This window comes from Myotis yumanensis, unplaced genomic scaffold (assembly GCF_028538775.1).
Source record: "Myotis yumanensis isolate MYYU_CA2020_CCGP unplaced genomic scaffold, mMyoYum1.0.hap1 SCAF_5, whole genome shotgun sequence".
NCBI lineage: Eukaryota > Metazoa > Chordata > Mammalia > Chiroptera > Vespertilionidae > Myotis > Myotis yumanensis.
Window position 1 is genome coordinate 86,307,406 of NW_027223756.1, and position 138,510 is coordinate 86,445,915.

At 52.6% G+C, this 138,510-nt stretch overlaps 6 protein-coding genes and 1 non-coding gene across 17 annotated transcripts in view; 5 read left to right on the plus strand and 2 right to left on the minus strand.

Moving 5' to 3' along the window:
- The window catches only part of DNAJB1 (DnaJ heat shock protein family (Hsp40) member B1), a 3,157-nt gene extending 566 nt beyond the window's left edge, over positions 1-2,591 (plus strand). The window contains exons 2-3 of the mRNA XM_070416163.1: positions 1,307-1,884; positions 2,198-2,591. Of these exons, the coding sequence (XP_070272264.1) occupies positions 1,307-1,884; positions 2,198-2,428 (809 nt within the window). The 3' untranslated portion in view covers positions 2,429-2,591. The remainder of the gene's footprint in view (positions 1-1,306; positions 1,885-2,197) is intronic.
- A 13,982-nt stretch (positions 2,592-16,573) lies between these two features.
- Positions 16,574-29,122, plus strand: GIPC1 (GIPC PDZ domain containing family member 1). Of its 4 annotated transcripts, XM_070416164.1 has the most exons (9): positions 16,574-16,671; positions 18,899-18,950; positions 21,952-22,039; positions 25,551-25,871; positions 26,538-26,723; positions 26,813-26,993; positions 27,760-27,872; positions 28,141-28,222; positions 28,335-29,122. In XM_070416164.1, exons 4-9 carry the CDS (start codon positions 25,584-25,586, stop codon positions 28,484-28,486), a joined length of 1,002 nt encoding a protein of 333 aa, XP_070272265.1. In that variant the 5' UTR covers positions 16,574-16,671; positions 18,899-18,950; positions 21,952-22,039; positions 25,551-25,583; the 3' UTR covers positions 28,487-29,122. The 4 variants fall into 4 exon arrangements, with proteins under 4 accessions (XP_070272265.1, XP_070272267.1, XP_070272266.1 ...); XM_070416166.1 differs by lacking the exon at positions 18,899-18,950 and having other exon boundaries at positions 16,605-16,671; XM_070416165.1 differs by lacking the exon at positions 16,574-16,671 and having other exon boundaries at positions 18,950-19,035.
- A 2,370-nt stretch (positions 29,123-31,492) lies between these two features.
- Positions 31,493-34,343, plus strand: PTGER1 (prostaglandin E receptor 1). Of its 2 annotated transcripts, XM_070413982.1 has the most exons (3): positions 31,493-31,573; positions 32,418-33,379; positions 33,984-34,343. In XM_070413982.1, exons 2-3 carry the CDS (start codon positions 32,438-32,440, stop codon positions 34,245-34,247), a joined length of 1,206 nt encoding a protein of 401 aa, XP_070270083.1. In that variant the 5' UTR covers positions 31,493-31,573; positions 32,418-32,437; the 3' UTR covers positions 34,248-34,343. The 2 variants fall into 2 exon arrangements, with proteins under 2 accessions (XP_070270083.1, XP_070270082.1); XM_070413981.1 differs by having other exon boundaries at positions 32,418-34,076.
- Positions 34,344-34,857: 514 nt separating this feature from the next.
- On the minus strand, positions 34,858-60,310 carry PKN1 (protein kinase N1). 3 transcript variants are annotated; one of them, XM_070416170.1, is made up of 22 exons: positions 60,092-60,310; positions 55,457-55,760; positions 53,765-53,916; positions 52,058-52,193; positions 48,945-49,090; positions 48,483-48,696; positions 47,567-47,761; positions 45,253-45,362; positions 45,018-45,161; positions 43,162-43,237; positions 42,941-43,082; positions 42,759-42,852; positions 39,057-39,136; positions 38,905-38,980; positions 38,719-38,810; positions 36,774-36,950; positions 36,522-36,584; positions 36,325-36,401; positions 36,018-36,160; positions 35,637-35,744; positions 35,474-35,554; positions 34,858-35,138 (listed from the first exon to the last, which is right to left on the minus strand). In XM_070416170.1, exons 1-22 carry the CDS (start codon positions 60,110-60,112, stop codon positions 34,935-34,937), a joined length of 2,835 nt encoding a protein of 944 aa, XP_070272271.1. In that variant the 5' UTR covers positions 60,113-60,310; the 3' UTR covers positions 34,858-34,934. The 3 variants fall into 3 exon arrangements, 2 of the variants coding, with proteins under 2 accessions (XP_070272271.1, XP_070272270.1); XM_070416169.1 differs by lacking the exon at positions 60,092-60,310 and adding an exon at positions 56,588-56,641; XR_011471578.1 differs by lacking the exons at positions 34,858-35,138; positions 36,018-36,160; positions 60,092-60,310 and adding an exon at positions 56,588-56,641.
- On the plus strand, positions 52,744-52,850 carry LOC139011807 (U6 spliceosomal RNA). Its single transcript, XR_011471640.1, has one exon. It is a non-coding gene; the product is annotated as a U6 spliceosomal RNA (small nuclear RNA).
- Positions 60,311-73,524: 13,214 nt separating the features above from the next.
- Positions 73,525-81,431, plus strand: DDX39A (DExD-box helicase 39A). Its single transcript, XM_070416176.1, has 11 exons — positions 73,525-73,614; positions 77,490-77,701; positions 77,807-77,934; positions 78,558-78,650; positions 79,014-79,197; positions 79,878-79,996; positions 80,339-80,470; positions 80,564-80,673; positions 80,777-80,921; positions 81,048-81,195; positions 81,281-81,431. The coding sequence occupies exons 2-11, from the start codon at positions 77,494-77,496 to the stop codon at positions 81,295-81,297; spliced, it is 1,284 nt and encodes a 427-aa protein (XP_070272277.1). The 5' UTR covers positions 73,525-73,614; positions 77,490-77,493; the 3' UTR covers positions 81,298-81,431.
- ADGRE5 (adhesion G protein-coupled receptor E5) lies at positions 81,402-97,892 on the minus strand. 5 transcript variants are annotated; one of them, XM_070416171.1, is made up of 20 exons: positions 97,812-97,892; positions 94,162-94,212; positions 93,860-93,988; positions 93,261-93,419; positions 90,020-90,148; positions 89,327-89,473; positions 88,373-88,519; positions 87,540-87,583; positions 87,340-87,417; positions 85,777-85,951; positions 85,588-85,695; positions 85,164-85,387; positions 84,398-84,574; positions 83,474-83,665; positions 83,042-83,268; positions 82,858-82,924; positions 82,638-82,729; positions 82,396-82,564; positions 82,209-82,307; positions 81,402-82,122 (listed from the first exon to the last, which is right to left on the minus strand). In XM_070416171.1, exons 1-20 carry the CDS (start codon positions 97,849-97,851, stop codon positions 82,093-82,095), a joined length of 2,484 nt encoding a protein of 827 aa, XP_070272272.1. In that variant the 5' UTR covers positions 97,852-97,892; the 3' UTR covers positions 81,402-82,092. The 5 variants fall into 5 exon arrangements, with proteins under 5 accessions (XP_070272272.1, XP_070272273.1, XP_070272274.1 ...); XM_070416172.1 differs by lacking the exon at positions 90,020-90,148; XM_070416173.1 differs by lacking the exon at positions 89,327-89,473.
- Between the last annotated feature and the right edge of the window lie 40,618 nt (positions 97,893-138,510).

Below are 138,510 nucleotides of genomic sequence, written 5' to 3' on the forward strand. Positions count from 1 at the left end.
GCGGACGCAGAGGGGAACGGAGGTGTCTTCGGCCGGTGACGCTGCGGGCCCACAGGCCCCGGCTGACCTGGGACTGGTGGAGGCCGTGCTGTCCTGTCCAGGGGTGCGGGGCCGGGCCTCTGGGGGAGCGCCGCGCACCACCTGAGTGCAGGGTGAGCCCGCACTGGGAGCGCCAGTCCTCTCCACCTCACTCCCCGGCCCAGGGAGGGCGGAGTGAGCTGATCGCAGAGCCAGGCATAGCGATGGCAGCCTGCGCCACTGCGGCCGGTCAGGGGCAGAGGACAGGGGCCCGCCTCTGCCCCGCCTCCCCGGGTAGCCCTCCTCCGGGGGAGGAGAAAGCGGCTTTCTTGTTTGTCCAGTTGCTCATGGTTGACTCAGACTGGCTTCTGGATTTGGTGTTAAGAAATTAACTGGATTTTTATATGGTGGCAGTTAGTGCCAGGCTGTGAGAATTTGAAAACCTCCGAGTATTGTTTTACCAACGTTTGTTATTCTCCCCACACATGGCTCCAGCCCTAAAGAACTTGAGAGTAAGCACTTCCTGAAGCTGACCCTCGGTCAGGTTTTTTTCATCTGATCTTTCTCTTTTTTAATTGATTCTATAGAGGAAGGAAGAGGGAGAGAGAGATAGAAACATCAATGATGAGAATCATTGATTGGCTGCCTCCTACACACACCCCCACTGGGGCCAAGCCTGCAACCCGGGCATGTGCCCTGACTGGAAATTGAACCATGACCTCCTGGTTCATAGGTCCATGCTCAACCACTGAGCCAAGTCCCCTGGGCATTTATCTGATCTCTTAGTCAATTCTTTTAAGTCCTTATATCATTTGGGGAGGGTGGGTCAGTGAAGAAGCGACAGGAACTCGGTAGCCCCTAGAGAGGCCCATTTCAGAGCCTGAGCTGCCTTGCCCCTGTCATGCCACACTGAAGGACCTTGATGGAGGTAAAGGCTCTGGTTCTTGCCCTGGCTGGAGTACTCAGTGGTTAGAGTATGGGCCCCTGAACTGAAGGGTTGCAGGTTCAATCCCCCTCCCTGGTTGGTCGAGTCAACCAATCCATGTGTCTGTCACATTGATCTCTCTCTTCTCCCTTCGCCCCTCCCTCCCTTCCTCTCTAAGAAAGAAAAAAAAACATCAATGGGAAAATATCCTAGGGTGAGGATGAACAACAATAACAAAAATTCAGGTTCCCTTGTTCTTCTCTGGCAGGCTAAATAAAATTCCTCTCCTGGTGGCTCCCAAGGTTTTTTCCCTTAAGGAAAGCCCCTGGCCAGCCATCTGACTTCTTTTAATTCTCCTTTCAGGCCTAAAGGGCGGTGGCCCCAGTGGTGGAAGCGGCGGTGCTAACGGTACTTCCTTTAGCTACACATTCCATGGAGACCCTCATGCCATGTTTGCTGAGTTCTTCGGTGGTCGAAATCCTTTTGACACCTTTTTTGGACAGCGGAACGGGGAAGAAGGCATGGACATTGATGACCCGTTCTCTGGCTTCCCCATGGGCATGGGTGGCTTCACCAACATGAACTTTGTCCGCTCCCGCCCTGCCCAAGAGCCCACCCGAAAGAAGCAAGACCCCCCTGTCACCCATGACCTTCGGGTCTCCCTTGAAGAGATCTACAGCGGCTGTACCAAGAAGATGAAGATCTCCCATAAAAGGCTGAACCCCGATGGGAAGAGCATTCGCAACGAAGACAAAATCTTGACCATTGAAGTGAAACGGGGGTGGAAAGAAGGGACCAAAATCACCTTCCCCAAGGAGGGAGACCAGACCTCTAACAACATTCCAGCTGACATCGTCTTTGTTTTAAAGGACAAGCCACACAATATCTTTAAGAGAGATGGCTCTGATGTCATTTACCCAGCCAGGGTCACCCTTCGGGAGGTAAGGCACTAGGCAGAGTGGTGTCTGGAGAAAGGGCTGCTTTTTGACACATGCTTGTCTTTGTTTGACAGATAGTTCTGAGCTCTTGGTGTCCGTTAGATTTGGGGAAGTGGGGGGCGGGGGCACCAGGTACACAGCTTATCAAAACTCCATTTTTCTGGAGCTTCCATGATACTGACCTGGGTAGACCTGGGGGCAGAGTCTTAGTTGCAGAGGCCTGATGGCTCTTACCCTACCCCAAACAGCCTCTAGGCTGGAGTGGAACTTCCTAAGTTATACCCTTTACCTAATGCTGTCACTTTGCTTTTCAAAGGCTCTGTGTGGCTGTACTGTGAATGTCCCCACTCTGGACGGCAGGACCATACCCATCGTGTTCAAAGATGTCATCAGGCCTGGCATGCGGCGAAAAGTTCCTGGAGAAGGCCTCCCTCTCCCCAAAACACCCGAGAAACGCGGGGACCTCGTTATTGAGTTTGAAGTGATCTTCCCTGAAAGGATTCCCCAGACGTCAAGAACCATACTTGAGCAGGTTCTTCCAAAATAGCCACCTGTGTTCCCCAAGGACTGACCAGGGACCTTTCCAGAGCTCAAGGATTTCTGGACCGTTCCACCAGTTGTGGACCCGTGAGAGGGCGGGAGGGCCCAGGGAGGGCTTTCGTACTGCTGAATGTTTTCCAGAGAATATATTACAATCTTTCAAAGTCGTGCACTAGACTTCAGTGGTTTTTCGAGCCGATAGGGCGGTAGGTGGTGGTGACAGCAGGAGAAGGCGTACCAGTTTGCCCCACTGGGTTCTGCAGCCCTCCTGGGATGGGCCCACCCCTCCTCCTCCAGGCCCTGCCCAGGGCCGAGAGGCAGCCCTGCAGCTGGACTTGAGCCCTCTGTCATCCCTTTGCTTGCGGCCATTAGGTGATGGCAACCTGCCATCCTGGTCACCACACCTTCCCTGTATGCTCTTCAATTTGTTGTGTGACCAATTTGTGTTTCCTTCTGTATTTGTCTCCCATGTCTTGCTCTTCCTCTGAAGAATCCCATCTTTTGCCATCTCAAATTGAGAACCTAGACTATTTTTGCAGAAAGGCCTGGCCTGCACCCACAAGCAATACCTCTCATTCCAGCAGGACCAAGGGAGCCAGCCTCAGAGTGACTTGCACAGCCACCTCTCCTTTGAGAGTCAGGAGCCCTTTTCAACCTCAGGCTCCGAGGCCAAGTGTGCTCACTGAAGGGTCTTTTCCTTTAAGGCAATCTTTGGCACACTGGGCCTTCCCAATAGCCCGGGACATGCTTTGTTTAATGGACTCTGGACTCTTTCAAAAGGATCTGATCCTTTTGAATTTTGCACAGCCCTAGATATAATCCCTTTGATAAAAGGGTCTTTGCTCCTGATTATAGGAGCCCTGTGGGACATCTGTAAATATGTTTTTATAATTCCATGTAAAGTTGGTGTACTTTCAAATGAAACCAGTCCATGGCAGCTGCTGCTCTCTGTACAGGCCCATAATGGGAAGGAATGGGGGCGGGGGGTGGGGGGGGGATGAGTATCTGTTCCCTATAGGTCAGTCTGGTGCTCAGACCTTTAGACTCATTGTAAGTTGCCACTGCCAATACAAGACCAAAGTGTGTGACTTGTCAATGTGCAGCGTTAAAGACAGCATTAAAGTCTGATGCTAAACCTCAGGGGAGCAGTCCTGCGACTCTGTTTGAGGGCTCTGCTGACTGGGGCGGGGCTGGGTATCCCTCCAGCCAGAACAGGAGGGAGGAGTTGCAGGAGAGGCAGGAGTCCTCTGCCAAAGAGATAACTGTTCCCTCCTGGGCTCCATGTGGGTTGGGGAGTGTCAACCCACCCAGACTCTGCATCTAGATATCCAAGACCCCACTGGATTCAGAGCTTATTTTTTTGTGAAGGTTGGGGCCGAAGTTAAACATTTCTCCTTTCTGTCTTTTGGGGCCCGGGGGGCAGTGCATGTTCTGTCCTCTTAATCCTCTTCCACTCCTTTCTTGCTGGAACAGGCTGGGTTGTTGGGCAGGCCCTGGCCAAGCCTGACTAGGACTCCAGGCCGGTGCTGGCTGCCTGCCCTGGAGAAGACCGCTTCCTGCTCTCCCTTATTTTGCACACCACTGAGGCTGCTTTTACTCTGTAACTTTTTTCTTTTTTAAGGGACTGGTTTTACTATAAGGTAAGTAAGTATACAGGCTGGAAACAATGTATTGCTACATAGCTACAAAAAAGTCAGTAAAAACAACACCGTGTTAAAGTCAACCTAGGAGTGGCTTTCCCTTCCCACTACAGCAATTTAACCCCTGAGAACAGTCTGGGAGCAGAACTGTCCAAGAGAACTTTGTAATGAAGGGAATGTTCTGTGTTTAAGTGGAAATTCAATTCAATAACATTAAAAACTCAATTTCTCACTCTCTTCAGCCACATTTTAAGTCCTCAGCAGCTGCACATGGTTAGTGGCAACTATTGGAAAGCACAGAACTAGAATTGAGAGCTTTTCACCCAAATGTAGGACAGGTCTCTTCTTAGAAGAGCAGCCACATTGAGCCATTCTAGTTGGGAAGTGACCCCAGATAGCAGAGCCAAAAAGGACCTCATCACGAGATGTTTACTGAACTGCCTCAGGCACCAAGAAGACGTTGAATGCAGAACTGAACTTGGCTGTAGACAGGGTCACCATCCCCAGTGCTGCCAACCCCCTGCCCCCAGTCTCCATTATGTAGCAGGTCCCTGTGAACTTAATATCCAAAAGTGCACAAAGCCTGAATGTGCACACAGTCATGGGAACTCCCGGAAGCAACCTACTGAGGGTGTGGGTGCGGCAGTGATTCTTCAGAGCAGTGATCATGGTGAAAAAAAGACTCAAGTGGAAAGAAAACCTGATTTTTCAGGTGTGCACTGTTTTGCGCATGCTGGACCTGGATGTGTGTGGCCAGAGATGTTTGGTGGGTCCATTAGCAGACCACTTCCTGGGCTGCCCTTTAGGGATTCATTTTCCTGTTCCCACGCTGCCTCAGCACGTTTTGGAGTTCCTGGCCTGTCAGGACATGCAGAGCTTCCCCTCTGACCCACTTCATCTTAATCCATTGTACCAGTAGTGTCACATTTCTGGATGCTTTAAACAGTAAAAACTCAAAATGTTTATCAAGCCTGAGGTGAGAAGTCGAGTCCCCTCACCCTTCTGGGCCTGCAGCTCCCTTTCCCTCCGTGCCCGTATAGACAAGCCATGGCATCAGAGATTTTATTTAAAAACATTATTTTTGTGCATCCTCAGAGTGTGCTTGTATAACTATAATTTCTAAATTTGGGGTTCAGTTGTTGGCTGTGTAATTGAAATACCAAACTTGCAAGGGCACAGAGTGAGAATCCTCCCACCCTGCTATTTGAGTCCACCCCAGCGAATATTCCCAGTGAGTGTATGCCTTCCCAGAGATGCTGTGTAAGTGCATTTTTCTGTTTTACACAAATGGTGCATACTGTACACTCTGAATTTTTTCCCCTTAGGTAGTGTATGGTGGAAATAAAGGGTTTCCTCATTCCTTTATTCTGCCATGCCTACCTACATGGGAGTGAAGATACAGGTCAGTGTTTGGTGGCCCCTTACTCTCCCCTAGCCATTGTTCCTGCTTCCAAGTTTCAGTTCCAGCTCAGCCACTTTCTACTGTGTGACCTTGGGCAAGTGACAACCTCTCTGTGCCTCAGTTTCTTCAATCTGTGGTTTCACTTCCCACAGTTCAGTTAACACCAGTCAACCGCAGTCCAAAATATTAAATGGAAAATTCCAGAAATAATTCGTAAGTTTTAAATTGCATGTCATTCTGAGTAGTTCAAGGAAGTCTTGTGCCAGCCTGCTCCATCCAGCCCAGAGCTGAATCATCCCTTTGTCCAGCACATCCACTATGTATGCTCCTCCCCTCCCCAACCACTAGTCACTTAGTAGCCATCTTGATTATCAGATCAACTGTCATGGTATCTCAGTGCTTGTGTTCAAATAGCAATATTTTACTTAGTAATGGCCCCAAGTACAAGGGTAGCAATGCTGGCAATTTGGATATGCCAAAGAGAAGCCATGAAGTGCTTCCTTTAAGTGAAAAGGTGAAAGTTTTCAATAACAGAGACCACATTAACATAACTCTTTTTACAGTATAGTGTTATAATTGTTCATTTTATTATTAGTTGTTAATCTCTAACTGTGCCTAATTTATAAATTAAACTTTACCAGCCCTAACCAGTTTGGCTCAGTGGATAGAGCGTCAGCCTGTGGACTCAAGGGTCCCAGGTTCGATTCTGGTCCAGGGCATGTACCTTGGTTGCGGGCATATCTCCAGGAGGGAGTGTGCAGGAGGCAGCTGATTGATGTTTCTCTCTCATCGATGTTTCTAACTCTCTATCCCTCTCCCTTCCTCTATGTTAAAAAAAAAAAAAAAAAATTAATAAAATATATATTTTTTTAAATTAAACTTTATCATAGGTGGGTATGTAGAGAAAAAAAAGTACATACAGGGTTTAGTACTATCTGTGGTTTCAAGCATCCACAGGGGTCTTGGGCTATATTTCCTGTGGATGAGGGGTCCTGGGACTACTGTAGTACCTCTTCTAGGGCTGTAAAGTACTTCTAGATACAGATACACCCCAGGGCCTGGCATAGAACCAGCACTGTGCATCAGTTATTAGCATAACTACATGCTTATGTGAAGCTCTCTTAGCTCACAGCCTGGGGTGTGGCCCAGGTCTTTTAGGTCAAGTGTGCTTAGCTGAGCTTTTTTTAAAAAATGTTTTTAGCCGGTTTGGCTCAGTGGATAAAGCATTGGCCTGCGGACCTAAGGATCCCAGGTTCGATTCCGGCAAGGGCACATACCTCGGTTGCAGGCTCCTCCCTGGCCCAGGCCCTGGTCAGGGTGCATGCAGGAGGCCACCAACTGATGTGTTTCTGTCTTTCCCTCTCTTCCACCTCTAAAAATCAATGGAAAAAATATCCTCAGGTGAGGATTAAAAATAAATTAATAATAATAACAAATAGTTTTTTAAATATATTTTTATTTCAGAGAGGAAGGGAGAAGGAGAGAGATAGAAACATCAATGATAAGAGAACCATTGGCCGAAACCGGTTTGGCTCAGTGGATAGAGCGTCGGCCTTCGGACTGGAAGGTCCCGGGTTCGATTCCGGTCAAGGGCATGTACCTGGGTTGCGGGCACATCCCCAGTGGGAGATGTGCAGGAGGCGGCTGATCGATGTTTGTCTCTCATCGATGTTTCTAACTCTCTATCCCTCTCCCCTCCTCTCTGTAAAAAATCAATAAAATATATTTTTTTAAAGAAAGAGAGAGAGTGGAAGGGAGGGGGAGAGACACAGAGAAAGAAACATGGACGTGAGAGACACATTGATTGGTTGCCTCCCCGACCTACCCCGACCAGGGCTTGGGATCAAGCCTAAAACTGAGGTGCCCTTGACTGGAATCAAACCTGTGACCCATTAATCTGGGGGCCAAACCAGTTGGGGCTCCCCTGCTATCTTGTGACAACCATGCTCACTCTACTCCTAGGCTGAGCCATCCTGGCTCTGCCACTCTGCTGCTGTGTGTCCTTGGACAAGTAACTTTACTTCTCTGAGTCTCAGTGGCCTCCTTTGTCAACCAGGGGCAATGAAGGTACAGACTTAATAGGGGCGTTGTGAAAACTGGGCGAGGCAGTACATCAGGGGGCAAAAAACATGGCTAAGAACTTGGTTTCTAGCCCTAGCCGGTTTGGCTCAGTGGATAGAGCATCGGCCTGCGGACTCAAGGGTCCCAGGTTTGATTCCGGTCAAGGACACGTACCTTGGTTGCGGGCACGTTCCCAGTGGGGAGTGTGCAGGAGGCAGCTGATTGATGTTTCTCTCTCATCGATGTTTCTAACTCTCTATCCCTATCCCTTCCTCTCTGTAAAAAAATCAATAAAATACATTAAAAAAAAAAAAAAAAGAACTTGGTTTCTAGAGGTTGGCTGTGCTGAGTTCAAGTTCTGCTCACTGCATTCCCCAAGAAAAATGACAAAACCTCTCAGAGCCTTGGTTTTCTCCCGTGTGAAACAGGACTAACCATAGAAGTCACCCCTTCTCACTTCCCAGAGCAAGAACTCAGCCACAAGCCTGACCAAGAGCAAGTGTGTAATTAACATGGACAGCCTTTCTAAAGCACTCAGCAGAAAGCCTGCCCCAGGTCTCCTTGAATAGTTACTAATTATTAAAGCACACAGCATAGCGCCTGCCTGACACATTATAAGCATTCATTCAATATGCATTCATTGAGTACCTACTGTGTGCCCAGTCCTGTTCTTGATGCTAGGGACACAGCAGTGAACAAAACTGGACAAAATTCCTATATTTGCAAAGCTAACAGTCAAGGGGGGTGGGTAATTAGGAGTAAATAAAGCATTAAATATGCTAGATAGTGCTGAGAGTGATGAAGAAAATTAAACCAAGTGGGTAGAGTGTTGGGCACAATTTTAAGTAACAAAGTCAGCAAATGCCTCACTGAGAAGGTGACATTTGAGCAAACACTTGAAGAAGGAGGTAAGGAGGAAGCCAAGTGGAGAGCGAGGGAATAGCATTCCAGGCAGAGAGCCAGCCTGTGCAACGGTCCTGAGGTAGGAGCATGCCTGAGTTGTTTAAGGAACAGCCAGGAGTCCAGTGAGGCCACAGCAGTGAGTGAGGAGAGAGTGGGAGGAGGGGAGATGAGAGGAGGGAGGACAAAGGGGGTGATGGGGCAAATGGTGTAGAGCAGGAGTGGGGGGGGGGGTGCAGGGAGAAGTTTGGCTTTTCCTTTGAGTGTGAAGGTTTTGAGCTTGCAAAGTTTTTGGATTTTGTTTTCTCCTAATTTTCCTTTGCTGGGAGTGAGGAGGTGGAGTGTCATTTAATTTGTAAGAGAACTTCAAGTCCCTGAAATATGTCATCATCAGTCTCTTGAAATTTCAATGTACCAACCTTTCATCTTAAAATAGCACAACACAAACAATAAGCATCTATTAAAACCTAGTCCTTAGAGTACAGGTACTCCTGTTCCCTCCCACAGACTTGACGACACTTTCATCGTCTGCTGATTCCACGCTTGTCCAAGATGAGGTGGGGAAGGGAGACTGGAACTCTGTGACTGTTCGGGCAGACATCTTCCCTCTTTGTCATGAGGGGACGAGAGACAATCTGGGGAACACTCAAGAAGGTCCCGCCCAGAGCACCACGTTTCCTTGAGGTCACTACCGTCTTCGCATCCCTAGTGCCCAGAGAGACACCTGGCCCAGAAGTGACCCTCTGAGTGTTTGTTGAATGAGTCACTGAGTGACAAAGTGACTCAGACCAGAGGGCCTGCAATATCTGTTCACATCAGGGAGTGTGCAGAGGAAAGACAGCCCCGGCCAGGGGTCTGCTGTGGTTCCCAGGAAGGGCCCCCTCCTCTAGCTCCTTCAGCCCCTGCCCATCTGAGAGGAGTGGATGCTCGCTTTGGCTCCAGGAAAAGACCCTCTTTCCTGGGCCCTGCTCCTACTTCATGACTCATGTGTCCGTCCTTGGGCGCAGCTCCTTCCTGAGGGCCAGGGGTGCCAGGGAGCAACCAGCACAGCAGTCTTGTGAAGCTCACAGTCTTCTGGGAAATACAGAGGTTTTAGTGTCCTGGGCTGCCACACAACCCACCGCAAGCTGGGGGACTGACGCCAAGAGGGGTTTATTCTCACAGTTCTGGAGGCCAGAAGTCCAAGCCCATGGTGTGGCCAGGCAGAGTGCCTGCTGGAGGCTGGGAGGGAGACTCAGTGTCAGGCCTCTCCCAGCTCTTGGTGGCTGATAGCCATCATGGGCGCTCCTTGGCTCATAGCGGTGTGGAGCTAATCTGTGCCTTGGTCTTCACATGGCCCTCCCCTCTGCTTGTCTCTGTGTTTTCTGTGTCTTACAGGGACAGGTGTCCCTGTAATCAGAGTCCACGCTAATCCAGAATAAACTCATCTCAAGATCCTTAATTATGTCTGCAAAGACCCTTATTCTAGCCCTGCCAGTGTGGCTCAGTGGTTGAGTGTGGACCTATGAACCAGGAGGTCACCGTTCAATTCCAGGTCAGGGCACATGCCTGGGTTGTGGGCTCTATCCCCAGTGTGGGGAATGCAGGAGCAGCCGATCAATGATTCTCATCATTAATGATTCTCTCTCCCTCTCCCTTCCTCTCTGAAACCAATAAAAATATATTGAGCCACACTGGGCAGGCTCAATTACAAAAAAAAAAGACCCTTATTCTAAATAAGGTTTAGGGACAGGAACGTATCATTTGGGGAAGGAGCACCATTCAGTCCATTTACACTGAGCAAGGCACTTCCTATGCCCAGAGAGCTTGGAGGGCAGAGGTCTGACAGGCCCTGGGCACACAGGCCAGGGGACAGGAGCTTGTTGGGGCTCAGGGGTGGGCCATTGGGCTGAAGTCCCATGGAGGAGGCCCCGAGGCACACGGGGGATGTGGATCCGGCAAGCCTGGGAGTGGGAGGCCTTAGGGCGTGGTGTGGTCTGAAGTGAGAAAGCAGGAGAGAGCAGGGTGGGGCATGCCCAGGTTTAAGACAGACAGGCAAGATGTCTGGGCCCTGCTGAGACAGGCCTGGGTGCCCCAGGCAGAGAAGCCAGTTGAAAGAGTTTGAGTCAGGAGGCACACGGTGTGAGTTCCTTTTGCCAGGAAGTTGGCACTGGGACTTAGGTTGCTTGTCTCATTGGGGGCCCAACTTTCTTTGGGATGATTATGCGAGACATCAACATGGCCAGGCCTGACTCCAGATGAAATACTTCAGTGAAGAGTGTTTTGAGGGCACATGGCCTCATGGTGAGGGGTGGGGAGGGGAGGTGATTAGCAGAGAAGGGAGTGGGGGGAATCTGACTCACAGGTGCCCTCTGGCTGCCGTGGAGGAAACAGACTTGGGGAAACAGCTAGGAAAGAGCTAGGAAAGCAGAGAGACAGTCAACTGCTGGAGACAATGAGGCTGGACCAGGTGGGGACAAGGTGATAGGAAATGATTGGATATGTATTTTGAAAAGAGATCTGCCCATTCATAAAAAGGCACTGCTGGTAGGTTTTATCTTAATATTCTAAAATCCTGTAGCCAAAGGTAGGTACCCACGCTGGGGCTGAGACCTAAGGCCACAAGACCTAGCCTAGTCAGGACCACCTCTTCTTCTTCCCCTCCAGGCCTGTCCTGCTCAGTCCAGTCCTGCCAGGCTATAAGGGGAGTCCAACCTACCGGCCACTAATAGCCAGGCAATCAAACTCTGAGACCAGTCGGCTCTGTCCCCACATCTCAGAGCCAGGCTCAAATGAGGCAGATGAAACTCACACCCCCAGAGGGATGTCCCATGTGCTGGGGTTGGAGCTGAAGCGCCACACTATGAGTCTCTGTGCAACTTTGAGCCAGTGGCTCCCCCTCTCTGAGCCTCAGTCTTCTCCTCTGTGGAATGGGGACAGTATCCAGTGGGATTACTCCTAAAAAGCAGTCAGCATGGGGCCTGGCACACAGTAAGAGCTTAATAATGGTTTCTACTTCTATCATGTTTCTATTATGCCATACGGTTTATTCATTTCTGTACCTTCAATGTAGTTTAATAATTGCAGTGGGCTGAGCACTTACTACCTGCCAGGAGCCACTGTAGGCATTTGACACAGAGTAGTTCGTTTCATCCTAATATTAATTGTAACAACTTTAGAATTATTATACCCATGTACTATGATGATGACCCTCATTTTACAGATGAGGAGACTGAGGCACATGGGGGAAGAGGCTCACCCAGGGTCACATAGTTGGTAAGCAGTGCAGGTTATGGAGAAATATGACTGTATCCTACCCCACAACCCAAGGGGGGTTAGAAATGGAATAAAGACACAGGAAAAGTAAAACCAGAGAATGAATAGAAGAAAATGAAGTAGAATACCTTTGTGCCCGGCTGGCGTGCCTCAGTGGTTGAGCATCAACCCATGAACCAGGAGGTTGCAGTTCGATTTCCAGACAGGGTACATCCCTGGGTTGAGGGCTCTATCCCCAATGTGGGGTGTGCAGGAGGCAGCTGATCAATGATTCTTTCTCATCATTGATGTTTCTCTCTCTCTCTCTCTCTCTCTCTCTCTCTCTCTCTCCCTTCCTCTCTGAAATCAATAAAAATATATATTTTAAAAATACCTTTGTGATTTAAGAATAGAAAGGGCCTCCTTGATTAAATTTTACAGGCACAAACCACAAAATAGATAAGTTATATTACATTGAAATTAAGAATTTCCCTCTAATGAAGAATATCAAGAATATAAGCAAATCATCAAGTGACAGAATGGGAGGATATATTTGCAAAGCTGAGCAGTGTAGCTAGCTCACAAGGCCATTCAGAGTTAAATGGTTTAATAAATATAAAATTCTTAGAACAGTGCCTGCCTCTATCTAAACATTATCTGTAATTGTTGAAACTGACAAGGGCTCTCTATCCCACTTCTATTCTGTAGAACTATGCAAGCACATATGTAATTATAAATTTTTTATTTTAAAATTATTTTTTATTGACTTTAGAGAGGAAGGGAGAGGGAATCATTGATTGGCTGCTTCCTGCACGCTCCCTACTGGGGATCAAGCCCACAACCCAGGCATGTGCCCTTGACCGAAATGGAAACTTGGACCCTTCAGTCTGCAGGCCGATACTCTATCCACTGAGCCAAACCAGATAGGGCAATTATAAACTTTTTAATATCCACATTAAAATAGTAAAAAATAAATCAACAGTGAAATTAACTTGAGTAATACATTTAGTTTAGCCCAATACATCCATATTATTATGATATGTAGTCAGTATTAAAAAAGCAGTTAGTGAGATATGATATTTTACATCCTCTTTTCTTTCCACTAAGTCATAGAAATCCGGTGTGTATTTCACACTAACAGCACATCTCAGTTTATACCAGCCACATTTCAAGTCCTCATGTTAGACAGCTCAGACTGGACAATGCAGATTTAAACTGTGTGAGGAACTCATGCAAACGAACAAGAAAAGATAGCAAGGTCAAGAGCGAACAGGGCAAAAGCTATGAGCAGGTAATTATTATTGTCTAGTTACATCCGTATTTATACCAGTCGGTTTTAATCCTGACAATTTCTATTGCAAAGGTTAGGGCGTTTCTTATCTCCATTCCAGGGAGTAAAGATTATGTAGCTTAAGCGTGATTGTTTGTAGTTAAAGTGATTAACTACCCACCTGGCACTTAGTTAAGGGGTTGTATCCCCTCCCTAACCTCAGGGAAAAATCCCCACCTGGGGAAACAACCTTTCTCAGAGAGGTGACCTTGGTTAAAACACATGGCACTAAGGAGAGCAAACATATTAAGAACAATATGCTATATATGCCAGGTCCCTTGAAACATGCTGTGCAGATGTTTCTTTCCTGCAGCAACTGTGTCAAGCAGCAAGGATGGACCGGCTTCCGGCAAGTCAGAGTGGCAAAATCTAGTGGGCTGAATAATGCCAACAGCTGGTGGAAATGTGAGGACATGGGACCTTCCCATACTGCCAGTGGGTATGAGGGGGGCAGCTATTCTGAGGGGCCACAGCAATTGAGTGTGCCCAGTGACCCAGCATCTCTGCATCCAGGCCTCTCTCCTAGGCGGATTTTTACCAGGTCCCTAAAGGGGTATGTCCATGGCTATCCCTGTGGTGTGGGGAGCTGGAGGTTGCCTGGTGACCAACCGTGGGGGATAAATGAGTAAGATATGAAGGATGGGTGCCCAGCCAGTGTGGCTCAGTTGGTTGAGCACTATCTCATGCACCAAGAGGTCACCGATTAATTCCCAGTCAGCGCACATGCCCAGGTTTCGGGCTCGATCCCCAGTAAGGGGTGTACAGGAGGTAGCGGATCAATGATTCTCTCTCAACATTGATGTTTCTATCTCTCCCTCTCCCTTCCTCTCTATGAAATCAATAAAAAAATATTTAAAAATACTAATGTATACCATATTATACTGTATATAAAATACTATATACATATTTTTTCTGAACCATTTGACAAGTTGCAGCCATCACAAATTGGCCAGTAAATAATTCAGCATGTATCACCTAGAAAGAAGACCAGTCTCTTATGTAATCATAGTACAATGCTTAATCTCAGGAAATTCAACATGGATATGATATTACTTAATATCTACTCAACATTCAAATACCCCCAATTATCCCAAGAATATCCTTCATAGCTATTTTATCTTTTTTTGAAAATTTTTATGGAGGATCCATTCAAGGGTCTATGATTTTGGTAGTCACCTCTCTTTCGCCTCCTTCAATCTAGAAGTGTTCCCCAGACTTTTACTCATTCATCTGATTAGGGATTGATTATGCCTTTCATGACATAGATCTGTTTGAAGAGTCCAGGTCAAGTTTTTCACCTTTCCTTTCCTTTTCTTTCCCTTCCCTTTCCTTTCCTCCCCCCTTCCTTCCATCCATCCTTCCTCCCTTTCAGACACACCTCAACTGGGGTGTGTCTGATTGTCTCCTCAAGATTAGATTCAGGTTAAACACTTTAGGCAGGACAGAGTATTTTGTAGGTGATGTTGTGTCCTGCTCAGGACATCACAGCAGGGGGCATGTGAGCATGGCCAGTCCCATCACTGGTGATGTTAACTTTGATCACTTGGTTAAGGTGGTGCCTTCCAGGTTCCCCATTGGTACCTTTTCCCCATTACAATTAACAAGCAATCTGCATGCAGGCTGATCCTTTGAAGCAGAATGTCCACTTCCTCATTGATGAGCCTTGCATGAATCATTTATTCATCTATTGGCTGAAAAATGGTGATTTTCTAATTCAACCTTTCCTTCTGCATGTAATAGTTGGTCCAGATTTTTATTTTTCCCAAAAGGGATGAAGCAACCCTCAAATCTCAGCTCCTCACCAGCTGGGTCTCCCAGCCTCAGTTTTCATGCCTCTGGAACTCAAAAGGAGGGTAAGAGGTGCCAGGCACTGTTCTATGCCCTTTGGCAATGCCCTTACCCCTCCCTGGGCACTTCCTCATCAGTCAACAGATGGATTCAGGTGGATTCTGGCTAGTGACACTACTGTCCCTTTGGCCCTACATCCTGCCCTAGGGAGAATCTCGGATGCCAGGTGCAACCAGGACAGTGGGCACAGTCCCCCAGAAGGCACTGGGCCAGCTAAGGCAACTGATTGCTCAGCGGGAGTGGCAGAGGTCAGCAGAACAGGAAGAGGAGGACAATAGCTGAACCTGTTGCCATGGAGAGCTTGGTCTTTGCCAGCTGGGTGGGGCCGGACCAGCAGCCCTCAGCAGCTAAGCCCAGGGCCCACCCTCCCCTTTCACTTTGTCCCTCTGCTGGGTCCTGGTGTGGTTGTGATGCACAGTAGCTCACACTGGGGACCGAAAGACCCAGTCATTTAATCAGGCTTGAGCAGGGTCGTAGCGGTTAGAGGCCTCCAACAACTACAGTTTCCAGAACACACAGCGAGCTCCTGGTCTAGACCCAGCTGCCCAAGTGGCCCGCTTTGAAGTAGAACAAGGAAATCTCTTACCTGTCCTGAGAACTGAGTGTCCTGGCTTTTGCAAGATGCGTTTGTGTCTTTGTTTCTCGGATCTGCTCCCGCCTGAGCAATCCCGATTACAAGCCAAACCTGGAGATGGTGAGATTGATTACCTGGTCCTCTCACACACACATGCATGCTCTGTACGGGGTGGGGTGGCGGGTTGTTCACTGTCAGTTGGAGGAGACTGAGTCATTAAAAGGTCAGCTTGCTGAGGGCAGAGGCTTGGGTTGCCTGGGTGCCCTTGGTAATCTAGCACCTTGTATGTGCTCTCTAAATGTTTGCTGGTCTAACCAACAAGCGAACAGGACATCTTGCCCTTGTCTTCCATTCCATTGCATCCTTTCACACTGCTGTGCTAGCTCCTATCCTAAAGGACGTTATCTCTCTGTCCAGCCTCCAGGCCTTTGCACGCACTGTTTCCCTCTCCCTGGAGCACATTCAGCTTACTAGTCGGTGTGTCTGTAGAGATAGGACAGAGCCTGGCACCGACCAGGGGCACATTAAATATTTAATGAGTGAATGAATGAATGAATGAATGCCCTTGTCCTTTGTACACCCCAGGAAGCAGGGACACTCAGGACCCTCCCTATTCAGTTCAGTCCCCCGCCCGCCACCCTGGAATGAATGCATCTTTTTATCTGCTCCGAGGGCCAGGCTGGGGCAGGGGCAGGCCAGGCCAGGCCACGCGGAGAACTGGATTGGGGGCTGCCCTTGGCCCTTTCCCAGGCCTTCTAAAGGTACGCTTTTCGGGATGTTGAGAGTTTGCATTCTCTCCCCCAAACTCAGCCCCGGGCTCCCACGGCCAGTCCCCCGCTGGTTACACCCCGTCCCCCCCCGAGACACTCAACCCACAGCACGTGGCCCAGGGCCCCAGCTTCCCATTGGTAACTCGTCTCCTTCCTTCCCCTCGATTCGCCGGGGCCCAGCCTCAGCTCCCCCCTCCGCCGCCCTGCGGTGGTATAGCCCGCCGCGGCTTAGGCGGGGCGGGAAGGTCCACTGCGCTGCAGGGCAGGGGAGTCGGGAAGAGCCGGACGAGGCGGGATCCCTCTGGAATGTTTCGGTCGGCTCCACCCGACTCGTTGAAGCGCGGCGTGGATTGGCCAAGAGCTCCAGGAGGCCACTCTTGATTGGTCGGGCGCGGTCTCCGGCCCCGCCCCCCGTCCGAGGCTGCGGGAGAGGCCCCAGCCGGAGTTTGTGGAGGGCAGAGCCGGGCGCGCGCAGGGAGGCGGCGGCGCAGGTGAGTGGTCCCCGCAGGCGGGTCACGGCGCTGCCGCTGCGGGGACCTTGTCGTGAACTCGCGGGGATCCGGCCGATCGTACGGGGTGGGGCCGGCCCGATGGACGCGGCGGCCGGAGTCCGCTGGACTGGTAGGGGGATGCCTGAGGCCCCTTCCCAGCCGGGCGCCTCCCTCCCCATTCGGGGCAGGGGGCCTACGCTCCCCGCCGCTGGAATGGGTCTCCAGCCGCACCCTGCCCCTGCACCCCTCTGCACAGCCCCGTCCCGACGGGAACAGACGGGGGGTCGGTGTTTCCGAGCCCTACCCAGGCACCTCCCCGGAGCTGGCCGCGTCCCAATCCTCCAGGGCCCAGGCGGGGCTTGGGAAGGACCGGGTCCCGATCATAATAATGAAAAATATCACCCCGACCAGCATTAAGTGAACACTTAGTGTCAGGTATCTACCATGCAGACCACTAATTTAAACACCTCATGAGAGGTACTGTTACTTCTTTAAGGAGTGAAGTAGCAGACCCAGAGGTGGAGTGACTTGCCCAAGGTCGCACAGCTAGTAAGCGGCAGATCTGGGACTCGAACCCATACCTCAGAGGCCAGACTACATGGCTACATGTGCAGTGGCTTCATGGCTCAGATGTCCCTGAGCAGCTCCTCCACCTGCTGCTGCCTACCCCGCCCCCCACCCCCCCCCACACACACACCATACATACTATCTGGGCCACACCTGCTGGTCTTTGCTTTTCCCACACCCCCACACCTACCCCCCCAGAGTTCAGCAGACAGCAGCCTCTTAAGCAATAAGCTGTCCCCATGTTTCTTCTTCCCTCAGTGGGAAAGCAAGGCCGGACTATCTGGGTCCTGAGAATAGAGTGACATCTGCCGGGGAGAAAGGCAGGGGGCCAGGATGCTGGAGTCCCATGCCTGCTGGGTGCCCCTGGGAAGCCTGGGCCCATGCCAGGGCAGTAGGCGTTCTCCCCGGAAACACCCAGGAGCTGGTTTTTCAAGACTGAATCAGAGGCCTCCCGCCCTCCTCTCCAAAGCAATACCCTGCTGGACAGGGGAACCTGGGCGTGGTACCCCCTCTCCAGCTGAGCTTGTGTGAGTGAGCTCCCTTCCCTGCTTCCTGCCCCCCCCCCCCCCCCCCAGCCACAACCCCTTCCCCCCTCCGCCCCATTATAATTCTGTGTGGCTGTAGGGTTGCTAAGTTTCAGGCCTTTCACAGGGAAGAGAAGATGGGGATGCTGGAATTCCAGCTAACCCACTCAGTGCTGGGGCTGAAATTCTTCTTCTCTGGCCCTGTGTTCAGGTGTGAGGGGAGCCTGAGAACCAGGGGAGAGGGTGGCAGGTACCACCTCCACGGCATACGTGTTCTGAGGGTCGGGGCCTCAGATAGCACTCAGAATGAAGATACAAAATATATTCATTCATTCTACAAATATTTATTGAGCACCTACTCTGTGCCAGGCACTGTTCCTGGCACAGAGGATTCAATAGTAACAAGACAAAAATCTTGGGGAGCTGTCATTCTAGCAGGGGAATCAGACAGCAAACAAGCTAACAAGTAAAGAAGACACCTACAAAGGATGATAAGTGCTATGAATAAAATATGAGGGGGTGGCATGATAGAAACTCTGGACAAAGGGGGCTCTCAGAGGAGGTGACTTTAGAGCTGAGGCCTGAATGACAAAAAAGGAACCAGCCCTGCAAAGACCAGGCAGAGGGCACAGCCAGGGCAAAGGCTCTGAAGCTGGACCAAGCTTGGAATAGGGTGGCTGAGGCAGGAGATGCAGCCAAGGTGGCGATTCTGCGAGGCAAGGGTCACATTAAGAAAACTGTTGTAAAATTTGAGGCAGGGGGGTAACATGATCTGGTTTACATTTTAAAATAGAGACATGGAGTTAAATAACAGCCTGAGACTGGAAGACAAGAGTTCTGCCAGGGCAACATGTAATTAAGTTCATGGGCCTAAGCCGTCTGGACCCCAGGGGCAATTCTAAGATGGTGGGGCAAACTTGGGAGGCTGCCTGGAGGAGGTGGCCTAGAGTAGGCCTTGGCAGGCAGAGAGGACTGGAATGTTCCTGGGCAAGGCAAGGGAGGAGGCAATGTAATAACGACAATAATAATAGCAGCTTCCTTAAATTGAATGTCAGGGAAAGTGCTAAGCAGGTTACATGCATAATCTCTCTGAATCCCACAAGCACTCAGAGACAGGAATTCCGTTCATTTTTCAGATGAAACTGAGGCCCCTTCAAGTGAAGTGACTTGCCTACGGCTACACAGCTGGTAAGTGGCAAAGGTGGGATTTGAACCCAGGCCACCCTGCCTCTTCTGTCTTGGAAGGCAAAGTCATTAACCACCCACCTCACAGGTGAGGACACGCAGCCATCCCAAACCAGGGTAGTGAGTGTGGGCAAAAAGAATAAGGAGGTTGAGGATATTCACCAGCATTTATAGTGTGTGCCAGGAACTGTTCCTGGCACATGTAGGGTTTCCTTAGAACTCAGAGAGCTTGAGATACTTGCCCCAGGCCACACAGCTATGAAGTGGGGAGGCCAGATTTCAGACTCAAGCCCTTAGCATTCTGCCTTCCAGTGTATGGAGGGGAATCAGAGGAGGTGATGATGAGTATTTTTTTTTTAATATATTTTATTGATTTTTTACAGAGAGGAAGGGAGAGGGATAGAGAGTTAGAAACATCGATGAGAGAGAAACATCGATCAGCTGCCTCCTGCACACGCCCCACTGGGGATGTGCCCGCAACCAAGGTACATGCCCTTGACTGGAATCGAACCTGGGACCCTTGAGTCCGCAGGCCGACTGACGCTCTATCCACTGAGCCAAACCAGTTAGGGCATGATGATGAGTATTTTTATTTTTAATCATTGAGTGTAATAAAATAACTTGAGACAGTAATGGTTTATCCCAGTGGTCGGCAAACCGCGGCTCTCGAGCCACATGGGGCTCTTTGGCCCCTTGAGTGTGGCTCTTCCACAAAATACCACCACGGGCGCACACGTACAGTGCGATTGAAACTTCGTGGCCCATGCGCAGAAGTAGGTTTTCGGCCTGGGCGAGTCTATTTTGAAGAAGTGGCGTTAGAAGAAGTGGGGGGTGTCAGTTGGTCGGGCAACAGGAGACATGGCACAGGCAGGCTGCGGGATACACAGCTCGGGGGAGGCTCACGATTCATGCACGAGTTGAGGATGGGAGAGTTGGAAGAGGTTGACCTCAGTGAACGTACCTCAATCAGATTGAGGACGTTTTTAGCAAAGGCCAGTTTAGGAGTACCCTAATTAAGTTAATAACAATGTACCTACCTATATAGTTTAAGTTTAAAAAATTTGGCTCTCAAAAGAAATTTCAATTGTCGTACTGTTGATATTTGGCTCTGTTGACTAATGACTTTGCTGACCACTGGTTTATCCATTCAGAATTTATTTTTTGTCAAATATTCAGTTAGTGCCTACTGTGTGCTAGATCCAATGATGGGTACTATCAATGAAGTAACCAATAAAAGACTAGTATTAAGCCCTGGTCGGTTTGGCTCAGTGGATGGAGCGTTGGCCTGCGGACTGAAGGGTCCCAGGTTCAGTTCTGGTCAAGGGCATGTACCTTGGTTGCGGGCTCATCCCCAGGAGGGGGCGTGCAGGAGGCAGCTGGTCGATGTTTCTCTCCCATCCATGTTTCTAACTCTCTATCCCTCTCCCATCCTCTCTGTAAAGAATCAATAAAATATATTTTTTTTAAAAAGAATAGTATTAAGGATATATAGTATTAGTATCCAGAATATATAAAGAGTTCCCACAAATCAATAAGAAAAAAAGACAAGCTGTGTAATAATTTATGTATTTATTTTAATGCTTCATGAAGAAAGTTTTATTTATTTGTTTACTTTTTAAAATATGTTTTTATTTATTATTTTATTTATTTATTTATTCTAAAAATATATTGTTATTGATTTCAGAGAGGAAGGGAGAGGGAAAAAGAGATAGAAACATCAATGATGGCCCTGGCCGGCTTGGATCAGTGGATAGAGCATCGGCCTGCAGACTGAAGGGTCCCAGGTTCGATTCCAGCAAAGGACACATACCTGGGTTGTAGACTCAATCCCCAGTAGGGGGCGTGCAGGAGGCAGCTGACCAATGATTCTCTCTCATCATTGATGTTTCTATCTCTCCTCCCTTCCTCTCTGAAATCAATAAAGAAATATATATATATTTTTTAAAAAGAAACATCAATGATGAGAGAAAACCATTGATCAGCTGCCTCCTGCATGCCCCCCACTGGAGATCAAGCCCGCAACCCGTGCATGTGCCCTGACTGGGAATTGAACCAATGACCTGTTGGTGCATAGGAGGATGCTCAATCCACTAAGCCATACCAGCCGGGCTGTGTAATTATTTTTAAATGGGCAAAGACTGCCCTAACCGGTTTGGCTCAGTGGATAGAGCGTTGGTCTGCGGACTGAAGGGTCCCAGGTTCGATTCCAGTCAAGGGCATGTACCTTGGTTACGGGCACATTCACAGTAGGGGGTGTGCAGGAGGCAAGTAACAAAAAGGCAAATCTAAGTGGTTAATAAATGTATTAAAAGGTATTCAGCATCATTGATTATGAGGAGAGTGGGGGGAAAAAACACACACAAAAAGGTAGAGATACAATACCTGTCTCCATGGATGATGAAGCACCTGCCCTGTGCCCAGGCAGGTGCTGACAAGCAAGGGATAGGGGACCATAGAGGTGGGGCCTGTGTTTTTGCTGGGGGGACAGGACCCTCTTGAGGGCAGAGACTACGCCTGTGCCTCTTTGTCTCCCCAGAGCCAGGCATAGAATCTGATGGGCTGGTGAATATTAGGATAAATCATTCAACAAATATTTATTGAGCACCTGCTATGTGTCAGGCACTGGTCTCTGCACTGAGAATATAGGTATGAATAAGACAGAATTCCCTGCCCTTTTAGAACACAGATAATGAACAAGCTAAATGGATGAAATATATTTTCCACCTGAAAGATGTGAGAGTGATTTATGTGGATACCAGGGAGCACAGCCAGGGCAAAGGCCCTGAGGCAGGACTATGCCTAATGTGTTGGGTCGAGGCCTCTGTGACAGGAGGGAGTGAGCGAGGGGGAGAGTAGGAGGAGGTGAGGGCAAGGAGGTAACGGGAGGAGGGGCAGATATTTGGGGCTCATGGGCTGAGGGGAGAACATTGACTTTTATTCTGAGTTAGGTGCCCTGGGAGGGTTCAGAGCAGAGGACAGATATGATCTGGCTTATGTTTTACAGGATCACTCTGGCTACTGTGTTGACAAGAGACTGTGGGGGGCAAGGGTAGAAGCTGGAAAACCTGGAGGAGGCAACTGCACTCGTCTAGGTGAGTGATGATGGGGCTGGACCAGGTGATACTGGAGGAGGGGTTGGAGAATAGATGAATGAATGAACGAATGAATGAATGGATGCATGAGGATGGGTGCATCCCACTGGGCTCAACTGAATCTAGGACAGCTCCCTGAAGGGAGGGAAGGAAGTCTTTTACACAGAAAAATATAATTTGGTTTCATTTGATCCTCACCACAACCTGGCCAGGGATAAAATGTCCCCATCTGCAGGCCAAGCATCTGAGGCCCAGGAAAGTAGTGCCGCTTAGGGGACAGCTTTATGGTTATTAACTTGGGCTTGGGAGTCAGACCTGAGGATGCAGCCAGCCTCCGTGACTTTGGACATGTGACTGAAAAATGAAATCTGAATTCTTTCCCAGTCTATAAGGCCCTGCACAGTCAGCTAATGTCCCCTCTTTTACTTTCCCTCTTCATACCCTCCCATTGCTTACTCCGCTCCATCTCCACTGGTCTCTGGCTGATCTATGAGTCTCCTCAGAACCCGCCATGGCTGCTACCTCACTCAAAGCAAAAGCCCAAGTCCTTCTTGCAGCCCACAAGGCCCTCCTATGTATGCCTGTCACCTCCTTACCTCTCCTCCTCCTGTTCTCCCCCTTACTCACTCTGTTCCAACTACACAGGCCTCCTTATTGTTACTCAGACATGCCCAGCACTTCAGGGGCTCTGTATTGGCTGTTCCCTCTGTCTGGAATGTTCTTGCCTCACATCCTCGTGTGGATGCTTCTTCCCATCAGTCAAGTCTCAGATTCAGCTTCACCTGCTCAGAGAGGCCCTCCCTGACCTGGTTTATAGACCTTTTCTTGTTTTATTGTCTTCATGGGACTATTAGAAGTTATATTAGCTACACCTCTCCTCTGAATGAATGCTTCTGGGCAGCACAACAGGGCCCCATTTAGCCAGGATACGCCTAGGAGTGAACTGGGAAAAGGCAGCCCTTCCTCCTAGCACACACATCACCACACCAGGGAATAACTGTGTAACTGCACGTGGTGGCCCAAGCCAGGGACCTTGCTTATTGAAGGAAGTATCTGAAATGGTGTATGGATTATTGTAAATACCCCAAAAATATTGTTTGACGGGAGGGAGAGGGGAGTAAGGGAGACAGTGCGGGGAGAGAAGAAAGAAAAATATTCTATCAATCCTGACAGGTTGTGCCTCAGGAACAAACAACTTAGTGGCTGAACAAAAATCTTAGTGGTCAAACTCAACAAAGGTTTAATTTTCATTCCTGCTCCGTGTCCATTGCAGCTTGTTGGGAAGTTCCACTCACTGTAGTCACGTAGGGCCTGGCCTGATGGAGCCACCACCATTTCATTTGTGGCTGGTCACCCTGCCAGGGAGAAATAGACCTCTGGAGGCTCTCACTCTAGTAATTAAACACTTCAGTTCAGAAATGTCACGTGTTACTTCCTCCCACAACTCACTGTCCAGAACTAGTGACATGTCTGCCCAATCGTAAGGGTCTGTAAGTGCCCTCTGCCTATGTGCTCTGAAGGGAGGGCCAGAAATTTTTTGTATAGCACTAATGACTGCAACTGATCCTATATAATAAAAGCCCAGCAACTGAAACTGTGGAACGACCAGAGACTAAAACAACCATGGCCGCCCCTGCCCCCTGGCCAGCCACCCCCCCAGCGAGCGGTTAGGGGCAATCAAGCAGGCAGGTGAGCAGTTAGGAGCGATCAGGGAGGCAGAGGTGGTTAGGGGTGATCAGGGAGGCAGGCAGAGTGGTTAGGGGCCAGCAGTCCCAGATTGTGAGAGGGATGTCCAACTGCTGGTTTAGGCCCCATCTGCGGGATCCTAAACTGACAGTCGGACATCCCCTGAGGGGTCCCAGATTTTGAAAGGGTGCAGGCCAGGCTAAGGGATCCCTTCCCCTGCTTCCATCCACAAATTTCATGCACTGGGCCTCTAGTAGAAAAATAAAGAGGGCCCTAGCTGGTTTGGCTCGGTGGATAGAGCGTCTGCCTGCGGACCAAAGGGTCCCAGGTTCGATTCCAGTCGAGGGCACATGCCTGGGGTTGCAGGCTCGATCCCCAATAGGGGGCGTGCAGGAGGCAGCCAATCAATGATTCTCTCTCATCATTGATGTTTCTATCTCTCTCTCCCTCTCCCTTTCTCTCTGAAATTAATAAAAATATATTTTAAAAAATACATTAAAAAGAAAAATAAAGAGGAATTCGACCACTCTGGGCCTCCATTTCTCATCCGTTAAATGGGTGTAATCATCTATAACAGTGGTGCTCAACCTTGGCTGCACATTAGAATCACCTGGGAATCTTTTTAAAATCCTGATTTCTGGGCCTCATCCTCCGGAAATTCTGTTTCTTTGTTACTAATGTTGTGGCCCCACCCCATAACAAAGAAACAGAATTTCTGGAGGATGAGGCCCAGAAATCAGGATTTTAAAAAGATTCCCAGCCAAAACCAGTTTGGCTCAGTGGATGGAGCGTCGGCCTGCAGACTGAAAGGTCCCAGGTTCGATTCTGGTCAAGGGCATGTACCTGGGTTGCGGGCACATCCCCAGTGGGGAGTGTGCAGGAGGCAGCTGATCGATGTTTCTCTCTCATCGATGTTTCTGACTCTCTATCTCTCTCCCTTCCTCTGTAAAAAATCAATAAAATATATTTTAAAAAAATGATTTCCAGGTGATTCTAATGTGCAGCCAAGGTTGAGAACCACTAATCTATAATAATAAAAGCGTAATATGCTAATTAGACCAGACAGCCAAACGACCTTCTGGACGTCCTTCCAGACAAAGCCGCAGTGGCAGGGGCAGGGGCAGAGGCAGTTAGGAGCAATCAGGCAGGCAGGCAAGCAGTTAGGGGTGATCAGGTAGGCAGGTGAGCAGTTAGGGGTGATCAGGCAGGCAGGCAGAGTGGTTAGGGGTGATCAGGTAGGCAGGCAGAGTGGTTAGGAGTGACCAGGCAGGCAGAATGCTTAGGAGTGATCAGGCAGGTAGGCGAGCAGTTAGGGCCATCGGGCAGGCAGGCAGGCAGAGTGGTTAGGGGTGATCAGGTAGGCAGGCAGAGTAGTTAGGGGCGATCAGGTAGGCAGACAGAGTGGTTAGGGGTGATGAGTCAGGCAGACAGAGTTGTTAAGGGCGATCAGGCAGGTGAGCAGTTAGGAGCCAGTGGTCCCGGATTACGAGAGGGATGTCCGAGAGGTCCCAGATTGCAAGAGGGTGCAGGCCGGGCTGAGGGGACCCCTCCCCCTCGCACAAATTTCTTGCACCAGGCCTCTAGTAACATAACATGATCCCTACATCACAATGCAGTGTAACAGTTAAGTAAGGTCATGGAGCAGTTAGCATGGGGTTATATAGATATTAGCTGCTAATATTATGTATGAGTATGAAAGTGCTGGGGCCAGGGATTTGAACTGAAGCCACTCTGTTCTCTGTCATTGGGCCTGTAGGTGCTAATGGTGGCGAACAATGTCCTGGGGCCACTGCGCAGGTCCTAAACCCACTTTCTCACCCTGCAGATCTCCTGGGCGTGCTCCCTCTTCCCGCTGCTCATGCCACTGGGACTGGGGCGGCGGAAAAAGGCGCCACCTCTGGTGGAAAATGAAGAAGCTGAGCCAGGCCGTGGTGGGCTGGGTGTGGAGGAGCCGGGGCCCCTGGGTGGAGGTGGGGTAGGGGGGCCCCAAATGGGCTTGCCTCCCCCTCCCCCGGCCCTGCGGCCCCGCCTTGTGTTCCACACCCAGCTGGCCCACGGCAGTCCCACTGGTCGCATCGAGGGCTTTACCAATGTCAAGGAGCTGTATGGCAAGATCGCGGAGGCCTTCCGGCTGCCCCCTGCCGAGGTACACATCAGGGAGTCCCGGGGTTCTGACGGTGGGCTGGAGGCCTGGACGTGCATTCTGGTCCTGAACTGTGGCTCAGTGCCAAAGCCGCAGATGCGGAGGCCTATGCCAGACGGAATGATGGGGAACTGGAGACCCGGGCTGGATGCTGAGTTTTCATCAGGTATTGGGACACCTATGCCCGAGTGGATTATGGGAACTGATGTCCAGGACTGGATGCTGCATTCTCATCATGCATTGAGAGGCTTGCACCCCAGTGGATTGTGGGGGCTGGAGGTCCGGTGCAAGATTCACTTCTCCACGATGCATAGAGAGGCCTGACCCCAAGGACTTTGACACAAGGAAAGAGGACAGGAGGGACTGAGCAAGAAGTAGCCACAGGGGTCTCAGTAGGCTGGGTGGGTGTCTGTGCCCTTCATGCATTCCACAAGCATGTACTACGCACCCACCGTGGGCCGGGCTCTGTGCCCTGGAACCGGCAGGGAGATTTTTGCTAGGACAGAAATTTCAGCCCTAGCTGAGCTGACATCCCAGTGGGGCCCTGCCCTGGCTCCTGGAGTGGTCAGGCACTGGGGTGGGGACCCCCAGGCCTTTCCAGAATCTCTTTCCTTCTTCCTCAAAGGACGAGGGAGGGAGGTGAGAGCTAAGTGTCTCCTACCTCTGCAGGTGATGTTCTGCACCCTCAACACCCACAAAGTGGACATGGACAAGCTCCTGGGGGGCCAGATTGGGCTGGAAGACTTCATCTTTGCCCATGTCAAGGGGCAGCGTAAGGAGGTGGAGGTGTTCAAGTCGGAGGAGGCGCTGGGCCTCACTATCACGGACAACGGGGCTGGCTACGCCTTCATCAAGGTGCCTGAGGGTTGTGTGTGTGTGTGTGGGGGGGGTTGGCCATAGGTCTGGGGGCGGAGCCACAGGGCTGACAGCTCCTCTCTCCTCAGCGCATCAAGGAGGGCAGCGTCATTGACCACATCCAGCTCATTAGCGTGGGCGACATGATCGAGGCCATCAACGGGCAGAGCCTGCTGGGCTGTCGGCACTACGAGGTGGCCCGGCTGCTCAAGGAGCTGCCCCGAGGACGCACCTTCACACTGAAGCTCACGGAGCCCCGCAAAGCTTTTGGTGAGGAGCTGCTGCTTGGACCACCCAATGTACTTGGGTCCGGGCTGCAGTGCCACGAGCCACCAGAAGGTGGCGCCCCAAGCCCAGCAGGCCTAATTGGAAAGAGGGACAGCTCCGCCTTGCCTTGGGGAGGGGGGTGCTGGCCCTCCGCCCAGCCTGGGAGGAGGGTGGGGACGAGGAGGAAGTTGCCCCCGCATCCAGCTTCCAGGAGCCATTAGCCCAGCCAAGCGCCCCCAACCCTGGCCAGCTCCCCCAACCCCCCCAGCCCCTATAAGCCAGGCTTGGCTGCCCTGTGCCAGCCCCCCCACACTTTCCAGTTTGGCTTCACTAACTCTCAGGAATGGGCTCCAGGCCCCTAAGGTGGGGGTGGGGGACTCTGAAACACTTCCCCAAGCAGCTAGGGCTGGTCCGTGGCCCAGCAGCTATTATGCCCCTCCCTCCCTCCCCCCAATGACCCTGGGGAAAGCAGCTAGAGATCAAGGCCCCATCCCCTTCCTGTCCCTTGGGCCCTGGGAGAGATGTGGTCCCCTTTAATGTCCCTTTTAGCCGTTTCCATTCCCAGCCCCTGGCTGCCCCTCTCCCACCCATGCCAAGCCTGTCAGGAATCCTGCCCTCCTGGGGTCACCTCAGCCCCCAACTGCCCCTGGAGCCTGCAGGAGCTTGGAAAGGTAGAGGGGAGTGTCTAAGACCAGGATGTCTTGGTTCCTGTCCAGAACATGCTGGAATTGGGCTTCCCCCACTCTCACACCTCCCCTGCCTTCCGCAGACATGATCAGCATGCGTTCAGGAGGTGGCCGTCCTGGCTCCGGCCCCCAGCTGGGCACTGGCAGAGGGACTCTCCGGCTCCGATCCCGGGGCCCTGCCACTGTAGAGGATCTGGTGAGTGTTCCAGCTGGGCTCCAGGCACTGGATTCAAACCCACCTCTGCCTCCTCCCAGCTCTAGGACCCTTCTTGTTGGCCTTATTGGTTTCCTTGTCTGTAAAATGGGGGGGATAATAATACTGATAATGTCGGGGTTGTCCTGAGAATGAACTGAGGGTTAATATAGATAAAGTGGCAAAAAGAGACCTGGCACTTAGTAAATACAATTAGAGTTATGTTTACATTATTATGATGCCCCTGTCCCTCCTCCCACCCCACCTCCAGCCCTCGGCCTTTGAGGAGAAGGCAATTGAGAAAGTAGATGACCTGCTGGAGAGTTACATGGGCATCAGGGACACAGAGTTGGGTGAGTGCTTGGCGTTTGAATCTGGGAGGGGTGGGAGTCTGGGGGAGGAGGCTTCCAGGTCCTGTGGACTGGGTCTGCCCTGACCACCTCCATTCTGCTCCCCCACCCCCAGCGGCCACCATGGTAGAGCTTGGGAAGGACAAGAGGAATCCAGACGAGCTGGCCGAGGCCCTGGATGAGCGGCTTGGTGACTTTGCCTTTCCTGATGAGTTCGTCTTTGACGTCTGGGGTGCCATTGGGGACGCCAAGGTCGGCCGATACTAGGACTCCCACTGGACCTTGCGATGACCTGAGCCGGGCCTGGTGGGAGCCCCTGGGGTGGGGGCACCACCGCCCAGGCTCCGCCATCCGGCTCAGCCTGGCCCTGGCCCTGGCCCAGCAGTCCCAGGATGTGGCGTGGAGGTGGGGCTGAGCCTCTGCCCCACTCCAATCGGTACCACTCCTCCCTAATTCCCAGCCTGGCTGGGGTCCCAGCTACCCCCCTACTCCCACCCTGTTCCCCACCTACCTCAGCCAGATCAGGCTCTGGGAGAGACCAGCCAGATTGGGCAGCCAGACCCCGCCCGCAACACTTTCCACATCAGCGGCCAAACTGGTCCCTCTATCTCCCTGCGGCCTCGGGTTCTGTTTGGGGGTCCTGACCTCCCTGGTTTCCTGACATAAGGAATTCAAAAGGGGGAGCGTCCCCCTCAGCAAATGCAATAATCCCCCCTCCCGCCATTCCTCCAGAGGAGCTCCCTACCTCTGCATTTGAAACACAAGACTGCTGTGAACCCCCACCTCCCCACCCCACTCCTATGTCTCCCTCAGCCCAGCCCTGGACAGACAGGGCATGAGGAATGATGGCGGTGGGCTTTTGTATCTGAATTTGCTGTCGAACATAAAGACTCTGCTGTTGGACCTGTCTGGTGGCCTTGAAGTGAGAGTGTGGGATGGGCCCAGGCTGGGAAAAAATGTAGCAGCTGAAATCCATCCTCCCCTGGCTCCAAATTGAATTAGGAGCTGGCCCTGGCTGCCCGCCCCCTCCCACCCGTTCCGCCTGATGAGGCTTCTGGCTGTGCGCCACCAGGCTTCCAGGCAAGGCCTGAGCTTTTTGGCCTACTGAGGGTTCAAGTCTTGCTCCCTTTTGAACAGTGCCTCCTGCCACCCCAGCCTGATGTGAACAGTGGGCACAAGGCTGCTGGCTACAGCCCAGGGTGGTGGGAAGCACCAGGGCCAGGAGGTGTGGAAGCCTGGCTTGGAAAAAGAAAGCTGGCGGGGAGTGGGCTCAACCGGCCTCAGGCCCGCTGGGGGCTGGGGCAAGTGCTATGGGGAGGAGCCCATCCCTGAAGCTCGGGGAGCAGCCATGATGCCGCCACACACCACCTGACTGGACATGCAGGGTCTGCGGGTGTCCGCGGCAGGCCATGCTGTGCACTGGACAGAAACCCGGCCTGCTTGTTTTGACAACCCTCTTCACCCTCAAGGATTTAAGGGGGATCTGGGACGGGGGTGGGGCGGGACCCTGGCCAGACCAGGAGGGAAGAGCCAGGATTGAAGGGAGGGGAGCCAGCTAGGCTGGAGGTCTCTCCAGGAATGTTGGGGGGAGTGAGCCAAGAGGGGAAATGTGAGCCCAGTCCACTCCCCATTTCCACTGGGTGGGCACTTGGCCTCCAAGGTGGGGGAAGTGGGAGTGCTGCTGAGATGGGGGTGCATGGCTGTATTCTCTGGTGGGGCAGGGGTAGCCGTTGTCAGGGTTACTCCGTGCATTCCTGGGCACCTGGAGGTGTTTCATGTGTCCGTACCACTAGGAGCCTTCTACTGAAAGGGTGTGTCTCAGTGTTGAGAGGACTGTGTATCTGTGTTGATGATTTGTGACTGTATTGAGGTGTTTGTGCGTATAAATGGCAGTGTCTACATAGAGTGTGGGTATGTGACTAGAACTGTGAGCATGTGTGTGTCTAGATCAGGGGTGGGCAAACTTTTTGACTCGAGGGCCACAATGGGTTCTTAAACTGGACCGGAGGGCCGGAACAAAAGCATGGATGGAGTGTTTGTGTGAACTAATATAAATTCAAAGTAAACATCATTGCATAAAAGGGTACGGTCTTTTTTTTTTTTTTTAGTTTTATTCATTTCAAACGGGCCGAATCCGGCCCGCGGGCCATAGTTTGGCCACGGCTGGTCTAGATGTTCCTATTTCTAGGGTAGGGGGTGACCAGCAAGATCTCGGGGAGTCCAGGGCGTTGCAACTCCTTGTGTTTCGGGTGTGGAGTGTGACTTGGACTGTTAGGGGGTATCTGAGTGATATGGATATGGCTGGGGGGCGGTATCAGTGAAGGATATCAGGGGCTGTATTTCAGGGTGTTGAGAAAAATGGCCAGTGTTAGAGTCAGTTACTATGGGGATGTCTCTGGTGCTGGGGGTGCAAATGCCTTAGTGAGTTCAGGGGTGTGATGATGGCTGACTCCAAGGCTCTGAGGAATGTGGCTGGCTGGGGACAGGCCAAGATGGTGGCTGGTCTCAGGGTGTTAGGGGATATGATAGTGTGTCTTCAGGTGTGAGACTGTGTCCCTACTTCTCAGGGCAGGAGGTGAGGCTGCAGCTGTGTGTCCACAGGTGTGTCCCTCACCACATCCTGAAGCGGGATCTACTAGTAGGAGAGCCCCCTGGTCACTGGGCCTCGTCCTCCTCCCCTCCAGGGATCTGACTCCCTGCTGCCCTGGCCTGGGCTTTAAGCCCCTGTGTAAATAGTGGGCGGATCTCCTGGCCTGGCTGGGCCTGACCCAAGCTAGTCCACCCAAGGCACTGCCCACCACCCACCCAACATCCATGAAGGCTCTGGCAGGGCAAAGGAGTGCTGCTGCCCCCACAAGGGCTAGCCCCCCAACCTTGCAGCCCCCATGGGTGTAGCAGCACCCCCTGCAGCCGCCCCAGCCGGCCCCTGGCGACGCTCACATTTTCCAGTGTTTAGATTTTATCCGCTTTATTAATGAGGCAGGCGAGAGGCCCAAGCCTGGGGGAAAGGGGGGTGCTCCTGCCCTACCAAGAGGAGGGGGTCACGGGGCGGGGGCAGGACAGCTCCATGGGAGCCCCCCTTCCTCTAAGGGGAGCTGGGGCCCAAAGTGGCCCCTACCCATTGCCAGAGTGCAGAGAGGGGGGTCTCTGCCCCCCCCCAGGCCCCTCAATGGGCTGGTGCTGGGTGGAGCAGCCCCTGGAGGCCTGAGTGGGCAGCCAGAGGAGGCAGGGAGCCGCGAGGAGCCGCCCCTGTAGGAAGGGAGGGAGGGAGCGGCCTGCCGGAGAGCTGGAGCGCAGCGGACAGCGGGGACTGAGAAGCAGGCGATGGGGACCTGGTGTTCCAGGCACCACCAGGTAAGAAGACTGGGGTGCAAGGATCTCAGGTGGGGCTGGAGGGCACAGAAGGATGGGGCCATGGTTCCTCTACCTGTTCATCCTGTTCTCAGCCCTATCTGTCCTGGTTGCTCTTAACCATCTGTCCCTTCTCCTTTTCCTTCTGGCCCAGGGGGCAGTAATGCCCTCTCAGCCCTCACCACTGGATATCAAGGGAGGGGTGGTCCTGGGTCAGCCTGAGGCCTCTGGGGCAGGGACGTGGACTGGCGGGAGTGGAAGCCTGGGGCATCCTGGGTGAGGTAGCTGTGGTCGGGTAGGGCCTGAGTGAGAGGGAGACAGCAATGGAGCTCAGAGATGGGAATGTGGGGGACAGAGATGGGGCCATGGCGACAGAGACAGTGCAGTGGGGAGAGAGGGGCCCACAGTTGCAGAGGTGGAGCTGTGGGCATCAAGGATGGGACTGGAGTAGAGGTGACATGATGAGGGCTGTCCGAGATGGGGCAGTGGGGTCATGTGGAGCCCTAGGATCAGAAATGGGCCCATGAATATCAGATGGGGCAGGGGACCAGGAATTTGCTATGATGTAAATGGGAGATGGGTCTATGAGACCCAGAGGCTATGATAGACCAGGGGGCTGGGGCCAGGGAAGCCACAGTGAACCGGGAAGTAGGCAGTGAGGCAGAGTGGGGCTGGGAGCAAGAGCTGGGGGGGAAAGAGGAGAGGAGGAGTCAGGAACTGGGCACCAGGGTCTTTGGAGTTGCCATGGGGTCACTTGGGCCCTAATGACCCAAAAAGGGACCATCAGCTGGTCCCAGTGGGCGCTGTGCCCTGGGCCAGCCTCAACTTGCCCTCCTCTTCTCCCCAGCCCCACCCCCAGCACCTGACATGAACCCCTACGGGCCCCTCAACCTGAGCCTGGTGGGCGAGGCGACCACGTGTATTGCACCTGTGGCCCCCAACGCATCCACTGGGCCACCGCCGGGCATCGGGGGCGCATCACCAGCGCTGCCCATCTTCTCCATGACGCTGGGCGCGGTGTCCAATTTGCTGGCACTGGCGCTGCTTGCGCAGGCCCTGGGTCGCATGCGGCGCCGCCGCTCGGCGGCCACCTTCCTGCTGTTCGTCGCCAGCCTGCTGGCCACCGACCTGGCTGGCCATGTGATCCCGGGGGCACTGGTGCTGCGCCTGTACGCCGCGGGGCGCCCGCCGGCCGGAGGCGCCTGCCACTTTCTGGGTGGCTGCATGGTCTTCTTTGGCCTGTGCCCACTGCTGCTGGGCTGTGGCATGGCGGTGGAGCGCTGTGTGGGGGTTACGCGGCCCCTGCTGCACGCCGCGCACGTCTCGGTGGCCCGCGCTCGCCTTGTACTGGCCGCGCTGGCCGCCGTGGCCTTGGCCGTGGCTCTGCTGCCCCTGGTGCGCGTGGGCCGCTACGAGCTGCAGTACCCCGGCACGTGGTGCTTCATCGGCCTGGGCCCGGCGGGCGGCTGGGGCCAGGCACTGCTCGCCGGCCTTTTCGCCGGCCTCGGCCTGGCCGCGCTGCTCGCCGCGCTCGTGTGCAACACGCTCAGCGGCCTGGCCCTGCTGCGCGCCCGCTGGCGACGCCGCTCGCGACCGCCATCCCGGACCTCAGGCCCCGACAGCCGCCGGCGATGGGGTGGGCGCGGATTCCGCTCGGCCTCCGCCTCCTCCGTCGCTTCGGCCTCCGCTGCCCCCAGCGGCATCCTGGGCCGTGGCTCAACGCGTAGAGCCCGCGCCCACGACGTGGAGATGGTGGGCCAGCTCGTGGGCATCATGGTGGTGTCGTGCATCTGCTGGAGCCCGCTGCTGGTGAGGGGCGCACCGGCCCCTTCAGCCAAGTTCTTCCTGCTCCCGCCTGGGCCCCTACTACCTTTTCCATCCGAGGATATTCCTGTCCTCTCTCTCTTCCCCAGCCAGAGTCCCGCCCCCTTCAAGCCCCACCTGTCAAGAAAGCCCTCCCTTTGCCCTTTCCCTGACGTCCACGCCTCCTCCAAGCCCCCTGATCTTACTCCTTCTTGGGGTCTTCGTAGTTCACCCCAACCCCACAAGCTTCCTCCCCAGCCGCACACCTCTAGGCCCTGACACTCCATTCTCTGGCTCCGCCCCCCTCCCCCCGCCCTCCCCATACACCGTTTTTCTTCTTCCCTTCAGCCCTCTGCCCTTTGGGACACCTGGGATTTCTCTTCTTTCTAGTCCGAGCCCCACTCAATGAAGGCCTTTGCTTCTCCGCGTCCTTTGAGGTCCCGCTTCTTCACCGATCTTTCCATAGCTCCTTTTCACGAAGACACCCATTTTCCTCCGTGACGCTCACAACCCCCTTACCTTCCAGTCAAGCTCCCATCCATCCCAGCCCCACCCATCGCTGGGCCCCTTCTGACAACCACTCCACCGCTCACAGCGGCTTCTCCCACAGGTGTTGGTGGTATTGGCCGTTGGGGGCTGGGGCTCCAGCTCCCTGCAGCGGCCGCTGTTTATGGCCGTGCGCCTCGCCTCGTGGAACCAGATCCTGGACCCCTGGGTGTATATCCTGCTGCGCCAAGCCGTGCTGCGCCAACTGCTTCGCCTCCTGCCCCGGAGGCCCGGCGCCAAGGGCAGCCCCGCGCTGGGTCTAACCAGAAGCACCTGGGAGGCCAGCTCGCTGCGCAGCTCCCGGCACAGTGGCCTCAGCCACTTCTAGGCACACCCGGAGGCCCAGCAACTAAGCCGGAGCACTCCATGCCGGGCAAGGTCCGCAGCGCGGAGCCTTCGAGGAATAAAGCCATTTTGCGGACCAGCCCAGGGCGGTGTGTCCCGTTGGTGCTACAGCACGCGTGTGGCCGCTGGGGGGTGGCAGAGGCCCGGGGCGCTCCTCCGGCGGTGCAGCTCCGGAACTGGCCACGCGGGGGCCCAGGCCGCCTGACGCGGAGCCGGAGCCGCCGGAGCATGCGCAGAGTGCTTCGACCGCAGCCCCAGGATCCAGGCTCGAGTGGGAACAGTGAGGGTGGTGGAGCGCTTCTGGCCCTGCCGCTGCCAGGACGGACTCCCGCAGCCATTCGCCCACGGGGGCTCTGAGCTCCCCTAACACAGCCCCAAGGCTGTACCCCCAAGCCACGCCCCATCACAGCCTTGAACCCCTCCCTCCAAGGCCTGTCCATGCTCCCTACCATAGTGACAGCCCAAGTTCCCATCCTCCCCTGACTCCCTTCCAATTACCCCCCAGCATAACCCAAGGCATCTTCCCACCGCACTCCCCCCACCTCTCATCACGCCCCTCCAACCCCATTATTGTGAACAAAAAGAGCCAGGGATGCATGGAGGGGGCAAACCCCAAAGGCATTTTTAAAAACTAACAACAGCTGGGTGGGAGCAAGGGCAGGGGAGCAGGCTAACAGCCCCCGGCCACGAAGTCGAAGTCCCGGAAGGCCGCCTGCTCCGCGGCCGTGAGGGGCCTCGAGTCCCGGGCCGGGCTCAGCGTGGGGGCCTCCCCGGTGAACTCCTCATCAAAGTTGCTGACATCTGTGCGGCCTGACAGCGTGGGCACGAAGGGCGGCGGCAGGCGCCGGGCCAGCAGGGCGTCCCAGCCCAGGGTCTGCAGGGAGAGTGGGGGAGGTCAGTGTGGGGGGCTGGGGCACAGCGGGCACGAGGGGCCAGCCCCTTGCGCCCCCTCCACCTCTGGATCTGTGGAGGTCCATCTGAGTCACAAGATAGAGGGCAGAGTGGGCGGGGCTGGGAGGTCCGAAAGGATCAGGGGAGCCTGGTCTCACACTAAGGCAGTGGTTCCCTAAGGCCAGCCTGGAGGAGGTATGGGTGTAGCAGGGTCAGTGAGGGTGAGGGAGGGGGAAGGCAGGGGTGACGATGTTGAAGGTGAAGCAACAAGGTCTTAGGGGGAAATGGCCTGGTCCTTGGAAGGATGAGGGTCCTCACCCTGAAGAAGGGCTGTTTCTTCACATCCTCCGCATCCCTCTCGCTGGATCCCAGCCTCCGCTCCGGATTCCTCCGCAGAAGCTGCGCGTGGGGGCACTGTATCAGTCTCCCCTCCGGACCCCAGAGCCCCTCCCCAGTACACCCCAGCTAGGAGGGTCCTCACCCTGCGCATGATGCCGATGGCTTCAGCTGACAGGAATCGGGGGTAGCGAACCTCATCGTTGACGATGCTGTCAAATACTTCTTCCTCGTCGTCCCCTGGAAAAGGGGACTGGGAACAGGGAGAAAGCAGGGAGAACAGGGTGAATGAATTAGGCACCTCCTCTGGCCATGCCACACCCAGCCCGAAAGCCCTCTGCTCTGGCTGCACCTGCACACAGAGGGTATGTACCCCACTTTACAATTTGGAATCTAGGGAGGAGAAGCCACCTGCCCCTTGTCACGCAACACGTGTTGGAGGCAGATTCTGATTCCACCCCTGGGCACACGCAGGTTCCAGTGCCATCCCAGGGACAAGCAGGGTGGGGGCAGCCTGTGGCCTCACCTCACCAACCAGCATCTCATAGAGCAGCACGCCCAGCCCCCACCAGTCCACCGCCCGCGTGTACGACGTGTCTGTCAGCACCTCGGGGGCCAGGAACTCCGGGGTTCCACAGAATGTGCTGGTCCGGTCCCCATAGCCCATCCCTGGGGCAGCAGGGACATGTGAGATTATTGGGGGATGGAGGGGGTCCCACCAGCCCTGTCCCAGGATCAAGGGTGGGGTTGTGAGATAACCTGGGTAGGGTTGGGGACTCCATTCCTTCCCCCCATTCTGTCTAATACCCTCAGATCCCTGCCCCGCCCCTCACCCTCCTTGCAGAGGCCAAAGTCTGCGATCTTGACATAGCCCTCCGTGTCCAGGAGCAGATTGTCCAACTTCAGGTCCCTGTGAGGGGTTGGGGGATGTAAAGAGGAATGAGTGGGAATGGGGGCCCTGCCTGAAGCCTGAGGGCCCCCCAGTGGGCAGAGCATGCACGCATGAGCATGCACACGCACTGGCACACACCTGTAGACAATCTTGTGTTCGTGGAGAAACTGCAGCCCCAGCACCACGCAGGCTGAATAGAAGCTGCAGAGAGAGGCTGGTGTGAGGGAGCCAGGCCCCCCCACAAGGAAGATCGTACAAACCTGGATGCCACATCCTCAAAAGCCCCCCATTCGACCAGACTCCAAGGGCTGGGGGGTGGGGGGAAGGTGGGATCTTTAGGGGGAGGAGTGAGAAGGGGCTGAGGCATGGGGTGCAGGGGGCCGGGCTCACATAGCTCGGGGTTCGGAGAAGACGTCACTGTGGATGTGCAGCATCAGGTCCCCACCAGCCGAGTATTCCATCACAAAGCACACGTGCTCCGGTGTCTGGAAACAGCCAAACAGGTTCACCAGGAAGGGATGTCCTGCGCTGGTCACCGCTGCCAAGATCCGCTTCTCACACATCAGGCTGGACAGGGTGGGGACGGGGGTCAGAGAGCATAGTAGCTCCCTACCCCCAACTCTCACACTCCCTGGAGTCCTCAAACATTGGATATTTGTTGAAGGCCTCGTATGGCTGTGCAATCTTGGGCAAATTGCTTCATATCTCTGAACTTCAGCAGCCTTGTCAGCTAAACAGGCTCCCAGAATCCATCTGTCATCCTAGTAACAGTCCCCCAACTTCTCTTTGGGGAGCTGCAAGGGGTGGGCTATTGGAGCACCCCATCTCCCTGGCCAGGAATTTATTCAGGAATGAGGAAGCCAAGCCAATGGGGCTCAATCTCAGGATTTCTGTTGGAATTTTTTAAAAATGTTTTTATTGCCCAAGCTGGTTTTGCTCAATGGATAGAGTATCAGCCTGCGGATTGAAGGGTCTCAGGTTCAATTCTGGTCAAGGGCACATGCCTGGGTTATGGGCTCAATGCCCAGTAGGGTGCGTGCAGGAGGCAGCTGATCAATGATTCTCTCACATCATTAATGTTTCTGTTTCCCTCTCCCTTCCTCTCTGAAATAAAAATATATTTTTAAAAAATGTTTTAATTGATTGCAGAGAGAGGAAGAGAGAGAAACATCAATGGGCTGCCTCCAGCACGCCCCCTACTGGGGATGGAGCCTGCAACATAGGCACATGACTGGGATCCCCTGGAATTTTTAAGGAAGAAGGGCTATATCTAGTGGATGAGCCTTAAACTGCTGGGTGGAGGGCATCTCTGCCGCTATGAGGGGACTGCAAAGCCCATACACAGGAAAGCAGAACTGAGAGACATTATCTGAGCACCTGGATACAGCCATGCCTGAAGGCAGACACCCCTGGACATTTCTGATCCGGAGCAATAAATTCTTCTATTTGCTTAAGCCTGCCCGAATTGGGTTCCTGATTAACAAAAAGATATCAAGAAGATTGGGGACAGTCTCACTGTTTCTAACTGAGAATTTACAGGAGGCCAGGCACTATGCAGAATGCTCTAGATTCAGTCTCTCATTTAATGCACCTTGATTACCCTGCAAGAAATACACTATTACTCCCCTCTTATAGAGGGGTAGGCTGAGGTTCAGAAGGGTCTCCCCAGGATCTCTGAGTATGTCTGTGGCAGAGATGGGATTTGAACTCAGGGCCCTGACCCCAAAGCCCAACCCTGGCAGCTCAGAGGCAATGCTATGGCACCATTAAGAGCATAGGCTTCAGCCCGGCTGGTGTGGCTCAGTGGTTGAGCATTGACCTATGAACCAGGAGGTCCTGGTTCGATTCCAGGTCAGAGCACATGCCCGGGTTGTGGGCTCAATCCCCAGTAGGAGGTGTGCAGAAAGCAGCCGATCAATGATTCTCTCTCATCATTAATGTTCCTATCTTCCTCTTCCTTCCTCTCTGAAATCAATTAAAAGAAGAAAAAAAAAGCACAGGCTTCAGAGCCGAGTCCCTAGGTTTAAATCCTGGACCGGCTGCTTACTCGCTGTGTGACCTCAGGCAACTTGCTCAACTTCTCTGTGCCACCAGGAGAATGGGAACAATAACAGTACTGACCACACAGGGCTGTTGTGGGGACAAATGAGTCACTGAATATGAAGCGCAGAGTGGATGTTTCTAAGAGTTAGTATAAATAAGTAAATAGTAAATGTTAAGAAAAGAGTCCGTATTTTCTTAAGCACTAGCTCAGTGAGAGTGAGGAAGGACTGCTGGCTCCCATTTCCCAGGAGAGAAGACAGATGTTCTCAGACGCCCTGATCAGGGTCCCCACCTCTCCACCTCATCTCGGGCCACAATGTCCCCTTTCTTCAGGGCCTTGATGGCGAACAGCTCCCCACTGGGCCGGAACTCAGAAAGCAGCACCTGTAAACACAGTGGGCAGGGGTGGCCTTAGCAACCAGTCCAGAGATCCAAGGGTGTGGACTCCCAGCTCTTCAACTTCCTGCCACCATCTCACCTTCCCAAAGTGACCCCGGCCTAGCACTGCCAGGAACTTGAAGTCCTCCAGGGTCAGGGGTGACTTCCTGAGAGGGCTGTGGAGAGAGGACACTGGTGGGGACAGGGACAGTGGGCAGCGGTGGTGGGTGGTGGACAGGGGAGGGGTGTCACCTGCATAGGGCGGGGCCTGTGGTCTCCTGAGTCTCTGAAGGCAGCTCAGATGTGGTGGTTGTCTCCTGGACTGGCGAACTCTGTAGCAGAGAGAGGGGGTCAGAGTGAGGCACCCCACAACCACAATAGCCACCAAGGCTCCTGTCACCTCTCTGACCTCACCTCTGCTCCCACTTGCCCCTCGTTCACTTCCGCCTAACCACAAGTTCCTCTCACTGTGCCCTGCACAGACCAGGCGTGCTTCCACCCTCGTATCTCTGCACCGAGTGTCCCCTCGCCCAGAACTCTCTTTTCTGCAGTTCCTTCCTCTCCTCCTTCAGGCCTTTATTCAAATGTCACCTTCATAGGTGGTCAGCGGACCACTCTATGAAACAAGCAACACCAACCCTCTTCATTCCCCCCTTTTCTGCTTTATTTTTCTCCCCAGTACATTTCATGCTGTAAAATGTTTACCATTTATCTTACTCCCTTTATTGGTATTAGCCCTTTGGAGCCACTTAATTCTTTTTTTTTTTAAACAAGACCTTTTTAAAATATATGTTTTATTGATTTCGGCGAGGAAGGGAGAGGGAGAAAGAGATAGAAACATCAATGATGAGAGAGAATTATTGATTAGCTGCCTCCTGCACACCCCTACTGGGGATGGAGCCCACAACCTGGGCATGTGCCCTTGGCCGAATGGAACCCAGGACCCTTCCGTCTGTAGGCCAATCAATGCTCTATCCACTGAGCCAAACTGGCTAGAGGTGGCATTAATTCTTTATACCACATCTATATGTAACTTTGAAAAGAATCAAAATTAATATTTTTATGGGGAAAAAGTACACAATTCCAAAAACTCAATCAGTACAAACAGGCTCAAACACAGTCCTTCCTGCCTCAGCTGCCCTCCCTAGAGCCAGCTGCTGTCAGTGATTTCCTTGGTATCTTTCTAGATATAGTTTATACCCACATGAACATAAGTGCCGGGACAGGCTCCACTTTCCTTGCACAATATTCTATTGACAATATTCTAATCTTGCTCTCCCCCTGGACAATCTGTCTTGGAAATCAGTCTACACCGGCACACCAGACTTGTTTCATTTTCACAGCTGCATACTATTCCACTTTGTCATTTCTTTAGCGCTGGTTCCCATGGAGGGACCCTGAAGTTGTTTCCACTCTTTTGCCCTCACAAAGCTGCTGCAGTGAACATCCTGGTGATGCTGTGTGAAGATCCAGGGTAGGTCCAGAGCGGGATTTCTGGGTCAAGACAGTATCCACTTCTTTGTTTTTTGTTTGGTTAATCCTCACCCAAGGATATTTTTTCCATTGCTTTTCAGAAAGAATGGAAAGGAGGGAGGGGAGAGAAACATCGATGTGAGAGAGACACATTGATTGGATGCCTCCTGCACGTGCCTCCTGGGAATGGGGATCGAACCTGCAACCCAGGTATGTGCCTTTGACCGGAAATTGAACCCAAGACCCTTTGGTGCAGGAACTGATGCTTTAATTGCTGAGTCACTCTGGGCAGGGTAAGATAGTGTCCATTTTTAACTCAGCCAGCTAGGCCCCCCAAGTGGATGTAACAGTGGGCATGCCCGTGGGCCGTCTGTTTTCCTGCATCTTTCCCAGCCATCAGTGTTACTAATTTGGGGAGGTTTGGGTTTCTTTTTTTTGCCAAACTCACCTCATCTCATTTAATGAGATATCTCATTTAATTCAATGCCATGAAGCATGTATCATTTTCTTTCTCTTTAATCCTCACCCAAGGATGGATAGATAGATAGATAGATAGATAGATATTTTTTTATTGATTTTTAGAAAGCAAGGAAAGGAGAGAGAAAGAGAAACATCGATGTGAGAGAGAAACCTCGATTAGCTGCCTCCTATACCCACCCCAACCCAGGATTGAACCTACAACCTAGGTATGTGCCCTGACTCAGATATCGAACCCACAACCTTTTGGGGTTAAACAATGTTTCAACCAGCTGAGCCACCCAGCCAAGGCTATTTTTATTTTAAATGAAATAGCCCTACGGTTTGCTCAGTAGATAGAGTGCTGGCCCGAGGACTGATTCCAGACAAGGGCACGTACCTTGGTTGCAGGCTCAATCCCCAGCCCCAGTTGGGGCACATGCGGGATGCAACCAGTCGATGTGTCTCTCACATCGATGTTTCTCTCTCTGTGTCTCTCCCTCTCCCGTCCCTTCTCTCTAAAAAAAAATCAATGGAAAAAATATCCTCGGGTGAGGATCAACAAACAAAATAAAATATAAAATGCACTCAGGCTGTAGCTGGTTTGGCTCAGTGGATAGAGTGTTGGCCTGCAGACTGGAGGGTCCTGGGTTCAATTCTGGTCAAGGGCACATGCCTGGGTTGCAGGCTTGATCCCCAGTAAGGGGTGTGCAGCCAATCAATGATTCTCTCTCCTCATTGATGTTTTTATCTTTCTCCCTCTCCCTTCCTCTCTGAAATTAACATATATTTTAAAATAATAATAATTTAAAAAATGCACTCAGGGCCGTAACGGGTTTGGCTCAATGGATAGAGCGTCGGCCTGCGGACTGAAAGGTCCCAGGTTCGATTCCGGTCCAGGGCATGTACCTTGGTTGCGGGCACATCCCCAGTGGGAGGTGTGCAGGAGGCAGTTGATCGATGTCTCTCTCTCACCGTTTCTAGCTCTCTATCTCTCTCCCTTCCTCTCTGTAAAAAATCAATAAAATATATTTTTTTTAAAAAATGCACTCAGGGAGGTGATGAAGGGATCAGCTATCATATACATGTCCACCTGGGTCCCCATGCCTAGACGAGGGGTGGGTAAATGCTGTTTTTTCTATGGTTTGTAAACTAAGGATGGCCTTTATATTTTTAAGGGGATGGGAAAATCGAAAGAATACTTCCTGATCTAGGAGAATGATGTATCACTGAAACTTCAGTGTCCACCAGTCAGGTTTTCTCAGAACACCGCCACACCTGCTGGTGTATGTGAGTATTACGTGTGGCTGCTTTCTACAATGGCAGTGTTGATAGTTAGGACCAAGGCTATCTGGCCCACAAAGATGAAAATACTGATTATATCACCCTCTACCGAAAAAGTACACTGACCTCTGACCTAGAGCAAGATGTAGAAGACTCCTATCACTTGGCAGGCTCCCCTGTGTCCCCCTCCTATCAATAACCACCCCCACCCGACCCAGAGAAAACCACTATCTTGACTTCTATCTTTGACATGAGTTTTAAACATGCTCATTTTTACAGGGCAGTGCTTGGCATGGGTCACACAGCTAGGAGGTAGCAGAGCAGGAATGGGGACCAGGAGGCCTAGCTCTTGGGCTCATGTTTTTATCCAGGATAAAGAACTGAAGGGTCACGGGTTCAATTCCCTGTCAAGGAACTTGCACTGGGTTGCAGGTTCACTCCCTGCCCCAGTTGGGGCTCATGCAGGAGGCAAGCAATCGATGTGTCTCTCTCACATCGATGTTTCTCTCTCAATCTCTCTCTTTCTCCTCCTTCCTCCTTCCCTCTATTCTTTCTAAAAAAAACCAATAGAAAAAACATTCTCAGGTGAGGATTAACAACAACAAAAAGAACTGGACCTGGGTTCTGCCAGAGGAGTGCTGTGTGACCCAGGGAAGGTCCTGGTGGTCTCTGGGCCTTGAGCTGGGAAGAAGGCTCCCTGATGCTGCCTAGCCAGGCTTAGGGGAGGAGAGAGATGCTTACCAGACTTGATGGGCTGGAAGGAAAACCCAGAGGGCTCTTCAGGGGGGAGTTGTCCAGATCAGCCCCGAGGTTAAGCTTCTCCACGGATATGTCGCTGTAGTACAAAAAAGGAGGGTATATCGGACCCAGCACCCTGAGAAGCAACAGGGGCAGCAGGGACCCCCAGGGCCTGTCCTCCTTACCCTGTGGATCGGGTCTCAGGTGCGGGAGAAGACCCCGGGCTGAAGGTGCCCGTGGCCGTGGCACTGGGAATGAACCTTCGAAGCAGCCGCACCCACGTGGCGACGTCGATGTTCATCTGCCTCGCACGCTGGAACGCCTTCCCTGGGGGACGGGGCAGTGTCACCCTCCGAGACGCTCCTGGGACCCCGGGCCTCTCCCCTGCCCGGACCCACCCATTCACCTTGCTGCTTGGAGAAGATTTTCTTCTGCCGTCGAAGCCGGGGTATCCTCTCAATGACAGGGTTGCGGAAGGTGACCTGGGGAGAGGGGTCACCGGGTGAGGACCCCTGCCCACTTCCAGGCAGCTTAGTGGAGAAGCCCTTAGGAGCAGAGGTATGCACATGCATGTTCTGGGGATTCCGATCACTGTGGCACTGCACCATATTAAGGGGTTACAAAACCAATCCACCGCTTGGCAGAGCCACCTCCGCGGCCCCAGTTGGGGTGCGTGCGGGAGGCAAGGAAAGGAGAGAGCAAGGAAGGGAGAGAGAGTGTCATTTTGGAGACACGAGAAGCAGGCACCCAAGCCTTCCTCAAGGGGTGGGGAGGGAGTCTGACCCAACAAGATGCACATTCAACTCCAGCAAACAGGTCCTACATCACTTAGTGCCCTGACTCCCGAGAGCGGTCCCAGACCTGCAAATCAGCATTGCCGGGGAAGGTGCTAGAAATGCAGATCCACGAGCCCCCACCTGGACTCACTGATTCAGAAACACCAGGCGTGGGGCCCAGCGGTGTTTCAATAAGCCCTCCAGGTGATACTGGTGCCCACCCAGGTGGGGCCACCACTGGTCTAGGTGAATTCTCCAAACTCCAACACATCTTCTAGAAAGTGCTAAAGTCACAGAATGGTGTCACTTTATGTGTGTCCAATACAGTTGCCACTAGCCACATGTGGCTATTTAAGTGAAACAAAACTCAAGTAACTTTAACGTTTCAGTTCCCCAGTCACACTGGCCACACTTCAAGTGGCTACTAGGCTGGCGGCTACTATACTGGACGACACGGACAGAAAACATTTCCTCCCACAGTAGAATGCAACTATTGTTGGCTCATCCACAACACAACTATAGAAAGTTCTACCGGATGGCATTTTGGGGAAGCATAAAACAAAATCAAATGCCAGAGCGAAACCCTGAAGGCTTCAGAATCTGCCCCCGGGCCACACCCACCAGTTCATAGAAGAAACGGGCCTGCCACTAAAGTCAGCTCCTCCTTTCCTTCAGTTCCTGGATTATGAGATCACGTAAGAATTTTCACACGGGGATATGGGTATGGGAGGGATGTATGTATACATAAAACAGGGCACATGGATATGTTAGAGGCAAATTTAAAAAATTTTTTAGGATAATTTGGGCTAAAGGAAGGGCCAGGGGCTTTTCTTCTCTGGGCCTCAGTTTCCTCCACTGTCAGCTGTGCATTAGGTTGTTGTGAGGATGAACAAGTGAACGTCAGCAAGGCACTGGGGACATACGACAAGGGGTCAGCTAGGAATGTTATTCAGATCATGGCCTCTCGACCAGGGGACGATTGACAAGGTCTGGAGACACTGTGGCTGTCACAACCGGGGGGGTTGCAACTGGTATCCCAGGGGTGGAAACCAGGGATACTGGTCAATACCCTACAATGTACAGAATGGCCCCTGCAACTGAGAATGATCAGGGACCCTTCAGTCCACAGGACAACACCCCCATGTCTACGGTGCTGAGGGTGGGGTCCCCGGACTTGAACCCTAACCCCACTGCAGAAGGAATCTCTCTCTACTTGACTGTGGCTCTGCTAGCAAGTGTTGCCATGGGCCATGACATGTTGCCAAGTTTTGTTTTTCTTTTCTGGTTTGACAAAATTCTGTGATTAAAAAAAATTTTTTTTAATCTTGCCTCAAAACAAAACCAATCCAAGCTTAAGTCATGCCACTGATGTAACTAATTAGATGTACTTTTCTATCAAGGTTCTGAGCCCAATCCATACATATCTTCCAAATTTGGAGCTGGAGATGCAGGAAGTATTTTCTCAGGGTTAGGAGTACGGCTGTACCTCAGCCACCAGGCAGCCCTGGGGTTCCATGTCCAGCTGGACCTCATGCCTCTCGTTGTCCAAGAAATCCTCCAACTTCAGGAATTTGAGGGCACACAGGCCCCGCTGGTCCCGCCAGAACACAGCCAATTCCAGTTCCCGTGCCTCAAGGGAAAGGAAGAGAGCCATCATTTGGGGGTGCCCAAGGCCCAGAACCCTCCTCCTTCAGGCCCCATTGTCCCCCAACCTAGCTCACCCTCTCTAGCTCCAGGGTGAAGCTCTGGTCCCAGGCGTTGGGACCACATGGCTTCCAGGATGTCTGTCCCACCACTGTGTTATCCAGCTTGAGCACAGTACTAACTTCACCTGCAACCGGGGAAGAGGGGTGGGGGGATGAGAGGGTCAGGAAATGCTGGGGTGGGATATAGCTCTTATATCTTATTAAATATTTTTATCATATTTCCTATCATAATATTCTGCTATGCTATCTTTTTAAAAATATATATATTTTTTATTGATTTCAGAGAGGAAGGGAGAGGGAGAGAGAGAAACATCAATGATGAGAATCATTGATTGGCTGCCTCCTGCACGCCCCACAATGGGGATTGAACCTGCAACCAGGGCATGTGCCCTTGACCAGAATTGAACCAGGGACCCTTCAGTCCACAGGACAACACTCTATCCACTGAGCCAACCCAGTTAGGTCTACCTTTCATATTAAGGCCTTTAATCCACCTCCAGTTGATTTTTGTGTATGATTGAGGTAGCGATCCAAATTTACTTTTATTCTATATGCACATTACACATTCCAGCAATGTACTCCTAAATATTTGCCCTAGAAAAATGCATGCAGATATGCACCAGGAGATGCATAATATAATGCTTATATAATGGCCCCAAACTGGAAGCATCTCCCTGTCCATTAACAGAGGAATTAACACATAGGGTGTCCCAAAGAAATGTATACACACTTTAACAGCTGACAGCTCAGTTCTGAAAATGAAATGTACTTTAATAAACACTGCCTTTATAATTATTCAAAGTATGTGTATAAATTTTTGAGGAACACCCTCAAAATGACAATATAGTCTTATTAGCTAAATCATGAAATTGCTGATATTCAACTATTTTTTACAACACAAAAAACAACACAAAAGAGACATGCATGAGGCAGCAGATTGGTGTTTCTCTCTTTCTCTCTCTCCCTTCCTCTCTCTCTAAAAAAATTTTTAAAAAATCAACTTGGCGAGTGTGGCACAGTAGTTGAATTTTGACCCATGAGCCAAGAGGTCACCAGTTTGATTCCTGGTCAGGGCACATGCCTGGATTGTGGGCTCAATCCCCAGTGAGGGGAGTGCAGGAGGCAGCCAATTGATGTTTCTCCCTCTTCGATGTTTCTATCTCTCTAATCCTCTCCCTTTCTCTATCCCTCAAACCAATACAAAATATTTTTAAAAATCAATTAAAAATATATATATAAAAATTTGTGTAAAAAAAACTGAAAGACATCAATTGATTTGGCTCAGTTTAAGACAACAGACTATTAAACAGGAGTAAAAATGAATGAACTATAGTTCCACACAACAATATGGATCCATCTTCCAAACAATGTTGAATGAAAGAAGCCACTGATATGGAATACATTCTCTATGCTTCCACATATATGAAGTGCTAAAATCACAAAGGAAACCAAAAAAAGAAAAAGAAAAAAAAAAGACAACCACGAAGTCGGAAGAGTAGCTACCACTAGGACAGAAAAGGAAGGGGCTAGAATTGGGGAGGGAACCTGAGGAAGCTTCCAGAGAGTTCTATTTCTTAACCTGGGTGGTGGATATATGAATGTTTGCCCTATTGCTATTTTTCGTTACACATACTTTATATATATTAGTGTTTTTTATTGTGGTAAATTCATATAAAAGTTTCCATCATAAACATTTTTAGGTGTACAGCCACGTGACATTAAGTATATTCACGTTGTTATGTGACCAACACCACCATCTATCTCCAGAACTCTTTCATATGCCCAAACTGAAACTCTGTCCTCATTAAGCATTAACTCCCCATCCTCGCCCCCCCCCCCCGCCCCAGTCACTGGGAACCACCATTCCTCCCACCTCTATGAGTTGGACTACTCTAGAGACCGCACAGAAGTGGAATCACAGCATGTCTTTTCGTGGCTGGCTTACTTCCCTCAGCACGATGTGGTTCAGTGGACATTGGGGTTGCTTCTACCTTTTGGCTCTGGCTGAGTCATGCTGCTATGACCACTGGTGTGCAAACGTCTCTTCAAGAACCTGCTTTCAACTCTTTTGGGCATATACTCAGAGGCAGGACTGCTGGGTCAAATGGTAATTCCATGTTTGATTTTTGAGGATCTGTCATGCTGTTCAGTGGCTGCACCATTTTACATTCTCACCAACTGTGCCCAAGGGTTCCAATTTCTCCACATCCTCCCTGACACGTGTTGTTTAGCTTACAGTACCCATCTTAATGAGTGTGCCGTTAGAGTGTTATACATGTGGGGTATCCAAGGACCCCTCACCCCACCTCATCCCTCCAGACCCACTCACTGGTGTTCTCGGCTTCTGCTTTGAGGCTGCTCCGGCCACTAAGGCTTCCACTTCGGCTGTAAAGGCCCCGAGCTGGCCGGCTCAGGAAGGGGGTGCGGCTGTCCGGGGGCCCAGGCCCTCCCGTTGAGGGTGAAGGGTTCCAGGGGATGGTCTCTGGAAGGTCCCTGCAGCCCACCACACGCACCTCCAGGGTCCCTGAGGGAGGGTGAGGCTCAGGGGGGAACCACCACTGGGGCAGGTCGAAGGGAGGGGGCCCCAGGTGAAGTGGGTATATACAGAAACAGCCAGCACGCAAGTGGGAGCTGGTGAAGGACAATCAGAATGGGGCAGGGGATCTGACACAGGATGGCTGTGCCCAGAAATAAGGAATATGGGACCAGGGGGAGGGGGAGGCTGCAGCAGGCCAGGCTGGGGAGGGGCTCTGGGTGTTGGGGTTTAGGACAGAAGAGCGTGTAGGCTGGAAGTCCAGGCAAGGAGAAGCAGAGCAGAACGAGGCCATGATTCAGAGGGCCATCTGAGGTCCAGGGCAGGGGCTGAGGCCTACAGTAGGGTTGGCCTGGTGAGGTAGTGGTTGAGGAGTCTAAGGAGGGTGGGTTAGGGGCAGCGCCGAAGGTTCTGAGAGTGAGTGGCTGGACTGAGGGACTAAGGCTGCAGGAGAAAGGCAGAGCTGGATGGGGAGGTGGGGAAAGTGAGAGAGGAGTCCAAAATCAGAGGGCAAGGTGGGGCAGGAGTCCAGGGTGCATGGGGCCCAGGCTGGAGGGTTGGGTGAATGGAAAAATGAGACAACAGTGGGATGGGAGTCTGGATCTTTGCGGGGGGGGGGGGGGGGGGGATAAGGAGAGGGGGTTTGGGGACAGTGAGGGGTCAGGAGTCCAGAGCTGTGGGGTGGGTTCGGGTAGGGGAGGTCGGGACCCACCTGTGAGCGGTGAGGGCTTGCATAAGGTGCTGTAGTGCATGGCAGGGAAGGGCCCGGCCAGGCGGGCACTGAAGGCTGCGGACGAGGCTGCAACGAGCTCCTCGCGCAGCAGCTGCCCCTTGGGGTGGTCAGTGGGCAGCTCCCCAAGTCGCCGCTCCAGCGCCTCTCGAAGAAGCCCCAGCTTCTGGTTGGACTCCGTCAGCTTCTCCTGGGCCTGCAGTAGGAGGAGCAGGGCCGGCTGGGGACACAGCTGGGCTGGGGGTGTCCGACTAAGTCCTACCTAGGGCCCCCTTTTCCCTTGAGGCCCCAAGCCCAAGCCTTCTGGGTCCTACCCTTAAACTTCCTGAAAAGTAGGTCTGATCACACGGACTAAAGCCCCCACCCCCATTGCGGCACTCCCATGCCAAGGCCCCAACCCACACGGAGGCCCCACCCCTCTCACATGGAGGCCTAGCTGCTCACCTCACTGACTGCCTTGCGATCCGGGGCCTTGGCAGCGCTGAGCAGGCGCAGCACATTCTTGGCGCCCTCGGCCACCGCGTGCTCAACTCGGAAGTGGTGCCGCAGCTCCTCAATGCGCAGCTCCACAGCCCCCAGGTCCGGGCTCCCTGTGGGCACAGGACACAGGGCAGTGAGGCAGGCCTGGGATCCAGGTCTTACCAACCCAGGCCCAGACACACAGCCTTCCATAAGAGCTGGTACTGGCCACAGACATATCACCACCAACATGCATCGAGTTTCACCCACGGGGTGGTCAGGCTCTTTTATCCAAATACTGTCACTCCCAGGGAGGGTCTCGGACAGAGGCTGTCACACTGGGCAGTCATACACACAGGCACGCTGTCAACACAGGCTGAGGGACAGAAACATCGTCAGGATCCTACTGCATCCCCAGGGACTGTCATGGGGACACCATGGACAACTGGACAGTCACAAGAACATAGTCACACAAACACAGGACATTTTTTTAAAAAGTAACTTTTATTCCTTGCTGATGGGAATACAAGTTGCCTTTCAATGGAGGCATTTTGGCCATGTCTGTCAAAATCACAAATGTATTTACTCTTTTTAAAAAATATATATTTTATTGTTTTTTTACAGAGAGGAAGGGAGAAGGAGAGTGATAGAGAGTTAGAAACATCGATGATAGAGAAACATTGATTCAGCTGCCTCTTGCACATTCCCTACTGGGAATGTGCCCGCAACCAAGGTACATGCCCTTGACCGGAATCGAACCTGGGACCCTTCAGTCCACAGGCCGATGCTCTATCCACTGAGCCAAACTGGTCAGGGCTGTATTTACTCTGATCCACATCCCAATTCAGGGACTGCGTCCCATAGAAACACCTCTGCACTTGACAGAGGTACATTGTTATCCATGGCAGCCTTCTAAGAGCAAAAGACGGGAAACAACCCAATTTTGGCAAAGGGACACTGTCACAGAGGCAGATGGGCATGATCACAAGACCCTTAAGACACACGGTCACACCACGGCAGAACTCCCAGGACTCTAACTCCAGCCCAGGGAAAATCATAAGAACGTAATCACACGGCCACATAGATAAGGCACAGAGCTAGGCAAAGAAATGCCATCACACTGTCACCCAGGCAGGGCAGTGCCACCAATACCCATAGGCATGGGCACCCAATGTCGAAAAAGCTGGCTGTCACACCCAGTGTGAAGTCAGACACAGGACGCAGCCAGTCACCCAAAGGCACAGGAACAGGCACCGGGACACAATGTCACACAGGCGTATGAAACGTGTCACCCAGAGGCACAAGGCCATGGTCACACTTATCCATGGCTGTCTTGACATAGGTACACTATTCATGGCAGCCTTCTTTCTAAGAGCAAAAGACGGGAAACAGCCCAACAGTCTCGCTGTCCTGTACACCAGACTCAGACCCTGGCGCTGTCACAGAGGCATACCATTACCCACAGGTGTATGGCACTCACCTGCACACCGACAACAGAGTGCCACAGGAACCCTGATATTCATAGGCACGTCATCTTACAAACATAGTCACACTCTTGCTTCTAGGCCTGCTGTCTCATAGCACTCAGACAATCGCTGAGACTTACACTTACAGAACAAAGTCATACTATCCCCAAGTTCATGATATCACCGAGAAGCACATGGCCATCATCATACCATCACACACCATCACTGAGAAACCCACAAGGGTATTCACAATACAGAGAGACAATCACAGGGACAGTCATACTGACACCCCCCCCAAAGACACACACATTGTCATCTGAGTTATAAGCCTTACTGCTATGGTCTGAATGTATGTGTCTCCCCAAAATTCCTATGTTGAAACCCAGCCCCAACATGGCAGTATTAGGAGGTGGGACCTTTAGGAGGTGATTAGATCATGACGGTGGAGCCCTCATGAATGGGATTAGTGCCCTATAACAAAGACCCCAGGCCTGGCTGGCGTGCTCAGTGGTTGAGCGTTGACCTATTTAACCAGGAGACTGAGGTTCGATTCCCAGTGAGGGCACATGCCCAGGTTGTGGGCTCCATCCCCAGTGGGGAACATGTAGGAGGCAGCCTGATCGATGATTCTCTCTCATCATCGATGTTTCTATCTCTCTCTCTCTCCTTCTTCCTTCCTCTCTGAAATCAATTAAAAAAATTTTTTTAATAAATTAAATAAATAAATAAGAGAGACCCCAGAGAGCTCCCCGCCCCTTTCACCATATGAAGAGAGCTTGAAGACACCATCTATGAACCAAGGAGTGGGCCTCACCAGACACTGGAACTGCCAGTACCTTGATCTTGGCCTTCCAGCCTCCAGACTGGGAGCAATAAATTTCTGTTTATTAGCCACACAGTCTGTGGTTCTGTACTAGCAGCCCAAATACCCTAACACCCACCAACAGCTGACACTCCTCTATCTGTCATGGTGACACACAAACTAGTGTAGTTACCAGGGCATACACTCAACCGATGGTCCCACAGCCTATGGCACATTAATGCTGACACACATCAGTAGCAGACACAGTCACACAATACATCAAGACCCTGCCACAAGTTCAGGCTGACAATCAGGTTGAGACACCCCTCAGGCATTCATTGACAGAGACACACATGCGGTGGACACCCACAGATTTACACAACATGAACCAACATGACAAGGCAACCACTTAGTCCAGATGTCTGCAATTTTTTCTATAAAATTTGGGAGTAAATATTTTTGGCTTTGCAGACCACACAGGCTCTGTTGCCACTACGCAGCTCTGCTGTCCCTGTGCAAAACTGGCCTTAGATGATAGTAAATGAATGGGCATTGCTGTGTGCCAATAAAAATTTACTTACAAAAGAAAGAAAAAAAAAAGCAGTAGCAGATTTGGCCTGTGGGCTATCGTTTGTCAAAATCTGATCTAGGGTAAACTTCAAGTGGGACAAAACGGGAAACTGAGGCCCAGAGAGGGTTGGGAACAGGCTCCAGTCACAGAGTGAGTCACAGCACCCACCTCTCTGCCACAGAAAGGGCTCCCTCTCAGGGCTGAGAGCTGAGCTGCAAGTCTAAATGCAGGCTAGGTTGTCTCAAGGCGAGGGGCTCACCTTGGGCCTCATCTGGGGCTGCCTGGCTCTCCAGCTGGCAGGCCTGCAGCGCCCGGCGGAGCTGCATGCGGATGATGTCAATTTTGGTCTTACTGTCCTGTAGCATCTGCTGGGCCGTCAATAGCAGCTTCCGGTCCTGGGGGCAGAGGTAGGAAATGAGAGGATTGCTGAACAGCTGGGGTCCAACCACCGGCCCTACTGTTCACACAGTGCAGGCCTGGGTGACCATGTGACAGAGTGTCTGTATCTGTGTGCTCCTGGATGTAAAGGGGTGATGCAGCCCAGGGGGCCTGAATCCTGGCTCTGCCACAGCTGTGTGGCTTCAGGCAAGCCACTTAACCTCTCTGGGCTTGTGTCCTCAATCTGCAGGAATGGGATCAGTACTAAGAGCACTGATCCCCACTGGGCTGAAGATTAAAGAGGCTGATCTGTATGAAGAGCTCAGGGCTCTGCCTGGAACCAGCAGGCACTGTATTCGCATCAGCTGTTCACACGCATGCACGTCCCCATGGCAGGTGTAGCCCTGACTGTAGCCACGTGGGTGAGTCTCCAAGGGTGACTGGGTGGGTGTATGAGACAGTCTGCTATAATGGGGCTCCAGATGTTTCTGTGTGCAGTTCAAGGTATTGCAATGATTGGACATAGCCCAGGACCCTCTGTGCGCACAAGTAGTAGAAACAGTTGTCATGCTCGCTTCGGCAGCACATATACTAAAATTGGAACGATAGAGAGAAGATTAGCATGGCCCCTGCGCAAGGATGACACGTAAATTCGTGAAGCGTTCCATATTAAAAAAAAAAAAAAAAGAAACTGGTTGTGGACTTTTCCATCCACTTTGTGCTGTGTTTCAGAACCAGGCAAAGCCAACCTGTGGTGAGAGAAGCCTGGGTATTGACTGAAGGAGGGAACTTTCTGGGTGACTGGAAATGTTCTGGATTTTGATGGGGTGGTGTGTACACAGGTAAAATTTCATTGGGTTGTACACTTAAGTTTCCCATAGTCTGCATGTTATCGCTCAATAAAAGCTAGAAAAAATAATCTGTGTAGCTTATTCCCTCACATGTAATATTTGTGTGTGTGTGTGTGTGTGTGTGTGTGCGCGCGCGCGCGCACGAGCATGGGGGAACAAGTGTCTCTAGCAGCATGTCTGACTGCTTGTTTGTGTGAGTGTCTCTGGGTGTTGGGACAGACAGACCTGTGACAGTGTCCCCCATGTTGGTATGACTGGGGGGATATCTGTATGAAAACTCTGGTCTCTGGGTGTGAATTTAGTGGTGTATCTGTGGGTCTAGGTGATGTCTCTACATATTATACGGTGTGTGTGTGTCTAGGTGTTGCTATGACTCTGTGACTCTAGATGTTATGACATGGTTATGTCTCTGGATGTTAGGTTGATGACATGTGTGCATCCAGGTGTTGACATGTGTCAGAGAGATGTCACTAGCAGTGAGTAGCTCTGTGTGGGCCTGACCATGGACACCCTCAAGTCTCTAGGGGACAACTAAGTGTGGGAGGACAGTCTCTGCCATGTGTCTGTCTGACATCACACACAGTCACCCCCTTTCCCATAGGGCCTGCTTGCACCCCAGTCTGGCCTCCCGCCCCCCGTCAGTCCCTGTCCTCCCCTAGCCCCCGACCTCTCCCACCCGCTGCCCATGACTTGTTCAAGAGCATGCATGCACATGGGGGTGCCTGCTTGTGCCCTACCTTGGTGCTGCCGTTGCTGTATGTCTGGATCATGTTTTCTGCCCCCTGCTTCACCTTCAGCTCGATGGCCAGCTGCTTCTCCAGACCAGCCACGCGGCTCAGGTTGGTGGCTGAGCAGGCCGGGCCACCTTCACCAGGGGACAGGGGGGCATCTGGAGAGAGGTGGGTGTGACAGAGTCACCAGGGCCCTCACCTCCCTCTGCCCAGGAGGTCTGGCCCAGCTGAAAGGATCTGCCCTCTGTCCAACCTGGATTCCATCCCAGGTCAGGGCCCTGAGGATCCAACCACCCCAGACCTCGGAGGGAACCCCTCAGTGCCAGGGCAGGACCAGCATGAATGGGCAAGTGTCCAGGTGTGCATGAGTCCTCAGTGTTGGTGGAACTGTGAACAGAGGCCCCTAATTCTTTACACAGCTGTGTGGAGGCCATGGGTGTGAGTGTGGTTATCTGTAATCCATAGGGTACTGGCATGTGAAGCCAGTGTGCGTCTCCCTAGGCGCTTGTGTAACTATGGGAGACAGCAGGTTGGAAGGACTATGTCAGCACAGCTTGTGTGGCTCAGAGGTTAAGCGTCGACCCATGGACCAAGAGGCTGCTGGTTTGACTCCGGGTCAGGGCACATGCCCGGGTTGCAGGCTCTATCTCCAGTAGGGGCGTGCAGGAGGCACCTGATCAATGATGTTTCTCTCTCATCAATATTTCTATCTCTCTATGTTCTTTCCCTCCCCCTCTCTCTATAAATCAAGAAAACATTTAAAAAAGAAAAGAAAAAAGGACTGTGTGAGAACCTGGGTGCTGGGGCGACCCTAGCATGTTTGTGACTGTTGGCACAACTACATGTTCAGATCTCAGGTGATGGTATGACTGTGTCTGAGTGCCTGGGTGTGTACAGCCAGATACTCATGTCTCTGGAGCTGGCATGGCTCTGTGTGACTCTCTGGAGAGTAATGTGACTGTAGGAGTGACTCTAGGAGTAGATGTGACCATATGAGATTCTGGGTGTTGGCCTAACGCGCTATCTCATAGTACTGACATGACAGTGTGGGCCCCTAGCTATTGATATGCCTATCGTATGGAAAGGCTGGGTGCTGGTGAAAGTGGTGTTGGGTCTTCAGGCCCTGGCCCGTTATGCATACCAGTCTCTGGCTGTTGATAGGACAGTGTACGTCTGGAAGAGCTAGACAGCTGTGTTTATGTGAATCTGTGGGGGTTGGTGTGACCGTGTGTGAGTCTCTGGGTGTGTATTGTTTGTGTGTTGGTGTGACTGTGTGTGCATTTGTTTGGGTGCTGGGTGGCAGTATGGAAGTCTCTGCGTGCTGTGGTGACTTGAAGCCTTCCTGGGATTCACATGATAGTGTCTAAGTCCTTGGGTGTTGTCTGGGTGTTGGTGTGACTGTGAGTCTAGATACTGGTGTAACACTGGGTGCGTCCTTTGGTGTTGTCCAGGTGCTGGTGTGGCTGTGTGTGGTCTGGGGTTCTTGTGTGGCACTGTAAGTCTCTGGGTGTTGGTCCTTTCTCTGGGTGTTGGTTTTGATGTTTGCTCGAACTGTTTTTGAGGGTGGAGGCTACTGTAACCCAGTGTGTCTCCCTGGGGGTCAGTGAGATGGGGCCAGCCTCCCTCTGGGAACCTGTAGCTCAGTCCCGGGCAGTGGTGCCCCTGAAGTCCCACCTCCTCTGGGAAGGCCCTGCTCACCATGGGTGGCAGCCGCAGGGTCAGGCAGCACCACGTGGGCGTGCAGCTCCTGCAGCTGCTGGTGCAGCAGGTCGAGCCTGCGTGAGGAGCCTCGCAGCAGCAGCTCCACAGGCCCGAGGCTGCGACCCAGGTCGGTGGTGGCCCGCCGCAGGTTCTCGGCACCCTCCTTCAGCTTCAGCTCCTTGCGGATCTCTCGCCGCAGCCGCTCCCGCTCTAGTTCCAGCTGCTGTTGCACCCCGGGAGCTGCCAGGTCAGCACCTGCCAGACCCAGCTGCTCCAGCAGGGACCAGCTGCGGGGCTCACTCTGCGGGGACAGAGCAGGGTCAGTGGGGCCAGGAGGATGTGGGGTAAAGACCACTCAGCCAGCCAAGCCTGGCCTCCTCCCAGCCTGGGGCTCCCATGACAGGGCCTGCTCCACATCCTCTGACCCCCAAAACTGGAAGGTGAGACAATGCCCTGTCTCCCTTTACCTGTTTCTTACATGGTGGGATTCTGGAGGACAGGCCCCATTGTCCCCCCACTGTGCTCCCCAAACTAGGGGGTTCCCCTAGGACAGGCCCTACCTCCCTTACATTGTCCTCCCAAACTAGGGAGCCCCAAGGATAGGCCTTGTCTCCCTTCCATTGCCCCTCCAAATGGCCAGGTCCTGTGGGCAGACCCCCTTCTCCTCTTCTCTGTCCCTCCAGACTAGGAGGCCCCATCTTCCCTCTGCTGCTCCCCAATCAAGGAAGTATCAAGGGCAGGCCTCTGCTGCCCCCCAAAACTATGGGACGGGGACCTGAGGACAGGCTCTTTCTCCCCTTTGCTGTGCCTCAAACTAGCAAGTGCCAAGGCCGGCCCCATCTTCCCTCTGCTATACCCCCAAACTAGGAGGCCGCAATGACAGTCCCCGTCCCCCCTCCTCTTATCCCCTACAGCCAGGACCTAAGAAGCAGAGCCCTATCTCTTTCTTCCTCTATCTCCCTGACGTGGGAGTGCCCAAGGGCCTCAGATAGTTTCATCTTCCAAACAGAAACTCCAACCTAGCTCCTCTCTTCTGTCCCAAACTGAGGGGCACCAAGAGCAGGGCCTCTGGCCTGTGCTGCTTGGGGTCCTCTTCTGCCCTCCTCCCACAGGGACCCCAGTCCCCACCTCCAGCTCCTGGTCCAAAGGTGGATCAGCCTCCGCCATCCTGGGTCCCGGCTGAGGGCCCTGCCCTCTTCCTGAACCTCAGCCCTACCAGGGCCTCTCACTGGCCACTTCCTCTTTCCTGCTAGCTCCCAGCAACCCCTGCGCCGGGCCAGCTCCGGGGCTCTGTGCATCTAGGGGACCTTTCTCCTCAGCACCCGTCTGAATGAACTTGAAGGCAGGCTCCCCCAAGGGTATACAGGCCCCCGGGGCTGACTCCGAGGTATGCACACTCTCATATACCTACGGGCATGTGCACAGAACACGAGTGTACACCGATATGCAAACGTACATGGTTGTTTACATGAGCCAGCCCCCTGCCTGCAGATGCAGGCGGTCACAACTTCCTGCTTCCTCTGCGTGCCCACTGCTGCTGACTACAGCTTGGAGGCCTAGGGCGCCTGGCCTGGCCAAGGGCACCTCCCTGAGATCTAAGAAAACAGTGCTGGAGGGGTGGGGTGAGGGTACCCCAAACCAGGGGCCCTCTGAAGCTCAAGTCTGACTTGAGTAATAATGATAGTAATAATAACCCAGGGAAACTAATGAAGTCCATGAGGCAGGTGCTATTATCACCCCATTTTCTTTTATAAATTTATCTTTATTGCGGAAAGTATTACAGATGTTATCACCCCATTTTCAAGATGAAGAAACTGAACCCAGAATGGTGACATAGCTTGTCCCAAGGTCTCACAGCCAGCACGAGGCAGAACCAGGACTTACAGCAGGAGTGCCCAGAACCCTAGTGCAGGCTCCACTGTCAGGCGCTGACCCCCCCTACCCCCCTAGAGATCCCATTTCACTGATGGAGAAAGTCTTCCTTGCTCCTGACCAACCTCGAGGGCAGCTGCCCCCAGGGAGGGTTTGCAGCAGGCCAGGAGCCACAACCCCACCAATCACTCACATTAATCCTGAGCAGCTGCCATTATTCTCCCCCCACTTTCCAGGTGAGGAAACTGAGGCTCAGAGAGATGACAGAGCAGTTCTCAGTGAGGGTGGGGGACTTTGGGGACACCCCACCTCTGAGGGATCTGACATCACCCAGAAACATGTTTGATTGTCACAGCTGGGCCTGAGGAGGGGGTGCTACTGGCATCTAGTGGGTTGAGACTAGAAATGCTGCTCAATGACCTGGAGTGCACAGGGCGGTCCCCGCCTCAAAGAATGATTCAGCCCCGAATGTCAACAGTGCTGAGGCTGCCCTAGCCAGTTTGGCTCAGTGGATAGAGTGTTGGCCTGCCAGCTAAAGGGTACCGGGTTCGAATCCGGTCAAGGGCACATGCCTGGGTGTGGGCTTGATCCCCAGTAGGGGGCTTGGAGGAGGCAGCCAATCAATTATTCTCTCTCATCATTGATGTTTCTCCCTCTCTGAAATCGATAAAAATATATTTTTTAAAAAAATAGTGCTGAGGCCAAGAAACCTGGGTTAAAGGACACAGACTGACACCCTGCGCTACTGACCATGACTGCCAGTAAGGATTTCACAGCAGCCCCACCTGCAGAGTGCTGGTCTACATTTCCTCCCAACCATGAACACACCACACCCTCTTAGTCCCATTTTTCTAACAGCAGAACCGAGGCTCAGAGAGACAAAGGCACCCGGCCCAGGACACATGGCAGGGAAGTGACAGCGCTGGAATTTAAACTCAGGGTCATCTAATACTACCCACTCCCAACCAGGCCGTGCCCACTGCCCAGCCCCACCCAGCCCCCCAGCAGGCAGAGCAGGGGTGCAGCCAGGAACAGAACCATCTCAAATGGGGGTCCAGGCAGAGAGAAGCAGTTGACCGCCAGCAGCTGAGGCTTGAGAATATGCAGGGCAGGGAGGAAGGGAGGCCTGACCTCCTGGGTTCTCCCTAGAGTGACTCACTCCTACCCAGGAGGCAGGAGTCACCAGAGGGCCAGCAGGGTGAACCCATGAATCAGGGGCCTGGCCCAGGCTTAGAGAATCCCTGCTCCACCACCTCTCACTGTAAAGCAGGAGACCTCAGGCCTATCTCCCAGAATCCTCCCCTCTTCCAAGAGCAACCAGGGACCTAGACCCCCACGTCCGGAGATTTCAATGCTTTGGGCGTTTCCGGAATCTGGACAGGACATCCGTTTGCCGGACACAGAACAGACAGGCACAAGATGGGACAGACAGAGGGACAGGGTGGCAGGCCCAAGCAGCCACAAGAAAAGGATGAACAGGAGGGGGGGTGAAAGCGGGCAAGAGATGGGAAGGGGAACCACGGCACAGGTCCAGCCTCGTTCCAGGAATCACAGCCTCCATCCCGGTCACGTTTGGTACATACCAAGCACATGCATATAATGGGGGTTCCTAAACAGCCCTCTCAGGGCCCTGGGGAGAGACGGGGACCCTGGCCCTCCCCAGCCCCAAGGTCTGACCTTGTGTGATCTGCAACACCATATACGCCCAGCTCCTCGGCAAGGCTGGCAGGCCATCAGCAGGACTGGGGTGGGGGACAGGGGGACATGGGGGAGACACAGAGGGGATGGAGGGCAGGTGCAGAAGGAGACGAGAACCTGGTTACACAGCACCACAGACGACGCTGAGATGGTGAGGCACTAAGGGGGCACAGGACATGTCTCAGATTTGGGTCATTGAACCAAAGGTCAGAAGTCACCCGGCCCTGCTTGTCAAAGGTGGGGGAGGTGAGTTCAGGCCATGTCCACAAGGTGGCACAGGGAGTACATGGCTGGGCAGCAGATTGGCATCAGTCACCTGTGCCTGTGTGTGTGTATATGTGTGTGGGGGGGGAAGGGAGGGGAAGGGGGGGGTGACCCAGCCCTGCTCCCCATGCCCAGGTAGGATTCCAGGTATGAGAAAATCCCCAGCCTGTTGACCCGGGTATTCCCACCTGCGATGAGGTTCCACCTGGCAGCCCAGAGGGTGGCCCTGTGGACTCCCAGTCCCCCCACCTAATGAGGTGTCTCGGGCACTTCTGCCAACAGGTGCCAATCGGAGTAGCGTCGCGACCCTCGTAAAGCTCAGTCCGGAGGCGGGGCCACTGGAGCTTTGTTGTGCGGGGGAAGGGCACGGGCCAGGCCGCGTGGCCTCCTCCCCTCCCGAGGCACCGTGCCAAGCACCTGCCCCAGGTAAAGCGGCACCTGCCGAGAATCAGACCCTGAGGGGGAGGGGCGGCGAGTGACGGGGCGACAAGCACTGGGGACCCCTAAGCACAGCCAGCCTCAGTCAACCCAAGTCGCACCTCCGCGGCGCCCCTCAAATGATCGTGGAGGGGTGGAGCTTGGGGGTGCGGCGAGGGCTCCCGGACCTCCCCGCTCCCCCCGGTGCCTACCTCCACCTGCCGAGCAGGGGGCCGTGCTGGCTCCACCCGACGGGCCCAGGGGAGGGACGCCGGGCACTCGGGAGGCTCCCGCCCTGGCCTCGGGGATCCCGGCAGCGCGCGGGCGGGGGTGCCCGGCGCCCGGCGGCCGCGGAGCGGCTGCGGATGCAGGTGCGCCTACCTGCACGGCGTCGCTGGCCATGTCCTCGCGCCGCCCGCCAGGGGTCCCCACGCGGAGGGAGGGGTGGCGGGGAAAGCGCGCGTGCGCCCCGCGCGGGGTGTGAAGGGCGGAAAGGGGGCGGGCACAGCGGGACCCAGGCCCGGGGCGCGGCCCGCTCGGCCTGCTCCACTCCGGCCCCGCTTGACCAGGCCGCCGCGTCCGCGCGCCGCGCCCTCCGGCCCCAGCGGCCGCCGGGCCCGTCACGTGACCGCCGAGGTCGGCGCCCGGGGAGGGGGCGGGGCAGAGGGGCGGGGCTCCCGGCGGCCCTTGGGGCTGCGGGGCCCAGCCTGCCGGGCGCCCCCTCTCCGCGGCGCTCCGTCTGCTCCCCACGCCCTTCTGGATCCGCTCCGCTCAGAGGTCCTCCATTTGGTGCGCGGAAACCCAGAAAGAGTGAGCGCGGTCAAAGCGGGGAGTGGCGGGGCCTCTGGGTCTCCCGAGACCCCCAACACACAAACAATTCACCTCCCTGTGTGTGCAAGCTCAGGCCTCCTGGAACCGTTCGGCGTACGGGGAATTCAAGTTTAAGTGCACGGGAGCCCGGGAGTCCCCCCCCCCCCCCCCATTGCCTGCAGGCAAGCTCTCGGCAGGTCTGGGTTCAAATCCCAGTGCCCCATGCCTGAGGGAAGGGCGGGGGTGCGGGAATGGAGCTCCAAACTCCTGAGAGCGCCTCATCTGTGAAATGGGACTTACCCGCCCATCCCTCGGGTGTTGAGAAAATGAGATAGTGCGGGCCAAATGCTGAGAGCACGTGAGCGCTCCATAAATGTTACCTGCTGTCATTTTTATTATTGCCGTTTTTATGAAAAGGGGTTTGAATCCCAGCTCCATCACTGCCTCTCTGTGGGCCGTGTGGATCCTGTGGCTGTAAAATGGGGACCAGCCTCTTCTTCGAGGCTGCTGTATGCAGTTGGCGCTCCACAAATGCAGGCGGAGGGTGAAGGCTTCTGCAGAACTTCTCCAAGTCCTCCCAGAGACTCTGGAGAGTGCCGCTTGGCTCATGGCCCACCCGCATTCCCTTTACAACCTGGTGACCGGGCCAAACGGCGGGTCCCTGGGGCGCGAAGCGGGGAGCGCTCCCTGGCGGCGGTGCCTGCACAGTGGCGCCCTCCCGGGATCCTGCCAAGTTGTGGGCACCTTGGTAACTCGCGGCTGTCCGTGGTTTTCGTTGCCCCAGAGACCAGGGCGCGATGTTTTCTCTTTTTCCTGTTCGAAACTCTTTGGGAAAGAAAGAGGAGGAGGAGAAATGATACCAATCCAGAATCTGCCCATTTCTCTCCCCTCCCGAGGTCCCCACCGGGTCCAGTCTCTTTCCATCTTCCCTCCCCGCCCAGAGCCGGCTGCTCCTTGCAAGTCTCTCAGCTCTGCCTTCCACCTCATAGTCTGTTTTCCCCTTAACAGACCAAGGATGTCCTTGAACAACTGGCTGTTCCTCGAATATTTATGGATTCAATGAAAGAATCCTTTGAGCTAGTTCTTTTGCCCCGGATTTACAGATGAGGAAACTGAGCCTCAGACCGAAGCCCCTCACCCCAATTATGTACCCAGGATGTTTATGGTCCTTGCCCTCAGGGACAGGGTACCTTCCTGTGATTCTCCAGCCCCCCCATTTTACAGATGGGGAGGATGTGGCAGCCCAGGGACGGGCCACCCTTGACTAGGGATGGGCCTTATGGTGCCTGCCAGGTTCTAGGCTCTCTCCCCGGATGGAGCTGGGGAAACCTGCCAGGTTCTCACTACAACCTTCCGGCATTCCTTTACTCAGTGATTATTTATGGATGCCAACCCGGGACTTCGGTGGCACTAGAAACAGAGTCAGACTCCAGGCTTGAAACTCGAAGACGAAGGATTTCTTGTACAATTTCAACCAAATATGATAACTGCAGCTTCGCTGGCCTCTCTCCATTCTGCTCTGGGGCCTTGGAAACCACCCCCACCTCTGCCTCCTGGAAAACCTGTTCCAATCTCTCCGGAGCTCGTAGGGAAAACTTCCCACCCCTCACCTGGTCTGCAAGGTGGTTCTATCAGGCCTCTAACCACCTGTCCGGCCACATCCTCTTTCAGAGCCCTCATCCCCACCCAGCAACACTGACCTTCTCTCTGTTCCTCAAGTATTCTTACCTGGCTTCCAACCTCAGGGCCTTTGCAACGAATGTTCCCTGGCCTGAAGTGCCCTTCTATCACATGCCCTCAAGGCTGGCCTCTTCTGGTCATTTAGGTCTCTGTTTAAATGTCACCTCCTCTGAGAGACCTTCCCAGATTTCCTCCGTGCCCTGTCATACCTGGCCCATGGCCCTGTTTCATTTACTTGAAATGTCACTCCTTTCTGAAATTGCCCAGGATCTGGCCTGAGCTCACTCAATCTTTGTGGAGTGAGTGAGTGGATGCAGTGTGAAAAGTAAGGTATTCCAGGCCTGTGGAGGCCTTGAGGAAGCAGTCACTCCACGTGAGAAGGCAGGAAGGATGGCACTGAGGTTGAGTTGTGAACGACAAATTAGGAATTTGCAAAGTAGATAAAAAGGAGAAGGGTATCTGGTGGAAGGAACAGCAGGAGCAAAGGCCTAAAGGTGGGTGAGGAAGAAGCTGGCATGCCCTGATGGCTCGACCTTCCCCACCCCTCACTCATTCTACTGTGGCCTCATGGTCTCTTTACTGCTCCTCAAACATCAGGGCCTTTGCACTCCCTGTCCCCTCTGCTTGCAATGCTTCTCATCTTGGCATTCTCTCTTCCTCACTTCATTTCCATCTTTACTGACTACATCTCCACCTGAAACAAGCCCCATTCCCTCCCTACCAAAGTCTATCCCTCACATAGCTTGATTTTTCTTTCTTGCAAATTTAAATAAATTTGACTCTACTATTTTCTTTCTCGTCTTTCTTGACCAGGAAGATGTCAGTTCCCCAAGACAGGAATTGTTGTCTGCCTTGTTCATTGCTGAGTCCCTGGTTCCTAGAACAGGGGTTTAGCAAAGAGAAGCTCAATAAGTAGCTGCTGGATGTACAGATGGATGAACAAGCGTGGCATCATAGGGGCATGGCGAGGGTTTGTAGTGCTGATGAAACCTGAGGGGGGGGGGGGGCAGGCTCCAGATGTTGCAGATGGTGGGGTGGAGTTCAGACTTGACCCTGAGAACTGTGGCAGCCAGATAGATTCTTAGCAGGGGAGGAACTGAATGAAATTTGTTTCTCTAAAGATAAGGAAGGCTCTTTGCTAACCAAGTCTCCACCAGTAGGGGCCAAAGAAATGGGAATGGATTTATCTAACAGCAGAAGAACTAAATGTATCAACAAGGCTAAGTTCAAAAACAACTCCTTGAGGGGGATAAAAAATCAAATAGGAAAAGAAATCAGACCATTTGATACTGTTGATATCCATTACTAAGAAAACCAGAAAGTGAAGCTATATGTCAAGTTTGTGGGTAAGAATGGATTAGTATGCGTGTAAGGTGCCTTGCATCCTGACTGAGGAGGGCCAGGCTACCTGGGTTCAAATTCTGGAACCATCACACACCAACAGTGAGACCCAGAACAAGTTACTTCCCTGCTCTGTGCCTCAGTGTCTTCATCTGTAAAAGGGGATGATAATAGCAGAGCCGACCTCATAGGGTTGCTGGGAAGCTTAAATGAATTGATTCTTGTTAAGCACAGAAGAGGGGTGTGGTCATTGTTCAGTCTCATTATTTTTACTGAGGCTGTTTCTGCAATGGAGGGAGGGGAATAGGGTTGGGGAGGGGACCATAAGTGACTACCACTTTAACTATAATGTGTTATGTCTTTTATTTGTAATATTGTTTTGATTGATGTACAATTTATGTGTGGTAAAGTACTCAGATCTTTTGGTGCACAACTGTGAATTCTTATATATGTATACACCCCTGTGGCCATTCCCCTGATGCAGAAGTTCACATGTGTCCTTTCTCAGGGAAACTCTTCCTATAGAGTCTATCATCATACATCAGTGGTTCTCAACCTTCCTAATGCTGCAACCCTTTAATACAGTTCCTCATGTTGTGGTGACCCCCAACCATAAAATTATTTTCGTTCCTACTTCATAACTGTAATTTTGCTACTGTTATGAATCATAATGTAAATATCTGATATGCAGGATGTATTTTCATTGTTACAAATTGAACATAATGAAAGCATAGTGATTAATCACAAAAACAATACGTAATTATGTATGTGTTTTCCCATGGTCTTAGGCGACCCCTGTGAAAGGGTCGTTCAACCCCCAAAGGGGTTGTGACCCACAGGTTGAGAACCGCTGTCATAGATTAACTTCACCTCTTAAACTTCATACTGCATGGAATCATGTTATGATTTTTGTAATGTCTGGATTTTTTTTAGTCTGGATTCTTTCAACATGCTTTGTTTTATTTCTATTAAAATAAAATCCACATACCATATAATTCACTCTTTTTTAAGTGTGCAATCTAGTGATTTTTAGTTGTTTTGCAAAGTGCTGAGGTCCCAGAAAACCCTGATGTATTGTTCTTGGATTCCCCCAAAAAATAACACAGAGGACTGGCTGTGAAAGACATGGGATTATTAAGATTTACATGTGCACCAGTGGCGACTAACGGGTGAAGTTGAACCTCTAAGTCCCATCCAGCCTGCGGAAGGGCCACATGCGGGGGAGGGGCGCCGGTGGCCTCTGGTGCTTTCCCAGCACAAGGTTTTATAGAGTACAGAAAGCAGAAAAACAGGGCATATGGGGGGTGGGGGGGGGGGGGGCGGGCGGAGGGTGTTTTCCAGCAAGCTGTGTGAGGTCAGAACTGCTAGCTGTTTTTTTTTTTAATTTTATTATTATTTCTTTGCTACTAGGTGTTTTGACTGAGGAGTTGGCTAGGCTCCCAAGGTCTCAGTTCACTTACTGATGGCCTTCACTATATTTCCCACAGGGTATAGCATGGGGAGGGGCCCATGTTCCCATTTACCATACATTAGCATATTCACAACGAACATGTTTTTGGCATTATCCATAGTATCCTGTGTCTCAATAGCTCATTCCTTTTTATTTCTAGGGGTATTCCATGGTGTAGATCGGGGGGGGGGGGGTGGGGGTGGGGGTGGGGAACGTCTGTCCTGACAACCATATAAGGCCTGAGAAATCATTTGGTCTGGCCCTGACAAGGCATTAGGGATGAGTTAATTAAATGTTTGACCAAATATAGCAAGTTAACTTTTAAAAAGTATTTTTTTTATTGATTTCAAAAGGAAAGGAGAGGGAGAAGAAACATCAATGATGAGAATCATTGATTGGCTGCCTCCTGCACACCCCACACTGGGGATCAAGCCCATAACCTGGGCATGTGCTCTGACCAGGAATCAAACCATGACTTCCTGGTTCATAGGTCGATCCTCAACCACTGAGCACACTGGCCAGGCAGGCAGGCAGGCTAATTTTTAAGTTGAGAATTTCATATGGCCCAAGAATGAGGTTATAAATATCCAAATGGCCCTTGGTGGGAAAAATGGCCCCTGGTGTAGTTGGACCACAGTTTCTTCACTCACTTGTTGGTGGACCTTTGGGTTTTGTGCAGTTTGGGGCTATTATGCATAAACAGTATTCATTGCTTATTATCTTTCTGTGGGCAAAAAATATTTCATGTACGGTTAGATCTCTCCCTAAGAGGATTACTAAATCATGAGGTAGGTGCCTGTTTAACCCAATGGGTCTCATCTGGGGTGAACATTAGCAATGTCAGGAGATATGGAGGTGGAGCGGTTGCTACGCATCTACTGGTCATGACCAGGAATGCTGCTGAACACGCTACAACGGGACCCCCCCCACCACCACAAATGATCTGCCCAAATAGCAGGCGTGCTGAGGTTGAGAAGTCTGTCCACCTTCTTACAAACTACCAACTCATTTTCCAAAGTGACTCTTGTTTTACATGCCACCAGGGCCTCTCCAGCCCCTGGCACTGTCTGTCCTTTTAGCCGTTTGGGCGGGTGTGTCTTAAATCTTTTATATCTTAAAATAATTCTGAACTGATCAAGCCAATATGAAAAATGTTCATGTTTGTTAATCTTGGGTGGTTGGGTGGTGGGTGTACTTTAGGAGGCTCTGATCTTTTCCTTTTCTGGCTATATAGTTTTGGTTTTTTGGGGGGCGGGGGGTGTTTGTCTTTTTTTTAATAGTAGAAGCTCCTCGTGGTTGCATGGATGTGTTTTCCTGTTTTCCCAGACTTCTCAACAGGACTCAGCTGGCTTCAGCAGCCTCCTTCACAACTCATCTCAGATCTAATTACTCCCAAGCTCGCCTCCCACCTGCTTTCCTGGGCACCTCCTCTTTCTCCCGGGAATGGTTTTCTCCAGGGTTTGCTCTCTCTCGCTCTCTCTCTCTCTCTCTCTCTCTCTCTCTCTCTCTCTCTCTTCTCTACCTTCAGAGGATGCTGGCCAAGTCTAATGGAGGGAGATGGTCTAGGCTTGGATCCCTGGTAGCTGTGGGGTCTTGGGCCTGGGATTAACTCTCTCTGGACTTCAGGTCACCCACCTAACAATGAATATGCTAAATTGCACACCTCTTTGTGGGGTTCAGATTCAATCTGTGTATATATATAGGGGGTCCTCAAAAAATGTATACACACACTTTGAATATTTATAAAGTCAATGTTTATTAAAGTACTTTTCATTTTCAAAATTGAGCTATCAGCCAAAGTGTGTGTACATTTTGGGGGGACACCCTGTATTTAGATTTCTCTGGACAAGGCTGAGCACTGGGGCAGGGCCTAGGGCAGCCGTGGGCAACCTACAGCCCGCAGGCCGGATCCGGCCTGTTTGAAATGAATAAAACTAAAAAAAAAAAAGACCATACCCTTTTATGTAATGATGTTTACTTTAAATTTATATTAGTTCACACAAACACTCCATCCATGCTTTTGTTCCGGCCCTCCGGTCCAGTTTAAGAACCCATTGTGACCCTCGAGTCAAAAAGTTTGCCCACCCCTGGCCTAGGGTGAGGAGAGTAAGGCAATTACGTACAAAATTTAAGGGGATACTAGAAAACTCAAGATACATAATGTTTTAATGTAATAATTATTTAAAAAGTAATGCAAAGTGTTCAAATAAAGACAGCATCAGTAATCTTGATTTTTTTTTGCTGCCTCAGGCATTAACATGGCTTGGCTTCATGCAGCACTGTTATTGATGCCAGTCTACTTAAACTTTTAAATATATGTTTTTTAAACATTTAAAAATTTTATTTTTGAATATATTTTTATTGATTTCAGAGAGGAAGGGAGAGGGAGAGAGAAATAGAAATATCAGTGATGAGAGAGAATCATTGATTGGTTGTCTCCTGTATGCCCCACACTGGGGATCGAGGCCACAACCCGGACATGTGCCGTGACCAGGAATCAAACCATGACCTCCTGGTCCATGGTTCAATGCTCAACCACTGAGCAACACTGGCCAAGCATGTCTATTTCAATTTTTAAAAAACATATGTTTTTACTGATTTTGCTTATTTATCTTAAATCCTCACCTGAGGCTATTTCTCCACTGATTTTTAGAGAGAGTGGGAGAGAGAGGGAAAGACAGAGAAATATCGATGTGAGAGAAACACATCAATTGGTTGCCTCCTACATGCGCCCTTCTGTCCTCAGGCCGATGTTCTATCCACTGAGCCAAACCGGCTAGGGCTGTTTTTATTGATTTTAGAGAGGAAGAGAGAGGGAGAGAGAAACATCCCCAGGGCAAAATAAAAATGGTTTTAAATCTATGATAAACAAAATATCAAAATTTTAAGCCCTGGCTGGTGTGACTCTATTAGTTGGAGGGTTGTCCCTTGCACCTAAAGCATTATCCTGCCACATATTACAGCGTCAAAATATTTATATGCAGACCAAAAAAAAAAAAAAGGAGATTCTGTGGAAAGTAGCCTCATAGGGTGATCTGATCATAAAATCCTAACTGGGCAGGTCATGGTGCATAGACATGCCCCAGGCCCATAACTTCTTTAGTAAAAGCTTTTTCTTTGCCTGACACAAGCCTGTCCACTGTTTCTGTGCATCTAGGTTAACACAGCTTTGAAAATACCCTCTTTCAGATTCCTCCTTCTAATGCCTAACCACCCTTTCAGACCCAACCTTCTAAAGCAGGGGTCCTCACACTTTTTAAACAGGGGGCCAGTTCACTGTCCCTCAGTCCGTTGGAGGGCCGGACTATAGTTTTAAAAAAACTATGAACAAATTCCTATGCACTCTGCACATATCTTATTTTGGAGTAAAAAAACAAAACAGGAACAAATACAATATTTGTATTTGCATGTGGCCCGCGGGCCATAGTTTGAGGACCCCTGTTCTAAAGCATGAGAGCAGCCCTAGCTGGTTTTGCTCAGTGGATAGAGCATTGGCCTGTGGACTAGGTCCTTGGGTTCAATTCCAGTCAAGGGCACATGCCGGCTTGCAGTCTTGATCCCCAGTAGGGGGCGTGCAGGAGGCAGCCAATCCATGATTCTCATTGTTGATGTTTCTAGCTCTCTCCCTCTCCCTTTCTTTCTGAAATCAATAAAAAAATAATAGCAGCCAAAACCGGTTTGGCTCAGTGGATAGAGCGTCGGCCTGTGGACTGAAGGGTCCCGGGTTCGATTCCGGTCAAGGGCATGTACCTGGGTTGCGGGCACATCCCCCGTGGGAGATGTGCAGGAGGCAGCTGGTCGATGTTTCTCTCCCATCGATGTTTCTAACTCTCTATCTCTCTCCCTTCCTCTCTGTAAAAAATCAATAAAATATATTTAAAAAAAAAATAATAATAGCAAAGTGAAATTGTTGTGTTTTTTTTTTTGAAGCGTGAGAGCACATAATCTAAATTATCCTGTAATCCAATCCCCTCCTTGATTTCTCCCACCTCCAGGTAATCTTCCTTAGTTTCTTCTTAATTCCAAATGCATAAAATAAGCTGCAAAACTGTTATCTCTGGAACATTTGAGTTCTTGCTTGTTGGGGTCTAGCCCCAGCAGGTCCAGGGGTTTCCAAAGGTGTGGGCAGAGTCAGCAAAGAAGGAATGACACAGAGGTAGCGTTCAGGTGATCATAGCTCCAAGAAGGGGAGCAAACATATTAAGAACAGTATGCCATATATGCCAGGTCCCTTGAAACATATGCTGTGCAGATGTTTCTTCCCTGCAGCGACTGTGTCAAGCAGCAAGGATGGACTGGCTTCCGACACTTGCTCTATGCATATGTCGTCAGTTTGACTCAAACTCTTATAAAAATTCTCTACAGGTGCCCGGCTGGCATGGCTCAGTGATTGAGCATCGATTTATGAACCAGGAGGTCACGGTTGGATTCCTGGTCAGGGCACATGCCCAGATTGCCTGCTCTATCCCCAGTGGAGGGCGTATAGGAGGCAGCCAATAGATGATTCTCTCTCACCATTGATGTTTCTATCTCTCTTTCCCTCTCCCTTCCTCTCTGAAATCAATTATATATATATAATATATTTATTATTATTATTATTAATATATAAAATATATTATATTTTAATTGTCTTCAGGTTTGGAAATTTCTTACATTGACACACAACACAGAATGAGGTCCTGTCTGACTTTTTTCATTATTATAAAAGCTTGTACAGCTTAAAATTAATTCCCCCACTTCTGTTCTTGCCTCCTTCAACCCATTTGCCACTCTCCTGCCAGAGTGTCTTATACAAACACAAATCTGATCATGTCACTCCCCTGCTTACAGCCCCACAACGGACACAGAAGAGCAGACAGATGATTCCCCACTGTCTTGGGATAAAGGCTCCGTGGACAATGGATTGCCACACACTGACCATTCCCCACTGCTTCCTTGCCAAAATAGTACTTATCTTGGTGACTGAAGTGTTTTTTGTTTTGTTTTGGGTGGCCCCTTAAATTTTGCATGCCTCACCCTCATTTTGGCCCTGCTGGGCACATCGCAGGTGCCCATAGCTCTGTAAGTGCTATGGTGTGATTATTACACACAATACCTACTATAGTATGAAACGCCTCCCTCTGGATTGACTGATTTCCCTTCGTTGGGCTTTTTGGCTGAAATTGTACCTCTAGGGACTTCAGCTTTATATTCCTTGTCTAGAACATAGACTCCAAGATAGCTGAGGCTAAATGAAATGGAAATGGTAGGATCTCCTTGGAAACAGTGGTGGAAGGGGTAACTGTGTCAGGGGCTTAGGGAGACGGGAATGCTAGAGCAGGCGTATCTTTTTTACCCGACTCCCCCCTCAAATCCCCAAATCAAGTGGGCAAGGACTGAGTCACTGGAACTCTCACAGGTGCTAGTGAAGTGTGAAGGGGAACTACTGCTCAGGGAAACTCAGGATTCACCTGAAACAGATACAAAATAACATTCAATGTAAACTGTAAAACAAATAAACGCGCAAAACACCTCGGCATCTACTATAGCTGCACACATGACCTAGGGCCCACCAATCCATTTCCAGGTACTTGCCATGGATAAGTGAACTCATGTTCATAAAAATACCTGTCTACACTTTATTCACAATGACCAAAGACTGGAAACAACCAAATGTCCATCATGTTCCATTGCTATGAAATTCAAGAACAGAGAAAGCGCTAGTGATAGAAATCCTCATAGTGGGTGCCTGGGGGGCGAGGCTGGTAGGGTGGTAAGGCGGCGTGTGGCTGACGAGAGACACAAGGGAACTTGTTGGAAATAGTCCACATCTTCACTGGGCAATAGTTACTTGGGTGACAACCTGTTCCCTTTACCGTAAACATTACCTTTCAGCAAAGTACTAGGAGAAAACATCTTAATTTTGGTTTTGTGACCTGAAATTGCACTAGCACAGTGTCTGACTCAGGACATGCCTCTCAGCAAACAGGTTTTTTTTTTGCCATGTCCATTTCTCTCACTCCAGCGCCATGAAGGACCCCTTTCCCCGGCAGGTGCAAACCATCCTCTCCACACTGGTCACCCCAAGCTCCGGTGAATGCCATCACAAAATCCCTAAATTCCGTGCCCAGCGTAGAGGCAACATTTCTTTAAAAAAAAAAAAAAATATATATATATATATATCTACACTAATAAAAGAGAAACATGGTAATTGGCGTACGACCGCTACCCTTTTCATTGGCTAATCAGTGAGTATATGCAAATTAACTGTCAGCCAAGATGGCGCGGGCAGCCAGGCAGCTGAGAACAGGATGCTTGGTTGCCCCAGCAATAGAGAAAACCAAGGTTCCCGCCTGCAGCTGCGGGGCTCTGAGCTCCTGAAGCAACAGCTCCAAAAGATACAATGTTTCAAGTAGAAGCTAAAAGATGGCGATTAATCTGCAAACTCAGGCTCCAAGCAGTAGAGCGAAGCCAAACAGCCCTGAAGCCGCAGAGCAGGGAGGCCTCACTGCCCGGGGATCAGCGGAGCCGAGAGGCCTCCCGGCTGGGAATCAGCGGAGCCGAGAGGCCTCCCGGCCGCGGAATCAGCGGAGCCGAGAGGCTTCCCGGCCTGGGGATCAGCGGAGCTGAGAGGCCTCCCAGCCCGGGGATCAGCGGAGCCGAGAGGCCTCCCGGCCGCCTGGATCAGCAGAGCCGAGAGGCCTCCCTGCCCCTATATCAGCGGAGCCGAGAGGCCTCCTGGCCCGGGGATCAGCGGAGCCGAGAGGCCTACCAGCCCGGGGATCAGCGGAGCTGAGAGGCCTCCCGGCCGGGGAATCAGCAGAGCCGAGAGGCCTCCCGGCCCCTGGATCAGCGGAGCCAAGAGGCCTCCTGGCCGCGGAATCAGCGGAGCCGAGAGGCCTCCCGGCCCGGGGATCAGCGGAGCCTGATGGAAGCCCTGTGTGTTTATGCACCCTGGGGGTGCAGAGGTCCTGTCCTAGGCAGAGGCCTATGGTGAAATTTTTGACTCTGAGAAGCAGCCTATGGGCTGGAAGGCAGCTCCTCTGACCTCAGTGCTGGAGAAGACGATTAAGCAGAAAACTAAAGAAACCAATTTTACATCATTTCCCAGGTGGAGAACAGTTGGCATGTAAGCCCCTGACCAGTGCCCAGCCTCTCCTCTGTCAGTCTATCTCACTCTTAGGTACCATGTTCTTTGTTCTGTCTTAACTGCAACTCATTTTTAAACTAGATTGCTTTTAAAAGAAGACTAAATAAAGTTTCCCTTAAGTTATTTAGGTGGTGCTGGGGCTGCTGGGGGCCTGATAGAAGACACAAACACGCAACAGGTGGCCTGTACCCAGCAGCTCCAAGGCCGGCCACCTTGGTGCTGGGGCTGCTGGGGGTATCAGAGACACAAACCGGCAGGCCTGGCACCCAGCAGACCCGAGGCCTTTGTGGCAGCACTAAGGAGCAGCAAGCCAAGTGGTAGGAAGCAGCAAGCAGCTGGGCAGTAACAAGGGAGGGGTCCCGGACTGCAAGAGGGCACATGCTGGGCTAAGGGACCCCCCACCCATCCCCAGTGCACGAATTTCGTGCACCGGGCCTCTAGTATATATATATATATATATATATATATATATATTTTAGAGAGTAAGGGAGAGGGACAGATATAGAAACATCCATCATGAGAGCGAATCATCTATGGGCTGCCTCCTGCACACTCCACACTGGGGATGAGCCAGCAATCAGGGAAATGTGCCCTGATGGGGAATCCAACCCTGACCTCCTGGTTCATACATTGACGCTCAACCACTGAGCCACGCTGGCTGGGCAAGGCTTCTTTTTTCTTTTCTTTTCTTTTTTTTTTCTTTTCTTTTCTTTTCTTTTCTTTCTTTCTCTTCTTAATGTATATTTATTGATTTAAGAGAGGAAGTGAGAGAGTGAGAGAGAGAGAGAGAGAGAGAGAGAAACATCAATGATGAGAGAGAATCACTGATTGGCTGTCCAGGGATGTGCCCTGACCTGAATCGAACCATGACTTCCTAGGTTAGCCATCAACCATTGAGCCCTGGGAGGCCACATTTCTTAAAACTAACACACTCACGCCCTGGCTGGTTTGGCTCAGTGGATAGAGCTTCAGCCTACAGCTCTGCTCAATCCCCAGTAGGGGGTGTACAGGAAACAACCGATCCATGATTCTCTCTCATCATTGATGTTTCTATTTCTCCCTCCCCTTTCCTCTCTGAAGTCAATAAAAAAAGAAAAAGAAAAAAAAGAAAGTAACACTCCTAGTACCAGTCAATCATTCTGGCTTCCGTTGCCAGCACCAAATATGGCGGAAGCCACCTCAGGCCAAACCCCGGTCACATGACAGGAGGCAGGCAGACACCGGCCCAGCCCACTCGGGCGCCTATTTTTAGATCGACCAATGAACCCGAGGCAAGAGGCACGCCCTCTTTCCTTCTTCACCAATAGCGTTCAGACATCTTCGGCAGAATCCAATCACCGCTCCCGCTTCTCTTGACTGAAAAGCCAACGGCCCAGTGAGCAGACCCTCAGTCCAACGCAGGAGGCAGGAAGCGCTCTAGCTCGTGTCGGGGCGCGGGACCGGCATCCGTGGTGGATCGACTCTCGGAGCGCGCGGAGGCGAACGGGGAACTAGGTGAGAGTCGGGTCCGGGGCGCGGGGCCCCGGTTCGGGGACGTCGGGCCTGCGGGCGGGTGGGCGAGGGGAGACGCAGGGGATTGAGGGGAGAAGGAGGAGGGGGCGCGAGACAAGGTGGGGCGGGGCGGTTGGTGCGCCCGCGCGCGCGCGCGTTGCGGCCGTTGGAGGCCGGAGCGCATGCGCCAGGGGCGGGACGGCAGTTGGCGGGACGCGGGACCCGTTTCCGGGAGGTGCTGTCATGGCGCCCCGGGGGACGAGCCCTATTAGGGGAGCGAGCCTCCTTGTTCGAGGAGACCGCGAGGCGTCCCAGGACTGTTTGGGGAAGGGTTCGGAGGGCGACGCCGAGGTCTGGAACCGCGATGGGAGAAACCGGAGTTTGTAGACGTGATGGGGTTCTCCGAGCTCGAGGAACTTTCGCTCCCCTACTCGGCTCTGTTCTTGCTCCCCGTTTGGGGTGATCTGTGGTTTCAGATATTCAGGGCAAAAACCATGTCCAAATAGGGAGCACACTGAAGTCGACATCCTTCCTGGGATTTGAGGGTGAAGGGGTGTGCGTACATGTCTGAGTTGTCACTTGTGGTGTCGACTTTAGGTTCCTCCGCTCCTGGGGCCACAGGCAGTGTCTGTCACACCCTCTGGGCGGGACAAATCTCGCCAGATCTCTCCTGGTCTCATTTGTTTTGAGCTTTTGATCCTGGGTAGCCACTTCCTAGAAAAACGTGTGCTAAAACTCAGCATGTTCCCAAATCTGTCTACCCTTCCAAACCTCTTTATTCCTTTACTTTTAAAAGTACATTTTTATTGATTTTAGAGAGGAAGGGAGAGAGAGAAACATCAGTGATGAGAGAAAATCAGTGATGGGCTGCCTCCTGCACGCCCTGCAGTGGGGATGGAGCCCGCAACCCAGGCATGTGCCCTGACCGCGAATCGAATGGTGCCCTCCTGGTTCGAGGCTCAACCACTGAGCCACGCCGGTGGAGACACTATTTCTTTTAAATACACCACCTCTTGGTCAGCTAAGAGCATACCCTGGCATGATCCCATCTTGTAGAGGAGTGGTCCACCCTTTTCCCTCCTTAGTTAATCCTCTTCCCTACCTTGGTTAATCCTCTTTCCCTTGGTGCGGTTGGTCTCATCTCCAACTCCTACTCCTAGTAACTCGCTCTTGGGCAAATGAAGGGCAAAGACTGACGGGGTCACTCACATCTAAAATTTAATCAGAGATTCCCTAGGACAAGTGCCCTGGACCTGACCAGCTCTTCCACCTTTGTCTTCTGCCTCTTTGTCAACCAGCCAGTCCTACTCGCTTTGGGGACTGAACATTCCTCCTGTTCTCCCTGCTACCTGGGAAATGACCCCTTCCTGTCTGCCAGTCGCAATCCTCAGGGCTGGTATCAGACGACCTTTTTTTCAAGAGTCGAAATAAAAATGCATGTTCATTTTAGCCTCTAAAATGAGGCTTTGATTTTAGTTCCATCTACTTAGTCATTACTGTTGAGTGCTTACTTGATGTATGCCAAGTTCTGACCTAGGCTCTTGGCCGAGGGGCTGGCATGAGTTGAGGGGGTGCTTTTTAGATTGGAGTCAGCAGGAAATGCCTTTCTGGAGCAACATGCCTGAAGGAAGTGGAACTCGTGGCCTTTCCAGGCAGCAGGAGCAACAAGTGCAAAGGTGTGAGGCCCAGCAGCTAAGGCCAGTGAGGGCGGGCAACGGGCGAGATGAGGTCTGACCACAGAGGGGATCAGGTGTAGGGCCTGGGAGGGTGGTGAGCACAGTGGGAGCCTGTGGACGGTTTTGAGCAGGAGTGACATTCTCTGACTTAGCTTCTATAGGCTCCTTTTGGCTGCTGTGGAAGAGTGGATGGAGGATCATGGGGGATGGAAAACAGGGAGACTAGTAAGGGAGCTGTTGACAGAATTTAGATACCCAGATTCCCATCAGCTGACAGTGGATAAATTGGTACTGTACCTGTACGCTGGAATAGTCAGACATGAAAAAGAATGCAGTACTGATACATGTTAAACATGGATAAATCTTGACAACGTGCTGCTGAAAGAAGCCAGATAAAAGGATCACATTATATGGTTCCATTACATGAAATGCCCAAAACAGGCATATTCATAGAAAAGAAAGACGAGTGGTTGCCAAAGGGGTTGTGGGCATAGGACGATAGCTAAAGGGTACAGGGTTTGTTCTAGGTGGTGCAATGTTCTAAAACTGACTGTGGCGATGACTGTATGTATCTATGATTACACTAAAAACCATTGAATTGTACACTGTAAAGGCTGTAGCATGTGAATATCTCAAAGCTGTTCTAATTTTTTTTAAAAATATATTTTATTGATTTTTCACAGAGAGGAAGGGAGAGAGATAGAGAGAGTTAGAAACATCAATGAGAGAAACATCATGATCAGCTGCCTCCTGCACATCCCCCACCGGGGATGCACCGCAACCCAGGTACATGCCCTTGACCGGAATCGAATCCGGGACCTCTCAGTCCGCAGGCCGACGCTCTATCCACTGAGCTAAACTGGTTTCGGCAAGCTGTTCTAATTTTAAAAAGAAAGGTAATGGCAGCTTGGGACCTGCAAGGTAGCGGGGGTGAGAACTGGCCTGATGGTTCGTTAGGGTGGGATGTGTTGCTGATGGGTCAAGAACGTGAGAGAGAATGGGGACGCAACCTGTGGGGAGAAATGGAGGGTTTTTGCTCTGGGCATTTTGAGTTCAACTTACAAAGGGAAATGTGGACGAGGTGGCTGGTAACTGAGGGAGTTGAGGAGAGTCATTGCTGTTAGAGACACAGTTTGAGAGGCCTCAGCACAGAGGCGGTGAAAACCCTGGGCCACGGAGTCATGGAAAGGATGAGTGACAGGATGGCCATAAACTGGGCCTGGACCCTCTGCACCCAGCTCAGGAAGAGGGGCTCCTTCAGTACTTCTACCCTTAGATTGGAGGCTGAGGTGGGGCAGGAGTGACAAGAGACAGTGTTGTCAGGTTTGGGTCCCTGTAGCACATCTCAACACCCAGTGGGTGCTGTATGTTTTGGATTAAATAAAGCCAGGATGTGAGCTAGCATTGTATTAATTCCATTTACCATCTCAGCTTCATTTTTATTGGCCCAGGCCCAATGGGAGGCCTTTTCATGAGAGCACTTAATTATTCCCCAGTGCAGACCACAGAGAGCAGGAGGAGCTGGGGCTGGGCAGATGCTGCTCTCACAAACTCAGGTCTCTGCAGGCTGGGTAGATTCCCTTTGAATTGATTGGGGACAGGGTTGATAGGGACAGGGATCCTTTAGGTTAGGTAGTCTCAGGCAGTTCATTAGACCTGAGACCAGGATGCTGAGGCATTTGTGCAAAGATCTGGGAGAAGCTCATTCTGGGGGCATCGATGGGCTATAAAAGCTTGGGGTAGGGACTCGAGTCTGAGCAGCCAAGCAAGGCTGGGTGATTTGAAAGGGGTGGCATGGAATGAGGTTGACGGGCCAACGAGGAGGGTTGTGAGGGTCGTGGGGAGGAATTGGAACACCACTCTGAGCAAGTGAAGCCTTTGTGGAGGTATAGCTGGCAGGGAGAGCTGAGGTGGTTTGGAGAGTGGTTAGAGATTTGGCCACAACAGGCTGAAGCTGGGCGATGCTGCACAGATGGAGCTGATGGGATGTGCTGCTGGGGTCAATGTGGGGAATGATGTCCTGTCTCAGCTTCATCAGCTGGTGGCCTTCCAGGCCAGCCACTAAGATAGGACCCCAATGCATTGTCCCTCTCGAACCTGTGTTAACAGCCTGCAGCTGCTGTGTAGCCTCCTCCCTGGCTGGTGGGTTTTCCATGCATCTCAGTTGCTTCCCTGGGCCCTTCCTCCCTCTTCTGTTTCCAGTATTATGGCGGAACAGGATGTGGAAAACGAGCTTCTGGATTATGAGGAAGATGAAGAGCCCCAGGCTCCTACAGAGAGCACCCCAGTACCCCCCAAGAAAGATGTCAAGGGGTCCTACGTTTCCATCCACAGCTCTGGCTTCCGGGACTTTCTGCTGAAGCCTGAGCTCCTGCGGGCCATAGTGGACTGTGGCTTTGAGCATCCATCTGAGGGTACGCCTCCCTGCTCCTTCCCTCCCCACCACACCCACCCCTCCGCTGACAGCCCACACAGGGAGAATCCAATTTCCAGTCACTCATGGGCTCTTTTTCCTTCAGTTCAGCATGAGTGTATTCCCCAAGCCATCCTGGGCATGGATGTCCTGTGCCAGGCCAAGTCTGGAATGGGCAAGACTGCAGTCTTCGTGCTGGCCACCCTACAGCAGATCGAGCCCGTCAATGGACAGGTGGGTGCGTCCTCCCTCCCAGGCTTAAGTTATGTAAAGTAGCATAGCCCACGACTCCTGGTGTTAAAAATACCTGTTTCCACATTCTTTTTGCGGGCTTTTAAAATGAAGTACAGTAGTTAGTTTTACAAAATCCCTCCCAAAAATAATAAGCCAAGAAAAAAGATGGAAAGTGCCCACAGTTTTACCATCCAGAGACATGATTATTATTTTGCGCGTACTTTCTAAATGGTCCCTACAGTATTTCTGAAGGGGGGTTCCATTGCACACAGCTTTGTTACTGCTGTAGTTGCTGACAGGCCTTAGCTGTCTTCTCATGCCATGACAATCGTGTTCCACTCTCTTGGGGGATAATTGAGGTGAATACCAGTGTTCTGTTTTTGTCATGTTGGGGCAACATCCATGTGCTGCTGCATGTGGGTACACGAGCCTTTGTTTCCTTAGGGTACATGGTGAAGGAGGGGGTTTTAGTGGGAGGTCATGATGTGGTTGCAGAAGACCCCAGTGTAGCTAGAGAGTAGACTCAGCACGGGGCCTGTCACTGGCTAGAGAGCCAGTGTGGGCTCTAGCTGGGGAGGATTTAGGGTACTGCCTTGAGTGAGTCTCTCTTGCCTACCCAACAGGTGACCGTCTTGGTCATGTGCCACACTCGGGAGCTGGCCTTTCAGATCAGCAAGGAGTATGAGCGCTTCTCCAAGTACATGCCCAGTGTCAAGGTGAGCCCCCTTGAGCCAGGCCTGGCGCCATATGGTCCTCTACAGCCTGGCCGGCCTCAGCTCTGGCCCAGCCAGCATTTACCAAGCTTGGCTGCAGCAGCTGCCTTTGAGGTTTGCGGTGGTTTATGCTCCTTAAAAGCCTGATGAATTATGCATGGCCCCCAGAGGCCTGCGCAGGTCCCAGCCCTGGGCTGCTTTTCGGTGGAGCTGTGCCCAGGCTCTCAGGCCTCTCTAGGCTTGGGGAATTGAGGTCTGCTGCGGCCTGAGTTGGCAGGGCCATGGGCTGAGTGGCTGTCAGCATGGAGTAGGGTGCGAGGCTTCAGCCTTGGATGGGCAAAAGCGACTTTCTCCCCACATGCATAGGTGTCCGTGTTCTTCGGGGGTCTCTCCATCAAGAAGGACGAAGAGGTGTTGAAGAAGAACTGTCCCCACGTCGTGGTGGGGACTCCAGGTCGCATCTTGGCCCTCGTGCGGAACAGGAGCCTCAACCTGAGAAACGTGAAGCACTTCGTGCTGGATGAGTGTGACAAGATGCTGGAGCAGCTGGGTGAGTGTCCTTGTGGGTCTGGGGGGCTGCCAGAGACCCAGCCAGCCGCACCTGTGCCCTCACAGCCTTCCAGACTTCAGAGCCAGGTGGACCCTGACAGGCCAGGGTGAGGGATTTCCCAAAGTGGGGTCACGTGGGTGGCCGGCAGGTCTCCTGTAGCAGTTTAGGGCGAGTTCTTGCTTTGACCTAATGTGACCTGCTACTTCTGACCCCAAGCTGAGTGGGACCACAGGGCCTAAATGAGCCACTGTCCGACACCTCAATGTTAGCCTGAGGCTTGCCATAGCCTCCTCTCCTGCCGGGTTAGCTCTAGACCCCCTGCCTGCCTTCAGTGACCCTGACGGGGCCAGTCAGAGATGGGGCTTGTGTCCTGGGAGGTAGCTGCAGCTCTCACCCCAGCAGCTGTCTCTGCCTCAGGCTCCCTTCCCTGAAGCATGGCTGGAGGTGCTCTGGCACGGCTGCTCCGCTCTGGCAGCGTGTAAGTGGATTGCAGCTCCTCCTGGGCCTGCGCTCACCCCAAGACCAGCCCCGCAGGCATTGGGGTCTCACCCCTCCCTCCACTCCTTGCTCACACCACCCTCATCTTGGTGCCAGGTTGGGAGGGGCTGGGACTGGTCTCGGGCGGGGGTCAAGGTCTGGCAGGCACTCATGCCCACCTGTTTCTTGCCCTCCCCACCCAGACATGCGGCGGGACGTCCAGGAGATCTTTCGCCTGACACCACACGAAAAGCAGTGCATGATGTTCAGTGCCACCCTGAGCAAGGAGATCCGGCCCGTCTGCAGGAAGTTCATGCAAGATGTGAGTAAGCCAAGACCTCGGTGCAGCAGCTTTGGCCCTCCTGGGTCCTGAGGCCCAAGCTGCTGCTGCGGCACGCCACCCATGCTGCCCTCACAGCACGGCAATGCTGGGAGGCGTGGAGCCCTTCTTCCCTCCTCGCTGTCTTGTCGGATTGGGAGCTGAGCTTGGTCCACACCTGAATCAGACCAGAGCTTAGATCCAGCTGTTGGGAGAGAAATGTTCACTGGGTACAGCAGCCTCTCTGGGAAGCATCGCAGCATGGAGTCGTTCCTGGAAGGTTCTGGGCAGGCAGGGTGCCCAGAAGTAAGCCCTGCCCGCCCCTTCCTGCTCCCCTCCCCTCAGCCTATGGAGGTGTTTGTGGATGACGAGACCAAGCTCACGCTGCATGGGCTGCAGCAGTACTATGTCAAGCTCAAAGACAGCGAAAAGAACCGTAAACTCTTCGACCTCCTGGACGTGCTAGAGTTTAACCAGGTGACACTGCTGTTGCCCTTTGAGGGGTTCTGGACCTTTGGAGGGACAGTGCATGGGGACCGTGGCCCTGACTCTGCTGCCTTCCTCCGGCAGGTGGTGATCTTCGTGAAGTCGGTGCAGCGCTGCATGGCCCTGGCCCAGCTGCTCGTGGAACAGAACTTCCCAGCCATCGCCATCCATAGGGGCATGGCCCAGGAGGAGCGGTGAGTATGCGCCACCACGAAGGCCTGAGGGTGGGGCCCTCAGAGGAAGTGCTACTCAGGAACCTTGTACCTGATGTCTGCCTTTTGCTTCTCCTGCACCCAGCCTGTCACGCTATCAGCAATTCAAGGACTTTCAGCGGCGGATCCTGGTGGCCACCAATCTGTTTGGCCGAGGGATGGACATTGAGCGAGTCAACATCGTCTTCAATTATGACATGCCTGAGGACTCGGACACCTACCTCCACCGGGTGAGTGGCCCCACAGAGGTGGCACCTCCCTGATGGCCCCTTCCTGGGGTGGGGACCAGGCCTGGCTTGTCCTCAGATCCCCAGGTTGTGTCTCTGCCTGACCTGAGTTCCTGTATCTCCCTGCAGGTGGCCCGTGCCGGTCGCTTTGGCACCAAAGGCCTGGCTATCACCTTTGTGTCTGATGAGAATGATGCCAAAATCCTCAATGATGTTCAGGATAGGTTTGAAGTAAATGTGGCGGAGCTTCCTGAAGAAATTGACATCTCCACATACAGTAAGTGGCTCGGGCAGGAGGGTTGTGCTGGGCCCCGGGGGCCTCTCCTCCTCTCTCACTGGCCTCCGCACATTTTGTCTTACAGTTGAGCAGAGCCGGTAACCACACACCTGACATCCCGGAGCCACCCTGCTTCCCACGTGCTGCTTCAAGTCCTCTTTCTAGGCGACAGTGGGGCTTTCTTTTTACTGTTCAAACACTGTAGATTTGTGTAAGAATAAATTTTTATTATGGAAGCCTGGCTCCCGCCCATTTGTTTCTTACTGGTCTCTTCACATTTCACAGACATAGTGGGCCTGGTCAGTGAGGCCCCCAGCCAGCAAAGCCACCTCCTGTACTAGTATCTGTGAGATTAAATTTTAAATGTCAACATTGAAAACTTTATACAGATTTAAAAAACAACACCACATTACACAACATCCACGACCTTCAAAACATTGAGAACCCTCTGTCGGGGAGGCAGACTGGCCTCTGTACCGTGAGTCGCAGGGCCTGAAGGGGCCCTGCCCTTCTCCCATCCTTGAGCTTAGTCTTAGCTTAACAGGAAAGTAGAACCCCAGCACGCTGGCCTCTTGTTACGTAGCAAAGACAGATGAGTGGGAGGCCAGGAGCCTTGTCTGTCCGGGTGTTGGGTACCAGGACAAGGGGCTGCAGCCCTGTCCGGCTCCTGCCCACCCTGGGTGCCAGCTGGGGTGCAGCAGAGGCAGCCAGAAGCAGGTCCATCAGGTCCGACTCCACCCTGTGTTCCTGGGTTTGGCGCCAGAGAACAACTGTTGATGCCCCTTCTCTGGGGACAGGAGAGTGGAGGGATCAAGGTGGTGAGAGAGGAGACAGTCTTCAGTATGTGCAAAAGCTGCTGAGGCCACAGGAGCTGCTGGCCTGGCCAGAACCTCGCAGTCACATGCCAGACTCCGACGGCCTGAGGACCTGGAGAGAGAGGAACCCAGTAAGGACTGATTCCGGCCCAAGGCTGCCTTCTGACCCTGCACCCCCACACCAGGGTTGGCCCTTACCCTAGTCTGGTTGTGGCTGGAGCTGGATGTCGACGTGCCAAAGTCCGAGTACTTATTCCCAGTGACCATGCAGGCCCACTTCTGGTACTCCTCCCTCACCTGCAAGGCCCAGGGTGCCAGGTCAGGGGAGGCAGCCCCAGGAAGTAGGGGAAGGGCAGGGGACCCCCACAGCTGACCCACGGCCCACCTTTTTGTTGAGCAGGCAGTGCAGCAGAAAGAGGAAGAAGCCCTGCAAGCAGTTGAGGATGGTGAAGGCATAGGCCAGCACCCGGCTCCTCGGGTCGAAGAGGAACAGGCCGAAGACCCATGTGCAGCCCAACACCAAGAGCTGTGCGATGGCCGTGATGGTCAGCACCCTGGGGGAGAAGGGAAGCTGTAGCAGGGGACACCCCACGCATCCCCCCTCTCCCTGTCGGCCCCTGCCCTCACCTGGCCTTCTTTAATTTCTTCATGTCTGGGTTGATCTCAGAGAATTTCTTAGTGAGCTTCCAGACAGTTATCACGAAGATGACAGCATTGCACTGGGCGGAGAGCAGAGAGTTTGGATTAGAGTTTTGTCCTTGGAACTCAGGGAGAGAGCTGGCCTATTGGGCTCAGTGAGGAGCCAGGTGACACAGGCCTTAAGGGTGGAGTGTCGGGGATTAGTTACCAAAATGATGAATGTCACAGGTCCCACGAAACTCCAGAGGAAGCCGCGGGCGGGGTCCAGCCAGCAGCTGGATGAGAAGAGAGGGGTCTGGTCAGGAGCCCGAGGGGATTGGGGCACGGAGGTTGTGGCCCCACACCCCTGGCCAGCCCCCAGCCCTCCTGTGGCCTCACAACTCCCCACTCACTAGATATCGCGGCCATAGCCCTCGGGCCTGGCGGCCGCTGAGATAGCCACGATGAGGAAGGGAACGCCGTAGCCGATCAGGTAGAGCCAGCGCTTGCTCAGGCCCTGACCCTGGAATACACGCACCACGAGGAAGTAGAGCTCCAGGCCCTCTAGGCTCATCCAGCAGAAGGCAGCCAGGAAGCAGTAGTGCAGCAGCCCGGCCACCAGGCGGCAGCGCAGCCCCACCTGCGGGGTGGGGGCGGGGCAACTTCAGCGCATTCCGGGCCAGAGCACTTGTGGTGGGCGGGGTCGAGGCGGGGGCGGGGTTGTGGGCGGGACGGGGCGTGGCCAGGCGGTGCTCAAGCCGGTGCAGGGGCGGGGCTTCTCCGACCTGGGACCTAGCCAGCCGCTCCCAGGTGAGAGTTGGGCACTCTGTGGGGAGGGACCTTACCTCGCCTCCTTCGTTCTCTATGCCCGCCAGAAATATGGCGGAGCCCAGGAAGAGGCATATGCAGAGGTGCAGGTGCACGGTGGTGCGCGAGCCCTGGATGGGCCGCACTAGCAGGAAGGTGAGGATGCACAGCAGCAGGCAGACCAGCGACAGTGCCAGGCCCACTTTGGTGATGAGGGCCAGCTTCGGGTCCTAGATGCAGGACGGAATGGGAGGGGCTTGATGAGCACCCTGAGGCCTTGTGCCCTCCTTGTGGGCCCCACAGCCCAGACCCACCTGGGACCTGCCTGACCTCAGGACTCAGATCAGGCCGATCACCTCTCCCCACCTCTCTGCCTTCAAGCCTGGCAAGCCGGCTATGTCTGTCATTCTAAATGCGCCCCCCCACCCCCCAACACACACACACACATCCGTGGGTGCAGCAAGGATCCCAGACTGCTCTCTGTGCGGCTTTGACTGTCCTATCCTTTTCGAACACTGATGGGTCCCCTTCTCTGACCTCATCTCTTGCCCCTTCCACACCTGGACACACCTATCAGCTCACAAATCCTACATTTTAGCACTTCCTGGGCCTTTGGCCTGGACCACCAACCTCCCCTACTCTACCTAGCCCATTCCAGTTATCCACATGGCCCAGTTTATCTATGGATCACCTGAGGCCACATACAGAGCTGTGCTCCAGCTTTTGGTGATACTTAACAACTGGGTCAACTGGATCGGGGTGGACAGAGGTAAGCTAGCTGGAGCAGGGCCTCCAGTCAGGCCACATTTAGTTGCTGGGTCAAGGGGGCTTGTCTGTGGGACCACCTGAGCTGTGCAACCAAAAAAACCCATTGGGCCACACCATCAAGAACCAGCTGCTCATCTCACCTAAGCCAACCTTGCCATCTGTGGGCTGTTGAGGGTAGCCCTGGGGCTGCTCACCTCCACGTCATAGTGGGCCATGAGGACGGCAAAACTGCTCAGGTGGTTGCATTGGCAGGTGATGCTGTTATTACTGCTGCCCAGCTTCTTGCAGCCTGTGGTGGACCAGTACCCACCACTGTCGTTACCCTTCCAGAAGGCACAGATTAGCTCCTGACGTGACTTGGGCGTCTCCGGCTGTGGGCAGGTGGGGTGTTCAGAGATGTTAGCCTAGAGTCCACCCTTGGGGTCTGAGCTTGGGCTGGGTCTGAGGAAGCTGCTTTTCATTGACAAGTATTTACTGAGCACCTACTGTGTGTGCTAGGCCAGGCCACAGCAGTGAACAGGGCAGACACAAATCCCTGCCCTTGTGGGGCTGATATGCTCATTGGGGAGACAGGCAGTAAATAATAAACCTAATAGATAAGTAAACCCTATAGTGTTTTAGAAGGTGGTAGGTGCTATTAAAAAAAAATAAATAAATAACAGGATAAGAGAAAGATAGGGCATGACTGATTACAGATTGTAATTTTAAATAAGGAGGTCAGAGAGAGCCTAATAGAGAAGGTGGCATTTGAACAAAGACTAGAAACAGGTAAAGGACTGAGTCATGTGAGGGAAAGTTATCTGAGCCAGAGAGCACAGCAAGTGCAAAGGCCCTGAGGTACATTTAAGGAAGTAGCAGAAGGGGCGGAGGTGGAGAAATGAAGACTGCAGAGGGGCCACCATGACCTTGGCCAGGGGATGAACAGTGGGGCTGATCCCACCTCCCCACCCAAGGACTCACATGGTAGGAGAAGGAGAAGGTGACAGGAGGGTCTAGTTTCTCCGTGTTCTTGTTGCTCAGAAAGACCGTGTTGACGGTGGAGAGGAGCTTGGACTGAGCATCGTTGACAGAACTTTCATATGTCTCTTCCAGCTGGGCTTTCTTCTCAGGGTCCAGCACCACGGAGGCATTGACCAGCAGTGTCTCCATTTTTCGGCTGGAGAATATGCCTGCCACAGTGGGGCCTGGGGAACAGACATGCTGGCTACCTTCCTCCCTCCCTCCCAAGACGTCCAAATTAGGCTTGGCCAGTCCCCCATGATGCCTGGAGTCCCTCCCGATGGCTCAGTTTCCAATGGTTATATATTTGGAACCTCACGCCTAGCCATATCCCAGCTCTTTCTTCCCTCTCCCACCGGTGCCCCCTCCGGCCACCTGCTGTTACCTGAGTCCCCGACTCCAGCTGCCTGAGTCCAGTTCAGCTTCATTCGTGCATGGCTCTGGCCCAGGGTGACGGTTCCATTCCGTTGCTCCTGGATCATCAGGGACAGCTCTGAGGGGAGAAGGGCAGTGACTGTGGGATCCAGATGCAGGATGGGGCCCAGGGTTGGGGCAGGGCAGGAAGAGGCCTCACCTGTGTCCAAAGGGGAATGGTAGGTGAAGGAGGGTTCAGGCAAGGTCTTGGCCAGGTTCCTCAGGACTTCTTCGAGGTATGAAAGCAGGTGGGTGGCCATGCGGTGCCTGTCAGACAGGGCCAGGGCCTCCAGGTCCCCAGCGACTTCCAGCTCATCCAGTGACGTGATGAATTTCTGGGGGTGATGAGTGACAGCTGCTGGGTCCCTGCACCACGGGAACCGCCCAAAGGACCCTGATCTCACTCCCTCACTAGGGAACACACTGGAGAATCCCCTGGGTTGCCTGGGGGACAGACACAGGGGAATCATCTAGATACTGCAGTAGCCAGAAGACAAAGGTGAGTATATGCCTATATGGCACTTAGCATTGATTAGCCACTGACTTTCTGCCAGGTTCTCTCCTAAGTCTGCACTGTCCAGAACACTCACCACGAGTCACACGTGGCACCATATTTAAATGGTAATATTTTGAATCTATTGGGTTAAATGGAATCTTCACATTAATTTCACTTGTTTACTTTTACTTTTTTTAAAAATCCTCACCCAAGGATATGTTATTATTGATTTGCAAGAGAAAGGAAGGGGGAGAGGGAGAGAAACATCTATGTGAGAGAGAAACATCAATTGGTTGCCTCCATACACACCCCAACCTGGAATTGAACCCGCAGCCTTTTGGTGTAGAGAACAATGCTCTTTTTTAAAAAATATATTTTTATCAATTTCAGAGAGGAAGGGAGAGATAGAGACATCAATGATGAGAGAGAATCACTGATCGGCTGACTCCTGCACGCCCCCCCCTGGGGATTGAGCCTGCAACCTGGGCATTTGCCCTTGACCTGAATCAAACCTGGGGCCCTTCAGTCCATAGGCTGTCACTCTATCCTTTGAACCAAACCAGCTAGGGTTATTTTTACCTTTTTTTTTTTTTTTAAATAAAGCTACTGGAAAAATTTAAATGACATAAGGGGCTCATCTATTTCTACTGGGCTATGTGCATATGCTGAAACTTACATCTAGTGCTTACTGGGGGCCGGGCACTGTTCTTTGAGAACGATTCTCTTAGTCCATTTAAACCTTCACAACCGCTGTATAAAGCGGGAGACTGGGACCCAGAGAGGGGGACTCTGAGGCCACGGCAGTAAGTGTGTGGGGGATTTGAACCTCTGTGACTACACTCTAGAGGCAAAATTCTGAATTGCTCCATTCTGTAGCCATTATATCCTCGCGAGCGTGAGTGTGTGTGCGAGGGCCACCCAGGAATGGTGATGTGTATGTACATCCGTTTGTGCGATGGGGATGTACAGGGTGTCCTCAAAAATGTATACATACTTTAACAACTGGTAGCTCAATTTTGAAAATGAAATATACTTTAATCAACACTGCCTTTATAATTGTTCATACACTTTTGGGGGACAGCCTATATCTGGTGTGTGTATAGTGTGAGTACAGCCACAGCTGTTTCTCTGATTAGAGGCCCCTGCTTGGGCTGTCTCCACTCACAGCGAAGCATCCCCCAGCCACCCCCACACTGTCTTGGGCTTCTCCCCAGGTCCTGTCCTTACGTGGATGGTGTCCTGGGCCGAGGCAGGCTTGAAGTCTCTGCTCAGTTCCTGGACTTTTTCAAAGAAGTTGGAGAGACTCTGGGAAAGAGGAGACGAGGGGTCAGAAACCCTCACAGGTGGGTGGGGGCGCGTGGGAAAATGGGTGGACGGTGGGCTGAGTGGAGGGACCTTGCCTCCTGGTCCCGGCTGGAGTCACTCACCTGGCTCTTGATTCCAGGGGGCAGGGGCCGGGTGGGGAAGATCTCTGCAGAGAACAGAACAACTGTCCATTAGGGGTGTGAGTGTGTGTGTGTGTGTGTGTGTGTGTGTGTGTGTGTGTTGGAGGCAGGGTCTAGGGCAGCCGTGGGCAAACTACGGCCCGCGGGCCGCATCCGGCCTGTTTGAAATGAATAAAACTAAAAAAAAAAAGACCGTACCCTTTTATGTAATGATGTTTACTTTGAATTTATATTAGTTCACACAAACACTCCATCCATGCTTTTGTTCCGGCCCTCCCGTCCAGTTTAAGAACCCATTGTGGCCCTCGAGTCAAAAAGTTTGCCCACCCCTGGTCTAGTGTCAGGCCCTACTTTCACACTGAGTAGTCCTTTGCTTATTCAGGAATCTGGGCCCCTCTCCTCTCTGTGCCCCACCCCCTTTCCGTGTTCAGTCCCCCTCCCTCCACGCCTTGGCTGGAGGTGGTGCCACCTGCTGACTGCACATCCCTGAGTGGCAGACACAGGGGTTATGGGAAGTGTGCAGAGGCCTGACCCACAGCAGGTCAGCCCCCACAGAGGTACAGGTTGTGAGATATTAGATACCTTTGTCCCAGTTAGTAATTAGCTGCTTTCTGGGGTCCCCCAGGAGCCTTCCCCTTGGTACCCCAGCTCCTTCTGCAGGACCCCCAGATCTTTTCCCATTTAGTCTCAAAGAATGGAAGCCTGGCCCAGCAGGGCACCCCCAGCATTCATTGTGCTGGGTTCGTGTGGGTGACCGTGAATATGTGATCAGGTGGCTTGAGCTGTGGGTCTTTGTGGGAATCTGAACTCCGAACCTTCACAGACGGTGTTGTGTGGGCCATTGGGGGACCCAGGAATCAGCTTCCAGCCAGGGCGACAGCGGCACTCATAGCTGCCCTTGGTGTTGTTGCATTGGGTTGAATTGTGGCAGATATGTTCTCCTGAGGTACATTCATTCACATCTGAGGACAAAGCCAGAGCGTCAGGCCCTCCCTCTACTCCTTGCTCGCATCCTTCCTGCCCCTTCTCTCAAATCCCTTAGAAGTTCACCCGAGGACACCCCACTATGCCCCGCTTCCCAGCTACCTAGACTGACAGGATACAAACTGTGGTGACATTTTCCACTGTAAAAGCACCATAAGCTCAGAGCGCCCCTGCAAGGCGGACAGGGCAGGGCTGTGCGTGTGCAAGTGTCATCCCAAAGCTGTGCCCCCACCTGTGGGGCAGGATGGACTCGGGGGAGGACCGGTGATGGACTTATAACCAGGGAGGCTGCCACACTGATAGCTACCATGTGCTGAGGCTGTGGGCTGTAGCACCGATGCGCCCAGAGCTGCAATCTTGCCCTTATTAGAACAGAATCCGAGCCCTAGCCGGTTTGGTTCAGTGGAGAGAACGTCGTTCTGCGGACTGAAGGGTCCCAGGTTCAATTCTGGTCAAGGGCACGTGCCCGGGTTGTGGGCTCGATCCCCAGTAGGGGGTGTGCAGGAGGCAGCCAATCCATGATTCTCTCTCATCATTGATGTTTCTCTCTCTCTCCCTCTCCCTTCCTCTCTGAAATCAATAAAAAAAATTTTTTTAAAAAAGAACAGAATCTAAGCTCAGCCCTGCCTGGCCCAGGTCCCCCTCTCCTCACTGCCTGCACTGGGCACACACCGTTTCTGAAAGTGCTGCCCCTTCTCTGCCAAAGCACCTTATGGCAGCTGCCTTTCAGATGGCTCAGCAAAGTAAAGAAGAAGTGGGTCATTTATGAGATCTGAACTCCAAACCTTCACAGACGGTGTTGTTCGGGCCATTGGGGGACCCGGGAATCGGCTTCCAGCCAGGGCGGCAGCGGCACTTATAGCTGCCCACATTGTTGAGGCAGTGGGTGGATTTGTGGCAGGGATTTTGTCCTGAGGTACATTCATTCACATCTGAGGACAAAGCCAGAGCGTCAGGCCCTCCCCGCACCCACTTCTCATTGCCTGAGGATCCCACCGTCAGTACACATGTCACCACCTGGTGACCTTCAACTTCACCCTCAAAGCACATTACGGTGGCCTACTGACAAGATGGACACGACAGGCACCATGGTCTCCAGTTTATAGGTGGCAAATCCAGGAGGGAAACTGAGTCACAGGGACTAGGTTTCTTGACCAAGGACTCCTGCCTACACCCTCCTGGGCCCTGGCCCTGGTTCCCTTCTGGGAACCAGAAGTCACACCTCCCCCTGCTGCATGTGACAGATGAGGAAAGGGAAGGGTCGGGGGTGCTCACAGGGGCTCCACAGGAAACCCCAGGCTCAGAAGGCCCTGCCACCGCCCTGCTCTGTGGCAGGACTTTTCAGGGAGGCGAATCCTTAGGCAGGGCCTTGGCAGGGAACCTGAGAATCTTCTGCCTCCTGGGGCTGCGGGACCTGCGTCGGCTCCTTCCCCAGCTCCATCCAGTCCAGCCTCACAGCGTCCTCCCCGGGCCTCTACCTTTGCACAGCTTCGGGTCCTCTGGGTTCAGCTCAAATCCTGGCGGGCACGTGCAGGTGTAGCTGCCAAGGGTGTTGACACACTCGCTGAGGCTTTTACAGATTCTGGGGTTCAGACATTCGTCCATGTCTGCAAGGGGAAGGAGAGGGTGATGGATGCCTGCAGCCGTGGGCAGCCTTCAAGGCTGGGAGTCAGCCACGTGTCCTGCCATAGAAGCGTCTGAAGGCCCCACTGCCTCCTCCCAGGCGAGTGGTGCCTTTTCTAATTCACATGGAGGTGTCCTGTGGGTGAGCATGCTGGCCTAGATGCTCTGTTGTCCAGATGTGGCCAGAAGCGGTCCAAGTCCTCCCTCTGACTCCCTCCACCACCACCTCCTCTCTGGGCAGCTCCCAGCTTGGGCAGGGACATCACCGCCACCTGTGTCCCAGCCTGAGGACTTGGGCAAAGGCCAGGGTGGGCTTTCCTGGAACCAAGTGCGGGAGAAGTGCTGCAGGCCATGAGCAGGCTCGTTTCGGTGGCCTTTGTCCTGACTCCCCCGGGTGGTGCTGTGGGCTGAGCTCTCCTTGGAATCCTGGGACTCTGGTGAGACAGTGCTCTCCCATCCACACGACTTCTGAGACTCCAGCCCATGGAGATGGACCGAGAACCACCCTGAGCCTGACCCCTTGCAGACAAGGCTTTTAGGCCGGGCCCAGAATGTGAAAATGATGCCAGATAGGCCAGGGCCACCTGGACAGTGGGTGCCAGGCCATGAGGGCAGTGGGGCTGACATCCAGCCATGCTGTCTTGTGGTGAAGGTGCCCCTTCTGATCTCCCTGAAGGCATCCCCTGGACTGGCAGGGAGTGATGAGAATCCACATGTGAGCTTGATCAGGGGTGGGCAAGGGCTGGGTGCCTGGAGCGGGGAGCAGAAGCTGATGGGTGAAGAGTAGCAGGTGTTTCTGTCATCTGGCTCCTTGTTCTCCCACCAGGGTCACAGACCTGTGGGCCTTGCCAAGAGGGGCTGAGCTCTGTCTTCTGTGGCCCCATGGTCTGGGCACCCAAGGCACCTGGGTTGACCTCCTTGGGAGAGGATTGAGCCTGGGGCAATGGTCCCCGATGACGCCCCCTCCTGCCACCTGGTCCAAGTGGGAGCCTCTTCCTTCACCCAACTCTCAGAGCTTGGGGCTGGGTGGGAGGTCGACGTCACCCAGTCCTCCCCCAATATGTAACCCGTCTGGATCCGGTCATCAAGCTGCTCACCGTCCTGAGAACTGAAGTTACAGGGAGGGTCAGGGTGGACGCTTGCTTGGGGGAATAGATGGAGGCCGAGTGGCTGAGAATTGGGGTCAGGGTATCAGGAGGCAGCTTCTCCAGCTGTGGCTGTGCGCCAGAGGCAGTTTTCTTGAGGGGGTCCCTGGCCATCATGGCCGGGGGGTTCTGGGAGGGCCTGGCATGACTGCCCCTGTGTGGGCTCCGGTGGCATCAGGTCTCATCCAGCAGGCACTGGCGATGGGGAAGAGGACGATATTGCTCTAGAATGCACTGCGCCATGAGCTCTTGAAGTATCTTGACTGCCGCCCTCGTGTGTTTTATGCAATAAGACGCCAGGTGAGCAGGCTCCGAACTTCTGGAATGGCCTCTGCAGAGGTTCTGAGTCTTGCCGTTCAGAGAGGGTGGGAGACCAGGTAGGTGCCTGGGATGGCCCTTTGATGCCTGGAGATAGAGGGGTGAGCGGCCGAGGAAGGGGCCCAGGTCTCCTGCTCAAAGCAGACCTCGTGGGCCGTGACGCGAGCAGACAGGTCCTCAGGTCGGCAAAGGCTGGAATGCCGAGGTGGGCAGGTGCGCAGACGGCCCAGCTGAACCCGTCACAAAGCTAGGTCTTCAGGTGGCAGGTCCTGATCCAAACCCGCAGCAGCTCTCCCCCTGAGGTGCCTCCTCTGCCACCTCTCTTGTTCGGCCATGTCTCTGCCCAGCAGCTCTGGCCCTGTCTCTCAGCCTGGCCTGTTCCTGACACAGCCACACACCTCAGTACCCACAGCACCACCTGCGTGCAGGGCGTGCGGGCACGCTGAGTGGGACCCATGACCACCCTGCGGTTGTGCAGGTGGCTCACTGCACAAGGGGGTCCAGCCGAGGAGGCAACTGGGGGCTAAACACCAGCTCGCTCTCCATTCCCCAAACACACCGTGTCCACCTGGAGATAAGGGACATGTTTCCAATTCACATGAAGGCTGTGCCCTGTGCACAGGCTACACATCGGGGGTATAACGTCCCCCACAGAGGCCCCTGTGGGCCAGCAGTGCCATGGATGGAGCCCTCCCGCTGGGCTCCAGGCAGGTGCAGGTGCCCCCTTCCCTCCCACCAGGAGGCTCTGCCACCTCCCTCTGCACGCAGGGCAGGCCTGCGGACCCGGCTCAGAGCCCCCAGGATCCCCAGCTCGGCCTCCTCCTCCCCTCTCTGTGTTCTTCACTAACCCCCTGTCTCTGGGTGAGTCATGGCTTCTGCCTGACCACTGCTGGCTCCATCTGCCTGCGGATGCTGAAGCCCCTTCCCTGCCCACCTGCTCTCCCTGGAAAGGGGCAAAGCGTGGTGATGCCTGGAGGCCTGGCTCCTCTTAGGTCCCTGGGGAGGGGAGGGGCCAGGCCAGCTGTTCTGAGTAGCCACCCGGGGTATACCCCTGGGATGTCCAACCCGGAGAGGGTGTGTTAGATCAGAATGAGCATAGTCTAAAAACCCAACAGCCACCACTGTGCTGTGCTCTATGATCTCATATACTCTCCCAGTGATTCTGTGAGGTAAGCACCATTGTCACTCCCTTTTACAGAAGGGTAAACCGAGGCACAGAGAGGTGAAGAACGTGTCCAAGGTCATACAATTAAGAAAAGGAAAAGCTCCTTTTGTTTTTATCTGTAAAAGGTAGGCTCACTCTCTCTCTCTCTCTCTCTCTCTCTCTCTCTTTTTTTTTTACACAAAATCACAGTAATATTATCACATCTCGCACACTACCAGTGATTTCTGAATAAGTGTCCTAGCTGGCGCTGCATACACAGCTGTCAGGTATCAATACCAGGACTTGGGTCCTTGGCTCTCATGCCACCCTGCCTCTCTGTGCTAGTGGGACAGGCACAGGCACACTTGTCCCACTCAGACCTGGGGGCTGCACCTATCACCAGGGCCTGGCACCCAGTATGCCGCAGGAATGGCTCTGGTGACTCCAAGCCTCATGGACAGGAAGATGGAAGATGCGGGTCATTCTTACCTTGACACGTGTTCTCACTCGCATCACTGAACTTTGTTGCCCCAGAAGCAAGCCTGTATCCTTGGTTGCATGTGCAGTAGTAGCTCCCCACTGTGTTATGGCACTCTGCAACTCTTCCACAGAGAGTCCCTGGCCTGCCTTGTTCACATTCATCAATGTCTGCAACAAAACGGGATAAAGGGTCACCTCCCAAAGCCATGAGTGCCCTCCGGGCAGAGAGCCTGGTCCCTCACCTAGCATGGAGCCTGATGCTCAACCAGTGTCTTTTGGGAAATAATTAGGCTCAGGCAACATTGCTGTGGCTGGAGCAAGCCATTCCTGAAACCCACCAAATCAGCTCTGCTCTGCTCAGCTTTCTGTCTGTCTCCTGGATTTAGATACAGGAGCAAGTGCTGAAGTGGTGGGTGGGTGGAAGCTCTGCATCCCCCGCCCCAGTCTTCCCTCTGTACGAAGCCATGTTTATTCACTTCTCATTTTCCACCTTCATTTCTTTTTCTTTCTCTTTTCTCTGTCCTTCATGATGGTCTGAGAACAAAAGCTGAGGCCACCAACCACCATCCCGTCTCCATGTAGCCCTCCACCACCCCAAGCCTCTGTACCGTCACAATGATCCGTGTAGCTGATGTCAGTCTCCCCAGATGAAGATTTGAATCCTGGGTTACAGCGACAGGAAGTGCCACTGACACATGAGGAGTTTGCAGGGCATGGCCAGCGGCGACAGGCAGAGGCTGTGGAACGGAGACCATGGTCAGAAGATGAGGGCTGAGCCAGAGGCTGGGGAAGGGTGTTGGGAGGTGCAACCCTGAGCTTTCTGCTGCAACAGGCCTTTCTCTGCCTGGGCTGAGAGGTGAGGTGGGGATGGGACTCTGGCTGGGGACTGAGTTACTCCCAGCAGACTCACCCCTGGTGCTCTGGGGTCCATCTTCCAACAGAGTCAGCAGGACACACAGCGCTGGAACAGAGAGATGGAGGGTCAGGGGGACACAGAACGGGGAAGGGCGGCCTGCGGGTGACACATCTGAGGGAAGGGGCGGCTCACCCCTCCCAGGCTCGGGCCCTGTCCATTACTCAAGGTGAGAGTGGGCAGGTGGCACCTCCCTGGCCTCCAATTCCCATGGCCAGAGGGTCTGCACCCATCGCCTGAGGGTATCTTTCAGGAACTGAAGGATGGGGAGGGGCCTGAGCCTGGCAGGGGTCTTGGCTTCTGCTGACCTGTGGGCAGCAGTTCAGGAAACATACTGACTGGAGCCAGGTGGCCTTGGTTCTACTCCCAGACCTTGGTCAGGTGCCTCAGTTCCTCAGTTTCCCCTTCTGTAGAATGGGGATGAAGAGGGGGCCCATTTCCTAGAGTGTGAGAGTTAAGCAGACAAGTACTGCCTGGTGTGTCAAAGTGCTTACTGTCATCATTTCTTTTTTTTTTTTTTTTATATATATTTTATTGATTTTTCACAGAGAGGAAGGGAGAGAGATAGAGAGTTGGAAACATCGATGAGAGAGAAACATCGATCAGCTGCCTCCTGCACATCTTCCACTGGGGATGTGCCCGCAACCCAGGCACATGCCCTTGACCGGAATCGAACCTGGGACCCTTCAGTCCGCAGGCCGACGCTCTAACCACTGAGCCAAACCGGTCTCGGCACTGTCATCATTTCTTTATGTAAAAATGAAGGGGTTGGGCCAGGTGTCCTCTCAGATCTCCCAAATCTAAGGTGCTCCAGCCCACACCCTTCCTCAGGGACACAGGTGCAAGCACACTGCACCCACATCTGTCCACCACAACGACCAGCTTGGGACCCAGTGGTGACATTTCACACCCTGGCTCCCTGCACACAGGAAGATGCTGGGGGCTCATGTTAGGGGTGGTGCTGCATGGGCTCCCCATTCCTGTGCTTCCTGCTGCTCAGGGCACCCCATCCCAGGGCATGTCCTGGGGGTTCTCCTTAAGTCAGCAGGGGCTAGAGAAGAGGACCTGTTCATCAGAGAGACAGACAAGGAGACAGAGATGGAGAGAAAATAAAAAGAAGGGAGGGAGGGAAGGGGAAAGAGAGAGAGAGAGAGAGAGAGAGAGAAGGCACTAGAGACTTAGAGGAGAAAGAGGGAGACAGAGATGGAGGGAAAATGAAGAGATGAAAGAGAGACAGAAGACAGAGAAATGGAGAGAGAAACAGAGAGGCAGAGTTAAGAAGACAGTGATCTAGAGAGATGGACAGAGAAATAGGAAACTCCTAGAAAGGGAGAGACACAGATGCCAAAGATTAGATGGAGAGACATGGAGAGATAGAGAGATTGAGAGCCAGATAGAGAAACAGAGGGAGAGGGAGGGCGGGAGTGAGTGCGGGCACCTGGGCAGCAGGTGGGGTGTGGGGAGGGCTTGAGGATCCATCCAGTCCCTGCAGATCTAGAGATGCTGGGGAGGCAGCCCAGACCCAGATAATCCAGGGAGACCAGATGGGGGCATCGGGTGGAGGGATGGGGGCCAGGGAGGCAGGGCAGGTGCGAGTCACTTCCTGGGCCAAGTGAAGGGATAACTCATGGCTCCCAGTCCCCCATGGAGGGGCTCCCAGTCCCCCATGTAGGGGCTCATAGGGGAATTTTGGGGTTGATCATTGTGAGCACAACTTGAGGAGCTGTGGAGGGTACAGACTAGAGGGTCCCCTGAGCACTCAGTCCCAGTGTCCAAACTTGATGCCCCTCAGGCCAGCAGAGGGCAAAGACCCCCACACCCTCCCGAGGCCCTTGCAGATGCAGTGAACAGGCTAGATCTCCTGTCTTCCTCCTCTCTGGCCACAGGGTTTGGTTACTTCTCCCTTTGGTGGAAACCCACTTCCTCTTTGTAGGACAGACCACAGAGTGACCTTCCCTGGCAGGGTGGGCCCTGGGCCGATTGGTCCCCAGCTCCCAAAGCCCCAGTAGGAACTTCCATGCTCACAATTACCCCAGGAGACAGAGACTCTGTTTATGTCCACTCTGCAGAGGGACAAACTGAGGTTCAGAGCCCAGAAAAGGCCTATGGAGAATCTGGTGAAGAGGGGGCTGGGGAAGATGGAAGTGAGGGGTCAAGTTCCCCAGAGTCTACAGGGAGGGGGTTCTCTGTGATGAGCTGGGCTTTCCTGCCCCACCACAGAGGCTGCTGGGCCAGACCTCCACCTGGGGCCCAGGAAGTCACCCAAACAGGAGCCTGGAGAGGGGTGGCTGGTCACTGCTCCCAGTCCCATCTGGTTTGCATTCCCCTAGCTCAGTGGTTGGCAAACTGCGGCCCCTTGAGTGTGGCTCTCTCACAAAATACCACGTGCGGGAGCGCATGTACAGTGCGATTGAAACTTTGTGGCCACACTCAAGGGACCAAAGAGCAGCATGTGGCTCGAGAGCCGCAGTTTGCCGGCCACTGCCCTAGCTGAGCCCTGGGCAGTCAGATTCCTGCCTGGGGCCCCTGTGGCAGGGGTGGGGCAGTCATTCCCGCCTTGCTCCTGTAGCGAAGGATCCCTTCCTCCAGCACATCCCCCAGACCCACCAGTGAAATAATAATAATAGTAACATTAACAACAACAACAACAATAATGTTACTTAATTCTCACTGTGAACCAGGACTCAACCCTTAACACAAGCCTGTGAAGTGGAGACCAGCCTTGCTCTGCCCCATTTCACAGACGTGGAAAGTGAGGATCAGGGGCTCTGTGACTTGGTCCCTGACACTTCGCCGCCTCCAGCTGTGCTTCACATGGACTCAGCAAATTTACTAAAAATCATCTAATTGTAACCATGCAACAGGCGAATTACATGCTATGTCAATTACACCTCACCTTCATAAAGCTATAGAAAACAGCTACGCCTGGCACCCTGGGCCAGCACAGGGAGCCCCAACTCTGTGGCCCGGGGAAGTTCTGAGTGGCACCCAAATGTCATTTCTTAACTCTCTGTGTTGCCTGGTTGCCCAGGCAACGGGCTGCCCTGATAACCTGATAACCGTTAGAGCCACCCTGGGTGGGGCGGGAAGGGAGGCAAGGGGGAAGTCACAGCAGAGCTCAGGTTCAACCCACAGCAGCAAAGCCCTTCAACGCACAGCTGAGTCCCAGCTGGGTCTCCGGGCTTCCCCTGCCACACAATGGGAGAAGTCTGGGGGTCACCCCATTGTGGAAGGGTCCCCCTTAGCTCTCTAGCCCCCTCTCTGCTGTTACAAGTGACTTCCTAGGGGGTCACAGCACTCATTCGCCCTCTCTCTTCCACCTGATTCAGTTTCCCCTCTTAGGGAACAGCTTCCAAAGTGGATCTGGAAGGAGCGTGGAGATCACTCTGGGGTGGGGAACAGACCGCTAGAGCACCCGGTGGGTTCCTGCCCAGGCATGAGGGTACTCGGGCACTGCCAGCTGCTCTCCCATGTGCCGCGGCTCCCGCCTAACCATGTGGCTGCCTCCATGCCAGGCCAGGGACCTGCCAGCGGTGCCTCCTGTTTCTCCTCGGTGGGGGTGGTGTGGGGGGACTGGGAAGTGGAGGCACCAAAGAGGTGCGGCCAGGGGCTCCCTTACCCCTCCCAGAGGGTCCCCAAACTCTTACCCTGTAGGATGTGAAAGGCGCTGAGGCGGGGAGCTTCCATGGTGACCTGAGCTGCCAGCAGGGGAAGAGGCGGTTGGGCAGTCCCAGTGCCCAGGCGGGGGCAGCCGCGCCTTTATAAAGTGTGTGGGCGGGACCGCTGCCCCAGGCCCCGCCCTGCAACTGGTGGGGCAGCTGGAAGCCAACAGGAAAGTGCAGTAAAAACAGACCTGGCGCCAACGCACTGGCGCCCCCCCCCCCCCGCCCCAACACACACCACAGAGGTGTCACCTGCTCTCAGATCCTTTGCTAGCAGCTCCACCGTATGAATTTCTGACAAACACGCTGAGCCCTGGGGCCCTCGGCACTCATCCCAGTACCCCAGGCTATGGGGGCCGTGAGGGCGGGGTGGGGGAGTCTTGCCCGGAGGACGGTTTAGCTTTGGGAGGGGCCATCGCCACGTCAGAAACCCCTCGGGGCTTTCACTTTGGGGGACTCCCCTGTGCTCATGGCCTTGGCATGTCCTAGTCTCCAAACCCAGCCCCTGAGCTAACAGTACCCCCCCCCCCCATTTTTCAGAGGAGGAAACTGAGGCGCAGAGACTTCAGAGTCCAATAGGAGCTGCAGGAGCGTGAAGGTGTCCCAGGGATGCCAGGCAGGCACCAAGAAAAGACATGTCAGACACCCAGGGGCCACCACGCTGGAGACAGCCTTTCTGGGCGAGGTTTCCCCTGGTGGGAAACTTGCATTTCAGGGGAGCGCGGGCACCACGTTAAACCACAGAGAATCACATGATAGGAAAGCTGTTTCCTTTTTGAATAAGTCACATGACTGGCTTGTCTCTGGGGCCATCTAGCAATTTTTTAAATCTGCTATTATTTATAAAGCGCTTAATCCGGGCCGGGCCTGACTGTAGGTGCTGTGCCTAGTTCAACCCGTTGACTCTGCGAACCCCCTATGAGGCAGGTGCAGCTCTGCTCCCGTTTAGGTGTGTGTGTGTGTTGGGTTGGTGGGCGGGGAGCTGAGGCACAGCTAACTTGTAGCTCAGGAGAGATCCAGGGCAGGAGAAAGTCTCTTCGGGTGCTAATGTGTCGTTAACACCTCAGTGGCCCTGAGGTTTATCCAGCTAGCCACCATGGTGTTATGTTCCTTGTGTTGTTATTTTAAGTTTATGGAGTCCCAGGGCAACACAAAGCGTTTGCCAGTGATAACATCAACATGCTGCTTCCTTTGTAGAAAAATTCAAGAACATATGAAGTCCATCATAGTTCGAAAGGGAAAGATTGTGGTCCTGGAAAAGTAAGGTCACCCATGGCTGAGGGCAGAGAAGCACCCCCAGCCCTAGAATTAACCCCTTCCTACCCACTGCCATTCCCTTGACCTGAACAGGGGGTTGAGGGGGGCGTCCCACCAGGGCGCCTGCGGGACCTGGGGGAGGGAAGTGGACACTGGAGGAGGCTGGGAAGGGAGAGGGCCAGGCCAGTCTTTTTTGGCTTTTTTTCCCCCAAAAGCTGTAAACCCCAGGTCTGGGCATCCTGCCTTACAGGCCAAGGTGTGATTCCTGGAGAAGCTGAGGGGAGGGGAGGGGGGAATCCTAGCCTGAGGAGGGGAGGCTGGGCCCCAGGGCGTTGTCCCCACACTGTCCACAAGATCATCCATTGCTTTGCCCCTGGGATGTGCCTTGGGCCCTTGGAGCAGGTCTAACCTGTCTGGAACTCAGTCTTCCTATCTGAGGAATGGGATTAAAATGCCTGCCGGCTGGCCTCAGGCAGCAGGGTGAGGAAGAACTGGGTAACATACAAGAAAAGGCATTGAGATGTTTGCTGCAAGCTTGGGGGAGGCCCGAAGAGGAACATCCCGCCACCACTATAACCTGGCCGGTCAGCAAGCCCGATGGCTCTGACTTCAACTAGACCCCAAATCCTCTCACTTCTCCTCATTGGCCCCCACCCTGGTCCAGTCCCATCATCCCCCACATTGGTGCCCTGACTCCTGTCCCCACACTGTTCCCCTCACTGTGGACCAAGGGTGCCTGGGAGTGCCTGAGCCAGGCACATCCCTCCTCTGCTCCAGAGCCCTCTATGGCTCCCACTTCACTCAGCATAAACGTCCAATGGTGCAGACGGCCCTGCAAGCTCTGCCCTGGCACCTCCCTGCCCTCAGCTCCCTCTTCAGTCTCCTTAGTCACTTGGCTACCGGTTTTTCCTGGTGGAAAACCCCAGGCACATCCGACCTCAGGGTCCGACCTTTGCAAGGGCGGCTATCTCTGCCTGGAGCACCTGGCCCTGATAACCTTCTGGCTCCCTCCCTCCTGTCCTTCATGTCTTTGCTCAAACATTCCCCGACCTATCTCCCAGGTCTGATACGTAATCCTCCCCCATCCGCAGCAACCCTGATGGCTCCTCACCCTCCCCATTCTCTGTAGCACCTCATCAGACCCCATCATGGAGCTTCCCTGCTTCCCTGTTTACTGTCTGCCCTCCACCCCACAGACTGTGAGCCCCGAGGGCAGGACTTTGACCCCTTTGTGTCTCTGCACCTTGCAGGTTCCAGCTAGTTATCCCACCCCTGCTGCTGTCCCCACTGAAGGGAACCCCCTCAGGCTTCCTGATCTGGCCCCACTGGAGTGTCCACATTACTCCCCCTCCTTCCTTGAAGTTCCAGCCCCGCTGATCTATTTGGTAGCCTCTCTGGGCAACCTGTGACCTCTGTTCTACATGGTGTGAGGCAGGGACATGGGTCCCCATTAGTCAGATGGGAAATAGGCACCTGGGGGCTTAGGCCACTGGCTTGAGATTCCTCAGCTAGGAAGTGGCTGACCAGAATTATCCAACCAATAATAATAAAAGTATTATTCTATTTATTGTTATTTTCATTATCACAGCTGCAACAGGAACAATTGTCATGGTGGGTGATAGTAGTCACCCAGCACCTACTATATGCCTGGCCCTCTTCTAAGCACTTCACAGGGATTGAACTCACTTATCTTCCCAGGACCCCTAGAAGGCAGGTGCTGTGATTTGCATTAGACAGATGGGGAAACTGAGGCACAAAGTGGTGAAATGACTTGCACAGTCACAGGGCACTCCCCCTCCCCACCTCCCATCTCCCATCAGAGCTCCCGGGCAAGACTCGTCTCTTCCACTTTTGGACCATGTGGCCTCAGGCTGGTTAAGTGACCTCCCTTGGCCTCAGTTTCTCCGTCTGTGAAATGGTCAGAACCTCGGGGAGCACATGTGAGGGTCCTAGGGGAGTGAACAAGTTGCAGGGGCTCAGAGTGGATGTTATGTGCTGTCAACCCCAGCAGTTAGGATGGCCGTCTTCTCTGCAATGCCCTCTGCTGTGCGGAAGACGAGGAGACCTCAATGTCCTGCCCCCTTTTCTTGTGCCACCAGCCCGTGCCCAGCACCCTTCCAATCCCCAGGAGAGGCTGGGGTCAGATGGGGTCTCAGGATGGAAGGGGGCGTAACAGGAAGCCCCCTGCCTGGGACACAATGGCAGAGGAAGGGGCCGGCCAGCCCCACACGGATGAGCCCAGCTGCTGGCTCCAGGAGGGCGGCACAGCTATTGTGCAGCCAGACAGCTGTCCCCAAGCAGGAAGCCCCAGAGAGTGAGGAAAGGGGGTGGGAGGCTGCTGGCCAGCTCTGACCCCAGACCCAGGGTCAGGAGGGACAATGGACCCTTTGTCTCCTCCTGCAGGCTGGACACCTGGGTTCCCCCAGGCCAGGCTTTCAGAGTCTGTTTGACCAGATTTGTCGCACCCTGCCCAGCCCCAGCTGGCATCCTCCTGAGCCCTGAGCCCCTCCCAGCCCAGCCCAGCCCAGCCCAGGGAGTGCGGAGGCAGCAGCGCTGAGCGGGCCATACTTATAGTTCCCTGGCACTGCTGAGTGAACTCCTAAATATAGAAGCTGAGCTATTTGAGGCCTTGGCCTGGGGCAGCGTGGGGGCAGGGGCATCGCACGTGTGCCTCCCTGGCCTGGGTCCCCAAGATTTGCCTGGGCCTCTCAGTTCCTGGGGCTGGGGCTGGGGGAATCATGGGGGCAGGGTGGGCAGTATGTCTGCTTGAATGGGGATACAGACCTGGTGGCGGAGCCCAAACCGATGAGGGAGGAAGCAAGAGGCTGTGATGCGTTAGAGCAGCGATTTTCTTTCTTTTTTGTTTTTCCCAGGCCATCTCACGGCACACATGAGCTAATTGCTAAAATCCTTCAGCACACCAAAACTATATATTTTTTGCTGATCTGACCCCCAAAAAGTATGATTTTAATGCATTCACACCGGATGGCTAGTGTTGGCTGTTGTCATTTTTTATTTGACTGTTAGGGGAAAAGAGGCCAGTGCCCCTGACTAACTAGTCAGGTAGTGCATGTTTTAAAAATCCTTGCAGCACACCGGCTAAAAATCTTGAAAATCGCTGCCTTAGGGGGATGCGGTTCTGAGGGCCAGAGGAGAGTGAGTTTGTGGCTGGGGTCCCAGCACCCACTTCCTCGGCCCCCTTCACCCCAAACTCCTACTGTGGAAGGAAATGGGGGTTGAGCTGTCACCCTTGAGTGTTCTCTGCTTCTAGGAAATGAAGGCCTCAGGAAACTGCAGGGACACCCCCAAACCCCAAACAAACCCCAGCTCCTAGCAACCTACTTCCCCATCAACGCTGAGCTCACTGGGGGCTGGGCTGGGGGCTGTGACATGGGCTGGGGGTGGGGTTTGGTTATAAATAGCAGGTTTATAAGCAGCTGCCAAGACAGCCAGGCAGGGCTCCCCAGGGGTGAAGCGGAGAGGGTGCCTCATGGGGCAGCTGGATCTCAGAGTGTCCCTAGCTTCACCCCCCTCCCAGCGATCGCCAGGATTTGGGGAAGTAAGAGCCAACTGAAGGGCGAGTTATTTAAAAGGGGCAATACCAATGATCCGTAAGGCAGCCCAGGAACACGATGGCCATTAAGAGTTAAGACTTTGATGGAACCTTAATGCTCCCTCCGCCACTGGATAGAGTGGATTGGAATATTACACAACAGTGAAAAAGAGCCCCGGGGCAGGCAGCGAGACGGCTGGGTCGCAGCAACATACTCCTTTCTCGATTCTAAACACTGAATGATGAGCAAACATCTTAATTTGCTTGGTGGGTTTTGTAGTTGAATCTTATTTTTTTCAGCTTTCTTGAGGTACAATTGACAAAATTGAAATATATTTAAAAGCTATGACCTATGATTTAGTTGTAGTAGAATCTTGAGCAAAAATAAAAGATCCCGCCCTGGCCGGTTTGGTTCAGTGGATAGAACATCGGCCTGTAGACTGAAGGGTCCCAAGTTCGATTCCGGTCAAGGGCATGTACCTTGGTTGTGGGCACATCCCCAGTAGGGAGTGTGCAGGAGGCAGCTGAACGATGTTTCTCTCTCATCGAGGTTTGTAACTCTCTATCTCTCTCTCTTCCTCTCTGTAAAAAAATCAATAAAGTATGTATTTTTTTAAAAAATAGAAGTCCCCAGAGCCCCATACAAAAGCCACCTTTGCCATAAAGCTCAGTCACGGAGAAAATGAAACAAGATGAGGTGTAAGAAAACAGAGAAACCAAAAATGGACGAGAGAATACAAAACAGGATTTGGGGTGGTGGAGGGACAGAGCTGGGTCATGTCCCAGTTCTTGGTGGGAGGCTGCTGGGAGGGCCTTATAGGATAAAAAAAAATAAAGTAAAATTAATAAAGCAGATCATGGGTGGACCAACAGTCACGAAAATTATATTTCATTGATTCTGTGAACCTGAGCCCCTGTAACACTCCTTTTGGAACTTTTAAAACGTTTTAAGTCTCTAATGAGAAGTGGTTAGAAAGTGGCATTGAGGGAGCACAGGAAAGGAAAGATGGAAAGAGATGCCCAGGGTGTGGGTGGCCAGAGGAGGGAGGCCCAGCTGGGGAAGGGGATCAGCTGGGGTGAGGGGAGCGGGCAGTGGAGGAACTGACAGTGGCCAACAGGAAGCTGTGCGGTGCGGAGCTGGGAACACTCAGTGCTGTTTTGGTCTCTTTCTTGAAGCTCACAGCCTCTTCCCCATTCTGCAAGGGCTCCTGGGAGTGGCGGGCTGGGGGCTGACAGTGCCCAGTGACGATGGGCTCCTCCCTCCCAGGGACCCCGCAAGGGGGTCCCAGAATGTGGGCCAGGGTGGGAAGGAAGGGGTTTAGGCTGAGTGCCGGTCAACCTCTCTTTGTGCCTCAGTTTCCCCAGCTGAGCGCCCCCTCCATCAGGTTTTTGGGTCTTGGGCAATGGTGCTGACGGTCATGACCAGGCTCAGAAAGAAGTGATATATTCTGAGAGCCAGGGGCTTCAGTAAGAGTAAACCCATCCCCAGCACTCTATCAGATTGGGGTCTCGCTTCACCAGCTGGAAAAACAGTTTGGCACTTCCTCAAAAGTTAAACAGAGGCCCTGGCTGGTGTGGCTCAGTTTTGCTGAGTGACATCCCATGTACCAAGAGGTCACTGGGAACAAACCAGTGTCCATCAACAGATGAGCAAAATGTGGTCCATCTACACAAAGGAATAGTATTCAGCCACAAAAAGGAATGAAATTCTGATAGAGGTGGTCGGCACCCAACATTGTGAATGTGCCGAATGCCACTGGATTGTTCACTTTTAAATGGCCAATTTCACCCGGCCGGTGTGGCTCAGTGGCTGAGTGTCGACCTATGAACCAGGAGGTCACGTTTAATTCCGAGTTAGGGCACATGCCCAGGTTGCTGGCATGATCCCCAGTGAGGGGCGTGTAGGAGGCAGCCAACTGATGATTCTCTCTCATCACTGATGTTTCTATCTCTCTCTTCCTCTCCCTTCCTCCCTGAAATCAATGAAAGTATCCTATATAATAAAAGCCTAATATGCAAATTGTCCCCTCAGGCGGTCATTGGACAGGGAGTTTGACCAGGAGACGGAGTTTGACTGCTCGCTATGACGTGTGCTGACCATGGGGCGGGGGGGGGGGGATGGGGGGGACGGGGACGATGGTGTGGAACATGGAGGCGTTGGCAACAAGGTGCTGGCAGTGGGCAGCAGTGGAGGCACTGCTGGCCTGGATGGGCCCCAATAAGAGCGGACTTTGACCAGCATAGCAGTGGTGGTGGTGGTGGGGGTAGAGGGTAGGGGCCTGCCCTGATCAATTGTCCCACAGGCAGGATGGTGAAGCAGGTGAGGGGGCAGGGCCAGGCCAAGGTGGGGTGCCAGGCAGGGCTGCAGGGCTGCGAGGCTGGGGGCGTGAGCTGGGGCCTTATCTCCACAGGCCATCCCGAGGGATCCCACCCGTGCACGAATTCATGCACCAGGCCTCTAGCATTAAAAATAAACGAGCCCTAACTGGTTTGGTTCAGTGGATAGAGTGTCAGCCTGCGGACTGAAGGGTCCCAGGTTCGATTCCAGTCAAGGGCATATACCTTGGTTGCGGGCACATCCCCAGTAGGGGGTGTGCAGAAGGCAGCTGATCGATGTTTCTCTCTCATTGGTGTTTCTAACTCTCTATCCCTCTCTCCCCATCTCTGTAAAAAATCAATAAAATATATTTAAAAAAAATAAAAAATAAACGAATAGTTCTAGCTGGTTTGGCTCAGTGGATAGAGCATCAGCCCATGGACCAAAGGGGCCCAGGTTTGTTTCTGGTCAAGGGCACGTATCTTGGTTGCAAGCTCCTCCCCAGCCTGGGCCCTGGTCAGGGCTCATTCAGGAGGCAACCAGTCGATGTGTTTCTCTCACACCAATGTTTCTCTCTGTCTTTCCCTCTCTCTTCTACTCTCTCTAAAAGTCAATGGGAAAATATCATCTGGTGAGGATTAACAAAAAACATAAATAAATAAATAAATAAATAAATAGCCAGTTTATGTCCTTGTGAATCTCACCCTAAAAATCCTGAGTGGGTGATGGCACGGTCCCCCTGGGCATCTCTGCTGTCACAGCCTCTCCTTTGTGGCTCACAGGTTGGCAACAAGGTGCTGGCAGTTCATCTTTCCACTGTCTGAGATGAAGTAGGCGTTACCCTCCTCCTTTTACAGATCTGACAGTCACATATTCACTCAACAGACACTGCATCCCTGGCACGGTGCTAGGCTCTGGGGGTGCACGTGGGAACAAGCCAGAGCAAAACCTCTACCCCATGGGGCTGACAGTCCCACGTGGGAGATCATGAATGTGATACATGAGACTGTAGTGGAGAATGTCAGGAATGGGAACACTAAGCAGGTTAATGAAGGGGGAGGGGGATGCTGGTGGGGGCGGGGTTGCCAAACTAAGCAGGGTGGTGGCCTCCCTGAGAAAGTGACATTTGAAGAAAGACCTGAAGGAAGTGAGGAGGCAAGAGCTGTGAAGATATCTGGGGAAGAATGCCCCAGGCAGAGGGAAACGCCCTTGCAAAGGCACTGAGGCAGGGGAGGGCCCGGTGTGGAAGAGGCCTGTGTGGCTGAAGCTGAGAGAGCAAAGGGGAGAGAAGTGAAAGATAAGGCCGGAGAGACAATGGGGTGACATTGTATGCAGCGAGCAATAAAGCCAGAGATGAATTCAAAATATTTAACACCCATCCAAGCGTGGAGGTTGACCAGCTAGATGGAGTTGTCCGCCCTGCGTGGGTTCTCTCCTACACCCTCATTTCCGATGGCCTCCCCTGAGCAGCTGGGGGGCTAGGACCCTCCACGGCAGCTCCCCCTCCCCTGGGGACAGCACAGACCTCCCCACACCAGACTTGAGCCTGGAAGGACCATGTGCAGTTTGACAGGTGGGGAAACAGGCTAGAGTGGGGCAGGAGCTCTCCGGGTTACACAAATACGGGCAGCGCGGGGGCCCTGATGCTCTCTACTACCCTGGTGTGGGGACCCGGACTCTGGGTGACTTCCTGCATCCAGCCCCCATCCTCACTCACCTGGACCAGCGCAATCACCACCCTGTCCCCACTTCTACCTTTACTCCCCATAACAGCCAGAGGGCGCCTGTGAGCCCCCCTGTCAGGGACCATCCCTCTGCTCAAGAACCCTCCATGGCTCCCACCTCACTCAGGGCAAAAAAGCCCAAGTCCTCTCACATGGCCCTGAACACTCTGCCCTGTCCCCTCCCTCCCCTCATTCTCGTCTGCTGTCCTCACCGACTCTGTTCCAGCCACATAGGCCTCCTCACTGCTCCTCAACATTTCAGGCACGTTCCCGCCTCAGGGCTTTGCATAGGCCGTTCCCTCTGCCTGCACCGCCCTTCCTCTCCCAGACAGCCACACATTGCCCCCTCACCTCCTTCAGATCTTTGTTCAAATGCCACCTCCTCGCTGAGACCTTCTCACCAACCTCCTCAAAATTGCAACCATCCCCGGTTCCTTTAACCTGTTGTACTTTTTTCCCCTTTTTTCTAAAGCGCTGATCTCCTTCACTTGTTTCCGTTGTTCACTGTCTGCCTTCCGGCAGCGCTCCTGCCACTGCCATGGCTGTGTCCCCTGCACCTTCAACAGAGCCTCGTACGCAGCTGGCGCTCACTACTGGCTGCATAAATGAATGTCGAAGTCTGAATTTATTGCAGCTCTATCTTTGACACTTTTAAACATCTCGATAATTTCTTTCCTTTTTTTAAAAAAAAATGATTTCACAGAGAGAGGAAGGGAGAGGGATAGAGAGATAGGAACATTGATCCGCTGCTTTCCACACGCCCTCCACTGGGGAGTGAGCCCACAACTCAGACATGTGCCCTGATCAGGAACAGAACCAGTGACCTCCGGGTTCATGGTTGACACTCAACCCCTGAGCCACACCGGCAGGGTTTCTTTCCATTTAAACATTTTTTTCCTTGTTCTCTTTCTTCTTATTATTTTTTTAAAAAATATTTTTATTGATTTCAGAGAGGAAGGGAGAGAGAGATAGAAACATCAGTGATGAGAGAGAGTCATTGGTCAGCTGCCTTCTGCACTCTGCGAGCCTGCAACCTGGGCATGTGCTTGCAGGCCAACACTCTATCCACTGAGCCCAACTGGCTAGGGCTTTTTATTTTTATTTTTTTTAAACATAAAGAGCTGTCTCTTTGACCCATGGCTGGAATAGAGGCCGAGGCTTGGGCCCCCAGGCCCTGGGAGTGCAGGCACAGCCCTGAGACTAGCGATCCTCTACGTTTTGCTCTTGGGTGCCTCACCCTCCCCAACAGGAAGTAACATTAACCAAGTGTAATATCACCCTCACCAGCCCCCACCAATGTTGGTTTTTCTTTCTTTTTTGCTGCTTTCCACTATGGAGATGGCCCTGGGTTCCTTTTATGACAGCGGAATAAGATTCCTTTCACATTAATTCATTTAAGAATGAGAAAAAAAGGAAAAGCAAGTTGATTGAAGAACAATCTGTGTTCGGTGGAGAGAGGGACGCGTGATGTTTGCGAGCTGCAGATCAACTGCGCGCTGCAGGAGGCAAGGACGGGCCGCGGTCCGGGTTGCGTGCGCAGGCATGACAAGGCCTCGGCCCAGAGCCTGTAGGTGATGCCGTCAGCAGCTGGGAGGGCAGAGCGTGCCTCTGGGTGGCCCACGGAGGGGCTTTTTCTGAGATCATGTCCTGTTGGCACCTCTGTATCTGGGGTCGTGACTGTCACGGGTTTTTCGTGGCCCCTGATGTGGGTCTTGACGCCCAGAGATGAAGTTCCGTGGCGGTGCCTTTGTGGAGGTGCCTCCACCACGCTTGCCTCTTGCCCGCAGCGTCTGTCTGACTCCAGCCTGCCTGGTGCCCACGAGGCCCGGTGGCCCCGGTATTGGCAGAGACAGGACCCACAGGTGCCCACGCCGAGCTTCCCTTGAAACAGAGTTGTTCAAATGCCTACACAATGGCCAATAGGCACGTGAAAACACGCTATGTATCACTAATCATCAGTGAAAGGCAGATCCAAACCACAATGAGATACTGTCAGCGGAACCCCAGCTCAGCGGCTTTCCCCCACGAAAACCAACCTGGTTAGACAGATGCTGCTGAAAAAGGAAAGAGTTTTATTATTATTAAATATATTTTTATTGATTTCAGAGAGGAAGGTGCCAGGAGCCGGTCCATCCTTGCTGCTTGACACAGTCACTGCAGAGAAGAAACATCTGCACAGCATATGTTTCAAGGAACCTGGTGTATATGGCATACCGTTCTTAATATATTTGCTCACCTTCTTGGGGCTATGTGTTTTAACCAAGGTCACCTCTCCGAGAAAGGTTGTTTTCCCAGGTAGGGATTTTCCCCTGAAGTTAGGGAGGGGATAAAACCCCTTAACTAAGTGCCAGGCGGGTAGTTAATCACTTTAACTACAAACAATCATGCTTGAGCTACATAATCTTTACTCCCTGGAATGGAGATAAGAAACGCCCTAACTTTTGGAATAGAAATTGATAGGATTAAAATCAACTGGTATAAATACAGATGTAACAAGACAGCAGAGACAGAACCTAGAGACAGGACTTGGCTGGAGATCCTAGACAGAACCTAGAGACAGGACTTGGCTGGAGATCCTACACAGAACCTAGACTCAGAACCTAGACACAGAACCTAGAGAGAGACAGAACCTACAGACAGGACTTGGCTAGAGATCCTACACAGAACCTAGAGACAGGACTTGGCTGGAGATCCTACACAGAACCTAGAAACAGAACCTACAGACAGAACCTAGCGAGAGAACATGGACATAGAACCTGGCTGGAGAATTTAGCGAGAGAACATGGACACAGAACCTGGCTGGAGAACCTGAACAGAACCTGACTACAGAACTTGGCAAGAGATCCTAGAGCCAGAACTTGGCGGGAGAACCTGGAGAAGCTGGATGGAGAACCTAGCGAGAGAACATGGCACCAGAACTTGGCTACAGAACTCCTGGAGGGAGAACCTCGCCATGATGATCACCTGAATGCAGCCTCCGAGTCCTTCCTTCTTCGCTGACTCCGTCCACACCTTTGGGGACCCCTGGACCTGCTGGGGCTGGACCCCAACATCAAGGGAAAGGGAGAGAGAGAGATAGAAACATCAATGATGAGAGAGAATCATTAATGGGCTGCCTCCTGCATGCCTCGCACTGGGGATCAAGCCCGCAACCCGGGCATGTGCCCTTGACCGGAATCGAACCTGGGACCCTTCAGTCCACAGGCCGATGCTCTGTCCACTAAGCCAAACCGGCCAGGGCTGGAAAGAGTTTTATTCAAGTGCTGGTCACCCGAGGAGATGGGGGACTCTGGTCACAAGCCGATCTCCACATCTCAGCGCAGACAGAGGTTTTTGTGAGGAGGGAGAGGCAAAGTGGAGAAAGGAATCGGGGGAGGGGTTGGAAAGGTCTCTATGTGCGGCCAGCGCGGTCCATTCCAATTAGGTCAAGTGACGGTCTGGTGTGCATCACCCTGGTCTTTGTCATCCTGGCTCTACGTCACCCTGGTTCTAGGGTTGAAGGTCAGCAAATCTCCTGGAACTGGGGTGACTGAAGGTGGGAGTCTGTATCTTCTGAAGTTAGTTCCTAGGATTCTTTTTTTTTTTAATGTATTTTTATTGATTTCAGAGAGGGAGAGGGAGAGATAGAAACATCAATGATGAGTGAGAATCACTGATAGGCTGCCCCCTGCACGCCCCCTACTTGGGATCGAGCCCACAATCCGGGCATGTGCCCCTGACCGGAATCGAACCCGGGACCTTTCAGTCCGCAGGCTGCCACTCTATCCACTGAGCCAAACAGGCTAGGTCAGTCCCTAGGATTCTTACACAAACATGCTGTTTATTTACAAGCTACATGTTAATCAGAATCATCATTTCCAGAAACAACGTCAAAAGCATGGTGGGGTAGGTTACAATTCTCACTGTTACGACATCACCTCACTTTTATGAGGACGGCTACTATAAACAATCAAACAGAAAATCACAAGTGTTGGCGAGGATGTAAAGACATTGGAGCCCTTGTGCACGCACGGTTGCTGGGAATGTAAAGCGGGACCGCTGCTGTAGAAACTGTACGGTAGTTCCTTAAAAAATTAAACTTAGAATTCGCACGTGACCCAGCAATTCCACTTTTGGGTCTACACCCGGAAGAATTGAAAGCAGGGACTCAAAGAGATACTTGCACACCCCTGTTCACAGCAGCATTACTCACCGTAGCTAAAAAGTGGAAGCAGCCCAACTTTCCACTGACGGGTGAATGAATAAACAGAATGTGGTGTATATGTACAACGGAATGTTATTCAGCCTTAAAAGGGAAGGAAAGTCTGACACATGCCGCAACGTGGACAAACCCCGAGGACATTATGCTGAGTGAAAGAGGTCAGTCACAGAAAGACAAATACTGCATGATTTCACTGAAATGACATATGTAAAGCAGTCAGACTCAGAAAAACAGAAAATGAAATGGTGGTTGCCAGGCGTGGAAGGAGGGGCATGGGGAGGTAGTGGTTAGTGGGTGTAGAATTTCAGTTTTGCAAGATGAAAAATTCTCGAGGTTGGTTGCACAACAGTGGAAAGGTGCTTAACACTATTGTACTGCGCACTTACAAAATTTTTAATGTGTTTTTTACCCCTTAAATTTTTTTTTTAAAAGGAAGGAAATTCCGACACACGCTACGACATGGATGACCTTTGAGGACCCTATGCGGGGTGAAAGAAACCAGTCATAAAAAGACAAATGCAGTATGACTCCACTTTTATGAGGTCCCTAGAGGAGTCAAACTCATTGAGACCGGAAGTAGAATGGTGGGTGCCAGCGGCTGGGGGAGGAGGAGGAGACGTTAGTACTTAATGGGGACAGAGTTCCGGTTTGTGAAGATGAGAAAGTTTTGGAAATGGATGGTGGTGATGGTTGCACAACAATGCTACTAAACTGTCCACTTCAAAAATGGTTAAGATGCCTGCCGGACATGGCTCAGTGGTTGAGCATTGACTTATGAACCAGGAGGTCACAGTTTGATTCCCAGTTGCCAGCTCGATCTCCAGTGTTGGTCTTGCCGGAGGCAGCCGATGAATAATTCTCTCTCATTATTGATATTTCTCTCCCTTTCCCTTCCTCTCTGAAATCAATAAAAAAAATATTTAAAAAAATGGTTAAGATGGTAAATTTTATGTTACATATATTTCACCACATTAAAAAATAAAATCCAGGTCAGGTGATTAAAAGGGGTCACACACTGCTTTCTTTTCCTTTGTGTGCAGACAGTAGCCGGGTGAGAAGGAAAATCTCTGATGCATTAAACCATGGAGATTTGGGGTTTGCTTGTTACTAGAGCAGAACTGAGCCCACCCTGACTCAGACGTGGCAGCTGACACCTGAGTCCTCTTCGTGTGTGCTGATGCCCTCAGTGGTGAATCCCAGGGCTGGGAATGTGATGAGAAGTGAGCACTTGCCTTGGGAGCAAAATTTAAGGGGCACCAAGGAACTCAATAGTCAAGGTGACTATTATTCGAATGCAGTGTTCTTAATAATAAAAATTAATGCAAAACATGCACGATGATTGAAATAGTAAAATGTTAAATTAAGACGGGGTCTGTCAAGCAATGTGCCGAGACATTGTAGAACAGAGGCCTAGGGAACAATCAATCTTTGTGCCTCATTCGTCTCCCTGTAGTCCCTGCTCTGGTGAACACCCGTGACGTTCTGCCTGAGGGCTTTCTGTGGGCCATGTGGCTGCAGGTCAGAACTGATAGGGAGTTAGCATCCCTGGGAATGACCCTCCACCACTTTTAGTAGCTCAGTACCCCAGCTCCCTCACTTCTCAACTGTGTGTCCTGCATATTCTCTGAGGTCCCTGGAGGGACTGAGCCCCAGGTGCCCACCACAGAAATGTGCTCATTCAAATTCAGAATTTGCTGCCTACATCTCACCTTCCTTCTCTGCTCATGCTTTCTAAGATCCCCTTTTTATAAAGTACCTGCACTCAATCCTTGTCTCAGACTCTGCAGTCGGGGAAGCCAGCCCAAGACAGATGTATTTCAACCCGTAGCAAACAGTGTAACTCCTGACTCACCTAATCTCTGGCCAGATCAGCTGCATTCGTGATGTATGGCTGTGCAACAAATTGCCCCAAACATAAGTGCTGAAAATAACCGTTATGATCTCAGTTTCTGTGGGTCAGGGGTGAGGTGTGGCTTCTCTGGGTTCTTTGCTTCAGAGTCTCTCCTGGGCCGCAGAGTCGGCTGAGGGCTCGAGGAGAGAGGGTGCACTCCCACGTGCACGCAGGTGTTGTTGGCAGGACTCAGTTCCTCAGTGGCTGTTGAGGAGGCAGCGCTCAGCTCCTCACCACATGGGCCTCTCCACAGGTAACCGAATCTGAAAGCCAGCCCTGGCCGGTTTTGCTCAGTGGGTAGAGCGTCGGCCTGCAGACTGAAGGGTCCCGGGTTCGATTCTGGTCAAGGGCACATGCCCGGGTTGCGGGCTCGATCACCAGTAGGGGACGTGTAGGAGGCAGCTGACAATGATTCTCTCTCATCATTGATGTTTCTATCTCTCTCTCCCTCTCCCTTCCTCTCTAAAATCAATAAAAGAATTATTAAAAAAGAGAGTGACACTCATCACCTTGGTCTTACTCTACTGTTAGAAGTGAGTCGTGAGCCCATGCCCGCACTCAAGGGGAGGGGATTACACACGGATACCAGGAGGCAGGGATCCTGAGGGCTGTCTTGGAGTCTGTCCGCTAATTTCCCTTTCTTGGTGCTGGTTCCATCACCAGCCCAGGTCCCAAGTGGAGTGTCCTCCTGTCCATAAGGCATTCTTTTTTTTTTTTACTTAAATTTTTAAATTAATTTCAGAGAGGAAGGGAGGAGAGACAGAAACATCCATGATGAGAGAGAATCATTGATCGGCTGCCTCCTACATGCCTCCTACTGGGGATCAAGCCCACAACCCCGGCAAGTGTCCTGACTGGGAATCAAACTGTGACCTTCTGATTCATAGGTTGACGCTCAACTACTGAGCCATGCTGGCTGGGTAAGGCATTCTAACCTTGCTCCAAATGGCTCATCTAATCTCACCTCCTTCCTTTATTCTTGTCTTGGCCTTCCTTTTCTTCTTGAAAGCTCAGTCCCACCTCAGGGCCTTTGCACCTGCTGTTCTCTCTGCTGAGAACTCTCTTCCCCCAGACATCTGCATGGCTCCTCCTTCAGGGCCTTTCACAGGCTGCTGTCCAGGTGTTGGCTGGGGCTGCAGTCTCATCTGAAGGCTGGATCGGGGAAACATTCCATTTCCTTGCAGTTTTAGCTTTAACATGAACTCTGTAGCCCTGTCCAGTGTGGCTCAGTTGGTTGGGCGTCAGTTCAATTCCAGATCAGGGCACATACCCAGATTTCAGGCTCGATCCCTGGTAGGGGTGTGTAGAAGGCAGCCGATGGATATTTCTCTTCCTCTCACTTCCTCTCTCTCTAAAAATCAATAAAAAATCTTAAAAAACAAAACCCCAAAAACCTCAACTCCTTAAGTATGCATTCCTGTTCCACTATTTAGTCCTGCCTAATAAAAAGTTAACTCAGGCCTGGCCAGTGTGGCTCAGTGGTTGAGTGTTGACCCATGAACCAGGAGGTCACCAGTTCAATTCCTAGTCGGGGCACATGCCTGGGGTTGTGGGCTTGATCCCCAGTAAGAGGTTGGGGGCGGGGGGGGGGGGGAGTCAATCCATGTTTCTCTCTCATCAATGTTTTTATCTCTCTATTGCTCTCCCTCTCTCTCTAAAATCAATAAAGATATATATATATATATATATATATATATATATATATTTTTTTTTTTTTTTAAAGAGTTAACTCAGCGGGTTTGGGGTGCTCCAATCCTGCACCTTCCAAAGGAAGGCCTGTCTGCCTGATGCCCTTGCCTTGCTCCTGGGAGGTCATCTTTAAGGCCCTGGAGTGTCCTGCGTGATAAGAATGTCTTTGTACCTCAGATCTTAGACCACATCAGAGAGTCATGCTCACAATGTGATTCATAGCGGAAGCGTTGGGCCACCGATATGATCAGCTTGTCCTCTGAAGGGGCTGAGGTCAGCCACCTGAGGGGTCAGCCAGGCCCACGTGCTAAACTCCAGTAAAAACCCTGGACACCAAGGCTCACGTGAGTGTCCCTGGTCGGAAATACTCAGTGCAGGTTGTCCCACATCGTTGCTGAGTGGGTTGAGAGCTGGGACTGCACTGGGAGGGGACAGCTGGAAGCTCATGCCTGAGTCCCACCCATGTGCTCTGTCCTTTGCTGATTTTTTTTTTAACACACATATATATTTGATTTCAGAGAGGAAGGGAGAGGGAGAGAGAGATAGAAACATCAGTGATGAGAGAGAATCATCGATCGGCTACCTCTGCAAACCCCCCACTGGGATGGAGCCCACAACTCGGGCATGTGCCCTTGACCGGAATCGAACCCAGGACCCTTCAGTCGACAGGCCGATGCCCTATCTACCCACTGAGCCAAACAAGCAAGGGTTGCCCTTTGCAGATTTTAATCTGTATCCTTTCCCTGTAATAAATTGTGATCCGGAGCATAACAGCTTTTCTAGGTTATGGGAGTCTGAGTGAATCATTCACCCCTGACCCAAGCCCCCATCCCCCAACCACCCTCTTCTGAGATCTTCATCGTCCTTGTCACTGAATGTTATGTTCTTGCTCATTTGCTACTTCCTGTCTCTCCTCGGGACTGAACGGAACGGAAGGCTGGAACTCTGTCTGCGGCTCTCACGAGAGCAGGAGACCAGAGTGGTCTGGGGTTAGGTCCTAGCTCTGCCACTGTCTGGCGGTGTGGCCCTGGGTGCAACCTCACCTGTCTGTGCTCCAGTCTCCCTCTCTGTAAAACAGGAACGAGAACACGGGTTCCTCTTTCACAGACCACCGGGAGAGGATGGGCTGGTTTAAGGCCCAGAAAGGCCTCTGTAAGCACTAGCTTCCAAGCGCTGGTCACTCTCCAGGAGCCAGAGCTCAGTTGAGGACAAATGAGTTAAGACGGTCCCTCTGCGGCCTTTGACAGGGAGAGGCAGGAGGCAACCAGAGAAGCCCAGATGGCGGAGAGGAGGACAGGAGAAGTGCCAGAGACAGTTGGACCTCCGCCCTGTGGCGCTGGTCCCACACAGGCCTGCCAGGGCTATTTGGGACTGCCCGGGAGCCAGGCCCATGGAGCCACTGGGAAGGAGGTCCTGGGAAGAGACACAGCTGGATAGCCAGGGAGAGGGCGGCGAAAAACCAAATCCCACGGCCAGGGCTCCTAGGAGGAAATGTGTGGGAGGGCTGGGGGCAAGGGGGGTCAGGGCAGCTGGAGCCCTGGCTGTGGGAGGGCACTGGAGGGCCCCAAAGAAAGGCTGTGCTGGTGGCCGCCCGCCCGTCTGGCCTGGCCTGGGAGGACGCCGCCCGTCTGCTGGGTGCCCTGGAGATGCTGCTGGGCGTCTGGACACAGCCCTACCCAGCCCCGAGGGAGGAATGTTCCCCCTCCCCACCCCTGCTTCCAGCCTCTTCCACATAAGGCTTTCGTGGGTGCTCTTGCCGTATGAGTTCAGGACAAAGGAATCAGAAGCACATGGTCTGAGTCTCCAGGGAGCAGTAGTTCTGGAAACAAGACTGAAAGGAAGAGAACAGAGCCAGAGGGCGAGTACTGGGATGTGGACTTGAGAGGCAAAGGGAGGAGGTGCCTGGCTCTGAGCAGGCTCCGCCCCTCATGATACCCACACCGCCAGGGCTCTCACATCAGGGCCAGGCCCTGGCTGGGGATGAGGCCGCTGTGGACCCATGTGCACCCTGGAGGCTCCCTCTGCCTCTCTGGGTCTCGGTGTCCTTCCTAGTGGCCCAGGTACTGAAGTCAAAATACTGGAGTGATCCATGTCTCTCTCTGTCTCTGTCCCTCTCCACCCCCTACCCCCACATCAGCAAACTCCGAGGGCTCTACTTTCAAAATCCATCCTAGCCCTAGCCGGCTTGGCTCAGTGGATAGAGCGTCAGCCTGCAGACTGAAGGGTCCCAGGTTCGATTCTGGCTAAGGGCACATGCCCGGGTTGTGGGCTCAATCCCCAGTAGGGGGTGTGCAGGAGGCAGCTGATCAATGATTCTCTCTCATCATTGATGTTTCTATCTCTCTCTCCCTCTCCCTTCCTCTCTTAGATCAATAAAGAAATATATATATTAAAAATCATCCTAAACATATTTCAAAAAATATGTTTTATTGATTTTAGAGCATGTCAAACTCACGGCCCACAGTGAATATTTTTGTGGCCCAGCCAATATAACGCTATGTAAGAAAAGTTTTAATAAAAATTTTGTAACTTAATTTTTACAATATTCTGTTAGACATAATTGTTAATAACGAACTACAATGTTCACTAATGACTGATGACTATAATTGTGTTGCATTCATTTCCCTTACGCGTCTTACACGCAGGCGCACCCTTTCTCTCCACTAATACCAGCAGCGGATATTTTAGCAGCCGATTGCCATATCATTAGTCTTGTACTGACTTGCTTGGTGTGCGCAACAGGAAATATTTCGCTTTCGGAGAATGAGAAAAATAGGTTTATTTGCGTTACGCTTATGAATTTGGGCAGTTATTCAGTGTCTGGTAGGCTAATGTTCAAGAAAAAATATTAATTTTTATTAAAATGTTCCATTAGCCGAAACCGGTTTGGCTCAGTGGATAGAGCGTCGGCCTGCGGACTGAAAGGTCCCAGGTTCGATTCCGGTCAAGGGCATGTACCTGGGTTGCAGGCACGTCCCCAGTAGGGGATGTGCAGGAGGCAGCTGATCGATGTTTCTCTCTCATCGATGTTTCTAACTCTCTATCTCTCTCCCTTCCTCTCTGTGGAAAATCAATAAAATATATTTTAAAAAAATGTTCCATTATTTTATGTTAACAATGATTCATTTATTTCAGCCCTTTGTATTCAGCATGTCTCTATCAAAAGAAACCTATGTTTCTATGAAAATTGAAGCTTTTGTTTTTTTTTTTCCGGCCCACATAACCTTAAACCTTGTTTATTTGGCCCGTGTTAGCCTTTGAGTTTGACATACTTGTTTTAGAGCAAGAGGAATGGAGAGGGAGATAGAAACATCAATGATGAGAGAGAATCATCCATTGGCTGCCTCCTGCACGCCCCCTACTGGAGATTGAGCCCGAAACCCAGGCATGTGCCCTGACTGGGGATCGAACCGTAATCTCCTGGTTCTTGGGTCAACATAACCACTGAGCCACACTGGCAGGGCATGAATCCACCGCTTTTCACTTCCTCCATGACCCCACCCTGGACCAGCCCCATTATCTCCCACCTGGACCAGTGTAGTCACCTCTGCCTTGATCTTTCAGCTCCCACTCCACGCCCCCTAGAGGCTGTTCCCCCTACAGTGGCCAGAGGGCAACCTCTGCTCCCACCTCACTCAAAACAAACGTTGAAGTCCTCCTCGGGACCCACAAGGTTCTGTATGTCCTGCCCTGGCCCTCCCTGCCATTATCTGCATCTACTGTCCCCTCGCTATTTCCTCCAGCCCCACTGGCTTCCTACTGATCCTGGCACACTCTCACCCCCCCCTTCCCCCCGTTTCCCGCCTCTGCACTTGTGGTTTCCTTTGCCTAGGTCCCTTCTCCCCTAGATCTCTACACGGCTCTCTGCTCGCCTCCCTCAGGTCTTTACTCAAATGTCACCTCCTAAGAGAGCCTTCCCTCCTCCCCTGACCCCTGACTGTGAACTGCACCCTCCTGTGCCTTTATTTTTCTTTTTTTAAAAAAATCTATTTGGCCCTAACCGGTTTGGCTCAGTGGATAGAGCATCGGCCTGCGGACTCAAGGGTCCCAGGTTCGATTCTGGTCAAGGGCATGTACCTTGGTTGCGGGCACATCCCCAGTAGGGGGTGTGCAGGAGGCAGCTGATCAATGTTACTTTCTCATCGATGTTTCTAACTCTCTATCCCTCTCCCTTCCTCTCTGTAAAAAAATCAATAAAATATATTTTTAAAAATCTATTTGTATTGATTTCAGAAAGGAAGGGAGAGGGAGAGAGAGATAGAAGTTGAAGTGAAAGCAGTCGTCCTTTTCTTGTTCTAATCTCAGTGGGGAAATCTTCCATTATTTCACCATGAAGTTTGATATTTGCTATGGGTTTTTTGGTATCTACCTTATATCAGAGTTTAGAAGTTCCCTTCCACCTTACTTCAAGAGTTTTAAACATGAATGGAGGTTGCATTGTATTATTGAATCTTGGGAGCTCTTTATATATTGTGGCTACAAGACCTTTATCAGATATGTGGTTTGCACAAATTTTCCCCTGGTCTGTGGCTTGTCTTTTTGTTTTCCTGATGTCTTGCCAAGAGCACAAGTTTTCATTTTGATTGTGCTTTGGTGACAAATCTAAGAAATCCTCGCCTAAGTCCAGGTTACAAAGATTTCCTTCGTATGTTTTCTCCTCGGAGTTTTATAGTCTTAGGTTTTACATTTAGGTTTTACATTTAGTTACTTTTTGTGTAGGATGTGAAGTAAGTCTATGTTCTTTTTTCTTTTTTTTTTCTGCATGTGTCTCTCTTATTCGTAGGAAAATTTGGAGGGAGGTTATTCCTGTTTCTGGTAGAGTTAACAGTTGGCACAGGCTCCCCTGGCTGTAATTCTCCCACTATGGCCAGGGCCTGTCCAAACAGGACGTTGCCCAACCCTCGGGGCTGAAATCCAACCTCAAGGGTCCTTATCAGCACTTCCATCGCAGCTCTGGCCTCAGGGCCCGCCACCCCAACCCTTCCCCTTCCTATGCTTAGCAGGGCAGAGCTAGGTTCCAGTGAGGCCCCAACCCACTCTGTTCCTTCTCCACAGGGACAGCCCCTGCCTCTACAGCCTTTCCCGCCTGGGTCTGGGGTCTGGGTGACCTAGCTTCTCATTTTTGCTCCATCCTGAACTAGATCAGGCCTCCCCCTGTGCCCCGAGCCACATCTGTTCCGACCAACATAGTGCAGAGAGCAAACATTCCCAGCAGCCCTGCCCAAGTGTGTCCTGGACTGGAGTAGGGCTGGGGCTCCTTGTCTCCTGGCGGGAGGGGGGGGGGGGGGCACGGGACAGGGTGCAACCCCAGGTGGCCTGTCCTCCCAGCCCCTCACCCCACCTGTTTCTCTTCCCATGGATGGTGGGAAATGGCAACAAACCAAACCACAGACGGCAGGCATGCGGAGACCATAGGGACTAGAGATCCAGCCTGTGGCTAAGGACAGCTCGCTTTGAGGCCAAATCTAGTTGTTTATCCATAAATATCTCTCTGTATAGATGTTTTGTTGTCTGACCATCAGCCTGGCCTTCTATTCTTCCTGTGAACACCTGAATCGGGTCAGCTTCCATTTCTCTTCTGCTCAGAACCCTCTGTGACGCTCACCTCACCCGGGTAAAATCCAAAGTCCTCCCCAAAGCCCACAGGCCCTGCACAATTTGCCCGGTCACCTCTGTGCCTCACCTGCCACTCTCCCCCTCATTCCCTCCCTCCAACCACAGGCCTCCTCACTGCTCCCCAAACACACCGGCCACAGCCTAGCCTCAGAGCCTTTGCACGGACTGTTCCCTGTGCTTAGAGTGCCCTTTCCCAGATATTTTCATTCCTTTGGCTTCAAGTCTTGGCTCAGATACCACCTCCTATTTAAAATCTCAGCCCCTGCCCTGGCTGGTTTGCTCAGTGGTTACAGCGTCGGCATTTGGACCGAAGAGTTGTGGGTACAACTTCAAGTCAAGGAGTTGCCCAGTCCCGGTAGGGATACATGTGGGAGGCAACCAATTGATGTTTCTCTCTCCCCGCCCCCCCGGCCCCCCTTCCCACCCTTTCTAGAAATCAATGGAAAAAATATCCTAGGTGAGGATTAATAATAATAATAATAAATTAAAAAATAAAATCTCTGCTCCCTTCCCCAGCCAACCCTATCCTTTCCCCCTGCTTTAATCTTCTGTATAGCATGTCACCTTCTAATATCACTGTAATTCACATCATTATCTAGCAGTAGTTCTCAACCTTCCTAATGCTGCAACCCTTTAATACAGTTCCTCGTGTTGTGGTGACCCACAACCATAAAATTATTTTCGTTGCTACTTCATAACTGTAATTTTGCTACTGTTATGAATCGTAATGTAAATATCTGATTTGCAGGATGTATTTTCATTGTTCGCGACCCACAGGTTGAGAACCGCTGTCAGTCAGCCCCACAGGAACTTCTGTATCCCCAGGACCTAGGCCAGTGATGGTGAACCTATGACACGCGTGTCAGAGGTGACATGCGAACTCATTTTTTTGGTCAATTTTTCTTTGTTAAATGGCATTTAAATATACAAAATAAATATCAAAAGTATAAATCTTTGTTTTAGTATGGTTGCAAATATCAAAAAATTTCTATATGTGGCACAGCACCAGAGTTAAATTAGGGCAGTGATTCCCAAAGTGGGCACTACCGCCCCCCGGTGGGTGCTGCAGCGATCCAGGGTGGTGGTGATGGCCACAGGTGCATTTGGGGGTGATGAGTAACTGCTATTGAAATTTTAAAAAAATTAATTTCCAGGGGCTGAGTAATATTTTTTCTGGAAAGGGGGCGGTAGGCCAAATAAATTTGGGAACCACTGAATTAGGGTTTTTTTTTTTAATATATTTTATTGATTTTTTCACAGAGAGGAAGGGAGAGGGATAGAGAGTTGGAAACATTGATGAGAGAGAAACATCGATCAGCTGCCTCCTGCACACTCCCCTACTGGGGATGTGCCCGCAACCAAGGTACATGCCCTTGACCGGAATCCAACCTGGGACCTTTCAGTCCGCAGGCCGACGCTCCATCCACTGAGCCAAACCGGTTAGGGCAAGTTAGGGTTTTTCAAAATGCTGACACGCCGAGCTCAAAAGGCTCGCCATCACTGACCTAGGCCAAGGCCAGGCACACAGTGGAGCTCTCTAAACATTTGTTGAATGAATTGTCTCCCCTCCCTTCCACCCTTTGTCCGTTAGGTGGCTGGCTCCACCTCCAGCACCAGGAGTGGTCACATGGCCCAGGCCTGGCCAATGGGCACATTCCGTCCTTTCTGGCCACAGTGATTGGTTCCTAAATGACATGGGACCCCAGTCTGTCCAATGAGGTTTTTGCTAGAATTGTTGGCCCAGTGGCTTTCTTGTTTTTCTCTGGAGTTTCTGACAAAACCTAAGCCAGGGATTGCGAAGGTCTTTCCATCCCCATGGGAGGTGGCTGCTGGGCATGAGCTCCCCACGGGGGAGGGGAGAGGTTGCTGTGTTCGACCCCTGCATCCAGCTATGCGTAAGGTCCACGTGAAAAAATACAGTCTTTTTTCCTCTTTTAGTCAGTTTGGGTTTGGATTTTTAATTGCAACTAAAATAGACCTGACCAATTCCTCCTTCCTTCTCTCCCTCCCTCCCTTTCTCTCTTCCTTTCCTCCTTCCTTTCTTCCCTTCTAACACTAACTTAATTCTATTCCATCCTGACCCGAACCACCATCCCCTGACACACAGCCAAACCAAAACTGTACTGTTTACCTTCCTGCCGGACAGCCTCCTCCCACCACCCGCTCCGGAGCCGCCCCAGGCCCACCTCTCCCCCTGGCCTGTGGGCCGCTCCCAAATGTGCGTGTGCATCCCAGCCCTCCCACTAGAGGGCTCTGTGCCCTCCATAAGTGACCCCGCCTCTCTGGGCCCGTTTCTTTCTTTCTTTCTTTCTTTCTTTCTTTCTTTCTTTCTTTCTTTCTTTCTTTCTTTCTTTCTTTCTTTCTTTCTTTCTTTCTTTCTCTCTCTCTCTCTCTCTCTCTCTCTCTCTCTCTCTCTCTCTCTTTCTTTCTTTCTCTTTTTTAAAATATATTTTTATTGATTCAGAGAGGAAGGGAGAGAGAGATAGAAACATCAATGATGAGAATCATTCATCGGCTGCCTCCTACATGCCCCCTACTGGGGATCAAGCCTGCAACTTGGGCATGTGCCCTGACCTGGAATCATCGAACCCGTGACCTCCTGGTTCATAGGTCAATGCTCAACCACTGGGCTGGGCCAGTTTCTCCATCTGTAAAATGGGAGCATAAGATCCTGACCCCAGTTCCCAGGGCCGCCTCCTCTCTACCTCTTCTGACAGTGGTCACCTGAGCTTCACTCTTGCCTGCCCTGCCTGTTCACTGTCATCAAGCTCTGCTCAGGATCCCTGAGTCCATCATGTGACCTACAGAAGCAGGTCTCACTACATCTCGGCCTCCAGGACTACCACAGTCGGGGCACAGGGCCCTGAGGGGACTGTTGACACCACCCCCATTTCACAGATGAGGAAACTGAGCACCAGGTCACTCCGCCAGGATCTAAGCAAGGCTGTGTTTTCTCAGAGGGGTAAATGCATGATAGGTTGGAGAACTCCCAGGGGAGGGAGTGGTTCCTGGGGAGACACTACAGTCAGAGCTTTGTGGGGGTGACATTTTAGGGCCAGAGCTTCCCAGACTCGCACCATTTAGGGGAAGAAAGCCAGGCAGGGGGAACTGCAAGGACAAAGGTGGGAACCAGCAAAGGGGTGAGGAGGACAGCAGCAGGGAGGTCAGGACCTAATACCGGCATTGTTATGAGCCCGGGCAGAGGGCACCAGGAGGGGCTGGGTGGCTGGAGGGGCTGGTGAGCTCCCACTGGGGCTGTCACCTTGGGACCCATCAGGGCCTCCTCTCTGTGAAGACAGCTATTCTTGGCTTGCCTCATTCAGTTCGGCTTTGGCCCCATTTAACAGATGGGGAAATGGAGGCTCCATACAGGCCCCTCCTAGGTCAGAATCATCAGCTTTTCTAGGCCTTGCTGTCCCCAAGTAAAACAGGATCTTAGGAGCCCTGGGCCCAAGAAGGGGGGTCACTTTGAAACCAGACAACAAATGGGTCCCGGCTGCCTGTCACTACTTGAGCCAAGTAAGCAGAAAAAGGGTTGAATCACGTATGAGCGTTTATTCCAATAATGCCGGCAGTATGGGAGAGCAGCAGGTCAGCCACACCCTCCCCCGCTTAAGCCAGTCGCTTATATGAGGTAGGAGAAAGATTCCATGGGGAAGAGGGCAAAAAGAATAAGAAAGGATATGCAGCCCTAACTGGTTTGGCTTAGTGGATAGAGCATGGGCCTACGGACTGAAAGGTCCCGGGTTCGATTCCAGTCAAGGGCATGTGTCTGGGTTGTGGGCTCGATTCCCAGTGGGGGACATGTAGAAGGCAGCCGACCAATGATTCTCTCTCATCACTGATGTTTCTATCTTTCTCTCTCCCTCTCCCTTCGTCTCTGAAATCAATAAAAATATTAAAAGATAAATATAAAAAATAGAAAGGATATGCAAAATGAAATAAAGATGGATATTACAAGAAGGGAAAGTAGGCAAAAGGAATCGAAATGGGTATAATGGTTACAGATTGCAGGCAATGCATGCTGGGGGCTTGCAGAGAGCGGGTGCCTCCGAGACTCCATTGTTTCGGCTGCAAGGTGGTTAGTCTTTCCATGATATTAGGCAGTTCTCAGGTAAGGAAGACGGAAGAGCATTTCCAGGTTAACTCCCAAGTCCCGGGGGTACAACTCCCAGCCAGGTTAGAAAGTGCTTTCTTTCATCAGAGCAAAGCAATAACAGTTAACAGAGCATGATTAATGGTTTTTATAACTATAGCTAGTCTCCACTATTCTATTTCTCCTTCCCTCCCCTAACTGAAGGTCCTTAAAACCAGCCCTAAGCCACCTCATCTAGGAAGTCTTCTCCGGTTTCTCTGGCCAGAGATCCCCCCTCCTCTCAATTCAGCCCTTGCCTGTGTTAGGCCCAGAAAGTGGGTTTTTGCAGGCAGACTGGTGGGCTGGGGTCTTCTTGACTCTGCCTGGCCTACCACACACCTCCGCGCAGGGAAACTGAGAAGATGGGGGTGGGAGACTTTTAGGAGGGGAAGTATTTTGGTTCTCAGAAGGCTCAAGAATTGCCTGATTCCCAGCAGATTAGGAGTAATTAACCCTTGGAGAGGCAGTAATTAAGTCTGTGCCTCTAAAACCATAATTAGAAGCTCCAGGAGGCCCCACACCCTCCCCAAGAGCCAGGCAGTCCCCAAAGCTGAGGCAGCAGGGACTGGGGACAGGGCTCTGTCCCCCCCCCCCCCCCCCAGGCCTGAGGGAGATCCACATGTCCCTCAGGCCCCCTCCCTGAAGGCAGGGTCCCAGGGAACAGCATTCATGGGACCTGAGCACATCGTCCCACAGTCTCTTTTGGGGCTGCCAGACCACACCAGGGGACTTTGCTCTTGGTGGGATGAGGGCGGGGATTGGGCTGGGTTAGGGTCTGGGATGTGGGACTGGTAACAACCCTTGAGGGCTTTTCTCTCTGGCCAAAGGCAGCTGAAGGAGAGACCCAGCCTCAGATGAGGTGAGGACACCAGGGACACAGGGTGGCCACAGGAGAAGCAGAGCAGCCCTGGGTGGGCGGGGGCTCACAGAGGACAGGGGATGCCCTCTGTGGGAGCGCTCACCGCAGCCAAGGCGCTGTGTTCCTGGCTCTCCCAGGGGGGACAAAAGGAGGGGGTTTGCCAGCAGAGCCGACCGCCTGCCCAGTGCTCATGGAGTGCCTGGGGTGGGGCAGCTGGTACACAAGGAACCATGGACATGCAGGGCCACACAGTTCCCTGCTTTGCCCTCTCCCAACAATCATCCCCCCAGGAACTGTCTCAGGGCAACTCCCGGTCCCCCCAGCCCTAGACCAGTTAACTCCCCACTGCTCATGCCCCTCGGTGGGGTCATCACCATCCGTGTCATCAGAGGCAAAGGCCGGGACCATGAGATGGGCACGCGGGCTGGGCTTTTCTCTGTGCGGGAGGCCTGGTGCGGGCTGCGTGGTGGGTGGGGAGGGTGTGGCCGGAGGGCATCTGTGTGAGCTGGGTGGTGATGAGGGCCTTCTGGTCACAGTGAGGTTTATTTCTCTCCCTCAGGAACGTGGGGCTGGATTTGTCTCCAAAGGAGCCTTGATGTCCCACCACCTCTCCTGCCATCTCTCAGCTCTGACCAACCTGACTCCTTCCTTGTCCAATGCCCCAAGCTCCTTTCTGCCCTTGGGGCTTTGCCCTCGCTGTGCCCGCCACTGGGTCCCATGCCCCTCTCTTGGCATGGCTGGGGCCATATCTCCCTTCAGCCCATGGTGTCCTGGGAGAGCTCCCGCCCCCCCCCCCCCCCACCTCACCTTATCCAGAGCAGGTGCCCCTCCTGCCACACCCCTCTGTTTATCTTCTCCTTTCAAACACTGTCTCCCCCCCCCCCCCCGCCTCCCCCCTCCCTGGCAGTGGCTCCAGGGTCGGATGTCCCCTTCCTCGCCTGTCTTCCCCCAGACTGTAAACTCCAGAGGGCAGGGAGGCTTACCTGTTGTGTTCCTCTTGTGTCCTCTGAACCCAGAACAGAGCCTGGTACACAGTAGGTGTTCAGTTAAATGTTTGCTGGTGGACAAATGCACAAGGTTAGCATGAAAAGAGCGGCTGGGAAAGGGGAACGTGCAAGAGAATTTCGAAGTTGTGGGCTGTATTGTATACTGATGCCCCCCGCCCCCCCCCCCCCCCCCAGGAGAAAATGCCCTCAGCGACCGACTTCCTCAGGAATCGCACGCACCTCCCCCCGGTGGCCCACAGGTGGCGCTCGTTCCTCGCGCTGCGGCGGCGGGAAGCAGAGGTGGAAAAATCCAAGCGTTGGGAGGTGGGGGTTCCCAGGTCCCCGACTCCAGATTTAGCCCCCTCCCCTTTCTGCCTCTTGGGGTCAGCCCCGAATTGGGACGCCAGACCCTGGAACCCTGCCTCGGATCCCAGCTCCTGGGGTCTGAGAGGCACAGGGATGGAAGCTGAGGGCGGAGGGGAGCTGAGGGCTCCGCCCCTCTGCCCCACACAAGCCCCTGCTCCCCACAGGACTAGTTAAGCCGCTGGAGCCTGCGGAAGTGGGGGGGAGGAACTGAGGGGGGAGGAAAGCTCCTACTATGCGCATGTCCCACCTTTAGAGCTAGGCAGGGCGCAGGGTCCTTACTGGGCCCTCGGTGCATACTTGTGCAATAGGGAATAGGTGAATCCCCATTTTACAGATGGGGAAACTGAGGCTCGGGGAGGCTACATGGTGAGCCCAGCTTCACAGAGCCAAAAAGTGGTAAGACTGGGGTTGGAGCCCCGGATTGCCCACCTCCAGGGACAGCCAGTTTAAAAACATTTGAAGATGGATCTTTCAGTTACCCACATCCCCCTGGAGAGCTAGACTTCTGTGCCCTCCTTACTTCAGCCCCCAGACGGCAGGCGTGCCCTTCCGGCCTCTGCCTCCGCGCACATGCCTGGGGTGGGTGGCTTCTGGATTTCTGGCTGGGTCCTGGCACACATGTCCCCTCTCTGGGTCCGTTTCCTCCTGTAGAGTGGGTTTGGTGGTCATTAAGGCATCTCTCCAGCGGGCTGTGAGGATTGAAGGAGTTACACCCACCGAAGCCCGACAAGCGGAGCCCGGCACACGGGCGGCGCCCAGGTGGGTGGGTGCCCTCAGTGGTCTGCACGTCCTGTGGGAAACACGCAGGGCTCGAGTGTTTCTGCTCCCTTCCCTCGTGCGAGGGCCTGGCGCAGGTGGACCTGTGGTCTGAGGCCACCTGGGAACCCACTGTGCGTCTGAGTTTGAGGTGCTGCCCTCAGCTGCTTCCACGTGGAGGTCAGCGCATGTGCCAGGGTGTCCTGGCAGCCGGTTCCTGTAGACCAGGGTTGAGACTTTGCCGAACGTCCCCTGAGGGGCAAGATCGCCCATGTTGGAACCCACGGCTGAACACCCTTCCGTTGTGGGCGCACGCTGGTCAGGGCACGCTTGTGAACTTCTGCCCTGGGTGCCTGGGCTTGGATTCCTCCAGCAGCCGGCCCAGACACGAGGATCGGGGCACTTGGCTGATCTGGGAGGCCCAACGGCCTGAATGTGAATGTGCGTCCCTCTCAAATTCTTATGTTGAAATCCTACCCTCAACGTCATAGTGTGAGGAAGTGGGGCCTTCGGGAGGTGATGAGGTCATGAGGGTGAAGCCTCATGAGTGGGATCAGCCCCCTACCAAAAGGAACCCAGAGGGCTCCCTTGTCCCTTCCGCCATGTGAGGACACAGCAAGAACGTGGCCCTCTATGAACTTGGAAGTGGGCCCGCACTGAAAACTCTGCCGTGATCTCGGACTTCCAGCCCCAGATCTTCCAGAAATAAATGCCTGTTGTTCATAAGCCACCCAGTCTATGGTGTTTTTGCTGTAGCAGCCAAAGCTGACTAAAACAGGAGATGTTCGCAGGGAACTGGCGAGGGGGAGGAAGGGAGACAGGCTGGCCCCTCTGGGATGCTGTGCGGCCCATGCACTGGCCAGGAGAGGAAGCCAGGCTACTTATCCGCTAAGTCCCTCCCACCTTCGGCCCAGGGCTGCCCCTGGGCGTCCATTCCTGAACTTGTGACTCCTGGCCATGTGCGCTGCTGTGCTGGGGGCCCAGATGTCTGGCTCTGCAGCATCTGTGCCAGAGGAGGTGTGGGGGTGGGGGTGTGGTCGTTCCTGGGTGTCTCCGGGCTGTCTGAACGAGACTGCAGGAGCCCCCCGCAGCCCCCACCCCGAGTTCTGCAGCCGGCTGTGTGTGCATGGAGTGTGCCAGTGTGTGTTTATCTGCCATGCATGTGTTTGCGTCTGTATTTATCTGGCGCGAGTGCGCTGTCTTTGTTTTCCCTTCTGCTCCGTCTCCGAGAATGTGGGGGAAACTTCTGTTTTTAATCAGGGGCCAGGGAACTGTCTTGTCATCGCCACGGTAGCAACGGTGCTATCAGGCTGGTGGGGAATGATCTTCCTGAGCCTTCCATGATGTTGGGCTGGAGGTGCCTTGTCCTGGGAAGAGCAGCAACAGGAAGGTGCCCTGTGTGCAAAGAGGGAAACTGAGGCACATGGCTGCAGGAAGGGAGTTGACATCTACTGGAAAATAATGATGTGTAAAGCATTTTACATGCGTGAAAGCTTGGTGAAGCCCCTTACACATAGACGACAGTAAATTCTCACCCCCATTTACAGATGAGAAAACTGAGGCTGGGGTGGGACCCAGAGCTCCTGTGAGGCCAGAGGCTGTCAGGTCTCCAAGGTTTAACTCCTTGTTCCTTCAAATGCCAAACACTCGGGGGCTACTTGGTCCTCCTCTGTGCCTCAGTTTCCCCTTCTGGTCAGCGTGAGGCCTTCCCTGCTAGCCAGCCTGAGGGAGGCCATGGTGCCTGGCAAGGTGTCAGCTTTCTCATACTTTCCTTCCTCCCTTGCTCCAGGCCCAGGGGCCTGGCTGGCTCTGTGATCAGAGAAGTTAATTAGTGTTAATTAATAACCCCTGTGGGGTGGAGGCGTGGCCTGTGGGTCCCTAAGTTCTGCAAGACCCGGAGGCTGGCTTGGGTCCCTGGTGTGTGGTGGCTGGAGCCTAGGGACGGGCACGGGCAGGCACCGAGATCAGGGCCCATGGATGGCACCACCTGGAAGGCCTTCACGGTCAGGGTCGCTTCCGGGCCCAAACCCGGAAGGCCTAGACCCAGGCCTGTGTCTTCCTGTGGCTTCAGAACCTCATCTGGGCTGGGGGGAACCCTCAGCCCATTATCTGGGAGATGGAGCCTGCGATACCCAGAAAGGTCACACGTCCGGCTCAGATCCCCATTCCGACACCTGTGACCTGAGGTATGTTGCGTGCCCTCTCCTGGCCTCGGGTTCTCCATCTATGACATGAGGGTAATGTCCACCTTGCAGGGTTGTCAGAAAATATTAACAACCTGTGCATTTCATGGGACGTACACACTGTCCCCACGGAAGTCAGTAACCAGTAGCCACAGTTGTAACAAAAGGCCGCTGGGGCCAGTTCTGCTGTTTGCCAACTGAGTGACCTGAAAAAGGGCATTCAGTGGACTGGGTATCAGTTTTCTCATCTGTAAAATGGGGCTAACACCGAATGAACTTCATGGGTTTGTTGTAAAAATTAAATAAAACATTCCCCTAAAATGCTTAGGTCAGTGCTGGGCATGTTATACGTGCACACTGAAATTGGCTAAATCAAGGGCGAAAAGAAACAGCTGTGATTGGGCTGAAGCTTAGAGGCGTGGGAGTCCAGGTAGGAGAATGTCCCATCCTAACAGAAACGCCCCAAGAGTTTATCTCACCTGTGGGCTGGAGCTGCCCAGCGATGCTGCAGTCTAGTGGCATCTGTTCCAGGGAGACCTGCAGAAGCGTTCTTAGCCCTTCCCGAACCCCAAAGCCTGAGGCGGCTGGGAGAGCCAGGATGCAGCTGACCTGGGAGGTGAGCCAGGAAACAAGGGAGGGTGTTGGGTGGGGAGTGTTCATGAGTGAGTCTCGCTGTGGGCTCGGTGCTGCTGGCGAATGCTGAGACAGAGCAGAACACACCTCCCAGAGTTTTCCCACGGGGGTGAGGGAGCTGGGGTGCTTATCCACCGCCCCTCCCCCATGTGCCCACCCCGTCAGTCACGGGGCCAGGGCTGCTCCCACAGTGGATTTGCTCTCTGGCACGTTCTGTCCACCGTGGGGCTGGTCCCAGCAGCGAGGGGCCGGCTGCTGGAAGCCATGGGGTCATTGTGCCCAGGGGTGCCGTGGGGATATGGGTGGGCTCTGACGTCCTGGGGAAGACGATAAACAGAATAAGTAAGTCCCTGGGCATGTTTGAAGGGGTACCTGTCGGAGAGAAATAGGGAGATTAGAATAAGGCAGAGCTAAGGCAACGGTGCTGTGGGTGAAGGTTGCTAACACCTCTCAGCACCCAGTAGGCAACTAATAAATGTTCTGTGCTCCTCTCTAGTCCTCGGAGAGACAGTGAGAGAGGGAAGCCAGTGTGAAATAGATGCCTGGGCAGGGCAGGCGGGAGGGGGGGAGGGAGGGTGAGGCGGTAATGATGTGAAAAGTAATCGGCCCTTCTCTCTGGGAGGCGGTGAAACTCTAATTAGAATGAAAATGTGGTTTAATGAGGATGAAAACGGTAATTGCGCCGGGCAGCTCAGTCCCTGCTGCCACTTTCCCAGGGGGCCCCTTCTGGGTCTCTGAGGGGTTGGGGCAGAGGCATGGGTAAGAAGGACTTAGGGCTGGGGAGAGTATTGTTGGGCCTCAGTTTCCCTCCAGAGGGTCCTCCCAGATGCCCTGCAGAGCCCCACCAGCCCCCCTGGGCTGGTTCCATGTGCCCAGGGTCCTGCTTTTCCATCCCATACCCTGTCCTCAATAATAATACAGCAAGCAGTGGAATCGAAACAGTGATGTTGTTTATTGAACACCTACTATGTACCAGGTACTGTTTCAGCCCCTTTACAGATGCTAAATCATGCGATTGTTAAAGTCATCTCCATTTTACAGATGGCAAAATTGAGGCACAAAGAAACCATGGACCCTGATAGGAATATATTAAAGAGTGAATGAGAAAGATAGGCTCAAGTAGCCAGGGGCCTCCTTCTTTCCTTAACCGGGTGGGTGCTGGGGGCACCAAGGGGTTGCCCGCCATCAAGGCCAGGGGGCTCCTCCTGCCTGACTCCCACTCCCACCATTTCTCTGACTACGGTGCCACCCTTCCTTCTCTATCTACCGCTTCTGTCCACTAGAGGAGGGGGGCGTGGCTGGATGAGGAGAGGGGCGTGGCTTTTAGGTATTGATGGGCGTGGCTGCATTTACCAGGCCCTTGGAACCCAAAGAAAGCAGAGGCTGAGCCCTTGCAATGGGCTGCAAACTGGAACACAGAGCTGGGGATCCTGACTCCCAGGCCTGAGCTTTCTTGCCGTGGGAGGCTGAAGGGTTTTTTAAGTGTTGGTCTGGATAAGGCTGAGGTTTATAAAATCTCAGAGTCTCCACTTTTGCTTCTGGAAGCACCCCCGGTAAAACGCAGCCTACAGTGAAGACTCATCAGAACAGAAACATTCGCAGATGGGCCATAAAAGTAGGCCTTCCTGGCCTTTCAAAGTGGTCCCTGATAAAGATTATTTTCTTTGCCACACATACGGCAGACAAAACAGTGAGTCTTAATATACAAAGAGCACTTACAGAGCAGTAAGAAAAAGACATGCCAAGTGTGAAATTGGCACAGGGCATGAGTAGGAGGCCTACACAAGAATCATAAGAAGTCCACAAACGCCTGCAAAGACGCTCAATCCTGCCGTTCATCAGCTAAAGAATAATTTTCGCTCGTCAAGCTCACCACTAGCATGTGTGAAGTCTTGGGGGAGCACAAGCACACCCGTGCTCCCTCATGGGAGTGCAAACTGATCCAACCTTCCTGGGGGGCAGTCTAGATATCTGTGTTACACATTTAAGTGTGTGGCCCTGACCGGTTTGGCTCAGTGGATAAAGCATTGGCCTGCGGACTAAAGGGTCCCAGGTTCGATTCCGGTCAAGGGCATGTACCTTGGTTGCAGGCACATCCCCAGTAGGGGGTGTGCAGGAGGCAGCTGATCCATGTTTCTCTCTCATCAGTGTTTTTAACTCTCTGTCCCTCTCCCTTCCTCTCTGTAAAAAAATCAATAAAATATATTTTAAAAAACATTTAAGTGTGTGAACTGAAATCCGTCTTTAGGAATATGCAAAGACCTATTAAAGAGTCATTCAGGGTGGCTAGGAGCCCCGAAATCAGACAGCTGGGGTTCAAATCTTGGCTCTCCCACCTGCAAGCTGTGACCTGACTTGGTGTCAGGAGCCTCCGTTTTCTTGCCCATACAATGGGTGTGTCAATGGGACTCCGCCGGGCAATGTGTGTGAAATGTGTCGCTAGTCTCTTGCCAAGCACCTGCCAGTTGCTGTCATCATCGTGACGAGAGCCTTTAAGGAAAGCTGGGAAGCGATGGAAGAGTCTGAGTCTAGGGGTTGACACAGTGGAAAATGAAAATGATAAAACCTATATTTACTGACACTGGGTAACCCCTGTGACATATCAATTAAGGAACAAAAAGGAAACAGATTTCAAACATCACAGGTAGCCACCTAAGTCAAGCATTTTGATCAAGAATCAAAGAAGCAATTTTTTATCTTGCCATGTAGTCTGCTCAGATTCAGAGCAGAAACAGAAGTTTCATGAAACCATATTTACCCTTTGTCTGTGCAGTGGGTTCTGATGCTTCCTGTTTGTTTTTGTTCCGTGTTTGAAAAGTAGATCGTTCTCACAAGTACAGTATATTTTTCTCTTTGAGGTTCTGGTTGATGTCACTGGGACCCCTAGGAGAAGCTGGTGTCTAGACAGTGACCAAGGAAAGGGTGGGGGGACAGGGGAAAGTGATCATTCTCACCCACTGGTTTCATTGCACCCCTATTAGTGGGTATATACAGTGGGGCCTGCAATTTTTAGGTGGTGGGACCAGGGTTTGGGGCCTTGTCCTTCTGATACCCTCTAACCTATGTCATCAACCAGGAAGCTGCCCTCTCTCCAGAGGGCACCAGGCCCTGTGCCTGATGCTCTCACGTGTCCTCTGGGTCCCCGAGGCCATTTGCAATGGGACCAGCTGCCAGGAGAGGCCCTGGGGGTAAGGGAAACCATACATTCAGGTTGTTGAGCACCTCCTCTATGGCACTGAGAGGACCTCAGAGAGGCTGTGCCCTGTGCTGGCATGCCACAGCGGATACACGGGACATGGCCTATTCTGGGGGGTTAAATTATGCCCCAAATGAAATGACCAAGTCCTAACCCCTAGAACATGTGAGTGTGGAGTTGTTTGGAAATAGGTGTTTGTAGATGTAAGTAAGTTAAGAATTTCAACATAAAAGCTTCTTGGATTATACAAGCGGGACCCCAATCCACGGACAAGTGTGGTTAAAAGAGACAGAGAGCCCAGCCGGCGTGGCTCCGTGGTTGAGTGTCGACCTATGAACCAGGAGGTCATGGTTCGATTTCCAGTCAGGGCACAGGCCCGGGTTGCAGGTTTGATCCCTAGTATGGGACATGCAGGAGCAACGGTTCTCAACCTGTGGGTCTCGACCCCTTTGGGGGTCGAACCATCCTTTCGCAGGGGTCACCTAAGACCATCGGAAAACACATACATAATTACATATTGTTTTTGTGATTAATCACTATGCTTTCATTATGTTCAATTTGTAACAATGAAAATACATCCTGCATATCAGATATTTACATGACGATTCATAACAGTAGCAAAATAACAGTTATGAAGTAGCAACGAAAATAATTTTATGGTTGGGGGTCACCACAACATGAGGAACTGTATTAAAGGGTGGCGGCATTAGGAAGGTTGGGGACCACTGTGCAGGAGGCATTTGATCAATGATTCTCTCTCTTCATTGATGTTTCTATCTCTCTCTCCCTCTCTCTTTCTCTCTCTCAAAAAAACATATATATATAGAGAGAGAGAGAGAAGAGAAGACACAAGAAGAGAAAGATGCCATGTGAAGATGAAGGCAGAGATTGGGGTGGTTCAGCCCCAGCTAAGGAATAACAGGAGCCCCCAGAAGCTGGAAGAAGCAGGAGCTTCCCCTAGAGCCTTTGGAAGGAACACGGCCCTGCAGACACCTTGATTCCAGACTTCTGGCCTCCAGAACTGTGAGAACAAATTCCTGTTGTGTTAAGCCCCTAAGTTTGTGGTCATTTGTTACAGCAGCCACCAGAGACAAATAAATCCATTCTCCCACATTTCAGCATAAATGTTGCCAAATGTGCAGAAAATTTGAAAAAATTGTCCAGTGAACACCCACTCTTACACCTACCACCGACAGTCTAGTTGACATTTGGCTCTATTTGTCACTATCTATCTTTTTATCCATCTATCCACCCACCTGATTAAGACATTTTTTTAAAAAAATTAAGAACTTTTTAGAGCAGTGTTAGGTTCACAGCAAAATTGAGTGTAAGGTTCAGAGATTTCCCATCGACCCCCTGCCCCCACACCGCAGGCCTCCTCCATTATCAACATCCCCCCTGGCCTGTGCGCTTGTTAGAACCGATGAACCTGCACTGACACATCATCACCCCCCAAAGCCCATGGTTTACATTACAGTTCACTCTGGTGTGGCACGTTCTATGGGCTTCGACAAATATAGAATGACGTGCATCCACCATCATGGCCTCATACAGAGTATTTTCCCTGCCCCAAACATTTTCTGTGCTCTACTTATTCCTCCCTTACTTCTCCCAACCCCTGATCTTTTTACTGTCTTTTTAGGTTTGTCTTTTCCAGAACGTCATCGAGGTGGAATCGTCCAGTATGTAGGTGGTCTTTTCACATTGGCTTCTTTCACGCGGTAACATGCATTCAGGTTTCCCCCAAGTCTGTCTCTTCATGGCTTGTTTGATAGCTCATTTCTTTATGTAGATAATTCTATATGTCTTTATTGATTTTAGAGAAATTTTAGAGAGAGAGGAAGGGAGAGGGATAGAGATAGAAACAGCCATGAGAAAAAAAAAATCATCAATTGGCTGCCTCCTGCATGCCCCCCACTGGGGATCGAGCTCTCAATCCAAGTATGTGTCCTGACTGGGGAATGGAACCAGTGACTTCCTGGTTCATGGGTGGATGCTCAACCACTGAGCCACACCAGCTGGGCGATAGTTCATTTCTTTTTAGCATTGGATGATACTCCATTGTCTGGATTTATTGCAGTTTTTTTATTCAGCTACTGAAGAAACATCCACCTTCTTTTTAAATGTATTTCAAGGTAAGACCCTATGTCCTCCCCATTTATTTAATCACAGTAGCCAAATGGATCTTTTAATGGTCAGAACATGCTCCTGCCCTGCTCAAAACCTTTATGGACCCCCCCCATCTCACTCCAGTGAAAACCACCAGCACCCCTGGCACCCCCTTACCCCCCACCCTCCTCCTGACCTACATTGGTCTACACCAGGGGTCCTCAAACTACGGCCCTCGGGCCACATGCAAATACAAATATTGTATTTGTTCCCGTTTTGTTTTTTTTACTTCAAAATAAGATATGTGCAGTGTGCTTAGGAATTTGTTCATAGTTTTTTTTTTAAACTATAATCCGGCCCTCCAACGGTCTGAGGGACAGTGAACTGGCCCCCTGTTTAAAAAGTTTGAGGACCCCTGGTCTACACAGTCAGTATTGGTTACATGTGCCTACTGAGCACTTGAAAATGACGGGTACAAATTGAGATGTGCTCCAAGTGAAAACACCGGATTTAGAAGACTTAGTACTGATAAAAAGAAGGTAAAAATCTCATTAATCATCTTTACATGGACTGCGTGTTAAAAGGAGAGCATTTTGGCTATATTGGGTTAAATGAAGTACACGGTTACAATGAATTACATCAGTTGCTTTTCTACCTTTTTAATGCTGCTACTGGAAATTTTAGATTACATATGTGCCCACATTGGTGGCTTCATCATATTTTTGTTGATCAGCGTTCGCCTAGGATGTTCACTCTAAGTGAAGAGATGTCTTAGTCACTCAATACATATTTGTTGAATGAATGAATGAATAAATGAATGAAGGAACCCAAGCTGAATGGCACCAAGGAGGTGGCTCTACCGCCTTTCTGGAGCCATCTGAGCTCCAGTGCCTCTTGAATGGGGGGAAAGTGGGCGCAGACAGGCCCCATCACAGTGCAGACCCCAGGCATGGCTGGCTGGTTGCCCCCTCCCCGCCCCAACCCCCAGCCCCTGGTACAGGATCAAGTCTCAGTGGCGGGACTTCCGGGGATGAAGAAGGAGGGATGTGTGGGGAGGGGGGACCGGAGCCAGGAGTGAAGCTGCGCGGGAGCAGCCTCCGCCCACCCGGGCCGGGTCCCCTCCGGGGCTGGGCTGGCGGGAAGGGGCCGGGCTGCCCGGCAGGCGGGACGGAGTCGGGGTGTCTGCTATCGACCCGCCTGGGCGGCGGCAGAGAAGCTTTCAGACCCACCAGCGCGTCCCAGCGGGGGGACAGAGGTCGGGCTTCCCCCTCCCCTCTATGGGGAGGCCACGGGACTGCCTCTCAGCCCCATATCCCGCCCCCCAGCAAGGCCCGCGGCCTCTGACCGGGAACAGAGTCGGGAATCCCAGATCCTGCACCCCCAGCGAGGGCCAGGCCTGAGCGCCTTACATGCGCGTGCAGCCCTGGGCCGCACCCCATCAGAGGGGGGAACAGGTCAAGCAGAGGCCCCAGACATGTCCCACCATTCCGTTCCCACCCCCAACTACTGTCATTCTGGTTTCTACCGCCTGGGAGACTTTCATGCGCCAGAATCACAAGGGCGCCCTCTTTTGCCTGCACCTTCTCTGCACCGAGTTCCCTGAGCTGTATCACGGGGCTCCTGTGTCAGCACCTCCTCCCTTTTGATTGCTGCCGAGTATTCCAGGGCATGAGCGACCTCGATTGGCTCATCCCGTCTCCTGGCGGGAGGCGCTTGGGTTGTTTCCAGTGTTTTGGCGATCACACAAAAAGCCACGATGGACATTTTCTAAAGGATCTTTACGCCAACGTGTTCTCATTTCTCTTGGGTAAAATACCTACGAATGGAGTGGCTGGGCTGTATGATAAACGTGTAAGTGTACAAAACAAACAAACAAACAAACCTGGCAAACTGATGCTCAGACCAGCCGCGGAGGAGAGCGCCAGTGTCCACATCTCACCAGCACTTGGTACCGTCAGCCTCTGCTTTGGCCAAGGCGATGGCCTACAGCAGTGATGGCGAACCTTTTGAGCTCGGCGTGTCAGCATTCTGAAAAACCCTAACTTAACTCTGGTGCTGTGTCACATATAGAAATTTTTTGATCTTTGCAACCATAGCAAAACAAAGATTTATATTTTTGATATTTATTTTATATCTTTAAATGCCATTTAACAAAGACAAATCAACCAAAGAAATGAGTTCGCGTGTCACCTCTGACACGCGTGTCATAGGTTCGCCATCACTGGCCTACAGCCTGGACCACCTGCCTGCCATCACCGCCTCCGTGAACCCCACCTCTGCCTGCCTTCCCCACAGTTCTTTCTCCCTCAGAAACCAGGAACATGGTTTGTCTTTAATATTTCCTTTCTTCTTATAGAAAAATTTCATACAGGTGCAAACGTAGAGAGAAGAATGTGAAGAGTCCACACGGTGCTGTCACCCAACGTTGACGATAATCCACATTTTACCCATCTTGTTTCATCTCTCACCTCCCAGGTTTTTATTAATGGACTGTTCCAAGGCAAATCCCAGGTACCATTTCCCTTCTGTTAGCTTCATAGGAATCTTCTCAAAACTTAAATCAGATGACATCATGCCTGCCTTGAAATTAACCAGTGGTTTCTCACTGCTCTTAGAAAAAAAATTCAGCCCGGCTGCTGTGGCTCAGCGGTTGAGTGTCAACCTATGACCCAGGAGGTCATGGTTCAATTCCTGGTCTGGGCATATGCCCGAGTTGCTGACTGCAGGCTTGGTTCCCGGTAGAGGGCATGCAGGAGGCAGTCAATCAATGATTCTCTCTCATCATTGATGTTTCTATCTCTCTCCCTTTCTCTCTGAAATCAATAATATATATATATATAACTCTAATATGCAAATAGACCAAACAGCAGAACAACCCAACAACCGGTTGCTATGAAGTGCACTGACCACTAGGGGGCAGGCATGGAACATGGCGGGCATCAGCCGCAACGAGATGGTGGAGCAGGTGAGTGGGGGTGCCAGGCCAAGGTGGGGCACTGGTGGCTGTCATGGGATGAGCCCCTGGTGGTTACTGAAAATTCTTTGCTCCCACAGTGTGGTCCTGCCCAGGGCTCACACCTGCTGCCGGTGCCAGCCCCACTCGCACCCACTGCCGGTGCCAGAGCCGCCGCTCACACCTGCTCTGGTGCCTGGTGTGGGCCCTGATCGTCGGCTCCGTCAGTGGGTGCCAGCGGCTGCCGTTCCGATCGCCCC

Bases quoted from the DNA above. Each gene is read 5' to 3' on its own strand.
- ADGRE5 (XM_070416171.1), bottom strand. From the start codon at position 97,851: ATGGAAGCTCCCCGCCTCAGCGCCTTTCACATCCTACAGG. The intron at 89,474-90,019 runs GTAGAGGCCCGG...CTTTGTCCTCAG, and splicing joins GGACCCGAAGCTGTGCAAAG to ATGTGAATGAATGTACCTCA. The intron at 85,952-87,339 runs GTAAGGACAGGA...CATCACCCCCAG, and splicing joins CGGCCCAGGACACCATCCAC to AAATTCATCACGTCACTGGA.
- PTGER1 (XM_070413981.1), top strand. From the start codon at position 32,438: ATGAACCCCTACGGGCCCCTCAACCTGAGCCTGGTGGGCGAGGCGACC.
- GIPC1 (XM_070416164.1), top strand. From the start codon at position 25,584: ATGCCACTGGGACTGGGGCGGCGGAAAAAGGCGCCACCTCTGGTGGAA. The intron at 25,872-26,537 runs GTACACATCAGG...CTACCTCTGCAG, and splicing joins TCCGGCTGCCCCCTGCCGAG to GTGATGTTCTGCACCCTCAA. The intron at 26,724-26,812 runs GTGCCTGAGGGT...CTCTCTCCTCAG, and splicing joins CTGGCTACGCCTTCATCAAG to CGCATCAAGGAGGGCAGCGT.
- DDX39A (XM_070416176.1), top strand. From the start codon at position 77,494: ATGGCGGAACAGGATGTGGAAAACGAGCTTCTGGATTATGAGGAAGAT. The intron at 80,674-80,776 runs GTGAGTATGCGC...TCCTGCACCCAG, and splicing joins GGCATGGCCCAGGAGGAGCG to CCTGTCACGCTATCAGCAAT. The intron at 80,922-81,047 runs GTGAGTGGCCCC...ATCTCCCTGCAG, and splicing joins CGGACACCTACCTCCACCGG to GTGGCCCGTGCCGGTCGCTT.
- PKN1 (XM_070416169.1), bottom strand. From the start codon at position 56,626: ATGGCGGAGGCTGATCCACCTTTGGACCAGGAGCTGGAG. The intron at 52,194-53,764 runs GTAGGGCACAAG...CTCTGCCCCCAG, and splicing joins ACAGCAACGGCAGCACCAAG to GACCGGAAGCTGCTATTGAC. The intron at 36,161-36,324 runs GTGAGGGGCGGG...CTGCTGCCCCAG, and splicing joins CTTTGGCCTCTGCAAGGAGG to GGATGGGCTATGGGGACCGG.